General features: G+C 44.3%; 7 protein-coding genes, 2 long non-coding RNA genes and 1 pseudogene across 15 annotated transcripts in view; 8 read left to right on the top strand and 2 right to left on the bottom strand.

The window, feature by feature from the left end:
* Positions 1–2,054, top strand: part of PEX11B (peroxisomal biogenesis factor 11 beta) — a 5,882-nt gene extending 3,828 nt beyond the window's left edge. Inside the window, exon 4 of the mRNA XM_031436539.2 lies at positions 787–2,054. Coding sequence (XP_031292399.1) covers positions 787–1,192 — 406 coding nt within the window. The 3' untranslated portion in view covers positions 1,193–2,054. The remainder of the gene's footprint in view (positions 1–786) is intronic.
* Positions 2,055–2,140: 86 nt separating this feature from the next.
* Positions 2,141–18,554, top strand: ITGA10 (integrin subunit alpha 10). Of its 3 annotated transcripts, none has more exons than XM_031436538.2 (30): positions 2,141–2,951; positions 4,437–4,548; positions 4,748–4,857; positions 5,060–5,151; positions 5,376–5,490; positions 6,524–6,651; positions 6,834–6,982; positions 7,653–7,803; positions 8,008–8,173; positions 8,309–8,382; positions 8,621–8,765; positions 8,979–9,127; positions 9,341–9,484; positions 9,621–9,824; positions 10,155–10,258; positions 10,671–10,837; positions 10,933–11,075; positions 11,647–11,760; positions 11,958–12,043; positions 12,197–12,338; positions 12,503–12,595; positions 13,082–13,158; positions 13,316–13,405; positions 13,845–13,929; positions 14,095–14,208; positions 14,466–14,546; positions 14,661–14,774; positions 16,156–16,251; positions 16,528–16,641; positions 16,940–18,554. In XM_031436538.2, exons 1-30 carry the CDS (start codon positions 2,900–2,902, stop codon positions 17,003–17,005), a joined length of 3,477 nt encoding a protein of 1,158 aa, XP_031292398.1. In that variant the 5' UTR covers positions 2,141–2,899; the 3' UTR covers positions 17,006–18,554. The 3 variants fall into 3 exon arrangements, 2 of the variants coding, with proteins under 2 accessions (XP_031292398.1, XP_010998006.2); XM_010999704.3 differs by having other exon boundaries at positions 10,128–10,258; XR_004131692.2 differs by lacking the exons at positions 13,845–13,929; positions 16,156–16,251; positions 16,528–16,641; positions 16,940–18,554 and having other exon boundaries at positions 10,128–10,258.
* A 2,554-nt stretch (positions 18,555–21,108) lies between these two features.
* ANKRD35 (ankyrin repeat domain 35) lies at positions 21,109–36,146 on the top strand. Its single transcript, XM_031436541.2, has 14 exons — positions 21,109–21,230; positions 26,359–26,489; positions 27,261–27,349; positions 27,709–27,773; positions 28,584–28,641; positions 28,837–28,907; positions 29,166–29,272; positions 29,899–30,083; positions 30,704–30,741; positions 30,907–32,892; positions 34,422–34,511; positions 34,765–34,830; positions 35,330–35,419; positions 35,948–36,146. Exons 1-13 carry the CDS (start codon positions 21,192–21,194, stop codon positions 35,390–35,392), a joined length of 2,988 nt encoding a protein of 995 aa, XP_031292401.1. The 5' UTR covers positions 21,109–21,191; the 3' UTR covers positions 35,393–35,419; positions 35,948–36,146.
* A 3,721-nt stretch (positions 36,147–39,867) lies between these two features.
* On the top strand, positions 39,868–49,337 carry PIAS3 (protein inhibitor of activated STAT 3). 4 transcript variants are annotated; one of them, XM_031436544.2, is made up of 14 exons: positions 39,868–40,017; positions 42,662–43,079; positions 43,239–43,323; positions 43,555–43,605; positions 43,845–43,935; positions 44,441–44,575; positions 44,788–44,893; positions 45,482–45,555; positions 45,689–45,849; positions 46,711–46,844; positions 46,925–47,093; positions 47,245–47,378; positions 47,578–47,615; positions 48,167–49,337. In XM_031436544.2, the coding sequence occupies exons 2-14, from the start codon at positions 42,665–42,667 to the stop codon at positions 48,431–48,433; spliced, it is 1,860 nt and encodes a 619-aa protein (XP_031292404.1). In that variant the 5' UTR covers positions 39,868–40,017; positions 42,662–42,664; the 3' UTR covers positions 48,434–49,337. The 4 variants fall into 4 exon arrangements, with proteins under 4 accessions (XP_031292404.1, XP_010998004.1, XP_064333749.1 ...); XM_010999702.3 differs by lacking the exon at positions 39,868–40,017 and adding an exon at positions 40,583–40,718; XM_064477679.1 differs by lacking the exon at positions 39,868–40,017 and adding an exon at positions 40,603–40,718 and having other exon boundaries at positions 42,698–43,079.
* On the bottom strand, positions 46,533–51,927 carry NUDT17 (nudix hydrolase 17). Of its 2 annotated transcripts, none has more exons than XM_031436548.2 (8): positions 51,714–51,927; positions 51,330–51,513; positions 51,070–51,095; positions 50,828–50,920; positions 50,471–50,569; positions 50,108–50,244; positions 49,584–49,736; positions 46,533–47,080 (listed from the first exon to the last, which is right to left on the bottom strand). In XM_031436548.2, exons 1-8 carry the CDS (start codon positions 51,891–51,893, stop codon positions 47,077–47,079), a joined length of 876 nt encoding a protein of 291 aa, XP_031292408.1. In that variant the 5' UTR covers positions 51,894–51,927; the 3' UTR covers positions 46,533–47,076. The 2 variants fall into 2 exon arrangements, with proteins under 2 accessions (XP_031292408.1, XP_031292406.1); XM_031436546.2 differs by lacking the exon at positions 46,533–47,080 and adding an exon at positions 48,924–49,473 and having other exon boundaries at positions 51,714–51,924.
* A 1,883-nt stretch (positions 51,928–53,810) lies between these two features.
* On the bottom strand, positions 53,811–67,091 carry POLR3C (RNA polymerase III subunit C). The gene is made up of 15 exons (XM_010986308.3): positions 66,695–67,091; positions 65,453–65,619; positions 64,666–64,921; positions 64,371–64,556; positions 63,247–63,335; positions 60,090–60,194; positions 59,900–59,992; positions 58,642–58,722; positions 58,345–58,396; positions 57,934–57,994; positions 57,358–57,508; positions 56,497–56,598; positions 56,321–56,370; positions 55,567–55,716; positions 53,811–53,973 (listed from the first exon to the last, which is right to left on the bottom strand). Exons 2-15 carry the CDS (start codon positions 65,597–65,599, stop codon positions 53,892–53,894), a joined length of 1,605 nt encoding a protein of 534 aa, XP_010984610.1. The 5' UTR covers positions 65,600–65,619; positions 66,695–67,091; the 3' UTR covers positions 53,811–53,891.
* Positions 56,285–58,642, top strand: LOC116148161 (uncharacterized). The gene is made up of 4 exons (XR_004131694.2): positions 56,285–56,421; positions 57,032–57,142; positions 57,457–57,726; positions 58,301–58,642. It is a non-coding gene; the product is annotated as an uncharacterized LOC116148161 (long non-coding RNA).
* Positions 67,092–67,172: 81 nt separating the features above from the next.
* Positions 67,173–115,675, top strand: RNF115 (ring finger protein 115). Its single transcript, XM_010986309.3, has 9 exons — positions 67,173–67,304; positions 83,901–83,959; positions 87,218–87,275; positions 100,931–101,142; positions 109,096–109,167; positions 110,365–110,437; positions 111,408–111,501; positions 113,583–113,698; positions 114,393–115,675. Exons 1-9 carry the CDS (start codon positions 67,209–67,211, stop codon positions 114,522–114,524), a joined length of 912 nt encoding a protein of 303 aa, XP_010984611.2. The 5' UTR covers positions 67,173–67,208; the 3' UTR covers positions 114,525–115,675.
* Positions 75,552–80,501, top strand: LOC116148160 (probable ribosome biogenesis protein RLP24; annotated as a pseudogene).
* A 14,152-nt stretch (positions 115,676–129,827) lies between the features above and the next one.
* On the top strand, positions 129,828–131,194 carry LOC135318926 (uncharacterized). Its single transcript, XR_010377391.1, has 2 exons — positions 129,828–130,855; positions 131,016–131,194. It is a non-coding gene; the product is annotated as an uncharacterized LOC135318926 (long non-coding RNA).
* Positions 131,195–138,952: the final 7,758 nt, after the last annotated feature.

Here is a 138,952-nt window from a genome sequence, read left to right as displayed (position 1 = left end):
TTGAGTTCTATATGCCTGCCTAAAGTAGTTTATTCTAAATGTGGTAGGGAGGAAACCTTGGAGAGTTTTAAGAAAGGGAATAATGATGTGATTTATGTTTATGCCAGCTACTGTATGAGATTAGATTGTTGGGAGTGGGGAGCAAGTGTGGCTGTGGAGAAACCAGTTAAAAGACTAAAGTAGTAGTTCAAGGAAGAGATGATGGTGGCTCAGACTGTGGTGGTGGAGTATAAAAGATAGATGTGGTCAGAGTCAGGATATGTTTTAGAGTTAGGACAATTATATTGAATACAGACCACTGTTGTCAGAATGGATTAAAAATAAAAAAGACATAGACTGTTCTTAAGGAATTTATAATCCAACTCATTTGGCAAGGTGGGCTTAGCTTTTTTTTTTTCTTTTAATGGAAGGATTGGATTTAAATGGTCTATACATCTGAGTCTTTGAAACAACTGAAGCTGTTCTTTTAAAATAAATTTGCATTGTTATAGTTCAAGTTGAATGTGTGTGCACTAATGGGTTGCCAAGTGGAAAAGTGAAATTTGAGGTTGATCTTGGAATATTTCATGACTCATGAATTTTAAGCGAGGATCTTAAGGTGCACATAAATCCCATTAGTTACAGAAAGGTGGAAGGCCATTTGTGAGAGTGGGCAATAACATTCCCTTCTGGTATTCTAATGTGTAATCCTTTTGCACTATGGGGGGAAAAAAGAAGTGTAAGTGTTCTGTTGGATGTAAGTAGGTATACGTACCCTTACCGACTCTACTGCCCTGTGTATCCCAGGTATTATCTGTTTTCCCTCATCATGAATTTGAGCCGTGATGCTTATGAGATTCGCCTCCTGATGGAACAAGAGTCTTCAGCTTGTAGCCGGCGACTGAAGGGCTCTGGAGGAGGAGTCCCAGGAGGAATTGAAACTGGGGGAGCTGGGAGTCCAGGAACTCCAGGAGGAAGCCTGCCCCAAGTAGCTCTGAAGCTTCGACTCCGAGTCCTGCTCCTGGCTCGGGTCCTTCGAGGTCATCCCCCTCTTCTGCTCGATGTGGTCAGAAATGCCTGCGATCTCTTCATTCCACTGGACAAGCTAGGCCTCTGGCACTGTGGCCCTGGGATTGTGGGGTTTTGTGGCCTTGTGTCCTCCATCCTGTCTATTCTCACCCTAATCTGCCCTTGGCTACGACTCAAGCCTTGATGTTCTGGTGGTACAGGATAAGGAGGGGCCTGAATTGGTGGGATGGAATTTTAGGTTGTCCCCATGTAGCAGTCCCATTCTAACTCTACTCCTTGGTTAAAGTTGAAATCCAGAGATTCAAGGGTAGAGGGGGAAGCTTTGGGGAAGATGAGGGGAGGAAAGCTGTCTTGCAAAGTCGGTGGGATGATTCTGATGTTCATATCTGCTGATTTCTTGTTCTTTTCCTCTTTCATTGTATTGTCTTGACTCTTTTTCCTGTGTCTCTTTCAAGTCTGTTTAAGATTCTGTGTCTGCATCTCTTTTACCTTCTCAGTACCCTATCCTAGGAATTTAATCCACAGCAGAATTACTTTTTGATGTGGGAGGTAGAAGGTATGGTCTGTAAAGTTCTTTTTTAAATTATTATTGTTTTTATTGAAGTATAGTCAGAAAGAGAAGTCCCATGTGGTCTGTGGAGTTCTAACTGCCTTCTTTTTTCTCACAAGGGTGACCTGTGGCAGTTACTCCCCCCTTCATACTCCACATCATAAATTTAAGGGCTTTACGTTCCAGTGAGCCCTTCCCACGGGCCCCAGAGCTGGCTTCACGCTTCTTCTTCCTCTCCCGTGTCGGCCTCACCAACCTTCCTCATGACTTGCCCTTACCCTTCCCTCTGTGTACACCTGCAGATTTCTGCCTACACTTTGATTTCATGGCTTGATCTGGCCTTTTCTTACCCCTTCTTTGCCTATCCAATGATGCTGTGTCTGGCATCTTGCTGTAAATACTGTACAATGATTCTGTGTAAATAGCTGAGGCCCTTGCCCATGATGGAGAGCAAGCCTTCCAGGTTAGCAGATTAAAGATCAATTCACTCACTGAAGTTTGGTCTGGTCCCATGTGTTCTGGTCCTCTGAGGCGCCTATTTCTGTCACTGTGGTTTGGGTTTTCCATGGAATTAGCCACTGGCATCATTGTCCGCAGACTTTTATTGAGCACCTACAGTGTGCAGGGCATAATACTAAATGGTAGAGACACAAAAAGCTGAGAGGCTCCACGGCCCCCACTTCAGAAGTTTAGAGCCCAGCTGAGGAGCTGGGGGCCTTGTGGCAAAGTAGTCACACTGGTTCCACAAGGCGCATCTCCCACCAGGTTCCTAGTTTATAGCTCCTCCAAAAACTATGGTGTCATAGGCAGCATAGGTGAAGAGTCACAAACAAAACCAAGTGGAGCGGGGATGGTAAGTCGTGGTTTGTGGGCGGGCTGTGTCTTCACACGGTGGGACTCCCTTGGGTAGGTGGGAAATGTATCACTGTTGTCAGCTCTTTCGTCTTCCATATCCCAGGTTGAGATAAATAAGGTTAGGAAGCAAAAAGAATCTATCTCCCGCTCCTGCCTTCTATTCCAAACTCGAGGAAAGCATTGCCTGGAACCACAAAGATAGACTAAAAGAAAGGGAAAGAAAGGACAGAAAGTCAAGAACTGTGTTCTCCTTGGATGCTAAGACGACGCCTCCAGGGGGCAGCACCAAGGCAGAGAAATACACTAAAATCGGTCAGTCCTCCTTTCCTTGGTCTGGGGCTCCCCACCATTACTCCTCCCATTCCTCCCAACTTTATTTTTAGCTGCCAGTGGGAGGGGGCAGGATGGGAGAGAAAGTAAAGAAAACAGAGAAGGAGAGGGACAGAGGCACAGAGGACTTCTCACACGGACAGGGAACGACCAGGCATGGAGCTCCCCCTCATCCCTTACCTGTCCTTGCCCTTGGTGCTCCTGACAGGTGAGGGAGGTTAAGTTCTTGGTTTCTGGTGGGAATGGAAGAGATAGAGATTGTTTAGCATTGGGACCTTTATGGTTAAAATTCTTTGGGAGTTAGGTTGAGGGGTTAACTGATTTCTACATTCCTCGTGTGTGTGTGCGTGTGTGTGCGCGCGTGCACACACGTTTGCATTCTTATGCCCACACAGATGACTGCCTGGCAGGGGCTGAAGCTGTCCAGTGCCTTGTGTAATATTTGTGTGCAATCATCTAAAACTTTCTCCTAAGCCCTGGAGGAGTGAAGGGACCAAGAGGAAACATGATCTGACCTTCCTCGTGGCTAGTCTGATTACTATTACCGCCTCCCTATTTCTGCCTATTCTTGGTGGTCTCTGGGGCCTAGGCATAACTGATTGACTATGGTCAGAGCCCTGGGTTTACCTAACCAATGAGATACAGTTCCTGCTCATACAGTCCTGCCGGTTTCCTAGATGTGAAAAGGCTCACATACACCTTTCTGAAACTGAGCATGCTGTAAGACAGAACTGTGACCATTGGTGTAAGTGGTGGTAGGGTGACCTGAGAGGGGGTTGCTTGAAAGGAAGGAACAAGACACAGTTAGGGAAAGAACCATGGGAGGGACAAGAGGCCTGGAATTTTTCCTCATCAGTGCCCTGTAATCTTCGTTTCCTAAAATACCAGCTCTGATTTTAAAGGGGTAGGGGTTGGGAGGGAAGAATCAGCCAGTACAGACGGAGGGGTTGTCTTAGAGTTGGCTGAGAGTTAAGGAAGAAAGGCAGGTAGGTAGGGGCAGCTGGCTGGGGGATGAGTTAGAAAGGAAGCGGGTTGTGAGAAATTGGGGGTGATGGGACACTTGGAAAGGATGGATGGCAAACCATGTGTGTGGGCAGGCAAGTGGCTCCACCCAGTTAATTACCACTGAGGTTTTCAGGGCTGGAATCAACCAGAGACCTAGACATTGGAGAAAGAAGTGAGGATGTAACGATGCTGGGAGTCAAGAAGAGAGAGGAAGGAAAGGAGAGACCTGGATTGCAGTGTTCCTTAACCTCTTGTCTCCCTGTGGTCCTGGGTTTGGGGAGACTTTGGAAGGAACAGTTGTTCTGAGGCTGCAGAAAGGCCTCCCTCTTTTGACCTTCATAGCTTGGAGAGAAGGATGTGTAGGAGGAATGATGTAGAAAAGAGGAACTTGACCCTTTCAGACATGTCTGTAAATGAGATTTCGGGGGTGGGAATGGAAATACAGCTGTGCAACAGCATGGCAGAGGGCCACACGTTAGACATCTGACCCAAACACAGGAAAGAGCTCATCCTTGCTTGGAGCTCTGGGTGCATGACATTGACAGAGGCCAGGAGAGCTTATGAGTAAGAAGAAGGGAGAGAGATTGAGATCAAAACATGCCCTTTATGGCGTCTCTCTGGTTGTACCTCTGGGCATTCATTAGCCACACCAACTGAATCCTGCTAACTTTATGATCCTGGCCCCCAGGTCTCTGCTGCCCCTTTAACCTGGATGTGCATCGCCCACGCCTATTTCCAGGGCCACCTGAGGCTGAATTTGGATACAGTGTCTTGCAACATGTTGGGGGTGGACAGCGATGGTGAGGAGGAAACCAGAGAGCCATGGGACTGGGACTGTGCTAGAGCTGTTAAAGGGGAGGTGAAGTAGATGGATATGTAAACTTGTCTGGTTCTTTGGAAGTGGCTGGAGCTCTAGACTTGCTATCCCCGTGCCCTTTCCCTCTGGTCTATCTCAAGTGTCATATTCACACTATGCTTGTATTCATGTCCTCCTCCCAGGATGCTGGTGGGTGCCCCCTGGGATGGGCCTTCAGGCGACCGAAGAGGGGACGTTTATCGCTGCCCTGTAGGGGGCTCTCACAATGCCCCATGTGCCAAGGGCCACTTGGGTAAGAAGGTTCCCAATGCTTCCACTCCTAAACTCTAACCTCGATGAGTAGCTTTGACCCCTTACACCTCACCACTTCACCTCCATATCCCACATACTCCCCGCTCCTGACTCAAGCCTGATGTCACCCTCTTCCCAAATCACCCTGAACTCCAGCACCCCATCTGTGACCCCCATGATCTCTTCCACTCCCCTCCAACCAGGTGACTACCCACTAGGAAATTCATCTCGTCCTGCTGTGAATATGCACCTGGGGATGTCACTACTAGAGACAGATGGTGACGGGGGATTCATGGTAAGCTAAGGAAAGGGTGGTGGCGGGGTTTCTGAAAGTTCGTGGTAGAGAAAAGGGTGGCATGATAAGGGAAACTGGTCTATGTGTAGCCGTCAAGGAGTTAAACCTAGACAGCAAGGAGGGGACTCTCGGGGAGTGGACTCAATGGCTCCTTTGACCAGGAGCATGTTCTGAGGGTGCCCTCCCAAGCCTGGGAGTAACTGTTTCCCCCCACCCATCCCCAGGCTTGTGCCCCTCTCTGGTCGCGTGCTTGCGGCTCCTCTGTCTTCAGTTCTGGGATCTGCACCCACGTAGATGCTTCGTTTCAGCCCCAGGGAAGTCTGGCACCCACCGCGCAACGTGAGCCAGGAGCAGGGACTGAGGACTCGGTTCCCAGAACAGGGTGCAGGGTGGGGAAAAGATGGGGCTGCAGGGTGTGATGCTTGGCGGGGGGCCTGCATGGCTATCCTCATTGCTACCTAATGTGCCTGCAAAAGCTCCATGTTTCCTAACAGATTAGAATTCAGACTCTTTACGAGGGTATCAAGACTCCACGAACTGATTTAACCAACTCCACCTGTGTCCCTCCATACCCTGCACCTCGTCTGTAGCCTTCACCTCGCCATTCTCCTGTGTGTCATCTATCTTTATACCTCTACCTCCCTTTGTTTAAAGTGTTCTCCACCCAGATGCCTTTCCTCATATTCCCCGCTCCTCCAGCACCTCCAGTCTTCAGTATCTTCTCAGTTGCTGCCTCCTTTGCTTCCCCACCAGCAGAATTGACCCTCTTTTGTTCTCCAGCAGCAGAGTGGTGCTATGTTTCTACCTAGCACTTAATTCCTTCTTCTCTGTTTTTTAGTAAATTGTATGTATGCTCATCTTCTCTTTTACCTATTTCTTTTTTTTTTTAACATTTTTTATTGATTTATAATCATTTTACAATGTTGTGTCAAATTCCAGTGTTCAGCACTATTTTTCAGTCATTCATAGACATATACACACTCATTGTCACATTTTTTTCTCTGTGAGTTATCATAACATTTTGTATATATTTCCCTGTGCTATACAGTGTAATCTTGTTTATCTATTCTACAATTTTGAAATCCCAGTCTATCCCTTCCCACCCTCCACCCCCCCTGGCAACCACAAGTCTGTATTCTCTGTCTATGAGTCTATTTCTGTCCTGTATTTACGCTTTGTTTTTGTTTGTTTGTTTGTTTCTTTTACCTATTTCTGTATTTACCCAGGACCTGGCACACTACCTTCCTTGCATGTAAGAAGTGCCTAATAAATGTTTGAATTGAACGTGCCTTCCTGTGACCTCTTCCCCTGTCACCCCCATGCCCAGTATCCCCTACCCCTCTGTTCCTCATCACCACGCCCCTCCTCCTAGGCTGCCCCACCTACATGGATGTCGTCATTGTCTTGGATGGCTCCAACAGCATCTATCCCTGGTCTGAAGTTCAGACCTTCCTACGAAGACTGGTAGGGAGATTGTTTATTGACCCGGAGCAGATACAGGTAAGAGAAGGCAATACAGATGGACTTGGAGGGGGAGAGACAGGGAGAGAGGAGGAAGATGTGGACAGTAGCTTCAGTAGTATCCAGGTGCCCATCTCCCCTCCCTCACATACCTTCTTCTGCCACCCCCACCCCCTGCGCCCCCCGCACATCCCATTCCAACGTGCACACTGCATTCTCAGGTCGGGCTGGTACAGTATGGAGAGAGCTCTGTACACGAGTGGTCCCTGGGGGATTTCCGAACCAAAGAAGAAGTGGTGAGAGCAGCAAGGAACCTGAGCCGACGAGAGGGGCGAGAAACAAAGACTGCTGAAGCAATCACGGTGGCCTGGTGAGGCACTGGGAGGGGGAGCGTGGGAGGCGAGTGGGAGGCGAGTGGGAGGGTCTAGAAGGGTTAGAGGCGGGTTTGGAGTGCAGTGTGTATGTCCCAAGGTGTCCTGCAAGCTTATCTTTGTCTGCGCCGGGACGGTGGGTGGGAGAGGCGAGGCGGGCTGCCCCTGCGCTCCTTCTCCCTGCGTTTCCACAGTGTCTGTGTCTGTGTCTGTCCACATTTCCGCTTCTTGCTCTCTGCAGACGGAATTCTGTCTGTCTGTACACCCCCATCCCACTTTGACCTTGGCCCTCAGGTTCTCCGCCACTCATGTCCTAGCTCATTCTCCAAACGTGACAAAACTCGTCTCCCAGAAGACTTCCCTGGCCTGGCCATTCTTCTCTATTCTACATTCCCTTAATATTTGTCCTTTCAAATACAATATTTGCCGATTGAATCTATGAATGTGTGGATTTAAACTTCTTTGGATTGATGATACACTGCTCCACATGTTCTATGATGTTCAGACATTTGAGCTTGCACTCCGTGCCTTTCTCTGCGCTAGACAGTTGGAGAGATGGGCTACAGGCAAGAGGCCTGACCTCAGTGGATGGCTGGCAGTGTTAAGTACTGTGTGGGCGTGTATCTGTCTGCATACATCTCATTGTACTTCAGTCCTCTCTCTTCTTAGCACAGAAGGATTCAGTCAGTCCCGTGGGGGCCGACCAGAGGCTGCCAGGCTACTGGTGGTTGTCACTGATGGAGAATCACATGATGGAGAGGAGCTCCCCGCAGCACTGAAGGCCTGTGAGGCTGGAAGAGTGACACGCTACGGGATAGCTGTGAGAATCAGCTCTGGATCTGAAAGGACGGCAGCGGGTGGGGGTAGCGACACTGAGGACTGGGAACCTGAGGAACACAGGCATTAACCACTTCCCAGACATCAGCCGTGTTTCCCTTTCTTCTCTTCAGTTGGCTGGGATCTGTACCAGCTCTGACACTCACTCCGCACAGCCAACAGACCCCATGTTGATCTCTGACCCCAGGTCCTTGGTCACTACCTCCGGCGGCAGCGAGACCCCAGTGCTTTCCTGCGAGAAATCAGAGCTATTGCCAGTGATCCAGACGAGAGGTTCTTCTTCAATGTCACAGATGAAGCTGCGCTGACTGATATCGTGGATGCATTAGGGGACCGAATTTTTGGCCTTGAGGGTAATGGTTACCTTGGAGAGGTGGAGGACAGGGTAGGAGAAGCGCTGGGATAAAGGTGGGGTTCTAGAAGGAGTTTGGTAGGTCAGGGAGGGAATGGTCTTCTCTTGTATTGCCTCCGTATTTTCTCATGCTCAGGGTCCCACGGAGAAAATGAAAGCTCCTTTGGGCTGGAAATGTCTCAGATTGGTTTCTCTACTCATCAGCTAAAGGTTGGACAGACTCTGGCCTCTCCACAACTCCTCTCAACATGACTCCTTCCAACCTCTAATTCAGACAACAACCCCAGGGTTCTTCTAGCTTCCTCCCTTAACCAGTGTCCACGCTGACCTTCCCATGCTTTTCTAACTGACCAAAGCATGCCCTCAGTGACCCTCTCACTCCCGGAAAGTGTGTTTCTTCTCATTCCCTACTGTCTTTTCAGCAAATCCATCTGGTTCTGCCCTACAGGATGGGATTCTCTTTGGGATGGTAGGGGCTTATGACTGGGGGGGGTCAGTGTTATGGCTTGGAGAAGATCACCGCCTCTTCCCGCCACGGACAGCCCTAGAAGATGAGTTCCCCCCTGCATTACAGAACCATGCAGCCTACCTGGGTGAGTAGCAGAGAACTGCAAAGGACTAGAGAGGGTGGAGGGGAGGGAGAAAAATGCTGCCTCGGTGCGGGGTGTAAGGTTCTCACTCTTAACTTGTGCAGGTCCTCGCTGACCTGCTACTTTCCTTGGGACCCTTTGTGTACCTTTAGGGAGCCCTCCTACTCTGGCCCCGTCTTCTTTTCCTTTCACCCCTGATTCCTTGTCCGCTTCCAGGTTACTCTGTTTCCTCCATGCTTTTGCGGGGTGGACGCCGCCTCTTTCTCTCAGGGGCTCCTCGGTTTAGACATCGAGGAAAGGTCATCGCCTTCCAGTTTAAGAAAGATGGGGCTGTGAGGGTCGCCCAGAGCCTCCAGGGGGAGCAGGTAGGGCATCCAAGGGAGGGTGGGACCCTTGGGTCCTAAGGGATCTCCAGGCTAGGGGTGGGGGCTGGGAAGTGAAGGGGCCTGAAAAGTCTGCGTTGAATTCTAGTTGGCAGAGTCTGTCAAGGGGGTGAGGCCCAGATTGGAAGGTGCTTCCCATTGTTATAATCTTCCCTTCTCCTTCCTCTGGGGTCACCATTACCCACCACTCCCCAGATTGGCTCGTACTTCGGCAGTGAGCTCTGCCCATTGGATACGGATGGAGATGGAACAACTGACGTCTTACTCGTGGCCGCCCCCATGTTCCTGGGGCCCCAGAACAAGGAGACAGGACGTGTCTATGTGTATCTGGTGGGCCAGGTGAGACTTGCTGGACCTCCTAGAATTTGTTTGTCGGGGGGAAGGGGAGGGAAGAAGGGAAGGCGCGTGCATCTGAGGGCTGGCTGAGAGGCTGGGACTGTCAAATCAGCATTGTCCGTCTTCTCACCTCCATCAGCAGTCCTTGCTGACACTCCAGGGAACACTTCAGCCAGAACCCCCCCAGGATGCTCGGTTTGGCTTTGCCATGGGTGCCCTTCCTGATCTGAACCAGGATGGTTTTGCTGATGTGGCTGTGGGGGCGCCCCTGGAGGACGGGCACCGCGGAGCTCTGTACATATACCATGGGAGCCGGAGTGGAGTCAGGCCCCGTCCTGCCCAGGTCAGGAGTGCCCAGATAAAGCTGGGGTGTGGTGGGAGGAAGGGTGGGGGAGGGAGGTGCACTCTTTGCTGATCATTGCTCCCCTGGGCTTGAAACCCAAACTGAACCAGTGCTTTTTTTATCAGTAGTCGAAAAGGTAAGTGGTAGGGTAGGAAACGTGTTGCTGTACCAGGGACTGTTGAACGCAGGCAAGCTCCTCCTGTTCCGCCTCATGCCTGGGGGGAGAGTTAGAAAGAGCCAGGTGGGGGACCTAGGGAACCCGGTGTGTAAGCCCCTGCTCAGTCCCTCCTCTCTCCCTCTCAGCGGGTTGCTGCTGTCTCCATGCCACAGGCCCTCAGCTACTTCGGCCGGAGTGTGGATGGCCGGCTAGATCTGGATGGAGATGACCTGGTAGATGTGGCTGTGGGTGCCCAAGGGGCAGCCGTCCTGCTCAGGTGAGCGGTCCCAGCTCGGGTAGCAGTGGATGGCATAGCACAGCTGTTAAAAGCAAGGGCTTTGGGGTCACAAACTTGGATTTGGATTTCTTGATCAGCTTACTCTGTGCCTCCATTTCCTAGTGTATAAAATGAGAATAATAATAGTACCTGCCTTGTAGGCTTGTTGTGAGGATTAAATACAATAATCCATGTAAAGACCATAAGACTGGGCCTAGCACGTGCAAAGTCCTTGCTAAATGTTGGCTGTTATCTTACTTCTGTCAGAAGGTTGCAGGGTGGAGACACATGTGTCACCTGTCACCTAGCCCCTTATTCTTTCCTTTGACCTCAGGGAGGGAATCACTGGAGATTGCCTTTCTCAAAGGGCTTTCCTTCCACTGGTAGAATTTCTTTCCCTCCCTATTCCCAGCTCCCGGCCCATTGTCCACCTGGCCCCTTCACTGGAAGTGACCCCGCCAGCCATCAGTGTGGTTCAGAGGGACTGCAGGCGGCGAGGCCAGGAGGCAGCCTGCCTATCCGCAGCCCTTTGCTTCCAAGTGACCTCCCGCACTCCTGGCCGCTGGGATCGCCGATTCTGTGAGTGACTAGAGTGCATCCCAGGCAACTCTGAACCCCAGCCTGCCATGGTCTCTGGACCTTTCTCCACCTCCACTCTTGCCTGCCTCATTCAGATGTGCGGTTCACAGCATCACTGGATGAGTGGACAGCTGGGGCCCGTGCAGCGTTTGATGGCTCTGGCCAGAGACTGTCCCCTCGGCGGCTCTGGCTAAGTGTGGGGAATGTCACTTGTGAGCAGCTTCACTTCCACGTGCAGGTGAGGAGTGGGCAGGAACTGCTTTGCATCAGGGCCTGGGGGTGAGAGGAAGGCTGGATCAGAGGGGAGGTTTCTGCTGGACTGGCAAGAAAGCCAAAGCCAGGAAAGTGAGAAAGTCCAAACCTGGGAGCGAGGCTAGTCCGGGTTTGAAGCGCAGCTCTGCCATGTACTACCTGTGAATTCCGGCAAGCCACATAACCTGCAAGCCTTAGTTTCCCTGCCTGGAAAGGGGGGATAGTGAAGATGACTGTGTCATAGGAGGTGTCTTAGAATTAAATGTCATAGTCTTTTGAGGGGGAGGTAATTAGGGTTATTTATTTATTTGTTTATTTAGTTATTTAAGTGGAATTACTGAGGATTGAACCCAAGACCTCATGCATGCTAAGTGTGCACTCTACTACTGAGCTATACCCTCCCAGCAAATGTAATAGTCTTCATAAAACCTGAGGACAGTGCCAAGCACACGGAGAATGCTCAGTAAATGATCACCCTCATGATCGCATTCAGCCGGTGGCCTGGGTTGTATCCCTAACCGCGGCTTTGCGTGATCCTTGACCCTGGTTTCTCTCAGGACACATCAGATTACCTCCGGCCAGTCGTCTTGACTGTGACCTTTGCTTTGGACAACACCACAAAGCCAGGACCTGTGCTGGAAGAGGGCTCACCCACCTTCATACGAAAGCTGGTCAGCAGTGCCAAGCCCTGCCCTGCCCCTGGGTCCCAACGCTGCCCTTCTCAGTGCATTCAAGCTTAAAGAGGGAGGAGACATGGGACGACAGCAGAATCTGACCTGGGCACCCCCTCTTGTCTTTCCACTTCTCCTCCAGTCCCGTTCCTTCTCCTTGTCTTCCTCTCAGCCCTCAGCCCTTCTCTCCCCTCTAGGTCCCCTTCTCAAAGGACTGCGGCCCCGACAATGAATGTGTCACAGATCTGGCACTTCGAGCCAGTATGGACATCAGAGGCTCCAGGTGGGATGGACATGACCTGGCCAAACCAGGGTGACCTGAGACAGACCAGAGGGGGCCTGAAGGGAGACGGAGGGTTGATTCTCACCCAGGAAAAGAGAAGTGAGGCTTCTGGCACCCCTCAAGTCTGGGCCCTCCTTTACCCGCCCCTCCTAGGAAGGAGCCCTTTGTGGTTCGGGGTGGTCGGCGGAAGGTGCTCGTGTCAGCAGCTCTGGAGAACAGGGAGGAAAACGCCTACAACACGAGCCTGAGCCTCAGCTTTTCTAGAAACCTCCATCTGTCCAGCTTCACTCCTCAGGTGCCCTTGCGGGAGGGAGCTGGGGAGGAGTCGGGGAAGGAGGAGGAAGAAGACTGGGGTGTTGGCTGTGAGGGGCTCTGGGGAAAGGCTGCATTTAGAAGCTGCAGGCAGGAGAGCAGTGGCAGCCCCAGCTCCAGCCTCCACCCTCGGTGCTCTGCTCTCAGAGGGACAGCGCAGTAAAGGTGGAATGTGCAGCCCCTTCCCCTCACTCCCGACTCTGCAGCGTGGGGCATCCTGTCTTCCGGTCTGGAGGCAAGGTGAGCTGGGGCCCGGGATGAGAAAGGGGCTCTGACAGGGGAAGCAAATTTATGGTTACCAGAGGGAAAGGGAGGTGGAAGGGATAAATTAGGAGTTGGAGATGTGCAGATGCTAACTACGGTGTATAAAATAGTTAAGTGACAAGTTTCTACTGTATAGCCCAGGGGACTATTTCAAGAAGAAAGAAAGAAAAAGAGGGAGCGAGAGAGAAAGAGAGGAAGGAAGGAGGGAGGGCAGGAACGAAGGAAGGGAGGGAGGAAGGAATGAAGGAAGAAAGGAAGGGAGGGAGGAAGGAAGGAAGGAAGGAAGGGAGGGAGGGAGGAAGGAAGGGAGGGAGGGAGGAAGGAAGGAAGGGCTCTGAGAGAGCAGGGGCTGGAATCTGTGGGGCCTGGCAGTTTAGGGGAGGAGGCACACAATGACTCCTTTTCCTCTGTAGCGGCCCCATGAAAAGAAATCTCCTGTGACCCCATGTCCCTTGCCCTCAGGTGACCTTTCTTCTGGAGTTTGAGTTTAGCTGCTCCTTCCTCCTGAGCCAGGTCCTTGTGAGGCTAACTGCTGCCAGGTGAGGACAAGGAGAATTTCCTCCTGGCCCTCTCCTGCTGGGTCTTGGCAGTGGGGAGGTAGGGGGTGGAGGGGTGGAAACAGCACTGGCTCCTTTACTCCAGAGAGGGGTGCCTGAGACAGGGCTGGGACATGAGCCTCTCCCCCTGACCCTACAGCAACAGCCTGGAGAGAAACGGAACCCTTCAAGACAACACAGTCCAGACCTCAGCCTACATCCAATATGAGCCTCACCTCCTATTTGCTAGGTACGGCCTAGCTTCCCGCTGGGACTCCATCCTGACCTCAGATTCATACTCCATTTCCTCCCTCTCCCTCCATGTGCTTCAGCGTTCCTGAACACCAAACCCCTGGGGCTCCTCCATCTTTTTGCCCTCAGTCCCACTCATGCTGAAATTTCTCTTTTAAACATCTTACTTCCCTGGGCATGGGTATACCTATACCTCCTAGGCGTAGGGCTTTGCTGTGCCCTAGGGATTGGAGCTCGGGTGAGGGAAAATGGGATGTGGTCATGAAGTATATGCCAAGTCTATGTCATGTCCCGTTTCTGTCTTCTCTGTGTACCCCCATCTCTTTATCCATGTGCTGGCCTTGCCTCCCCTGAATCCATGTCTGTGTGCTGATCATGTGCCCCTGCGTCTGTGTCATGGCTGTGACCATGTACTTCCTGACTTGGTGTCCATGCAGTGAGTCCACTCTGCACCGCTATGAGGTTCACCCACATGGGACCCTCCCAGTGGGCCCTGGCCCCGAATTCAAAACCACTCTTAGGGTGAGAAGCTGGAGGGGCCTTGGCATGAGCAGGGGGAGGGGGGGAGTCCTGGGGAAGTGACGGAAGCATCTCTTGTAGATTTCAGTGGTATCCAGGGTAAAGGGAACAGATAAGAAGGCTCCTTCTCTATCTCCCACCTCTTCTCATTTCCAATCCTCCTTTTAGGTTCAGAACCTTGGCTGCTATGTGGTCAGTGGCCTCATCATCTCAGCCCTCCTTCCAGCTGTGGCCCATGGGGGCCATTATTTCCTGTCCCTGTCTCAAGTCATCACTAACAACGTGAGTCTGGGCCAGGGGCGCATGGAACCCCGCCACCTCGATCTGGTGGACTCACCCAGCTCCCTGTCTGCTGGGTCATTGCTCTCAGGGCTCCTCCTTCCCTGGGAGACCTTTCTTTCACGCACATAGCTGCCTTGAGAAGAAAGAACGGGATTACCCAGGGAAGAACTGCAGGAGTGTGGGCAGTATGCTCCTGCTCAGCCTGGAGTGGCTGGCCCTCACCATCGGAGGGTCCCTTAAGTTGGATCTTCCTCTAGGCAAGCTGCACAGTGCAGAACCTGACTGATCCCCCAGGCCGCCCCGTGCATCCAGAGGAGCTTCAGGACACAAGCAGGCTGGTACGAGTCACAGAGGGTGAAGAGGGCTTCCAGCATGGGAATGCAGGGGGGAGCTGTGGGGCGGAGGGGGGTCTCTCTACCCCAAGGTCCTGATCTGTCTCTCTCTTCTGGTAGAACGGGAGCAATGCTCGGTGTCAGGTCGTGAGGTGCCACCTTGGGCGACTGGCAAAGGGGACAGAGGTGTCTGTCGGGCTACTGAGGCTGGTTCACAATGAATTTTTCCGGAGGGTAAACTCTTCCTTTCTTACTGCTCTCCCCTTCTGCTCCTATCTGGGACTTTAGCACAGGCTTTTCGGGTAGACTGACTCTGTTCAAGTTCTAGCTTTGTCTCCTTCTACCACAGTTATTTAATTTTTTTAAGCTTCTTTCTCCTTATCTCTAAGATAATACCTACTTCATGGGGTTTTTGTAAAGAATAAATTAGTAGGGATATAGCTCAGTGGTAGAGGGCTTGCTTTGCATGTGCGAGGTCCTGTGTTCAACCCCAGCACCTCTATTAACCAGCCAACCAACCAACCAAACAAACCTAATGACTCCCCCCCAAAAGAAGAATTTAAAAGAAGAGTGAAAAAATGATGAACAATGAGATGGACTCACTAGAAGCTAGTTACTATCCTTGTGTTTCTATTTCCCTCCGTTTATCATTGCTTAGTGCTGTATCAATAATCAGTCAACATTTACAGGACACCTAAATTCAATCGACCCATCAAGTACCTACTGTATAAAAGGCCCTGACTTAGGTAGACACTGAGGAGAATATGGCCAACATTTAGCACCATGCCTAACTTACTGTGCTGATTTAATAGATTGTTGTTAAACGAATGAATAAATAGTTGACATCACATGCAGGGAGGTGCTGGGAAGTGACATTGCATAGCTGAAAGGGATCTAGAGTATGAAAGCTCTTTAAAGCTAGGGAGATGAAATTGAACTTAACAGGACAGGCAGGCAGGAGTCGGTGTGATTTCCTGAGCACGGAGATGAAATCTTGGTTGTAACAGCTCTTTAGTGCTAGGGGTTTATATTGTGCCTTCCCACGTGCCATCTACTTTGAATAACACAAGATCCCTGGGGTGTAGGTATGTCTCAGGGAAGTTAGGTCTGACAGACCATCCCTCTCTAAGTCTGGTTCTCTCTTTATCTCCCTTTGGTATCCTTTTAAAAATTCATTTATTTATTCTTTCAACAAAGATTTGTTGAGAAACTGTGCTAGGTACTTGGGACACATAAATTACTAAGGTACTACCCTTGACCTCAAAAATCTTATAGCTCACTGCTGAAAGAGAAGTAAAGAGAATATTCTAACCCAGCCCAGGGTGGTGGAGGTTTGGAAAAGACACTTTCCTGCTTCCCAGAGGGGAGGACATCTAAACTTCAGCCTGAAGGAAGGGTAGGAGTTGAATGAATTTCAAGCTGAGCAAACACAGTACAGGAAGGGTCAGAGGCTTTCCATCTATAACCCTTCCTCTCTTTCCCCATTGTTCTCCAATCTTTTCCTCTGGTCTGGAGGGTCCTGGGAGCTGCACCTCTCAGCCTCACCCTTGCTATAGGGGTTCTGGGAGCCATATCCCGTGATGATGGCTCACTTTAAATGTCTTCTCATCCACAGGCCAAATTCAAGTCTCTAACAGTGGTCAGCACCTTTGAGCTGGGAACTGAGGAGGGGAGTGTCCTGCGGCTGACTGAAGCCTCCCGTTGGAGTGAGGTAGGTTGGAGACTGAGTTTGAGAGCCGTGAAACTTGTGAGGGTGGGGATGAGATAAGGGCACCTGTGAGCTTTCTCAGAACAGAGGCATCTTCATTAGGCTGCAGTCAGGGGGTCAGAAGGGAAAAATCAGAATGGTGGGGGTCCCACCGCCTCCCTTCCTACCTCAGTTTCTTTCCTTTTATTCTCCTGTGTTAAGGTTGGCTTTGCTACAGTGTGGGGCGAGGCTAGCTGGCCCAAAGTGTGCAAGTAAAAAACAACTCTCCTCCCTGTACAGAGCCTCCTGGAGGTGATTCAGACCCGCCCCGTGCTCCTCTCCCTGTGGGTCCTTGTTGGCAGCATCCTGGGAGGGCTGCTCCTGCTCGCGCTCCTTGTCTTCTGCCTCTGGAAGGTAAGCCCTGCTCCGGTGAGGAGTACTGGGCACGGCGCCCACGCGTTAAGGGATCCCTGATTATAGCACCGGAGAACTGGATTTGTGCGGGACAGCTAAGCAGGCTGTGGGTGTCATGCCCAGATCGCCTTCACTCTCTTCCGCAAATGTTGGTTGAATTAAACTAAGCCAAATACAATAAATTTGAACCTCATTTTTGGAAGCAGAACAAAATGGAAGACTTCAGATACATCTCAGGGCTGTTGGCAAGGCCCCTAGGCAGGGCATTTGGCAATGACTCTTATCTCTTCCTCTATAGCTTGGCTTCTTTACCCGTAAGAAAATCCCCGAGGGAGAAAAAAGAGAAGAGAAACTGGAACAGTGAATGTGGAATAAACTCTAGAAAGTCCTCCTGGCAGCTTCTCCAAAAGACTTGCATAAGAGCGGAGTTTGGGGGCCTCAGATGGGACAAGAAGAAGCCTCTGATCTCCCCAGACCTGCAGCCTGACTTTTGAGTCACGAGGATGCTGCTGGCAAGAGATGAGGCCTTACCTCAGACAAGAAGGGCTGGAACCAAAACCAGGAACACCCCCACCCTGTGCTTCCCTCCTCATGATCCTGGTTCCAGAGCCAACACTGGGGCTTTGGTGTAGGGCCCTTTCTCCCCAACCCCCAGGAATCTAAAATTTTTTGCCTTGTTCTCTGACTTCCTTCAGTTTCCCTCTACGTCCTCGCTCACAATTTGGAAGGGATGGGGGTCATCTTCCTCCATTTCCCGCTTCTCACCTTCCTGCCTGCTCCCCACTCCACAGGAGAGAGCTGACGTTGGCTTGAAAAAGTAAAGTCAACATCTGCTGCTTTCCTGTGGAGTCTGGTGATTCAGAGAGCCGGATGGGGAGCGTCAACAGGAAAAAAGGAGGGAGGAGGAGAAGCCACAAGAGACATTCTGTACAATTCCAAGGAACAGAGAAGCCTTTAGACAGGCAACTGCCATCCCACTGAAACCTGAGACTTTCCTGGTGCACTCGCCCGCCCTCAGGTGCTGGCAAAAGGGAGCTGCCCCAGGCCTGCTGGGCAAGGGTTTCCCAACTCCGCAGCCTTCCCTGGGAGCAAAGCCAGGGCTGGGTGCCCAATTCTCTGGAGCCAGAGGCCCCCACGTGGCTAGAGCAGGAATAACAGAAGACTGAATGCCCCAGGCAGTTTCCTCCTCTCTCAGGCCTCACCAGCTCCTGAGCCCTCCTTGGAGCCTCGTCATAGAAAGAGAGAAGGGAGAGGATTGCCGCTTGATGGTGGGAAACCCTTTCAGCTTACCAGCTTTGGGAAGCTGCAGCCCTATGGGGTCTGAACACATGGGGTCCGTGTTAGGGAAGCAGCTGAAGTAGGTGCAGGAGATCTCTGAGGAGCAAGCCCTTACTTGCTTGGCACTGGTTGTGTAGCACAGATAGCTCCTAGGAAATGCTTCTGGAGGATCTCCAGTCATATCTTGTGGGGCTTCTCTGGTGGAATCAGTTTGCCAGCCCTTGCGTGATGTTTACTGGAAAGTCCCAAGTTAATTTCTGGACCATCCCACCCCCTGACTCCCATTTTTTTGGTCATGGCCAGTAAAGAGAGTTGGATTCTCATTGACACCTAGGTAACTTATATTTTTTTGTAATCAAGACTTTGGGTACCAAAGTCAGTTATTGGTCTCCAGAGGGCAGCTCTGACAGCCATTCAAAGAATTAGCACCCATTTAGAGCTGAAAAGAGAGGGGACCTGATTGGGCAGTTTGACTAGCAGCCACAGACCCTGTCCTGCAAGGCTGTTCTTGAGCTCTGGTTACAGTGTTTATTTTGATGTGTCTCTGGCCTTTTGCAGACGGCATTGTCTCTGTTTCCTAGCAGGGTGGACAGTGTATCAGATGGTCAGAACAAATAAAGTTCAGTGTCAAATGACTTCTGGCTCCATGTGCGTTCCCTGGGATGTATGCAGGCTGCTCGCAAATGTTAAGGGGTGGAGTCTTGGTTCACCTGCTACCTTATACAGTTGGTCCCTGGAAGGCAAAGTTATGAAGTATTTGAAATGTTTTCTGGGACTCTTCCACTGGAGGTGTTCTCTAGCCTCCTGAAACCCTCACCTGCTTAGGTGAGCACAGGGTGTAAACGTGTGGGTTTGGTTAGCACTTACACCTAGATTGAAACCCCAGGTCTGCCATTTATTAGCTGTGTGGCCTTGGGCAAGTCATAACTACCCGAGGCTCAAATAGCAATAAGAGGCTGTGTAGTACAGTGGTTAAGAATCAAGCCAGACTTGGGTTTAAACCTAAGCTATACCACTTAAACCCTATTTGACCCTGAACAGATTTAACATCTCTAAGTCTTGGCTTTCTTGACTGTAAAGTTATTAGGGTGTGAGGACTAAATGAGATGACTCAAGTAAAGTGAGCATATAGTAAGTACTCAATGAATGGTAACTATTGTTACAGAAATATTTTGTTATAAAATAATCTACCCCACCTACTGTGTGTTGCGCGGACTAAGAGAGAAGGTGCATTGAAGCAGCAGGTGGTGCACCTGATCTGGTGACTCACCTGCCCTCCACAGACCCTGAAGATTTGTTTCTTCGGTGTTATTGTCTCCTCCCACTAACTCTTAGCCTTTCTATGCCTCATTCCCTTTGAAATAAGCCCTCTAAACCCTCTGTGCCCACTAAGGTGATACTTAGATGATTAACTTAAGGTTCTAATGGCAGAAATCAAATCTATTCAATTTCTTCATACACCCAGAGTTCTTCCAGTACCCTCAAGGAACATGTGCACTTCAACAATGGCCTTCTAGAGACCATGTCTCTGCCTTTGCTGCCTAACCCTGAGAATAGGCCTGTTTTGCCTATTAGGCAGGGACAACCATTCTGTGGCAAGCTGGTGAGTTATTTTGTGGCAAGAGAAGTCCATGATGGCCTTCAATACACTTCATATAAGCTATGGCTTGATCAAACTTTATGGAGCATACTGCTTCTGGGGTGGGGACTGAAGCTATGGATATGTTGACAGATCGCCCCTCTTTATCCCAACCTCTTCTTCAATAAGCCTATTACCTCTTCGTTGAAGCCCAGCTGGTTTGCGAAGCAACTGTAGAAACAACAGGCTGTCCCCAGACACACAAGTGTTGCTTTCTTCTCATTGTTGCTCCTTTGTTCTTTCCTTCATTCTTTCATTCATTCATCAGAAATTAAGCACCAACTATGTCCTAGGCAATGGGAATATAAAATACAACTCCTACCATCAAAGAGCCCAGTCTAGTTGGGGAAGCAAACATATAAACAAATAATGGCAAATACAGAAAGCTGGTTGCTGGACAACATAGCAGGAGGTATTAAGAAGTGTGTCACACACAAGAGGCACACTTTTTTGGGTGGGGGTGGGAAGGTTATAAGGGAAAACTTTGAGGGACCACCAAGTGTGAGAGGAGGCATTCCAGGAGGATTAACCACTGGTCAGAAAGGGAGCTGTCGTAGATTGTAAGAGCCTGAGCATTCAGCTATTTGTGAAAGCAGTGAGAGATGAGACTTGAGAAGGCAGCGTGCAACTCCTGACGAGCCTAGCAAACCACGTTAAGAACATTGAACTTCATCCGGTAGGCTTTCATATGCATTGGAGTGGACTCTGGCTGCAGGGAAGAGAAAGGAGAGACTAGTAGACCAGTTGGCTGCGACAAACCAAGCACGAATTGCTGAGAATCTTAATTTAAAGGGCAGTGGAAATGGTGAAGACAGTTTTGTGAGTTTTTTTTTGCGGAAGGAGATGCTTAAAATGAAAAAAAATTCTCTCCGCTCCCTCTACCCTTTCCTATCTTAGAGGTTCCTTAGGGTATTAAGCCTGATCCGGTTTCCCCACGTTGTGGTGGGTCATGAATCACCTGCGCTCAGCCTTTGGCTCTGCACTACAATCTCCCGTTTCCAAAATGCACTGTTCAAATCCGATTTTGTGCCTATGTTTTTGGCCGCGGAATAGGGGCAGGAAGTAGAGGTTGGAAAAAGTCTCTGGATATAATCAAAACATCGTCACCAGTAGTTAAAAGCGACAGTTGGTAAGACTGGAGCACACCGGGAGAATCCAAGGCCTACTTGCCTCCCGCGGCGGCGCTCGGGGGCGGGGTTGAGGCGGGGTTTAGGGCGGAGCAGCAGCCTGGAACAGCAGCCTGGAACAGCGGGGAGAGGCGGGGCTGGGGGTGTGTTTTAGCCGGAGCCCGTAGGTTCCCTTTTGCTATAGGGCAGGTCGGAGCTGGGGGCGGGCTCGGTTTGGGAAAGCGAGGCTGAAGCCAAGACTACGTCGTAACCGAAGACTGCAGGCTTTTTGCCTCCGCAACAGCGGAGTGGGGCGGGATCAGGGGCGGAGTTTGAAGCCCAGCCCTCGGGTTCTTGTCTCTGATTGAACGAAGTGGTCTGGGGCGGGTCCTGGGGTGGGTCCTGGGGCGGGCCCCGCTCTGCTTTTGACAGCTCCTGTGCACAGCCGCAGCTGAGTCCGGTGGGTTCGGGAACCTGTGGCCCCTCTCTCCTCGCGTCCCCGTCCCCCCGTCGCCTTGGCCCCGGCCATGAAGCGCATCTTCTCCTGCTCCAGTTCACAGGTGGCGGTAGGTGCTAAAATGTCTGGCAGACTGAGCATGGGGTTGGGGTCCAAGCCCTACGGTGACAGAAGTCCTGAGTCCCATCTCCATGCCTTTTCTCTTCACCGGTTTTTCTAGCTCTTCCGCTCCCGCAGTGCAGCCCGCCAGCCCTGCCTTCCTTAAGACCCTGTCCCCCAGCCTCTGACTTGCCTTCCCAACCTCTGCCCTCTCCAAGGTCCTTTCCCTTAGTGCTTTCTGGTCTTCCTATCATCTACACCCCCAACTTCTGATATGTGTCCTACATCCCCTGCCCCCTCCTAAGGCTCTGTTTTCTACTTCTGCTCTGTTTCCCAGTACTGAACTAAAGTATCTGTCCTATTCCCCAGCCCCGGCTCATCCCCAAGCTCTTTTCTGTCTTCCAAGTGCCCCATGGCCCCATTTTCCAGCCCTGCCCTGTCCTCACAACTCAGCCCTCCCATATGGCCCTACCTTTGCTGTTTCCTCTCAGCCTAATAAGTACTCCCAGCCCTGTGCCCTCCTCTAGCCCTTCTTCATAGAGTCTTCTCTGTCCTTGCCCCCACCTCACCCATGGCACTTCCACTCCCATTCTCCCATCACCACCGCTGGCTCTCAGGCATCACTCCAAACCTCTTTCCAGTTGGTGTTCCCACTGCGGCAGCCTTCCTGTTCTCCCCTTCAAAATCTGCCCCTCTCTGTCCAGTAGTTGTTCAATTCCACTTTCCCCCCTTTTGTCCCGATCTCCTCCTGCCTGCTCTCTGTGAGTTAATCTTGCAGTCTGGCCTGGCCAGCCTGACAGGCAGTGTCAGAGGAGGCACATTTGCCTGGCTGCTCCCCAAGGAATGGGTAAATTGTCTGCAGAATCCACCCTGGCCAGTTCACTGCAGTTCTGGTCATCAGACTGGTTCTTGGGCCAGTCAAGGCCTTTTGCCTGCTTCTCTCCAGAATCTTCCTTCATTCTAAACCCTCACCCAGCTGTTTAGGGCTTGGACTCTCTGCTCCCATGGACTGAGCTGGGGAACGGTGACAGTGAGAGGAGGAGAGGATAAAGTGGATTCACTCTGAGAGTTCCCAGTAGCAGCCACTCTCCTTCCACTGTTCTCTCAGAACAAAACACAGGGAAGAAGCTACAGAAGGTAGTGGCTAAGGGAGGCTACCTCTTCTCCTTCTGTGAAGGTCTTTTACAGAGAGACCCCTTATCTGGGGATGAAATTTCCTGTGCAGACTGGGATTATGGCTCATTTAGAAGTGAAGTAGCTGACTACCTATAGTGATATTGCTTAACCCGACTTGACTCGTGGTTTCTCTCATCAAGCAAACATGAGAAATGCTCAGCTTACTCTGCATGGGTGGGCCGTGGAAGCCTGGAAGTGAGCTATGAGGCAAGAGTAGGAACTCTGTTGAGGCCTGTTCTCGGCCTACTTACATTTGCTTCCTCACTTAGTTTCCACACATTAATCAACCAATCAAAAGCCATTTACTGAATGACTGACTGCTCTAGGTACCAGAAACTGAGGCTGCCCATCTCTGCTTACCTCATAATGATTTTCTTACTCACATGGACTCTTCCTCGGTTACTAAAAGTCCTCCACAGTGCCCTCCCCTTCAGGTCTGTGGAGTCTACCTGCTCTTTAGGGACAGGGAAACTATTTTGTACTTCCTGTGGCTCCAGCTGTCGGTCAGTGGCTCCTTTCTGGGATGCTGGGCGAACTACGGGCTGAATGTTGGAGTTTGAAAATTGCTCGAGGGCACAATCACCAAATTGATTTGTCCTTCACTGCGGCTCTACAGAGGTTTGACCATGCAGAATTTCTACCCATTTTAAACTCTTCTTAGTATAACGAGATTATAGGTAGTAAATTGGGTGGAGTCAGGACTTCCTAGCTGGGAAAAAAAAACCTGTTTCCTCAGTCAGGGTAGGGATCCAACAAGCTTGACGATGGACCAGTTTCAGCTACGAATTGTTTCCTCATGAAACGTCCCCACAAGTCTCATGATAAATTCCTCCACTCCCTGGGTGGCAAACCACTCTGGACCAGTTTGTCAGAGAAATAGTGTGACAGCCTTCCTGACCACTCCCAAAGCCTAACTTCCCAGTCGTAGCAGAAGATCACCTCTTTCTATCCCCTCTCCCATCCCTGGGTCCAGATCACACCCTCAGATTTCGATAAGGACTGAAAGATCAGTGATCAGTTAAATATTAATCTAAATTTTCCAGAATATAGGAATTTCAACAAACAAACAAATAAAAGCCAACTCCTATAATCTCATTTCATTTTATTCAAGTAGAGGATGACCTTAAAGGTGTCTTGCATATTAGCTTACTGTGCCTATGTAGGAAGTAAACCAGAAAACAGCTTTAAACCACTGGCACTGGATCAGTTTAGAGGAATGGCTGTTGCATTTTAAAACTTGAGAGTCAGTTCCTGGTTCCTCCTGGGCAGCCTTTCTATTTCCATTCACCTGTCCTACAGCGGTAGCTGCTCTTTCTCTCTCTCCTGTTGGCATGTTCCATCTTGATGGGGTTCCCACAGGAACACAGCCAGAGATAAGGAGAGGCTGCAATTACTTCTACAAAGAGCCCCCAATCTTGGCTACAGAAATGCAAAGCTTATCCTTGCTTCTGAGTCTGCTGATTTATTTGGTGATTGTGCCCTTGAGGCTGTGATGGTAACCCACTGCCTCTTTTCTAAGGCGCTGGGGTGAGCAATAGACTGGATCTTGGAGTATGGGAGAATACTTCTGTTCTTCTTTACCTTAGCTCTGCAGAAGTTTGTCCATGAAGAATTTCCACCTATTCTAAATTCTTCTTGGTATAACAAGATTATAGGAAGTGAACTGGCTGGATTTCTAACTATTGAGCAGGAAAGAGAAGTACCCACATTGCTAGGAAACACCATTACCATCTATACAGCTTGGCTGGCTGATATGAGCAAGATCCCCTTCCTCCCACTCCTCTGGATGGAGAATTCTGAGCCCAAGAATATCCAAAATGTGCCCGGCAAGGCTAGGAAGCATGGGGATTGGGACTAACACTTACTGTGTACTTACTACATGACAGACAGTGCTAGGCGCTTCGTGTAGTGTTATATCGTTAGGAAACAGAGGTTCAGAGAAGTTGCTACTCGCCTAAAGTCACGAGGATAGAAGGTGTTAGAATCAGGATTTTAAACAGAGAACTTCAGACGGATGGCAGTGCCCTGTGGCGGAGTGGAGTTCCAGCTTTCTGCTTTTTCTGAGGGTGGCCTGGCCCCCAGGGGACCTTGGATACTGTAATATTACGTCTCAGTCTCTTGGTATGTGGAGGAGGCATTTTGCTTATTTTGTCCTTTGAGAATTAACCTGTTTGGAGACTCTTCTCCTTGCAGGGAGTAGTGTCTGAAGGTGGGTGGCTTCGCACTGGAGGTGGTCATGGACTGTTCCTTTGAAAACAAGTGAACCTTCTTCCACAACTCTTTGGCAGTGTGGTCCAGCGGCGAGAACTAGGACTGGCATCGGCTGGCCGGGGCTCTAATCTCAATTTCACCACTATTTTGTGGTGTGGCCCTGGACAGTTATCTAACCTCGGTGTGCTTCCGTTTCTTTTCTGTCAACTAGATAAGATCCTGTCAGCCCTCGCTACCTTGCAGGGATGCCGAGACGCTAACTGAAATAGCACTTGAAAGGGCTCTGAGGAGTTCCAAGCGCTGTGCAGGGCATCGCCTCAGAATCCATCTGCCCTAGCTAATTTTATGACTTGGGTATTTAACATCTTTCCTGTTCTTGATGACTGTGTAAACAGTGTTTGAAAATGAGTTATTTGGCCTCATCCGTAGACTCTGTTCTTCCCCACCTCCTCCCATAGCCTCTTTCTTGTCGGGATTACACCTCATAAAGTCCAGTGTGCCCCCAGCAATCCCCCACCGCTTCCTGTTTTTTTAATAAGAATGCTGTGCCCTTGTATCGCTCTTTACAGTTTACAGAAATATTTTATATGCATGAGCTCATTTACTACAACACGATGAGGTAGTTACTACTTTTCACACTTTACAGGTGGGGACACAGGTTGGAGGTGTTCCATGGCTTACCTAGGTCACGTAGCTGAGCAAGTAGCTGAACCCCAGACTCAGGCCTGCTGACAGACATTCATCTAGGGCCCTTTTCACCAGTCCTCAAATTTTTGCATCCCTTCTTCCTTTCCTTTCCCCTCCGTGGGTCAAACCAGACTTTTCTGTGCTTTCAGCCCTGGGTGTTTTTAAGCGGTTCTCTCATGTCCCGTAATACATGTCTCATGTCAGTTATAGTAATTACCCCGCCGCCTGCAAAAGTCAAGCTGGAAGGGCGGGACAATGCGTGCCCAGGTGCGGCTGTTGTCTGGGCAGCTGTTCCCCGCCAGGAAAATGACGAGGGAGGGGAGGGGTGGGAGGGGAGCTGCTGCTTGCTGCCCCCTCGGGCCTAGCTGGAGACTGGCCTTCTCCTTTGGTTGTTGTTGCCATGGAAGGGGAAGAATGACTGACTAGCCAAAGGGCATAGGTATGAGGATGGAAAACAGAAACTCTGCGTCTCCTCCCACTTTTGGGCCCCAAAGCCAATGGGTAGAGATGGTATGGCTGGTATTTGGACTCCTAGCTGTGACCTGAAGCCAGGCGCCTTGATTTCTCGAATGTATGAGAACAACAACAGCAACAAAAACCCAGAGCAGCCTGGGGAGTAGAGAGGCAATGTAAACCCAGCCCAGAATGGTCAGCTGGGTTCCATTTGCTCCAGTAAGACCTAAGAACAACAGGGAAAGGAGTCCTGGCTAGGGTTGCTCGGGGTTGTGCGCCTACCAACAATAATCTCAATGATAATTAAACAGACATTTGAAACACTATGGGCAGGCAGTACTCAAAAATGATTTTCAATTCAGTAGTCCAAGCACTTTTTGGTTCAGGGCTGGCAATCACCGGCCATAGTCCTCAGTGGCATATGAGTTGGTGACTATTTAACTGGCCCACCTAAGAAGGACTAACTGATCTAGAAAGAGTGACTCGTGGAACATTGAAAGGCTCTCAGGGATGTCCCTTTTCCCTTGCCTGGCATCCTAACCATCTCTTTCTTTGCTTTCTCCACTCCTTTCTCACCACCTATATTTACACAATTTGTGGTTCTGGATCAGGTGGAGAGATGGAACCGCCGTGATCAGAAGCTGCTGGAGGCAGTGCAGCGGGGGGACGTGGGACGCGTGGCTGCCCTGGCCTCCAGGAAATCTGCCCGACCCACCAAGCTGGACTCGAACGGTCAGTCCCCGTAAGTAAGTCCTCTTGACCCCATCCTTGGCATGTGGTTCCCTTTGAAAACCCCAAGCCCCAATAGGATGTAAGACCAGGGAATACCTTCAACTTCAGAGCCCTTTTTGTCTTAATTACAAGCATACCCGCATGTCTCTGCATACCACGTGTTGCACAGAGTGGGGTAGAAGGCACTGTCCCTGAGCTCATACACCTCACAGCCCACATCGACAAAACTGACCAAAAAGGCCAGAAAGACCATGAAACAAACAGAAAAGTGAAACAACACTAAATAGAGTATTTTTCCGTTGCACAAGGAGGAAGGGGTGTATGCGTGAGAAATTGGGAGTGCACAGCAGCCATGAGACATGTGGCTGGAAGGGGTGCTCAGACAAGAGGGGTGTCATCCCTTGTCTCTGCCCTCAAATGTCCAGCCCTCTGCTCTGCTCTGGCCGACTCTTCCTGAGACACTTCCAGTTTGCTAAGTTTCCTGTCCTCAGAGCAACGGTATTTATGTGTTCCCTGGGTACCCCTGCGATACTCTGAGATTGCTTGAGACCCATAGCTATAAGAATTTCTATCTTTGCTTCCAGCTTCCCCTGACGTTCTGACAGTAGGCCACGTATATAGGCATCTCTTTCTCAGAAAGTCAGGCTAGGGGAGTGTCCCTCTCTGCTTTTGGGGTTGGCTTTGGGGTGAGGGAGCATGGCAGGCAGTGCTTATTAAGATTCTCCCATTCCTCGACCCCCGGGCCCTTCATCCTTCTGCCTCTTGGCTTTGATTCTGGCAGGTTTCACCTGGCAGCCTCCAAAGGTCTGACAGAATGTCTGACTATACTGCTTGCAAACGGGGCTGACATCAACAGCAAGAATGAGGATGGTGAGTGAGGCTAAGACCTGGGTCAGCGGCTTGCTTTTCGCTTTATAGCAGCAGGGGGGCCAGTGCTGGGCCCTGCTGGAGGTTCCAACTGTAGCACCCCCGCCTTCTTTCCTCATAAGTTCCGGCCAGCATCCTTCCAGGGGTTTCCCTCCCTGCAAGCTGGGCATACCTCACCCCAACTCCCACCTCCACCGCAGGTACCAGGCACTCGGGGAACAGGAATTTCTGGCCCCAACTGGCTGAGAGCTTCTCTCTCTAATCTCCCGCCTATTATCTGTGTGTCTCTTGCCTTCCCTCCCTGTGAGTCATCCGCATGCATGGGGCCACCCACCCTCCCTCTCCACTTCTTTCTCTTTCAGGAAGCACCGCCCTGCACTTGGCCACCATTTCCTGCCAGCCACAGTGTGTCAAGGTCCTGCTGCAGGTAAGAGCAACCCTCGATACTACTCCTGGGAAAGGAAGGAGTGGATCAGAGACTCCTAACGTTGTCTGGTACTCACCAGCCATATTTGGCCAAATGTTGCCCTCTTGTCCTCATAAGAGAGCTGGTAACCACTTATACATTAATTCGCAAACATTTACTTAACACCTACCGTATGCAGGGACCCTGCTTAATGCTGCCCCTGGGGGCACATCATAAAGCGGAGTTGCCAGGGACGGACTGCCAGTCAGTCAACATGCGTGCACTGCGCCCGGCCTTTGGCAGAGACTAACTGCTGTGACGATGGGCAGGTGGAAGGGTGACAGAGGTGTTCACGCTAAACCCAAAGCCTACTGTCTGTTTATGAGGAGTTTGTCGTCTAGGAGTACAGAGAGAAACATACGTGTGAAATGACACGTGGACAGTTCATACATTAGTCCCCAAAAGTTCAAAAGGCACAGTGCGATAGGCCATTGTGCAAATGGCCGCTCTGCTTTTGTTCTTCCTGGCCCTGTCCAAGTTTCCCAGTTATGATCCTAAAGTACCAAACATAGACACAGGTGTCATTTTCCCTAACATGTTTATTCACCAGTAATCTGATTTTTCTTAGGCCCTAGGTTTACGAACCAGGGCTACAATTCAAGGCTGCCTATCCCCTGCCAGGACTGGACTGGGCTTGCCTAGTCGTCCGCCAAAGCCGTGGTCCTCCTGTCCCTCCCCATAGTACCGTGAAAGTCAGTGACCCCACAGCGGGTATGGGATGAGGGTGTTAACACCATGCTCCAGGCTGCTTCCCTTTGTGGCTGTTTGCAGCATGGTGCCAACGAAGACGCAGTCGATGCGGATAATCGTAGTCCATTGCACTGGGCAGGTAGGTGTGTGCTGAGGGACTGGTGGGAAACAGGGCTGCAGGGGGCAGACAGCGAGAAGGGAGGGGAGGATCACATCTGGTGGGAAGGGCAGGTCAGGGCTGACTGCTGAGATGCTCGGAGGGGATGCTGCATCGTGGTCTGACTGGGTGTCTTCCCGCTTCCCCTTAACCCGATCACCCCTCCGCCCTCCGCAGCCTCCTCTGGCTGTGCCTCAAGTGTGCTCCTCCTGTGTGACCACGAGGCCTTCCTGGATGTCCTGGATAATGTGAGTGTCAGCCGGGCAGCTGGGCAGGGCCCTACCCGGGGAGGCTGCAGCTCTCTCTGAACTTAATCAGCCAAGTTCCATGACCAGGGGTTGTGCAGTACCACCTCCTCTTCCTCAGAGCTCCTAACCCTCTGAGAAGGAGTACTGAGCCCCCTGGAGCTTTTTTCTGGAGCGGTGCGGGGAGGAGGGGGCTGGTAGGAGTGTGTCAAAGCCCTAACTCCCCTGGCTCCTCATGAACCCTTCCCACAATCTGTGCAGGATGGACGCACACCCCTGATGATTGCATCCCTGGGTGGTCACGCAGCTATCTGCTCACAGCTACTGCAGAGAGGCGCCCGGGTTAATGTCACTGACAAGAATGACAAGTGAGCCTTCTCCAACTTTCCACCCCAAATCTAGACCCTGACCAATCTAGAAAGGAGCCACTGGGCAAAGTGTGTATGCGTGTGTGTGTGTGTATGTGTGTTGGGGAAGAAAGCAGGTTAGTCCCTGTTTTCTTGGGAAGCTCCCTCCTTCCCAGCAGTGGTTCAGAAGAGCTCTGCCGCTGCCTCCCTATTTTCCTCCCGGGAAGTTGAGAACGTTATCCTCATACGTCCCTACTCTGCTGTTGCCACCACCATCTTCCCAGCACAGAAGACTCTGCCAGTAGAATCAGTTCCTCTGGATCCACTAGTTTAATTTACTGGTTTCCAAACTATCTTCTAAACAGTGGAATCCTTTTTTCCCAATAAAGAATTTATGCAGAACCTCAGTATATAAAGCAGATGAAAATGGAGCCCTTCCAATTGGGCCTCTGCTTTCTGATGCTGCAGCTGCAAGGAGTAACATTTGAAAAGTTCTGGTCTAGTCTAGTGCTTTGTCACTGGCCGGCATTGGTCTGCAGCTCCCCTGAGCACACTGTGTGAGAGATGACCTTGTGAGTGACTTTCTGAAACCAGGACTCCTGGATTCCATGGGAGAAGCCTATGCTCAGATTTGTCCCAACCCACAGATCGGCTCTGATTCTGGCCTGTGAAAAGGGCAGTGCCGAAGTGGCTGAGCTGCTTCTGAGCCATGGAGCAGATGTGGGGGCTGTGGACAGCATGGGCCACGATGCTTTGCAGTACGCTCTGCGCACGCAGGACGGGACGCTGTGGAGGCTGCTGCAGCAGGCCCTGAGCCGGCAGGGGCGTGGAGGTAAAGCGGATACCCTTTTGTAACTTCAAGATGCTCCACGATTGACTTAGAATCAAAGAAACTTCTTAAAACACCGTTTGTTCCCATGGAAATAATCCACGTGACAAATATTGGTCACTTTAGTTGAGTGTTTTCTTATTTATTGCTGCTGCTGGGAGATGACTCCAAATTCCCCAAATTCTTTACTGCAGCCTTGTCTCTCCCTGAAGGCATCTCTGACCAGTGCTGTCGCTGGCATCTGTGAGTTGTAGTTGTACATGTGTGGCTCGATGGTCAGTCTCTCTCTCCCCTACTAGACCGTAACCCCCTCAGATGACAGGCCATCTCTGTTTTGCTCACCACTGAGGTCCTGGTGCCTATAACGGTACCAGGCACAGTGTCCAATGAATAAGTGACTGAAAAAAATGAATGAGCTGGCATATCTGAGACAGGGAACCGAGGCTGCCAGATAGTTAGGGACCCATCGGATAGGGGTGGCTTCTGGCACCAGAAAGACATGTGTGGTAAGGTCATCAGCGCTGAGGGCCCACTCCTCTCAGAAAAGGGCTGAAGACAGAGTGTGGGCTAGAAGCACAGGGACCCCATCTCTTCTCTCATTTCCCCCATGTCTTTTCATATAGGTCACCAGCTAGTTCAACACCCAGATCCTGCATCCCAGGTAAGACCCTAAGTGCCTGCCCCTTTTGCTCCTGATCCACCCCAGGCTTTCCCACTGGGATTTCTCCCAGGCAGTGATCACTGGGGCATCGAGACAGTCTAAGGGAAGAAAGGCCCTCCTGGGTCAGCTGCCTGGATTTACTTCACTCTTCCTTTTTCTTCATAGGCCTCTCCAGCTGAGCCTCAGGTGGGTTCTCCACCTAAGAGCCCATGGAGAGCAGAGCCTGAGGAGGAGCCGGAGGAAGAGGAGGAGGAAGACCCATGCTCAGAAGAGTGGAAATGGAAGTATGAAGAGGAGCAGAGGAAAGTTTCTCAGTTGGAGCAGGAGCTGGTGCGGAAGACAGAAGAGTGTAAGGCTCAAGCCGCAGCTTACCTGGACCTGAAGAACCAGATTCACGAGCAGGTGCAGGAGCTGGGGCTCCTCCTCTCCCAAGAGCCCGCAGGTCCAGAAGGCCAGAGCTCTAGTCTCCGGCCTGGAGGAGACGGCATGGAGCAGGGCTGTCCTCTGGGCCTGCTGGCTAAGCGCGTACGAGAGCTGAAGCAGCTGCAGGCAGCAGGTGCAGCAAACCCAGTATTCGCTTCCAACAAGGCTGAGGATTCGGCCCCAGGGGAGATCCAGTATGAAGCTCATGGACGGTCCCAACCAGAAGAACAGGGGCCACCCCAGAGCCCAAAGTCTGAGACCATGGGGAAAGCCACTGGACAGCAACTGACCACTAGTAGTGGGCAGGCCCTCGGCCCCGATCATACACACCAGTTGTGTGCCGGCCAGAAAGAGAGGCGCCAGGCCCCAGGGGCAGAACCAACAGGCACAGTGGCCATGAACCAACTCCTGTTACAACTGAGGGAGGATCTGGCTGCGGTGTGGCGAGAAAAGGATGCTGCCTGGGGAGCTTTGTCAAGACCAGTCCTGGAGGGAGCTCTGGGGACGCCCCGGGCTGAGGCAGCAGCAGCTGCCTGGGAGAAGATGGAGGCCAGGTTGGAGCGGGTGCTGGTGAGGCTGGATCGAGCAAAGGCAGGACTGCAACTAAAACCTGAGGCCCCCGCCCAGGAGCCCAGAGAGGGAGCCCCAAAGGTAGGCCCAGAGGCCATCACCAAATGGGATGAAGGGAGAGAAAAAAGGGCTCCTGGGGTCCGGGGAGAGCCTCTAGGGGCCCCTGGAAGGGAACAGATGGCAGGAGGAGGCCTGGCAGAGGGGCAGCTGGAGAAGGAGGTGTCAGCACTGAGACTGAGCAACAGTAACTTGCTGGAGGAGTTGGGGGAACTGGGGCGGGAGCGGCAGCGGTTGCAGGGGGAGCTGCAGTCCCTGAGCCAGCGACTCCAGCGGGAGTTTGTGCCCAAGCCAGAGGCGCAGGTCCAGCTACAGCAGTTGCGGCGGAGCGTGGGGCTGCTGACAGATGAACTGGCCATGGAGAAGCAGGCCACCGAGAAGCTGCGGAAGCGCCTGGCCTCCCAGAGCAGTGGCCTCCAAGGGCTGTGGGACCGCCTGCCCCCAGACCTGGTGGGCAAGGCGAGTGCCCGGAGCACAGTGGCCGAGCCCCTGGAGGAGCTGCAGGCCTGCATCAGCGCCCTGGTGGACAGGCATCGCGAGGCCCAGCAGGCGCTGGCTCGGCTGGAAGAGGAAAACCAGCGGCTTCGAAGTTCCCCTGCCCCACGTGGGGAGCAGGGGGCCTCCTGCAAGGTCTCAGCACCCCCCCAAGTGGCCGCTCTGGAGCAAGACCTGGGGAAGCTGGAGGAAGAGCTGCGGGCGGTCCAGGCCACGATGAGCGGGAAAAGCCAGGAGATCGGGAAGCTGAAGCAGCTGCTCTACCAAGCCACGGAGGAGGTGGCCGCGCTGAGGGCCCGGGAGGCCGCCAGTCTGCGGCAGCACGAGAGGACTCGCGGATCGCTGGTGGCCCAGGCCCAGGCGTGGGGCCAGGAGCTGAAGGCTCTGCTGGAAAAGTATAACACCGCCTGCCGAGAGACGGGCCGGCTGCGGGAGGCCGTGGCCGAGGAGCGCCGCAGGAGCGGGGACCTAGCGGCGCGCGCCGCGGAGCAGGAGCGCCAGGCCAGCGAGATGCGCGGGCGCTCGGAGCAGTTCGAGAAAACGGCGGAGCTGCTGAAAGACAAGGTGGAGCATCTGATTGGCGCTTGTCGGGACAAGGAGGCCAAGGTGAGCAGGCGAGGGAGCGTCAGGGAAGGTTTCTGTGTGTTCAGGGGTCTGCTAACCTGAATTTACCTTCGGTTCATCAGAGTAATCCCCCAAATAGAACACCAGTCATCTGCAAGGACCATGCTCTGTTCTCCTGAGTTTGGGGGGCTTGGGGTTGAGACTGGAGGTGAGGTAAGTTATAAATAGAAGAGAGAAGGGGACACTTAGGTATTAAAATTTGGGACTCAGGGTTCAGCAGCAGTGTGCTCAGGGCTACCACCGTTGGTTTATTAGGATTTTGACTTAAATAGTGTATTTAAGACATCTGATAATACAGCGAGTAGCTATGGTTTTGCTAGGGTTCTGAGGAGGTGACTCCGGGGGCTGAGAGGTTAAGAAAAGTAAACTGAGCTATAGCCCCCTTTTCCCCTCCCACTTCAGAGTAGATTCTGCACAAGATTTCCATTGACAAAGAGGGTGCCAATGCGAAGAAAAAAGCTTGAGCACTGTTGTTAGATACCTGAGTTTCCTAAGGATTGCTCTAAAATTAAATGCAAGTCTACATGTTTCTAAGAGACATGTTTTATGAATTCTAAAAAATCAGTTTACCAATGAATTTAGTAATTCTAGAACTATCTGTGAAATGAATGAATTTAGACTCATTAAAATGTGTGCACGTGACCAAAGTTAGAATGCTTAAAAATATAGGGAGTATACATTTTACATAAGATAAAGTACAGAAAAATAGAAGGGATGTTATACAGAATAGGGATCAGTGTGGCGTGAGGCTAGTTAAAGCAAGGAATGTTGTGTTGGTGTTGAAGGAGAAGGTAAAAGTAGAAAAATGGTCAAAAATAAGTAGCGCCGTCAGCTCTGAACTGAGATTATCTGCATTTGAGTTTCAGTTGCAAAACTTACTGTTTGATCTTGGGTGAGTTATCGAAGCCTCTAAGCCTCAGTTTTCTCATCATAATTTTCTCATCACCATAAAATGGGGATAATAATAGAATCATTGTGAGGATTACATTAAATGAGGTATTCTATTAAAAAATACTCAGAAGAATTTTTGGCAAATGGCTAGTACTCAATAAAAGTTAGCTATTTTCATTATTCCCATTACCACCATTCCTAATCCTGCTGGTTATCATTCACCGAATTCGTGCCTCAGCCTCACAAGCCATAAAAACTCATCTCCATTTCCCTCAGTGGTCAGTAGCCAGAAGAAGACTGGGATCCAGTTCAGAGTTAAGAGCATGGACCATGAATTCAAAGAGATCTTGCTTCAAACCTTGATTTTGTCATTTATTAGCTGTATGATTTTGACAAATTACTTAACTCAGGCTCCTTACCTACAAAATGTGACCAATACGTCCCTCTGAGAAATACCATTCTTGTTGGAACAGAAGAAGAGCCGTTTTGAGTATGAAGTGAGACAATGAGTGTAAACGTATCTGGCAGATATTGAATACCCAGTAAAATGAAACTGACTTGACTCCAGGTGGGAAATGATGGGGGCCTCGTGGGTTCCCTTTCTCTTCTTGTGGCCTCAGATCAAGGAATTGCTGAAGAAGCTGGAGCAGCTCTCAGAGGAGGTGCTAGCAGCTCGGGGAGAAAGTGCTCGCCTCACCCTACAGCTGCAGGTGTGTTTTGGCCCTCAGGGAGATGTACGCTGCTAGAGAAGGGGGTGCACAGTGGAAGTGATATGTCCATGGGAGAGATTCTGGGGATTCCAGGGGCCCGGCCAGGCAGGCAGTGGTCTAGGCTGAGTCAGGGATGGCCAGGGGAGCCTACCTGGCACAGCTGACCACCTTACCCCATTGTTCTTCGTGTTGAGGGGATCCGGGTGAGTGTGGGAGGTGGGGCATATGACCTCCCACTGATGCTCACTCCCAGGATTCCCAGAAGAACCACGAAGAGATCATCTCCACCTATAGGAATCATCTGCTGAATGCCGCTCAGGTGAGCATCGGAGGAGGCAGAGGTAGAGAGATGGGCAGGCGGCACTGCATTTGGGGTCCCTTCTCTTACCTGCACATTCCTGTCATCTCTCAGAAGGCTGGACTTTAGATATTCCAGTGCCAGGTCTCTGGATCTCAGAGGCAGATCAAGAGAGTTTGTGCATGAATGTGGGGGGGAGAGGTGTTTGCCCCTCCTTTTCAATTCTCTGGTCCACTGTAAGGCTTTTTCCTGAAAAAGAGGTGGGTGGCTTGCTCCTTTATTAGGAAAAATAATAAACTACAAAGAATCAAACGCTTATTATGCACTAGGTGCTTTGTAACTCCCACAGCCATCTGGAAAAGTAGACATGGTTATCTTCCTTGTAAAGATTAGGAAACAGCCATTGAGAAGTTAAGTACCATAAGCGAGGGCACACAGTTGGTAAGTAGCATTCTACTGCACCACAGAAACTCTCCCACTTTCTGTTCTTCTCCTTTTGTTTCTTTCCTGCCACCTACAGGGCTACATGGAACAGGATGTGTACAATATCCTACTGCGAATCCTCAGCATGCAGGAGGAGTGAGGCAGCCTGTGCCCTGAAGAACATGCTGTGAGTCGTGGGTTGGGAGAAAGGGCTTGGGAGACGAAGCAGAAGGATGGATGGAAACTGGAGTCTTCTTTTGCCCCATGTGGTAGCTGACACTAGGGGGTCCTGTGGGGCATAGAGCATTCGAGGTGAGGTCAATTGAGAAACCCTGATATGGGGAATCACTGGGTGGAGTCAGGAGTCAGTGAGTAGATGGACTGAAGGGGTCTGACTTATGCGATGGAGACTGAAAAGAGGAGTTGAGTGACTCTCCTAAAGTCTGGGGTATAGACACCAGTGAAAGATGAGTGATGGTGGGACAGCGGTGCCCAGTTGATTCCCAGTGTGGTACTCTACAAATTCCAGAATCCCTCCTTCACTCCCTCACCACTCATTCAGTGTGGTCATCCTCCATTCTCCTCCCTGCTTCCATACAGTTGGCTGTCTTCTCCAGTCCAAAGAGATGAGGATCATCTTTAGCATCTTGGTGTGGGTGGAGGAGACTGAGGGTATGGAATTATGTGCATTTCACCCTTGAATTTCTTCTTTCAGGGAACAGAGCATCCTTGGTTGCCAGAGGCTCCATCAGGCTGTGGTGGGTGGTGGTTGGCCACTGAGGGTAGTGTGGGTGGGGCTTCACCTGATGATTTGAACTCCAGACCTGAGAACCTGAGCCATGGAATCAGCATGGATGAAACCTGAGGAGGTGTGGTTGGAAGGCAACGCTAAGGAAAATAAAGCAGCAGGCAGGATGGTGTTGGGTGTCTGTTTTTTTTTCTCTCTAAGAGGGAGTGGGGGAAGGAATCTTTCTCATTTCTTTTTGATCACAAGTGGCCTCATAAGTTAGCTGCTTTCAGACTTTGATTATGATCCATAGTAAGAAATACATTTTACATCCTGTGTTTACATACCTGAAATAATACTTACCCTTACTATTTCTATTCTTTTCTATATTCCATCAAAAAAATATTGGTTACAACATCTCCACTGATAGGTCAAGACTCAGTCTGAAAAACAGCAAAAATGAGGTTTGACACACTTCCTTTCTCCTTCTCAAGTGTGTCTTTACTGACTGACACAGCTCTGGTCTTTTTTCTTTACCTTTGGACTCCTGAGTCCACTATCATTTTTAATAAAGAGCAATTGAGAGACCTGGATTTTCTTCAAGATGTACAATCTAAAATATTCTCTCATATGTTAAACCATGTATCTAGATTTGAGGTACAAGGTCTCTTGTGGTCAGTGTTCTTTGTTCTAGGTGCAAAGAGGGATGAAAAGTCTTGATTCCTACCTAGAAAAGGGACAAAGGGATACTCGGAGCTGGCTTCTTCCCTCCAGTTCTGTTCTCAGGCTGAAAAAATGTATCTCTCTTGGCCACTTCCCCTGGGTCTCCTCCCCTTCCTGCCTCTCCGCCAGCGGTCCGGACTGCTAGGTGAGAGTGAGGCAGCGAGCTCCTCCAAAATCTGGAATTGCCGTTTGGTGGCCCCCACACTGATCCCTCCATCCCTTCTCTCAGCCCGCCCCCTTCTGGGTTCTGCTGGGCCAGCCCCGCGGATTTGGGGTTTGGCAGTACAGAAACTGACTGGGCCTAGAGAAGAGTGGGAGGAGCGCTCAAGGAAGACTGGGGCCCCGGCGGGGTGGGGGTCGGGGACGGGGGCGGGGGGGGGGGGCAGGGAGGGGAGCGGGGGCGGGACGGTGGCGCGGGGAGTGGGTGGAAGCTGCAGAGCCTGGCTCCAAGGTTTGGCCAGGAAGAGAGCAGCTATGTAGATGAGTTCCTACAGGAGAGTCAGCTCTGGTGTTTGTGTGAATGGGTCTGGGAGAATGCAGAGAGGACAGACTGATGGAGAAAAAGAAGGGTGCAGCTGCCAAAGGAGCATCAAAAGGTCCAAGCCATTTCTTTCTTTCTTTCTTTTTTTAATTGAAGTATAGTCAGTTTACAATGTTGTGTCAATTTCTGGTGTACAGCCTAGTGTTTCAGTCATACATATACATGCATACATACCCAAGCCATGTCTATTAAGGGGAACACAACCTCTCTTTTCCTTCCTGCTCTTAGAGTTACCAAATAATAGAAAAGGATTTACTTTCCATATAATATATGTGGTGTGGTGTGGTGTGGGAAGAATGAAGAAACTGCAGAGAACAGGGTCCAGAGAGGGGTGGATCATTTTGTGCAGTTCAAGCACGAAGCAGGAAACAACTTTGGTGATGGGAGGCAGGGCTTTGGCTTCCTCTGCGGCTCCTGGAATCCGATCCCAGGATGGCTGAGCTGTGGGAACGGTCAGTGATGTTAATGCTAACACAGAAATGGAACTTTCTCCAGCTCCTGGTCTTCCTAAGCAGCCTTTCTCTAGACACCCCCATAAATTGTTACCTCAATAACCCCAAGCCCTGACAGTTTCCTTGATTTCATAAATAAATCTTTCTTTCCCAAAGTAACTGTAGTCTTAATGTTCCCTTCTTTCCTCTTGGGCTGTCTGTTTACTGGGACTTCAGCAGGGACTAATTACTCCTGTTTCACTCCTCTTCGTTCTCCTGGCTTTAGATGTTGGAGTGTATGCAGGAGAGTAGGTGAAGCCTGGTGAGCCATGATGGGGTTCAGACTATGTTTTTGAATGCCCTCCATCTGAAACGTGGTCCTGATTTGCAGCTTCCATCCTTTGTCTGGTAACAGTAATTTATTAAACTGAGATTTAAAGGGTCTACTATGTGCCCGGCCCTGGGGATAGAGCGAGCTTGCACGCAGGATCAGATTCAGGTGCCCTGGTTCCTAGTTTTATGTTATACTGTGGGGATGCTAGAACTTATAATCTCAATTAACTATTTTTTTTCTTGTGAATTGTTTTTATTAGGATAGAGGGGATGGGTTGGGAAATATCTCTGTGGATTGTGCCACATCAGGGAAATGTCCTTTCCAATCTTCCTGGGATAGCTTTTGGAACTTTTTCTTTTTCTTGGAGCTGTTGCTCTTGCTGTCAGCAGCCTCTTCAGGTCCACTGCTGAGCAGCTCCTCCTTGGAAGAGAATTTCCTCTTTTTCTTGGGGACTCAAATTAATTATTAAAGGAGATTCCCGCCCCCTCCATGAAATCATTAGAAATCAAGGTGATGTTGACTTTCTTTTTTTCTTTTACATTTTACAGCTTTATTGAGGTATAATTGACATAGAATAAACCGCATGTAAAGTGTGCAGTTTGATAAATTTTGACATATGTATAGGCCCATAAAACCATCACACCATCAAGGTAATGAACATATCCATCACTCCCAAAGAGTTACCCCCATCTCTCTCTCTGAAACCACTGAAAATTCTAGAAGATACAAACTAGTCCATAGTAACTTTTGATCTAGTGGATTTAAGAGAACAGAAAAATGAGCTCCGGGCCTGTGCAGACTCAAGTGTTGGAGGGAGCAGTTGGGATTTAGAACCAAATACTTGAACTTGAGTTCCCACCATTGCTGGCAGCAGAGCAGCAAGGTGAGAACCTGAGTGTCAGGAGAGGGTGGATATCCTCCTTAGGGATAAAATCTGCAATGTAGTTGGGCACGATCTAGTTCAACAGGTACTTGGGGATATTGTCCTATGGCTGTGAGGTCTCATGGGAAAGGTAATACTGAAGGTTTAAGCTAAATGTGAGGATTATTCATATTGTTTATTAAAGCACTCTTTGTTTGCCAGTTATTGGTTTAACCATCTTGTCACTGATGCTAGACTGAGAACTCTTGCAAGGATTTTATGTCCTCAGCACCTAACATTCTCTGAACAGCATTCAAATATTTATTGAACAAGACAGTTATCACTTAGGTCCCAGCCAACTAATATGAAATTCTATGAGTTTTCAACTACCTAGTTTGGGTAAACTGCTCTAAAGTTGGTACTTTCAAGGGATCTGACTGTGAATGATGAGCTTAGTTGAGAATGGGGCCTCTGGAAAGTCTAAGGCTTTGGAGGAAGGACAGTAAGCAGTTCAGACTGTCAGAAAGATGCCTTTCTTGGGTGAGAAAACTTCCCTTCTGTTTGCCTTCAGCTACAGCAAAGGTGTGCGGTCTCTGGTAAGTCTTTGTATTTGAGGTAGAGGGTAGGGGACCACAGGTAGAGTTAGGGTTTAGGTACACTTTGGATTTTAGTAGCCCAGGTTTTCTTTCCCTTAGGGACAGCGCCTGATTCTAAGTAGGCACCTCTATATGCTATCAGATTCCCGATCCACAGTCTTCTTTGCACCCTGCCTCCACCCTAAGCGCATACAGCAGCACAAGGGTCAGAGCAGTAGTGACAATGATGAGATCCAAGAACGACTCTCTCGATCCACTCACTAGAGGAGTTAATCTTTCCAGCGCCTGCCTCTGAGTCCTTCCCTCTCCCGCCTCAGACTCCGCCCCTCCCCACTGCTCCGCGGTCCTGGCGGGCTTACACGGGAGAGGGCGGCCCCAGCCCCAGCCCCAGCCCCAGCGCTGGGCCGGGCGGAGCTCCCGCCCAGGAGGAGCTGCGGCTGCAGCGTCCAGCTGCCGGACTGACCTCCAGCCGTGCAGACCGCGGGAGCGGCGCCGGGCCCCCTCCCCCCCACCGCCCCAGACCACCCTCTGAGCCGTCCGAGCCCCCTCCCTGCTCCCTGCCACTGCACTGGTAAGTCCCGCGCTCCGTACCAAACTTTTTTGCTGCGGAGTTCTACTGCCAGACCACGAGCTACACTGTGAGGGGGAGGGGAAGGGGTGAAGAATTGAGACAAGCCGTCTTGAAATGACCTATTCACGACTCCATAGCTTCCCGAAAATGGATCAGATCTCCCCGTTTCCCGAGTTGGTAGAACTCTTGATTTTAGCTGGTTAAACTTGTAGTGAGGGAGATGAGGGTATCTGCTCCAACTTCGCTACACCCTCTCCCATTTCTCTGAGATTTAGCACTTCTCGATACTTTCCCTCCACATTTCAAGTACCTTTGGCTCCCTAAAAGCTCATCCCCTCCCCATTCTGCCGTGGCAAAGCCCACTCTCCCAGGTACTTCGGGTCCACCTTCTCTGCATTTTCCCGGAGACCCCGCGATCCTTCGGGCTGTTCATTCCCTCCGGGTCTACCGGTCTTGCACACCGGCCAAAGACGTGCAGGGGCTGGGTCCGGCTGTGGAGGGAGGGGCTGAAGCTCGGGCTCGTCCGAAACCAGGCGGGCGGGGCCGGGAAGGGGAGGTGTAGGGGGCCGGACGGGGCGGAGCAGGCGGCATTTGCGGCCGGCGCCGAGGTGGAGAGTTGTGCGCCGGTCCCTGGGCCTGAGCTCGGGCTCGGGCTCGGGCGCCTGCGATGTCTCAAGATGGCGGAGCTGGGCGAATTAAAGGTACCGGCCCCCTCCCCCATCCCCATCTGCACTGAGCCCGGCAGAGCGCCGAGTCAGGGAAGCGACCGAGACGGGGTGCCGAGGGCTTGGTGGGGGCTGGAGACGTGGCGGGGACTCGCTGCTGGGGATGGGAGAAGTGGCTGTGGGCGAGGTAGGGGCTGCGGCGGGACTCCGGGGGCGGGGTCGCGGGGCAGATGCAGGGGTGGGGCCGAGGGAATTGCAGCTGTTGGGGGCCGAGGCGCAGGGGGCGGGGACGCGGGGTAGAAGTTGGATTTGGTGGTAGGGGCAGATGCAGGGGTAGGGTCAGGAGGAAAAGCTGCTTCAGAGGCACTGGGCGCGAGTCGATCAAGGCCCAGAGATTCGACAGTAGGGGGCAGATGTTGGGATGGGACTGTGGGGCAGAGGTACGGAAGGCTCCAGGGGGAAATGTGCTGAGAGGATAGAGGCTTTGGGGCTGCTGTTGGGATCTGAGCCTTGGGAAGTACCAGTAGGCGGCTGAGATCTAGGGGGCGGGGCTGTGCGGGCGGATAGATCGAGGGGTGGGGCAGAAGCATCCTGGAGGCTGAGAGGGAGGTCCTGCCTTAGTGAGTCGGGATCTTTGGGCAGAGACAGAGGAGTGTGAAACTACGGGATAGAAAGGGAGAAGTTCTTGACAAAACTAATGGAGAAATAAAGACAGAACAGAGGAGATAACGATGGGGAGAGAGGCAGAGGAGCAAGTTTTTAATCACATTCCTCAGGAGGAGCCCAAAGCCATAACACCCCCGGAGGGGAAGAGCCGTGGAGGGCTAGCAAGGCCTGCCCGTGGCCGGGCCTCCTAGAGACTCGCAGAAGGGAATCCTTTAAAGAGAGAGCTTGCCACGACCACACAGAGTCTTGAGAATAACTATCCAAGGACAACATGACAGAACCTTTAAGAAGCACTGGGTTCATTTCCCTGCTTCTTGGCTTTATGCTGCCCTTTGAAATGGAGCCACAGCCTTGAGCAGGCTTGAGGTCTAGTCACTGGGCCCAGTGTGAGATTCTGCACCTTGGCTTAGGGGCCCCATGCCTGCTCCTCATTCTCCAGGGCCTCTTTTGAGAGCTTTGCCCTTTCTTCTCCCACCCCTCTGGCGGAGGGGGAGGATCACTTCTCTCTGTGCAGAAGAGAAGCAGGATATTGGTTCCTGGCAGGTGGAGTAAACAGGTAGACAGGAAGGGTAGATACCTAGATGCCCCATTTTGCTGTGAACACCCTCACTCCAAGTTTTGGTCCTGTCTCCCTCCCAGAAAAATAGGACTGAGGGAAGGGTAGTTATGTTAATGACAGTGAGAAAGGATTTGGGGGCGTTCTGAGCATTGAACCCTGACCTGAAAACCCTGGTTACAAAAGCTTCAGAGGCTTGGGGAAAAGAGCTGAGGTGGATTGAGGTGTTGGGAGGGGTGGGCTGTGTGGCACAATCCTCCAGCAACCTGGCCCCTTTCTCCCCTGTTGAGCTGTCTGGCCTGAATCCTCTTCTCCCCCTCCTTCTCCCTGTCTCCTGTCCTCTTCCCAAGAGGCTGGGATGGGTCTGAGATTCTGAGAAAGGGCAGGAGAGGAGATAAGCAGCTTAACGGAGAGTCCAGGCTCAAGGCAGGAATGGAGGTGGGCTGCGGAAGTGGACTCAGAGGTGTGCTTTAGGATGGCCTGCTGTCTGCACCCTGTCCTCACCTGGTCGACTTCCAGGCTGGGGGAGATGGCGTTGCTCAGGCTCTGGGGGTAATGGTGAGGCTGCCCTGAGGGTTGCTAAAATGGGACATAGAGGTCCTTTTGGTCATATTTGCAGTCATCCACTGGCTGCAAAGCACCTCTCTGATTAGTGCTGGATGGATGGAGGCACTGCCCACCTAGCAGCTCAGCCCAGTGTCCTTGGCAGGACGGGCCTGTGCAAGGTAGGGTTCTCAAGCTTCTCTGGTCTCCACAGCACATGGTGATGAGTTTCCGGGTGTCTGAGCTCCAGGTGCTCCTCGGCTTTGCTGGCCGGAACAAGAGTGGACGGAAGCACGAGCTCTTGGCCAAGGCCCTGCACCTCCTCAAGTCCAGCTGTGCCCCCAGCGTCCAGATGAAGATCAAAGAGCTTTACCGGCGACGCTTTCCCCGGAAGACCCTGGGGCCCTCTGATCTTTCCCTGCTCTCTCTGCCCCCTGGCACCCCTCCTGTAGGCTCCCCTGGCCCTTTAGCTCCCATCCCCCCGGCCCTCTTGGCCCCTGGCACCCTACTGGGCCCCAAGCGTGAAGTGGACATGCACCCCTCTCTGCCCCAGCCTGTGCACCCTGATGTAACCATGAAACCGTTGCCCTTCTATGAAATCTACGGGGAGCTGATCCGGCCCACCACCCTCGGTATGGCTGTTTGTGATCCCTCAGTCTTCCTGGATCCCATGCCTCTTCCACAGGCCTTTCTTAGGCTTTAGTCCTGTGGGCTCAGCAACCTAGGATAAGGGCAACTTCTGTGGCTGCCTGTGCATGGGCTTGGGAATAACTGCTCCTTTGTGTTCTCAGCATCCACTTCTAGCCAGCGGTTTGAGGAAGCTCACTTCACCTTTGCCCTCACCCCCCAGCAAGTGCAGCAGATTCTTACATCCAGGTACATCTCTTTCAGTCCTCCTGCTTCCTCCTTTGGTAGTTACCCTTAGACTCTTAGACTCCGCTCTCTGACAGTCTTCTCTTCTGCCCTGCTCCTTCCTCTCCATCTTCCTGCCCCTGCTTTGCCTCTGATTCTCTCGTATGCCTCTTCTCTGTCCCTGGTGTCTCTGTCTGTTCATCCCTCCCCTCCGGGGAACACATACTGACATCTCCTCTTCTCTCCCTGTTCCAGAGAGGTTCTGCCAGGAGCCAAATGCGATTATACCATACAGGTGCAGCTAAGGTGAGTTGATCCTTCCTCTCTGCTGGGCTCCCATGGAGGGTGGGAATGAAATAAGGGTATGATAGGTCCTACTAGGAGATATCCCTACTCTTCCACACCCACCCCAGCCCTGGGACTCTTATCTGGAAACTGAAGGCTACAGATATCCATCACTGATTTTCTGAGGTTCCCTGCCTCTCTCTGAGATTCAGTGCAAGAAACTGCCTCCCACCCTTTCATCTTCTCTCATCTCTTACCAGGTTCTGTCTCTGTGAGACCAGCTGTCCCCAGGAGGATTATTTCCCCCCCAACCTCTTTGTCAAGGTCAATGGGAAACTGTGCCCTTTGCCAGTAAGTGCTCTTCCCTTCTTCTGGCAGTAACCCCTTCCCTGTTTCAGTTCCTAGATGTTAATTACAAACCTATTATGAAAGAGACATGCCTGGCACAGTGCCTGGGACATAGTAGGTGCTCAGTTTACTGACTGAATCAGTATAATCTAGTGAGTCCTAAGACAGGGCTGGACGAGTGTTCTGTTTGAATCCAGAGGAGGGACATTAGTTTAACCCAGAGGTTGAGGGAAGATTCTCAGAAGTGATGCGCCCAGAGCTGAGAGTTGGAAGAAGTGGGGTCTCCTTACTCTTACCCATGCTCCTCAAGAACTCAGTGAGCAGCTTCCTATTTCTTTGGCCAGTGAATAAACTCTCTCCTTTTCCCCCAGGATCGAACCCTAGGTAGTGCCCCAGCTTTGTGAGTCACTGAATGGGCCCCCATCTCCTTGGTCAGTGGGTGAGCTGACTTCCCCAGGGAGCAAGGAGCCTAAGGCAGGATGTCTTGACCAGGCCCTCCCTTCTCCAGGGCTATCTTCCCCCTACCAAGAATGGGGCTGAGCCCAAGAGGCCCAGCCGCCCCATCAACATCACGCCCTTGGCTCGACTCTCGGCCACTGTTCCCAACACCATCGTGGTCAACTGGTCGTCTGAGTTCGGAAGGGTGAGCGTGGCGGAGGCAGGGAGCCTGGGAAAGCCTGCAGGGGGTGAGAGGGAGTCACCCAGTGTCTTGGGCTGCAGAAATACCTTTCTCTTTATGGGTCTCTCTGCCTTAGCTTGCTGTCTCTGGCCCTCTTGTGACAAAGGAGGGGGTGTTGGTGGGGTGGTGGTGGTGTGCAAAGTGGAGGCTAATTGTCTCTCCCCACCTCCAAGTAGAATTACTCCTTGTCTGTGTACCTGGTGAGGCAGTTGACTGCAGGGACCCTTCTACAAAAACTCAGAGCCAAGGGCATCCGGAACCCAGACCACTCCCGGGCACTGAGTGAGTAGCAGCCTGTCCCTCTTCTCCTCTCTGCCCTGGAGCCAATTCTTCCTAGCCCTCCAGCCTTCATAATTAAACTCACACCCGTCTTGTGACACCTGCCTCACCTCTCACATGAACCCCAACCCTCCCCCTGTGTCCCTTACTTATCTCTGTGGTTGAAGAGTCAGACCATTCCCAGGCACTGAGTGACACCCCTGCATTCCCAGTTACACATTGGCTTTGCACCTCACAGACCCTAACTCCAGCCCCGGCTGGAACATGGGTTCTTCAGACTAGAAAGAGTCTTAAGTATCATCTAATCTAACCCTCTTGGGATGTTTGAGTTCCCTCTAGGTCATCTCTACCAAAGCGTCACCTAGCTGTATTTAAGCATCTTCGGGGGCTTGGTTGGGGGGTTGAAGGGAATCCCTTCCTCCCACCTAGCCTTCATAATCCAGATCACAGACTACCCCCACGTGACATCCCATTGGCTCCCAAAGGGTTTCTTCCCACTTGTCTCTCAGCCAGAGTCATCTGTTTCTTCCCACCCTTGGGCTTCTCTCCAGCCTTGCTGACCCCATGGCTCTGGCCCTACTCTTGTTTCAGTCAAGGAGAAACTGACTGCTGATCCGGACAGTGAGGTGGCCACCACAAGTCTCCGGGTGTCACTCATGTGCCCGGTGGGTACAAGGGAGAAGAGAAGGGGTGGAGGGTTGGGTTAAGCCTCAGGACTCAGATGTGGGTTCCTCAGGCTGTTAGAGTGAGGCTCCCTGGGACGTGGGGACTCTGACCTCTGAACTCATCTCTCCTCAGCTAGGGAAGATGCGCTTGACTGTCCCTTGTCGTGCCCTCACCTGCGCCCACCTGCAGAGCTTCGATGCTGCTCTGTATCTACAGATGAATGAGAAGAAGCCAACGTGGACATGTCCTGTGTGTGACAAGAAGGCTCCCTATGAATCTCTTATCATTGATGGGTAGGGCCATTCTGCATTCAGCTTCCTTTTGCCTCGGACAGTCCACTAGGACTGTCTCTCTCTCTCTATGGCTATATACGTTTATATATAGCTTATTTCTTCTCCCATGAACCCCAGCTCTTAACCTATTTGTCTCCTTTATATAAATATAATGTATATATGTATATAAAATCTGTCCCCTTTATTATATGTATGTGTCTCCAACACTGAGGACTACTCATACCAGGAACCCTGCTGAGCACTTTGCATATCTTATCTCACTGAATCCTGTGAGATGCTGATAACCCTGTGAGACGGGTACTGGCATTATTGGTGAGAAAACTAAGGCCTGGAGAGACTTAAGTATCTTTTCTTTCTTTCTTTTTTTTTTGAGATTGAGTATCTTGCTCAAAGTTATATTGTTAGTAAGTGGCAGAGCCAATGTATCCAATGTATCTCCTGTAACAACCACCTGACCTCTCACTGAACGCAGCAATCTAGTTCTTTGAGGACCTGGATGTGCTGTCTTGCTGTTCCTAATCCGCCTCCAGAGCCTACATTATGATTCGTATTCCCAGTGCCTTTTTGAGGTGGTTTACAGAGTTCTGTATCCCCACTCCTTCTGTCTTGTCCTTAGTACTACACGGAACAGGTGCTTAGAATGTATTTATTTTAAAACTTAGCACTCAAAGTTTTCGAAGCTCTTTTACATACCTTACTTTATTTGATTCCAACAACAACTCAGAGAGGTCATTAGGGTGGATACTATCCCTGATTTACAGATGAGGAAGCTGAGGTTCAGGAAGGTGAGTCCCAGAGCTCCCTGGCTGCTGTTCTAGCCATCTCCCGGCCACATGAGTTCCCATCTCTCCTTTCCCCCAGTTTATTCATGGAGATTCTTAATTCCTGCTCGGATTGTGATGAGATCCAGTTCATGGAAGACGGATCCTGGTGCCCAATGAAACCCAAGAAGGAGGCATCTGAGGTTTGCCCCCCGCCAGGGTATGGGCTGGATGGTGAGTGACCCCCTGTCTCCCAGTTGAGCTGAGTCTGGGGTGGCCTCTTCTCTGAGACATAGTCTTCTTACTACCCACAGCTGTCCAGTATAGCCCAGTCCAAGAGGGCAATCCATCAGAGAATAAGAAGAGGGTTGAAGTGATTGACTTGACAATAGAAAGCTCATCAGATGAGGAGGACCTGCCCCCGACCAAAAAGCACTGTCCTGTCACCTCAGCTGCTATCCCAGCTCTACCTGGAAGCAAAGGGTACGAGGAAATAGGCTGAATCTACAGCAGAAGGGGCAGGGAAGATGTCGGGGGTGCTTTCTGATCACTGGGCAAACAAACCCTGGGGCACAGAGGGGACTTGGGAGGCGGAGCTGCGTGAGGGCATCTGTGTTTCCTTCTCTCCTCACAGAGTCCTGACGTCTGGTCACCAGCCATCCTCGGTGCTGCGGAGCCCTGCTGTGGGCACGATGGGCGGCGATTTCCTTTCTGGTCTCCCGCTACACGAGTACCCACCTGCCTTCCCACTGGGGGCTGATATCCAAGGTATGACGCTGATCACAGGGTGGGGCCCTGCACCGCCACAGCCTCCCCAGAACCGGCTCAGAGCCCTTGATCCTTTTCAGAGCTTTCTGGCCATCTTGCAAAGGGCCACAGTCCAAGGAACTTGAGTGTTTTGTTTGTTTGTTTTTGGTGGTGAAGGGGCCAGATAGGAAGTTAATTTTAATTTTTCTTTTCTTACCAGGTTTAGATTTATTTTCTTTCCTTCAGCCTGAGAGTCAGGTAAGTAGCCCCTTCTCCTCCCATGAACATCTCAGATCTCTGAAACTTCCTTTCTAGGCACTGAGGGCCCCCCCCCCATTTTCCCCAGGGGACCTAAATCTGCCTCTCTGTGGAGGAGAGGGGGCAGTACAGGCAGTTTATTTCCCTCCTAGGCCCCACTGGGACTTCCTCGGATTCTCACCCGTGTCTTCCTCTGTCCTCTATTACTTACTGTTCTGTCTCCAGAGTTCTTGGCGCAGTTCTGCTCCTGTCTGCTCACCCCCCAAACCCATATGCACTTGAGCACCACGACTGCCCCAGCCGGACATTCCACACATTTCACACGCCCACAGGGCCAAGAACCTAGCAGGCTGGTGGGGCTGGGAAGCCAGGGAATAGGGGTGGGGTGCGGGGAAGTGGGGAAAGAGTCAGGGAGAGGCGCTCCCGCTTCTCAGAGAATACCTTGGGATCCCAAGGGGTTGATTCATCCCATATGATATTTCTGAGACGAGGGACTGGGAGGCGGGGACAGCCCAGATAATCTCTTAAACCATGCTCTTGATTCCTCCCAGCACTACGGTCCCTCCGTCATCACCTCACTAGACGAACAGGATGCCCTTGGCCACTTCTTCCAGTACCGAGGGACCCCTTCCCACTTTCTGGGCCCGCTAGCCCCCACGTTGGGGAGCTCTCACCGTAGCACCACTCCAGCACCCCCTCCTGGCCGCGTCAGTAGCATTGTGGCCCCTGGGGGGACCTTAAGGGAGGGGCATGGAGGACCCCTGCCCTCAGGTCCTTCTTTGACCGGCTGTCGGTCAGACATCATTTCCCTGGACTGAGTTCCTGGCTTTGGGAACCTTCACTGCCTCCTGACAGCTGAGCAAGTATGCTGTGGAGTCTGAACCCCTGGCCACCCTGACCCCTTGGGGGCTTTGGTCAAAGGCCAGAGAGACCTTCATGGACACCTGTTTTTGGCCTTATCGCTGCCTGACAAGTCCAGCACCCAAAGGGTTAATATTTAACCTCTTTTGAAGGACATTCGGGGTGTCTGTTTTTGGACGTATTCTTTGAGGGCCGCACATTCCTTTGGGTATGTTAACCTAGGCAGTAGCAGGCAAATGGGGTGGGATGTGAGTTGGGGAAAGGGCTGAATCCTCAGCCTTAACTGTGTAGAGCCTCGTGGGGAAGGGGCCCTTCTCGGGTCCCCTAGGTGCCCTCTCTTCCCATTCCCCAGAGCCGGCTCTGTTCCTTCCCCATGTCCATTGTCTCTTCATGTCCATTCCGTTCTCTTTGGCCAAACAGACAGGTGGAGTAACTGAGACGGGCAGACACATGGACAGAGAACTCTATTTTGGGTTGCAGGTTTTTTGTGCATAAACAAGAAAAAACAAAATACTCCAAAGATGACTTTCCCTGCCTCCTACTTCCCAGTAATGACTGAGAAGGGGATAAGGCCTTAGCCCTGATCCCCAGGGGTTTGGGAGAAGGGCCTGGCCAATTGCCTGGGTCTCTATTTATATATTTAAGTTCACAATGTTTCTCACGCTGACCAGCCTGAGGCCTGAGCTTCTAAAGGCCCACGGGCCTGTGGTCAGGTCTGGATCATTCTGCACCTTTCCTGGGAGGTGGGAGCACCCACGCTCTCCCCCATCTCCTTTTTAAGGCTCCTCTAGGGCCTAGGACCTATGTTGTATTCCCACAGTTGTAACAAAGTTCTCACCCATAATAAAGGTTATGAATGTTCAGAGTGTCACGGAGGTGGGCTGGGGAGGGGGTTAATCAGATTCCTGGTCTGGCAGGGAGAGGGTCCACATTCTGTTCTTCCTTTGCTGGCCCTGGGTCCGAGTGAGCTCCACTTCCACGTGATAGGGGTGTCACACTGAGGATTTTCAAGAGCAGTTGTTCCTTCTTCCTTCCTCTCCCCCATGCCCATAAAAACACCAGACCATTCTGCCCAACACTGTGGAGTCCTTAGGGCCTCATCCTTACCTGCCCAGGTGTTGCAGCCAGAGCCTGAGGGCAAACTTGGTCCCTGTGCTGACCCTCTCTTGGCTGTCGGCCGCGGCTGGGGTGGTCCGCAGCAGTGTGGACGTGGGCAAGGCCAGAGGTCGAGCTCCTCCATCCTCTCCTAGTTCCACCGCACTGCGGAATGACAGCTCCTGTCTGTGCTGTGCCTTGTGGCTTCACCCACTTCATCTGATCCTCCCAACCACCAAAGGGAGGAGGAGTGGGTGGGTGTTAATGCCCTTTTACAGAGAGGAGGGTTAAATGACTTGCCCCTGTGAGAGAGTGGGACTGAAGCCCAGGTCTTCGGTGCTGGCTAGTTGGAGCAGGAACCCTTGGAGTATGATGGGAAGTATCTTTGATCTCATGTTCTCTCTTCACTGTCAGTTAACCAACTCCCTAAATCTCCCCCACAACACAAAATTCTCTCCTGAGGAGGAGACAGAAGCTGAACTTCTCAATGTGTATGTGTTGGTGTGTTGGAGGGTTAGGGAGAAGCTCCTACTTACGGGACAGAGGGTGGTAGGTCCTGGGGAAGATGTCTGGGTGTCTCTGCCCCATCCTCTGTGGTAGCCACTGCAGCTGCTACATCTGGTCCCAGCCACATAAAGGCGCTCACCTCTCCTGGGTTTGGTTGGATCCGGGCCTGGGGCCAGACATGTTGATCCCTTAGTCACGGGCTTTCTCAGGAGACCTGTTTCTGATCGCAGCCTACCCACGGGTGGAGTGGACAGACTTGGGGCAGGGGCAGGGGAGAGGCTATTGGATTTCTTGCTCATCTCTGGCCTTCCCCTCCCCCACCCTAGCCGTAGTGAGAACCAGTCTGCTTGGGTCTCCTAAGCCCCATTTCCTTCCTCTACTGCCCGCCCTACCTGCAGCTGCTGCTGTGACTCCTGGGAGATGACAAGTAGATAGAGAATGATGTGATGGTATCTGGGGAGACCCCAGCTCAGCCTAGGAGGGTAGGCAGACTAAGAGAGAAGAAAATGGCGAAAGTAAGAACTTTCTGTCCCTTGAGACTTTGTAAATGCAGCCAAGGAAGTGGGAGTAGAAACAATGCAAGAGGGACACGGGTAAGGGCTGTGGGATTGGGGACTTCAGACACCCACACACCATCATTTCCCCTGTGGTCAAAGCAACTAGGCCAGTTCTGTGGGCTTCGGTGGGTTAGAAGTTGTCGAGGGTTCTTGTTTAAGTAGGAAGGAACCTCTCCCAGGTCCTTGTCTCACCTCCCATAGCCCCAGAGGGACCCAAGAGAACTGGCCCCGGGGCAGCTGTAGTCCACTCTCCTCCCAAAGCTCTCGAAGCCCTCCGTCCAACAGCTGGGAGAGAGAGGGCAGGAGGTCAGAGAGGCCAGCACCTGACTCCTCCAAGTCCTGTGTTTGCCCTTCCCCTGGCCCCCACCCAAGGTGATCCCAGACACAGTCCCTCCTTCAGGGCAGGGTGCAGGCTGGGTAAGGTGATCGGTTACCTCTTCATCAAGTTCCACATGCCCACCTGCAACAACAGTGGGGCCAGTAGGTGAATGATGGTGTCCTTGGCCAGGGACTCCATGCACTATTTACACCGCCCCCTCCTCCAGGGGGCACAGACGCTGTTGCAGCCCCTTGTGATTTTGGGACCTAACACATTTCTGGGCCTACTTCTCTGTCATTCTCAGACTGGGGATAGCACTGTTGGGTGAAGGGGAAATTTCTTTCCTGGACAGGGCCTTGTCCTCAGGGCGCTCACCTGGGGGTACCCAGAGGTTGGGTGAAACGTTGAGGGTGCGTGTCCTTCGGGTCAACAAGACGGTCTGATCGCTGGACTGCAGAATGACTGCCACACCCAGATCCACACCTCGATTCGTGGGCAGCTCGTCCCCAGGAGCCCCGGGCTGCTGGTCCAGGGCCGCAAAAGGGCAGAAAGGGGGTCGCTGGTGGGAGGGAACCACTTGGGTTATCGCTTCAGAAGCCGGGCGGGGCTTTCAAAAACTGGGGAGCACCGCACGACGGGGGGATGGGGGAGGAGGCCGAGCCTGGGCGATAGGCTCGGCCCGCAGGCCCCCGCCTCCCTCCCGATCCCAGTCGCGCCCTTCGGCCCTTCACTGCCCGCTGCGAAGCCCCTTCTCCCGACCTGGAGCGGAAGCCTGGCCGACGCGCCTGGGAACGGCCTGTCCGAGAGGACGAGCTGTCCCCGCTTCAGGCCGCAGTGCGTGGCCCCCGGCCCAGCGCCCAGGAGGCCACACACGCTCTGCGAGAAGCTCACGGGCTCGGGGCGCCCGGAGCGGAGCAGCAGCACCCGCGCCGCGGCCATAGCGCGCCCCCGGGGGCAGGGGACGGGGCGCTGCGGCCCGCGCGGCGCCCTCTGCCGGCCCGGCCGCGCTTCCCCTCCCGGCGCTCCGCGGGGCCGGCGGGAAGCCCGGCTTCCGGGACGTCTCCGGAGAAATTTAGGTGTGACACTTGGGGGCTATCCATGCGGGTAATAAATAAATGACAAAGGGGAGCACCTCTAAAACCTCAGCCCCTGTTTTTCTCCCATCTCTGTGTAGGGAAATGATCCCCAGACAGGGATTTCTGGACTCGCAGGTCAACACCCCCTAGCCACGCGCGGGGGTATAAGCGCCCCTCCACAGCCCTCTGCGTACCTATCTTGCTATAGAAGGTGACACCTCCAATTCGTGAATTAACAGCTGTCTCCCAGCCAGACACCCAGGAAACATTTCTGACACCTCCCCTTTCTTCTCACTCAAATGGCAACCAAGTGCAGCAGACTCTGCCTCCTTAAATGTTCTCAAATCCATGTCTTTATCTTGTCTTTTACTTCCAGCCTCCATTACCCTAGTTCAAGCCTTCCTCATATTCTGCCTGAGATATTATTGAAAGTCCTGCCCCCACCTCATATTCTGCCTGAGATATTATTGAAAGTCCTGCCCCCACCAATTCATTCTCTCCAGTGCTGCCAGAGTGATCTTTCTAAAACGCAAATTTGCTCATTTTGCTTCCCATTGCTCTCAGGATAAGATAAGCTACTTAGCCCCGGGTAGTAAGAATCCACCAGTCCGTGCCCCTGCTTGTCAATTCTGGTGGGACTTATGCCCTATTTTCTAGTCATATCTTATTTGCAGTTCCCCCAAGAAACAGGCTCTGCTTCCTTCCGGGATCCTTGCCCCCTTCCACCTGGCAAATCCCCATCTTTCAAAAAGGTTAAGTGTCACTTTATGCTCCCGTTCCTGGCTGACCCTTTCCCCCATTGCCTCTGTATAAAATACTTCCCCACCATAGCCCCCTAACACTTGTCTCCTCCCACTAGGCTGTACGCTCAAGGCTATTCCTCTTTGCATGCTTAAGGCCTGGCCCAGTATGGGGCACATAACAGCTGCTCAGTAAAGCATGGGAAGTGTCTTGAAGGCAGAGATGGTATTGTACTTATCTCTGTACATTATTTCTAGTATAGTGGTTGGCGATTAACTGAGATTCAAATGTTTAATGAATTAGAACACTGGTAAGAGGAAACTGAGGAGATTATATATAAAATGAGACCTAACTGCTTTAAATGAAATGAAGCTGCTCATATAAATTATATCAACTAGATTAGTCACCTATCCATGGTACTGAGAGAGAGAGAAGTCAGAATTGCCACTTTCTAGGAACTACGGTGAAGAGGAAGGCAGTGATTTGGGTGCTTACCACATGCCAGGCATTGTGCTAAGTGTTTTACATACATAATTTCAGATATGCTAGAAGCCTGGAGCTGGCAAATGTGACTTTCACCCATAGGTTCTAGTGTGACTCCTTGGGCCAATCCACCTGTTGGCCCTGAAAATATTTTATTCCCCCTCTGTGGGAGCCTTCCACGTTCTCTACACTGTGTGTGTGTATGTGTTTAAGATTACAGTTTCACAAAGTAAAGAAAACAGGTGTTGCCTTTAGAAAATGGAATGAACATTCTGGAACAGAAAGAAGAAACTTCTTTCATTGTCAGGGATGTTCAAACACAGCCTTAGCTGATTTCTTGGTGGGAACTGATGCATCTGTTAGATGATTAATACAGTTGACTTAAGTTCTTTCCCCTGCTAACATCTGACGAGGGGGGAATATAGTGATAGGTCTAAAACAGGATCAGCAAACTTAAAACAATACGTTAAACTCTTTCTGGTGTATTCTGGGTGGAAGGGATAGAGAAGGGGTTTCAGAACAAGAATCTGCAACTTATCCCACTGCACAGCATGCATCCAGGCACCTCCTTTATTTTTCCTTCCAATCCCCTCAGATCTTTTAAGGGAGACTCTTCTTAAAAGAGTCATTGTCTGAGTCATTGTCTCTTCAGGGTGCTCTCGATGTATGACTCCAGCAGGAAGATGGTTTCATCCACCTGGATCTCACAGGCATCCAACCTGAGTGAAAAGGTAAAAGCATTTGCTTAGACTGAATATTCATTAGCATATCTAGGATTACAGGCTGGACTGGGTGTGGCCATGGGGAACTGCTTGGCTACCCTTGAGAGTACTGGGTGGAAAGCAGGAGAACCAATAGATCATTCTCCCATTTACTGAACATCTCTTATACGCAAGACACTGCGGAAATTGCCAAGGATTCAAAAGATAAAGCCTCTGTCCCAGGAGAGGTTACAGTCTAACTTGCAACGAGGAGAAAGATAGTACATGTTAAAGGCACAGGTGTAAAAGGCCCTGGTGTGTCTTACAATAGAAGCTGAGAGCGGCTGAGGCTTAAGGTGATTAGGAATAGAAGGGAACTTCATCAACCTGATAGAAGCCATCTATGAAAAACCCACAGCTAACACCATGCTTAATGGTGAAAGACGGAAATCTTTCCCTCTGTGATTAGGAACAAGACAAGGATGTGTGCTTTTTACTTCCATTCAACCTTTTACTGGAAGTTCTAGCCTGGAATTTAGGCAAGAAAAAGAAATAAAAGGCATCCAGATTGAAAGGGAAGAAGTAAAGCTATTTCTAATTCACAGATGACATGATCCTGTAATAAATGAATTTAACAAAATTGTAGGATATAACATCAAAACACAAAAATCAGTTCCATTTCTATACACTGGCAATGAAGAATTCAAAAATGAAATTAATTTTGGGGTGAGAAGGGTATAGCTGAAGTGGTAGAGGGCATGCTTAGCATGCAGGAGGTCCTGAGTTCAATCCCCAGCACCTCCTCTAAAAATAAATAAATAAACCTAATTACTTCCCCTGCACCCCCCCAAAATGAAATTGAGAGAACACTAAAAAAGCATCAGAAAGGAATAAAAGCTTAGGAATAAATTTAACAAAAGAAGTGCAAGACTTGAACACTGAAAATGACAAAACATTATTGAAAGAAATTATGGAAGACCTAAATAAATGGAAAGACCTTCCACATTCATGGGTTGGAAGATTCAATATTGTTAAGATGGCAATACTTCCCCAAGTGATCTACAGAGTCAAAGCAATCCCTCTGAAGGCCAGTGGTGAAGGCCAAGGAACTGAAGATGAAGAGACAGGCTGCTATGTATGAGACTGTGGAAGGCCTTAGGTGTTATGCCAAAGAGTCTGGTCTCTATATTAAAAACAAGGAGCCAATAAGCATTTAGACTAGAAGAGTGATATTATCAATCACTTTAAAGACACTAACTTTGAGAGCATTAGAAGAAATGGTTTGAAGAGGGAGGTGATCGTCAAGGTCGAAGAGGTGATGAAGGTCTGCGTGAGGAGCAGACGAAAGGCCACATCTGAGACACATTCCTGAAGTAATGCAGCCTTGGTGAACGAGAGAGCTGTGTGGTGAGGGAGGAGAAGCTGGGAATGTCCTCAGAGTTTTTAGCTTAGGAAAATGGGTCGACTGAATTCTGTTAACTGAGCTGGGGAAGAAGACAGTGAGTTTAGGTTTGCTCATGTTAAGCTGGAGGGGTAGCAGGAAATGGAGGTGGGTTTGTTCGGAATGTATTTTGAAACACAGGTTGGAGGGTGAAGGGTGATGCTGCTTACTTGTTGACGTTACGTTTCAGGGTCTCCAGCTGCTGGCGCTCAGGGGCTGTGATCATCTCCTCTATCTCCTGCAGCTGGGCCTCCTCTGCACCTGTGGCCTGCATGGACGCAATGATGGCTTCTACCCTCTGAGACTTTTCTAGTAGCCGCCTGTCAGACAAACACAACTCTGAGGCGTGTCCCTAGCCTTGGAGATTCTTTTATCCTGTAGCCCTGGGGCGTAACTCCCCCAGTGAGCATGTTCCTGGTCAAAATGGATAATGTCATTTTCTGAGGACGTTTTCTACAAGCTTAGTTAGAAATGAGACTTCAGCTTTTCAGTGACTGTGAAGCTAGGGAGATCCCAGCTGGGACGAGGACGTAGGATCTAACTGTCCCCCCAGCCCTTTGACCCTCCCCTGAAGCTCCCAAATAAAATGGTTAATGGTTTGATCCCCCGCCCCCTGCAAAAAAAAAAAAGGAAAGAAAGTAAAAAGGAAATGTAACTTCACTCCTGAAACTCTCACTGCTTCTCATTTGTACTTAAACTCTGGTGCCAGTTTGTACATTTCTCATAAATTTAATCTGCAAAATTATTTCACTGGGAATATAACAGAAAAACATATACTCCTGGGTGATTTGTGCCAACCTAACCCAATAATTCAGGACAACCAGATTGGTTACTGTCTCTTTTGGTTTCCATTTCTATAGGAAATTTCCCCTCAAGACTTCTGACGCTGAAAAACTTAATTACTCAACTGAAGATGCTACTCACTTGTTTTCTTTGGTTTCAAATTGCCTCCTTTCTATCAAGTTGGCTACGCTCTGAGGGGAGAGAAAACAAGAAATGCACAGAGTTCTATTGAAGTAGCTCAGGTAAAATGGCTAACGGGGGCACGAGGGTGAAACACCTCCACGGAGGGCAAGGGGGGAAAGGCCAGCGGGAGTCACCTTGTAGCACCTGTGCAGCAACATTCGGGCAGCCGACGGGATGTTCACAGTATATAAATAGAAGGTCCTGGATGGGGCATGGTCTGGCGTTTTGGGGATTTCCTATTTGTCCATAGAAAGAAAAATAAGAGAAATTAAGCTTTTCTTCAGAACTGGCAAAGCAAACACCTGTCCCATCTGGAGCTACTCAGCCTTCTCTTTCACTTATACTTTCCTCTTCCCCAGTCAGTACAGCATCTGTGTCCAGGGCATAATCAGCCCCACGGAGAGCTGGGCTGCCCTGTTTTTCCCATTTGACTGTCAATGTCCTGAGTGGGGAAGAAAGAAGAGGCACTTAACATGTACTGAGCAACTCTCATGTGCCCGGTAGATGGTATTTGATCTTTATAACAAACCGGATTTCTTCTGTTACCACCATCCATCACCACTCTGTAGATGGGGAAAAAAGATGGTAGGCAATTTGCTCAGTGTAACTGTACTAAGAGGCAGAGCTGTGACTCTGACTCCAAAATCCATTCTGTCTGTTCCCTCATAGGGTATACACATGGCTCTGCAGATAGTGAGGATCCAATAGATGCCACTGATGGATTTAATCTATAATAAAGTTAAAGCTCGAGGAAAGGGGCTTAGAACTAAAGAAGAAAGGGTAAGGTGATTCTGGGCTGATTTCCTGGCTGTGCCTCTTTTTCACTAGGCCAGTTGAAGTGCCACAATTATCTTTCAAGTGCTTGCTATGTCTTTGTTAATCTTTTTTTCCCTCTATCTCAGCGCTGGATACGGAGTTTCCTTGGGGTTCAGGATCTTTGCTTCAGGAATTTCTCTCACCCTAGGTCAGCTCTGCTGGCTGGTGGTTATTGTTACCTGGAGTGATATGAAATTTTCTGAGAGCATCTTATAAAGCATATCTTTTGCCTCTTTTGCTGGAATCATTGCAAAGTCTTCTACCTGCTTCTGTTCCAGGTGTTTCTTTTGCAAAACGAGACGGAATATTCTGGCACAGCGAGACCCAAATCTGGAAAGGAATGAAGAAAGCAAAAGGCATGCCAACACAGATTAGCTTTAGCTCTTAGTCACAGATGGTGGTTGTTCGGTTTCCAAGTGTGGAGCCAGGACCAGAAAGGAACGGTGCTGAGAGAATTCTCTCATAACTCCACAATTTGACGATGGTACAGCTGATCATAGGAGAGCCACAAACTGCTGACTCACTTAAATGCTTCAGCTCCTGCATCTGTAAGTAACGGCTTTAAGGGGCTGGCGTCACTGGGAACTGAGCAGTAGAGTATTTACGGTAAAGGGCAATAGTAGACCGGATCAGTTCAGTGGAAAAATGGGGCTAGATGTGCCAAGGCGTGTGACATAAAGATCAAACCACCTGTTCAAATGGGGCGTGAAGAGGAAGTGTCTGACCCCCAGCACCAATCGGGGTGACCCCCTTACCTCTCCTGCACCACGGACTCCAGGCTGGCGGTGGATAGGCAGCCTAGAGCCTTGTGTAGGTCTTCATGCCAAGGGTCAAGGTCGCTCAGTAATGTTTTGGCCTGGTCATTGCGATCTTAGTTTTATTCCTAAGTCTTTAAAATTTAAATACTATTTTGTTTTTCACATCGGTCTCATTTATGATATGTATTTCAAAACCTTAATTAACTAGGATATTTAAATCAGGGTTTTGCTTAACTAAAACTTGGTTAGTTAAAAGTCCCTTTTACTTCTCTATTATCAATGTTTTTGTTCAATATTCTACCTTACTTAGTGTACTAAATATCATCAAATCATTTCTTTTATAAATCACCGTCCTGTTTTATAGGTCAGGCTGCCTGACTGAAAGGAAATAACCACCAGTAAGGATACTGATGACATACATTCCTCCACCGCTGTCGCCAGACTTTCCAACAAACTCTAGCTATTAAAAAAAAAAAAAAAAAAGGGAGCACGTGTCATCCGAATGGCAAGTCCAGTGATTCTGTTTCCAACAGAGCAAATCTGTCCAAGAGTATGGAGCAGGTAGCCCTATCAGATGACGGTAGAGAAACTGTCTGAGCTGGCTAGATAGAGAATGAGGCTACAGAAGAATGATAATAGGTGTCAGTGGCAGAAATAAATCATAAATACAACAGAAAAAAAGAAAAAAGAAAAAAACAGACTTACTGGATCATCTGCCAGCAGAGTGAGATACTGATCAAGAACCTGCTTAGAGATGTTATAGCCAACAGGTAGGGACCTGAAGATCTATGGAACAAGAGAGACAGGGACAATGGGTTTGGGAACTTAGATTTGCTGACATTGCTGAAATAAAGATGTTTTATTATACACTTCGATTAAAAAAAAATATATATATATATATAAAGAAAACAACATTGTAAACTGACTATACTTCGATAAAAATTTATATGTGAAAAAGATGTTTTATTAAGAATGAGGCTGAATTTGAAATATAAAATTTGACATGAAAAATAAAGAATGAGGTAGATCTAAAAATATTGACATGAAAAGAAGGTGTACATATACTACCATATGAAAAAAGTGAGTTTAGAACACTGTGTAGCATACAATCCCATTTTTTTTTCAGTTAAAAATATACATATACCTACATTTTTGTGAGACTCTACATAAAAGTCTGAATAAAGAGATGCACCAAACTATTGACAAGGATCTCTGGGGCTGGGATTACACAAAATTATACATACATTTAAACTGGGGTATGTTACATACAATAAGAAGCACAGATCTTAAGGGTTCAGTTTGATGAGCTGACAATTGTATACACCCACGTAACTCTCACCTACAAGATAAAGAACGTGTCCTTCATTCCTGAAAGTCTGGGGACTGCAACTTTCAAAAAATTATACATTTCTATGCTGTTTGAATATAGATCACATAATTACTTTTGTCATCAGAAAAAAACCCTTGTATTTAAATTTTTGTTATATAAGTTAAAAAAATTTAAAATAAAGACTATAAAAATATAGTAACCATATTTAATATGAATAATTAGTATAATTACAAAAGTAACAGAATATAGATAAAACATTGCTATATTAAGTATTAATATTTTAAGAAACATATTTAAAACAAACTTAAAATATACAAAACATATTGAAAAAAACAAATATAAGGGCCCAAATAATGTCCTGAGCACTAAGGCTCAGATTCCAAATAGTGGATTCTTAGAACAGTTAAGAGTAATTTGTTCTTTGACTAAGATAATGGTTTAGGTTTCTAAAGGCTGGATTCCCAGGAGACCAAATATTTCAGTACCTACCACCTGAAGGTAACGCCTGTCCCACCTCAAACAGCAAAAACCCTTTCTTTCAAGGCTCAGACCTCAACCTGCTCCCGGGCTCCATGTAGAATGATGATAACATCCCAGAGGCCGTAGAGAACCAGGACAGAAGGTGAAGCTCACCTCATTGGAAGACAATGGCTGGGTGAAGGGGGCACTAGAGGAAGTGGTGATCTCACTCATCCGGAGCATGGTCCGCACGATCTCGCTGCTAGTCTGGGTTTGAAAAGTGAACTGGAGTTCAGAACTCACGCTGCTGTACTGGCAAAGCGGATGTTCTTCACAGCCACTGTCCCACCCACTTGGCTATCACCTGGTCCATCCTGTTGGCAACTGCACTGACAATGGCTTGGTCACGGAAATGCTGGTGGAATCTGTCAAGGTTGGCCTGCCAGTAAATCCCATCATCTGGAATGGGCTGAGGAGGAGAAAGGGATTAGAGAGAAACATTTAGATACAGTGAAGTTTTCTAACGAGGAGCTTGGATTTGACTGTTCACCATTTCTTTTCCCATACAGTAGAAACTAAATTGGTTGGAGGAAAATCAGTCATGTGGATTGGTACCTGGAAAATGACAAATTCACAGCCCCCAACTTCAGACTGATTCTTTTTTTCTTTTTTTTGAGTGAAAGATTTATTTAGAGAGATGTACATGGGGGTGGGGATGGGGAGGGTGGGGGGTGGGGGAAGTTAAAGTAAAGGTAGATAACACACTCCATAGACAGCATGGGGGTTGTCTCAGGCAAGAGAGAGAGCGACCCAAACAGATTCTTGAAGCTGCAATCTTTAAGACTGAACCTCCAGTCCTTCTCTACTTTATCTCATCTCCAGTATCTTCAAATCTCCCATTTGCCCTTCCCTTCTCACTCAGCAGATGACCTTGCTTTTTCTTTCAGAGAGCAAAGAGAAGCCATTAGGTCAGAATTCATCCAATGTGGTGAACACATCCCCACAACATTTGTTTCTTTTTTAAAAATCTGTGTTTTTACCTACTTTTATCACAGTGGAACAATGTCCCTCCTTTTACCTAAGATCAATGCCCATACGGGGGTGCTAGATCTCACCCTCTCCTGCATTCTCAGGGACTCAGGTCAGTCTCCCCTCTCTCCTCTAAATCTTTAGCCTCTCTTTACTGGCTTCTTCCTGTCAGCGCTGACCTTGTCCAAATCTCTTCTACCCTAAAAGAGTTCTCCTTTGAGAACTGCGCCTTCCTTCCTTTTCCTTTCTGTCACAGCTGAGCTTCTCAAAGAGTTGGTCATCCCAGCTATATCCCCAACCACAGATTTACTCAACCCATTTCCACCATTATGCTGAAATGACAAAGTTCCTGAGGAACTATTGCTAAGTTCAAAGAATAATGTCCAGTTCCAATCTTATCTGATCTTTCTGAAGCATATGACATGGTTGGACATTTTCTCCTTCTTAACTCTATATGGCCCCTTGGACTTTATGACACCATTCTTTCTTGGTGTGCCTCCTAACCATTCTGTTACCCTTCCTCAGTCCCCACAGACTCCTCTTCCAGATCTCACCTATAAATGCTGGTGTTCCCCGGGGATCGGGCCATAGCCCTCTTTTCTTTTCACTCTACATATTCCATTAAGGTGATTTTATCTGCTCTTAACACTTCAGCTATTGATGTACTTCCAAATCAGCTACTTAGTTCTAGAACTCTCTATTAAGCTCCAGATGCACAGACTCAACTGCCTACTTGACACTTTCCACTAGTTCCTCAAAAATGTTCTTTTTAAGTTTTTAGCTAACTACACTACAACCAACCCAATTTCTCAAGCTAGAAACTTGAATATCATCCCTAATCCCTGCTCTCCCTCATCTACTATCCAATTACCAAGTTCTATGTGTTCTTTATATTTATCAGACTGTCATTACCTTATTTCAGGCTCTAATCTTGGCTCACGCAGATTACAATAGCCTCCTAACTGGTTTTCATTTTTCTTTTTAATATAGTGGACACTATAAAAAGGGTAACTGGGTTTGTTGCTTTTAATTTTGTACCTTTTGCATCGTTCTCCCCATTTCTCACAGAGAATGCACATGTGCACAACTACAGGTGGACTCTCTGAACGGCATCCATGGAGGTGCACAAGCTCTGAACCATGGTACTATGGTAATATTGCTAAAATGTAAATCTAGCCACTTCGTCCCCCTGCCTAAAATTCATCAGTGCCAGCCCCTTGCCTTCAGGATGAAGTCCAAACCTCTTAGTCAATCAAGAAATATTTATTGATGTCTTGCTAGAATTCCAGGTGCCAGGGATAAGATACTATCCTCAAAGAGTTTCCAGTCTTTTGGGAGTAGTACTAAATAACTTCAGATCTTACAAGTGCTGTGCAGATGAAATGGGAAAGTGTGGTAGAGACTGGAGTGGAGGGTGGGCAATGATGCTTGAGCTCTAAGAAAACAGCATTTGAGCTGAGATTTGAACAATAAAAAAGAGGAAACTACATGAAGATCTGAGGGAAAAGCACGTGAAGCAGAAGGAATACTACAGGCAAAAGCCTGAAGACTGGAAGGGGTGTGACATGTTTGAGGGACAGAAAGAAAGGCAGAAGCTGGAACACAGTGAATGAGAGGAAGAGGAGAGAGAGCTGAGTCTGGAGAGCCTTGTCCCCATCAGACCACGTAAAGACCCAGCTCATATAAGGCTTAATAATCCACAGTAAAGACTTGGATTTCTTCTGAGAGTAATGGGAAGCTATTAAAGGAGTCTAAATCACTGAAGTACTGGGCTTTTTTAAAAAGAACAATTTAGAGAGTCATTTTGGTTCTCAAGTAGGTGAGAATGCCTGTAGGGAGGCCACTTAGGAGAGTACTGGCAAAGCACTGACTAGAGCGGTAGTGGTTTGGAGAGGATGACAGCAGTGGAAACGGTGAGAAATAGTTGGATTTGAATTAAATTTTAGAAACTGGGCTGACGGTTTTACTGTGAGATAAGATGGTTCCCAGGATTTTGTCCTAAGCAAATGGTGTCCCAGGTAGCTGGCCTTGGAGGAGTCCCGTACTAAGACGAGGAAAGCTTGTCAGGGGAGTAGATGTCTGGGAGGGGAAACCAGTTACTCCGTTTTGGCCATACTAATTTCCAGATGCTTATTAGCCATCTTTACACGGATGCTGGGAAGGCGTTTGAACATGACAGCTCAGGCCAAAGTACATCTTTCTAGACTCATTTGTCACCACTGGCCACCATGGGTCTCTATGTTCTAGCCAGACTGAACAATTTACACATTTTCTAGGCCCTTTTTTGGCATAAGCTACTCCCTCTGTCCAATGACTGAAGTAAGTTAAACCTCAGAAGAGAGACAGCAATGGAGTTTACTCCATATTTGATGAAGTTCATAATCCTACTACTTCCCGACCCAAGAGCCTTCAAGCTCTTCTGGGGCTTGTTATCTCAGCGCTCTCTCTGGTTCGCCTCACGGTGAGGACTCCTAATCAGGAAGCCCCATTACCTCCTTGTTATCTGAGGTGTGCTTTGGTCTCTTGGCCTTGGGCTCCCCAGTAGCATCCTCGTCAGACGACCTCCTCCTTTTCCCTTTCCCTGCCAAAGTAAACAGTTGAACGAGTTAGGCTACATCTCATAAGATGACAGGAAATGACCGAACATGACAGCAGCTGTCTCTGTCCCAAAGACACGTGCAGTCACCTCTAAGTTAGAGTCGTGAGGAGACCGAGGAGCTACAAGAAATGCAAGTTAACCGTGAAGGCATCTGAAACTCTACATGTTCAACAAGACATTCATAATCTTTCTCCCTCAAACTGCTCCTGCTCCAATGCTTCCTTTCACGGTGAATGGTACCATCACCCTCCCACATACGTGGCACATAGATGTCATCCTTGACTTCTCTGTCTTCCTCACCCCTTCCATGTCTACATTTACCTTTGCCCCATCCTTTCTGCAGACAGAAAAATCTTTTAAAAATGCAAATTAGATCATGTCATTTCCTTTAAAATCCTTTAGGAGTTTTCCTTTGCTCTCAGGATAAAGAACAGATGCTCTATAAGGTCCTGCATGACCTAGCCCCCACCTATCTTGCTAACTTTATCTGATGGCTCTCCTTCCTTTGCTCACTGTGCTTTAACTACCCTGATCTTCTTTTACTTCCTCAAACATCCTGTTTGTTTGTTTTCTACTATGCACTATTCCATTTGCCAAAAATGCTTACCCTCTGTCCTCCGTCATACCTTACCTCACTGGTTGGCTCCTACCTCTGCTTCAAATCTTAGTACAAATGCCACTATCTCAAAGAAGCATGTGCCCTAAACGCCCACATAAATCTGGCCTCCTGTTACATATTTTCATAACACCTCATCCTTTTCCTTCATAGTACTTACCACAGTTTGTTAGCTGTAATGTACATCTATGACGCTACCTAATTAATGGAAGTCTCCTATTCTAGACATAAGCCCCATATGGGCAGGGACCATAATGGTTTTTTCATCACTTTACATCACAATCTCTGGAAGAGAAAACTCCTTGGTAACTGCTCAATTGATCCATTCATCCATTCAACACTCTTTGAGGAAGAATCCACAATTAGGGTGAGTCATAGTTCTAGGGCTCAGAATTGCTTACCTATCAAGCTTAGTTTAGGAACCAGGTACATGTCCTTTTCACTGATGACAAGAGTAGGGGCAGGCGGTGGTGGCCCAGGGTCTGAATTCTCAGTGGCAGGCACCACGGGGCACCGCTGCACAAAGTGTGTGTCTGCTAGTCGCACAAATGTGTTGGATACCTCAGCATAGTCCATGTTCTTGCCATCTGTACAGCAGGGGGAAAGAGGCAGGTGAGATAACCTAAGAGAGCTGAGGGTCCACTCCGGCAGTCCACCAACCTACGCCTCTGCTAACAGCGTGGCTGCAGTACTGACCCTCCATAGTCTCTGTGAGCCGGTCTGCTACTTTCTTCACAACAGCTGACATTGTCATCTTGCCATTCAGCAGCAGCTCTTCGACAAGCAGCTCTCCGGTGTCACTATACAGTGTTTTGGCAGTATAGATGTACCTGGGATACCTAAGCATTCGCAACACCCGGCTGCACTGGGCTTCATACTCCACCACACCCCGTTTGTGCACTCGATGTATCACCAGGTTGTGCTGAATAAGGACACAAAGGGCCTTTTTTACCTGGAGAGGACACAAAAGAAAGAGAAGAAATATCTGAAGATGCACCTCGTTATTGCTGGCAATTTCTCTCCAACAGTTTATGAAACATCAGGAGGTGGCTGGAATTTCGGTGCCTCTTCCCTCTCTCCATTGCAACAGCTGATCAGAATCGCATGTCAATGGAAGGAATCAGGAAGATTCCTTCCTACGATGCTCATATTTCTTCTGATCTTTACCTTTCAAAGTACAATTTACTTCTCTATTATTCGCATTCCTTAAAGGTAGTACTGAAATGAACAGACGCAGTATGAATAAGTGAAGTGTGGCACAGGAAGAGCTCAGAGTTGCCTCAGAAGCCACAATGAGTCAGGAGCGCTTTCAGAAGCAGAACCTTGGGCCCCCTACTGCCTCGCCCTGTCCCCAGTAACCTTATTCTGATCCTAGGGCAGGCTTCTCTCTTCTTTTCATTTTGTGGGGTGAGGAGTAACAATATTCAAAGATAGGTAAAAGACATTGATGGGATGAAAGCAAATTAACGTGATCCAAACATACCTGATCCAGTGATGTCCCTGTGTCATGGGCAATAACTCTCAGTGGCTGGCTGCCAGTTCTGATTAGGTGGACTCCAATTTTTTCTACAATCTCTCCAAAATGCTCTTGCAGCAACAAAGAACACAGTTTAATTTCTGCTTGAGTCATTGTACTGAGGAATCTCAGAGCTAGGGGGAAAAGAAAAACTGTATGATGGGAAGTTTCTCTTTTATGGTGGAAGTGGAGATGTGGAGTGTAAATTCATGTACTTTCTGGAGGGCAATGTGACAGCAGATACATCAAAAGCCTTAAAACCTTGCGTATCTTTGACCCAATAATTTTGTTTTGGATACTCTGCTCCAAGGAAATAATGAAAATATGCCAGTGCGATTCTCTTCAGAATACTGACATATACTGGGAACAATCTAATGTCTAGCAATAAGGGATTATTTCAATAAAGTATGGTATATTCATACAATGGGGTACTACGCCAACATTGACAATGAAGTATAATACGTATTAGTGTAGAAAACTTCATTAAGTGAAAGAAGCAGGCTACAAAGCAAAATGGAAAGGAAAGTTCAAGTATTGTGCAAGAAAGAAAAATACATACGAATAGAAAAAAAGACTGGGAAACTATACATATCAGATTTACCTTTATGGGATTATGTGTGATTCTAATTTTCTTTAAAGATTGGGTGAGATGAATCTGTGATCTGTCACAGAACTTAGATTCTATGCTTCATTGTTTGGAGGAATTAAGGCCACTATTCACATCCCCCTGGGAGTGAACATTGGGAGACAGCGCCATTCCCAGCCCGTAATGGAAATAATAACTTAGCAAAAGAAATTAAGAGGTATAGGAGACCTTTCAACAGGGTGTTAAAAAAAGGAGATGAAGTATGTTGTTGGCAGGGAAGTGTTTAATTCTAACATTTTTATTCCTTGACAAAGCAGACACAAGCAGAAACAGGCACAGTTCACTATATAATCACTTCCTTATTACCACGAGTGCTGCCAAACACTGGTTTGTTCATTTATTTCTCTCAATTCCTCAGAAGCCAAGACTTTGCCTTTCAGCCTCAGTATCCCCCGTCCACAGGTCTCTGGGAAAGCATCCCCAGACCCTCTGCCATCCCTGAATAGGAATTCTAAGGAGCGTGGCTCCTGGTTCTTCACTCCCTTCCCGCAGGTTCTGGTTCCGGACTGGATCCCTCGGTCCAGAGACAGGGCCGCCTGGTTCACACCGCATTTTCCACTAACCTCTGGGTCAACGCGATCTGGCGCCGCCGAGCTCCCCACGGCGGCCTCGCACGGCTCCTGCCTGCCGCCGGGGCGGAGGGGGAGCCCAATGTCCTCCCACGCTGGAGCACGGCCCCCGAGAAGGGCCGGGTAGGAGGAAGAACGTGTGCCGCTCTACCCCAGCGTTTCGGTGGTTTCCGGGGACGCTCTCTCTCTCTTCTCGTTGGGAGGCTGGAAGACCGGCGAGGGGCTGTGTGAGGAGCCGGAGGGCGGGCGGGCGGACTCTCCTTCCTGCGCCTCTTTGGTGCCGGGAGGCGGGCCTCGGGGTCGCGGTCCGCGCCGCCGCCTCTCTGGGCCCGGCGGACTCACGTGACCCGCTCGGGCTCTGGAGCGGCCGGCCGGCCGCCCTGAGGAAGCGGCGGCGGCGGCGGCAGGGGCGGCTGAGGCGGCTGAGGCGGCGGCTGCAGCGGGGAGGGAGCGGCCTGGCGAGCGCCCGGCCGGCTGCCCCCTCGGACGGCGGCGGCGGAAGAGAAAAATGGCGGAGGCCTCGGCGGCCGGAGCCGGGGCGGCGGTCCCCGCGCACCGGTTTTTCTGCCACTTTTGCAAGGGCGAGGTCAGCCCCAAACTACCGGTAAGAGCCCCCGTGTCCTCTGCGCTCGGGCGCCGGCGTGGCTTCCTTGCCCCGCTGCCCCAGAACGGGTCTGCGGCTTCCCGCACAGCCCCGCTTCCCCTGACCTCGGTCGGCCAAGAACCTGCTGCCCGCGGTGTCCGGCCGCTGGCCCCGGAACTCCCGCCCTGCCTGTTTTCCCACTCGGTTGCTCCACCTGCCTCTCTCCCCTCTCTATCTGCCCCCTTCCTTTTTTTTTGGTCTTCCTTAGCAAGTTCTCCTGTGACACCTCCGCTCATTTTCTTGCACCCTTCTTCACCTTGTCTCCTTCCCACGATGACCTCTCTTTCCCCCACTCGATACTCTTTCTGCTGTTGCTTCTCACCTTTCTCTATTTCCTTTTACACTTTTCACCAGATCCTCCCCCACCCCCCATCCTCATTGAAGCAAAATAGCGGATTGCGGAGGATTGTCCTTATTCGGTTGTCTCTAGGGAAGGAGGAAGAAAGCGTGCAAAGAGAGGGTTTAAAGGTACCCGGGGTGGAGAGGGAGATTTTGCTATTCAGGAGTTTCCAGGGTTCTTGTGAAAGTGAAAACAGCAGTGTACTAATGACTTGCAGACTGCCTGCGCTCCCTGTCACTCCTGAAGGAAATGGCTTTAGGAAGAAGGCAGAACAGATTGTTTCAACTTGGTTATTTTGGTTGTCATGCTGCCAGTGTCTTTAGCACCACCTGCCTTACCCTCCCCCCACCCTCCTTCACTTAATAAAAAGATCTGGGACAGAATGCTAGGGACTGACGTAAAATTGATTTTCACTAGTTTCTGCCAGACTGCGTTAGCCCCTAGAGAGGCAGTGCTATCTATGGCTGTGAAAAAAGTGCTTCTGCAGCAGGCTAGCCAGCTACAGCACCCCGAACTCAGAGGCTGCTTGGGGTTGAGTTATAGCCACTGCAGGGAGGCCCACGCAGGTGAATGTTAATCCTGCCTTTGGCCAACCATCTTTAGAACTAGTTATGGTTGTTCCTTTCCTTAGAAGTATCTGTGTTCAGCCTTAAGACAGGGTTCCTGTGTCACAACTTACCTCTCTGTTTATAGTGGCAATCTGTGGGAGAGCCTACTAAAGTGTGATCTGTATATCTTATTCCCTAGAGACACAAATGGAGTCCAGTGACAAGTGCCTAAAGGTTATTTTAGGCTTTTCACCTAAAAGTTGTGCTTTTCCAGCATTTTCTTTCGTCTCTTTTTGCCCCCAACTTCATAGTTCTAGTTTCATCTACATACTCTTTTAAGTTTCGCTTGCTGGTTCGGCTCTGTGTGTGTGTGTGTCTGTGTGCTTTTTGCCATGCTTCAGGGCTGAGAAAAGCAGGTGCCTTGTTTTTTGCCAGCAGACATCAGAGCCTCCAGAACTCTCTCTTACCACAGAGTGGGAGTCTGGAATTCAGCCAGTATGTGTGTGACCAGTGACATGTTGAATGTGATGCCCTGTTGAACAGTGTGGCCTTAGATCTTCTGATCTTTAAGTTGCTGTTCAATATTTGGCTTTAGGAGTGAGAAAACAGTCTAACCTTCCAGAACTTATTATATCTTTACTTTTTACCACCTTGAGCCCTCACTTCAAAATGCTCTTGAAAAGGGGTAATTTGAAAGACTTTCTAGGTATTTTTTCTAAGCCTGTTTGATGTCTGGAGGAGAAGTTATTGATCTTTTTAGTCTGATTTATTATCTGTCATGCCTGATTTGTAAATTGAGGCCCAACACAAATAAATATAACTGAATATTTCCTCCAGACACCCAAGGTTCTCAGCTGAATGTCCTAGAGGCGATACTGAGGAATATGTGGTTCCCGTCCTTAAGCACCTTACAGTTTTGTTGGAAAAAGTCACAACTAAGGTGAATGAGGACGGATAGTATATGCTTTAGAATTCAGAGAGAGGGAGGTATCACAGCTTGGTGATGTGAAGTTGGGGAAGAAGTGACAGATGAGATGGGATTAACATGATTTTTTTTTCTGATATAAAATGAGTTTTGAAGGATAGGTGGAATTCAGATTGAGGAGAATAGCATAGACTGAGGTAGGAAAGGAAGCGTGAGCCGAGGAAATGGGAGAAACATTTAGTAAATCACTGTTGCTGTGCATACTTAGAAGGTACAGTGAGGTCAGTGTAGTTTCGATTTGTAGGTGAGACAGTGAGTTTCATCTTGTTTCAAGGCCATCTCTACTTCCTTAACCCTAGACTGTCATCTTGAGATGTTGGTTGTAGGAGTGGCCAGGTTGGTAACTGGCTGGTTCAGTACAAATCTCTCTCTGCTGCTGAAAAACCAACTCAACACTGGTTAGTCAGTAATATGATTTTCATGTATATTGGACAACATTGAAAAGCTTTTTTAAAAATAATATTTTATGTGAACTTGAGATTCCCTCACTATGAGTACTCAGCATACATTAGGCATGCATTGTTTCTTCAGCTGGATCCGTGTTGCAGGAAACCTGGATGTCTTTCTGAGGATAGCCACACCTAGGCGATCTGGAATAAAGTTTTTCTTTGTCTTGAGTCAAGTTGTACCTCAAGAGGCTGCTTACTCTCTTGCTGACTCCCTTACCCATAAGTGTTGTCCTCTCTGAACACCAGAGGCTGGTGCTAAGTTTTACAGCAGCTTCTAGTTAGCTATTGCTGGGCAGGTTTCTTCACCCGGTCAGTGGGAGGGACTGCTGCAGAGCTGGCTCATCTCTTGCCAGTTTATTTACCAAACTGAACCATAATTATGTTCCTTGGGACTAGGCTGCAAGGTTTTACAACTCTTATTTCTTCTCCTTTCCCCAGTCTCTAGGTTGTAGTATTTCATTTTACATATGTAAGTGTGTGCAGGCAATAGCCTACCTAGTGTTCATCCCGAAAGCTGCCCTTAGATGTTTGTCTATTGGTTTTCTTGTCAGCCTAACTAAGAAAGATTCACAGACCCAGCTAGCTTTAATGTCTGTATTAAAAAAATAATTTTGGTTATAACTTTTGAGAGAGATTGGAGTATGTCTAATGCTATGTAGGTTAAGACACATTCGGCTGAATTAATTTGATTTGATGAAATAACACTCCTTACGGCTAATCCTGATCTGTCCACCTTAGCTTTGTGTGTTTTTGATTTCAATCCTCCCAGATAGGAAGATAAAAGTTTTTTTTTTTTTTTAAAGAAGAAACTAAGAGATGAGGGGAAATAGTGGAGGGAATTTTAGAATAAAAATATATTCAGTGATACTGTTATCATTAGGCTTCAAAAAGAGTCTGCATTTTAGAAGTGAATATTGACTTAGGAATTTCTTCTTATTAAGAGTGTTTTCCTATTTATAGTGAAAATAATTTTCGTAAAATTTAGGAAGTGTTAAACTTGGATTTTAAAATAAGAGATTTTGATTATATGGTCTGAAACTGTAGGATTTCAAGTTTATATATAATTAGGTAAAATAGCATTGTATATTTTTTGGTCACCAGATGACAGAAGAAATATATAAGTAACTTAAAACTATTTTCAAAACACAGCAGAAGCTTCTGCCTCACCTGACTATCCTGTTGAGAGCCGCTGTGAAGCCGAGACTGGTGGAGTTACTGTGCTACACTGAGGGGTGACTGGGTTGTGCCCTGGAGGGCCATGTCGTGGAATGTAAAGGTGTCTTTCCATTGCCACACCACCCTCCCTGACTTTTAAATCAAGGTCAGGGAATATTACCTTAAGAGATTAAATTCAGTAGTCATTAAACACGTGAGATAAATCACATGCAGAATAAACTACTTTTGGTATTGATGAAATTAGGGTGGTTCTTAAGTGTTTTAGGGAGATCAGAGTATCCAAATCCAGACAGGAGAGTAGTCTAATTAAGGGCTGCCAGTGTATTGCTCACCTCTGAGGCTCTGCCTGAAGGAAGTAAGCAGGCTTCTCTCCCCCTTAGGTCTCCTTATTGTATCACCTTTGATCTAATAAGATGTCATCCTCATCAGTAAGAAATGTTACCCAGTTTGGGTCTTCATCAGATGCTGTATAAGTCATTGTCATTGTGCTGTACTTGTAATGACTCTGATACAGGAAGACTTTCTAACCATCCTCTGAGAGTAGCTAAAAAGTAGATTTCTTAAAGACTGTGACTCCTAAAACTCTTAAGCTCACTGACTTTGCTTTTTAAAGTTGCATAATTTTTTAGAAGATCCCAGAGCCATGTCTAAGTAATTTTAGTAGTTTGTTGAATTGGGGGAAGGAATTTAGTGATTTGAGCCGGGTTTTAAAGGTTTTACTTACTAGATTTCTTAAATTCTGTTGTTGGTGACTTAACTAAAAGGTCTGCTTGATTATATAGCATCTTTTTGATGTTATATAGCAGTAATTTATTGACTTTCTTGAATGATACCATGAATTCAATACCCTTTAGTTTTACTTAAAAAGTAGTGGCTTTAGTGGTATGAGATCTTTATCTAAAAGGCTTCAGTGGTACAAAATGCAGGTGCTACCATGTTTGAACATAGAGTGTCAGTAATGTATTTCCTGCAAGGATCCAGAAGTAAGAAATATGTATTCTTATATGTGTAGAAGCTAGTTCTGGTCTTGAAATTCTACTGATAAATAGACATGTATGTCTTGGGGAAATCTATGGGATTTTTTTTTTTTTTTTTCAGTATGAGGAAGAGTAAAAATCTTAAACTCACTGCAGATGAAATTCCTTGTATTTTGTGGGGGGAAGTACCAGCTGGTTGCTTACACTTTGTGTTTCTTTATGTTTACTTGGTTTTTTATGACCTTTACTTATGTTCAGGGAGAGGATGCTAAGGTCTCTCAGATAGCCATTTTATTAGAAGAGAAAAGAAGATGTGGATTGTTTCTTATTCTCTGTAGTCAAATTAGAAGGGGTCTGAGATTAAGAATCCTGTGGATGCGAACTTCTTTTCATCTCTCCACAGCTTAATATTGAGCAATAAAGGAGATAGTATAGAGCAGTGGTTCTCAACTGGGAGCAGTTTTGCTTCTTAGGAGGACATTTGGCAGTCTGTAGGCATTTCTGATGGTCACAACGAGGGGGAAGGGAAGAGCTGTTTCTGGCATCTGGTGGATAGAGGCCAGGGATGCTTTTTAGACCTGCTACTGTGGACAGAGCAGCCGCCCACAGCAAATAGTTATTGGGCCTAAAATGTCTAGAGTGCTGAGGTTCAGGAACCTGGTGTGGAAAGATAAAGGGATAGTCATTGTCTTCTTGTGTCAGTGGTGCTTCAGGTTTTGTTCTGGTGTAGCTTTGATTTCTAATTTTGGGATCCTTTTGAGAATTTTCAGTAAGATAATTGAGAGCATATAATTTTAGCCAAACTCCTAATGGGAGGACTGAAGGGATTCTTCCGAATAGTGGTTACGTGGCTGCTGTTCCATTACAGCAGTGTCTGCTGGGGTCACTTTCCCTCCCTGTGGTTGCTGAGACCAGAGGAATTGGATTACTCCTCTCACGTTTCACACTGTGGGGCAACTTCTAAAAGTGTCCAAATTTTTTTGTCAGTTGGGAATTGATTGAGGTAGTAACACCACATGTAACTTGGTAAGACATCTGGAAATTCTAGTTTGAAAACAAAGTAGAAAGCAGACAAGTCTAACTTTTAGTTTTTCTTTAGCTCATCTTAGCATTAATCAAGTTTTACTTTCTGTGTTTCTCTTATAGCTCTTGACAGTTTTCATGAGTTTAGGAGATTTTGTGCTTACACTTTTAGTTTCTTCAAGCTCTTGGTCAAGTGGGTGAATTGAAGTTGTCAATCCGTATTCTAATACTGATTCTCCATGTTGCTGGAGTTGACTCATCTGACCCTCTCAGTTTACCTTAGTGTATCCCACCATAAGATAATACTGAGGTGTGCCTATCGGAAGCTTGAGTGAGCATTCAGAGCAACGGAACTGTGTAATCTTTGATTGAAAGGTGTAGGAATGAGCAGTTCTTATTTGTAGAAAAATAAGGTCTTTATCATAGTAGAAACATTTTTGATAGTTCTTTTTTATTTTATATATATATTTTATTGAGGTCTAGTCAGTTTACAATGTTGTGTCAATTTCTGGTGTACAGCATAATGCTTCAATCATACATGAGCATACATATATTCATTTTCATATCCTTTTCCACCATGTTACTACAAGATATTGAATATAGTTCCCTGTGCTATATGGTATAACCTTGTTGTTTATCTATTTTATATATATTAGTTAGTATCTGCAAATCTCGAACCCCCAGTTTATCCCTCCCCACTCCCTAACCCCTCTGGTAACCATAAGTTTGTTTTCTATGTCGTGAGTCTGTTTCTGTTTTGTAAATAAGTTCATTTGTGTCTTTTCTTTAGATTCCACATGTAAGTGACATCATGTGGTATTTTTCTTTCTCTTTCTGGCTAGATAGTTCTTAAAGTTTCACATACAGAAGTTCGGGTTAGATTCTGAAAGATTTTTTAAAAATCTTTTTTCAAGTTCAGTTGTTAGTTCAAAATTCCTTAGAGGTCTCCAGATGTGCATGTAACAAATAGAAGTGGCTCTGATGATTTTAAATGCTTTTCTTCTATTGTCCAGACTTTTTTCCCAAAATAAGCCAGTTTTGTTTTCCTTGAAAATCTGTTAAGGTAGGTAATCTTTCTCCTTGACGATTTCAACAAGTGTCACTAAATTCTTAGTAGACAAGGTATCCTATGTTTATATCCTTGCCACTCCCTTTGATGCTATGCAGATTGGAATAGACTTTAAACCTAGAGGACCATCTTCCAATAAAGCTTTCACTATATTTACTTTTCAGCATGCTTAAAACTTACATTTTCAAAAGAAAGAAAAAAAAATCCTGTAGTTAATCCTGTTCTTTCCTGTCTTTTTTGGGTTGACTGAGACCTGCGGGTACCTGTGGGTATCCTACAATGATGCTGACATTCTAGTCCAGTGGGTCTCATACCTGTCAGACCCAGTGCCCTCTTTTTATAATAAACATTTTGAAATACCTAAGAATTTCATTTCATTAAAGATAGTAACATAAGTTTTGTACACATACGTTAAAAAAAAAAACCCTAAGTAATTCTCTAGCTTTAAGATAAAAGGATAAATAAAAAGAAAATAACTCATGACAAAATAATATACATTTCAATGTGTAAATGCTCAGTTGTTCATAACAGAAAGATATATATAATGTAGTAGAGATTGGCACAAAACATAGGCGTAACAGCTACCCAAGTAGACTGGTATAAGGGTATTTGTGATTTAAATACCATGAGAGGCAAGCCACCAGAATGGTGAACAAATAAAGTATATTTGGTAAAGGTACAAATATAACATAATTTTCTCTTGCTTTATTCAGTGGTTGTTTTTCTGGACAATAGTGCATATTAAAATTATGCAGAAAGATGTGACTTTTTATATAGAATGGAGTTAGGTCCTAAGCTCCGATAATTATGAAGATTTTTTTTTTTTTATCTACTTACCTATCCATACGAAGTTTAAGAATAGGAACATTTCTTTGTGCTAGAGTTTCCTATGCTTTTATGGACACTGCCCATTAAATGTTAGTAGCATTTCTTAATGGCTGTGACAACCAAAACACTTCAGTAGATGTCCAAAATGTCCTGTAGATGATTGTATTGTCCTCATTGAGAATGACTTCTACTCATACAGGAAAACATTTTCCTGTTTTATCATTCACTTTTCTTTACTCTTGCTTATTATTTACTACTTTAGCACAGAGCTTTTCACATATGGCAAGATTCAGTCTTTGTCCTTCAGATTTGATTTACTCTTCCTTTAGACAGTTCCTCCTATATGCTCTACATTTCTCATTTCCTCACCACCCTTACTTATCATTTGTAGCTGAATTTGTTGAGTGGAACTTAGCTGCTTCTAGTGAATCTCCTGTAATTTAAAAGGTACTTTGTTCTCAAATAAACTTACTAAGCTGTTGAGTCATTGATTTTATTTTATAGAGCCAGTTATTAGGTTCTGATCTTGTAATATGGTCATTGCTGAATGTTTAGAGGCATTAGTGTTCCTAGCTAAGACAAGTTAGGTTGAGGAATGGAAATTTTGTACCTTAAGCCTATTGATTTGAAAAAAATTACTGTTATTTTGATTACTGATATAGTGTGAAAACTGTTTGCAACGGTATGCTTACTTTTTGTTTAATAACATGTAAAAGGCAAATTAGCTTTCACTGCTATTCTTAATTTGCATGTTTTAGTTTAAAAAAGTGGTTGGAAGTAATATTAACAAGTAAGAATCCTGAAAGTGTTTAATTCCCTAAATTTTTCGGCATTATTTTACTAATCACAAAAATTGTTGGTTTATTATTCTGTACCAAGTGTAGGTGCTGATTCAATTAGGGAGACTTGTTTTACTATTATACTAGCATTTTTACTTATTTACTTATTTTTAGAAGTGGAAAATTTTATTCGAGCCAAGTTGAGGATTATGATCTGGAACAGCTTCTCTGAAAGCTCTGAGAACTGTTCCCCACTAGCAGCATTCTGTTTTAATGTACAGTAAGTATTAGCTGAGCAGATTCAAGAGTTCCCAAGGGTTTTAATAAGGTTAGCAGTGTAACATAGGTCTAGCTTATCCTGCAACTCTAGTGCTATAAAAGGGTTCCAGAAGTATGTCTGTTTTCTGTTCCTGAGTATAAATTAATTCTCTGAACTCAAGAAATATTAAGCAATTGTTCCCCTGGCTGTTAATCAGGAAGAAAATCAATTAAAACAAACAAACCAAAAAAACCCCCATTAAGCCATAGTTTTACTGTTATAACAAAGATACCTATACAATTTAAATACTGTTTGGAGAGCTGTGATTCAGTTCCAGGCCTATAAAACTGCCATTATGATGGTCTCACTCCCTAAGAATAGTAACATTCACAATCTTCATCATTCTGTTCCTTCATTCCAGGCCCTGACTAAACACTGACATTATCAGGGACTCCAAACAGGAATGTATACTCAACCAACCTTCTTTAGCTCATTGTGTGACAAGGCAGAAAATCAGGTCACAAGACAAAGTGTTACTTGATATAAGCTTGATCAGATGGACAATCAGCCACATTTTCTAAGGAAAAAAAAAAGACTACAAGAATTATCAGAGAAAAAGTCAATATATCCAGAAAAGATTTAGTTATAGTGTTCTTTGCTTGCTTACACTAAAGGCAGCAGGAAGGGGCACAACCCAGTGGCATAGATATAAAATGGTAAATGATCCTGAAAGTTCTCCTTTAGAGCGCTCTGTTGTGTACATCATAGTTTGGGGGAAGTTTTTATCTTTTTACATAAACTGACGACATTCATTCATTCAGCATATATATATATTCTAAACTCTACATTCTAAGCGTTGTGCAGAAATAAAAGCATGCTTGATGGGGAAAGAAAAATAACATGGGATTAAAAGTCACTGAAATCATGTACAAAGTGTATGTTCTAATAAAATCACACTTAGGGAAGTAAGGCACTTAAAACAAACTTCTCTAAGTATCCTAATCTTAAGTACTTAACCTCAAAATAAGAACTGAATGTGTGAGACTTCTTGTTTTCCCGAAGGAGAATTAGGGGAGACAAGTAAATGAGGACAGCATTTGTGCTCTAGTTTTACCGACGGAGAAACAGGTCTTCCCAAAGACCACGAAAGTAATGGTGGAATTGGGAACAGAACTCAGAAATTCTCTTTTCTCTTTCTTTTGGAGTTCATTTGATGTTTTTGAAAAGGGGGAAAGTGTAACCTGGCTTGAAAAGGGATAATAGGGGAATATGTGAAAAGTCCCAAGAAAAAAGTGGTATCTTTGATGTTAGAGATGTGAGTTGGTATGAAATTCAGGGTGTGGTGTGTTCTAGCCTAGGAGCTATGATGTGTTTCAAACAGTTTGTGTTCATAATCCTTCTAATTAGGAGTTTCTGAACCGTTTTGCCTCTGATACTCAAAAAGAATGTGAACAATAGGACGTGACTGACTTAATATTGTGATCTTAGATTTTTGACTCTGTCAAACGACATTGAAAGTAGGCTTCTATTTTAGATTAGATTTCGACGTTGATAGTGAAGAAGAGCAAAGCTGTGGAATTAGGAAATAAATAGTAGGTCTTTATATGATATTTCATATTCTGAATAAATATTGGATACAAATTCACTTAAAGTTCATGGGTATGTAGATTTCACAGTGTGGGACTTTATTATAAATAGTTCCTGGCTTGTAGGTCATTGTTCTACCAAGACTTCATATTTTGTGATAATTAACCCCTTGAAATATAAGAAGGAAAACAAAATGCATTAAAACTATCTTTTCCCTTTCTCTTTTGTATTCCAACTGCTTTATGTCCTCCTGTACCGTTCTTCTACCTGGGTAAGCGGCAGGACTAAGCTGTACTTAGGGAGTTGTCTCTGATTCAGACTGTTAATAGTGAAAAATGTTTCTCCTTGTGGGTATTTTTAGATGAAACAGGCAGTAGAACATCTGAAACAGTTTATTCAAGTATACCTGCTACTGAGTATCTTCACTAGAGTTGTATACAATAAACATTTCAGACCTTATGGGAAAGCAGCTTAGTTTCATGGAAACAACTGGGTCCCTGTTTCAGTGGTTCTGGGTAAGTAACTTAGGCTTGTTATGGTTCTCTTTTATAGATAGGGTGATAGAAATGACCTAATGAAAATTTTTTTTGTAAGACTTAGTGACTGTAGGGACTGTATACATTGACAATATTTGGGGGGAGGGATGGGTGTAAAGTTTGATGGATTAATATTTAAGCAGAGAGAGATATCCATAGTGCCAGACATGTAACAGACACCTAATTCATATTTCCTTGGTTTTGCACCACCTGCCCCCTGCCCCAAATCAGGTAGATTTACTTACTGAGAAAGACTGTGCTGAATAGTAAAAAGTATATGGGTCAGTTGATAACTCTTTCACTGCAATTAATTTGGCATTCTAAGTTTTATATATACGGCCTCTGAATTTGGTTTTATGTGAATCTTCCTCTAAGAGACAGTTCTTCTCTAGGTGCTAAGTTAGATTTCTGAGCTTGTAAGAGTGAAGGTCTCGGACTCTGGACTGTGTTCATCAGGGTCACGCTCCCCTGTAAGAGAGGGAGACGGCTGAATGGCTGCTGGATTTTCCGAGGCCTCATTTGGCCTTACCATAAACTTTTCCATTCAGTCCTCAGCAAATTACAGTTCTGTTCCTTTGTCTAAAAGGATAATTATTTTCAATCAACATAGTGTAACGAAAAGAATATACAGTTGTGAATTCAAGAAAGACCAAAATTCAAATCTCTTTTTCATCCCTTGGGCAATGTTCTGGTTTTCTGTTACTGCCTTAAAAAATCACCTCAAAATTTAGTGGCTTAAAACAATACTTTATTATTTTTCATGTTTCTGTGGGTTTGCAGAGTTCAGCCTGGCACTTCTCACTTGGGATCATGCGTTTACGTTCAGACACATGGAGATGGAGCCATCTGAAGGCTCTGTTGGGATGGACCTTCAAGATAGTTTTTCCCTCTTACAGTGCAGCCCTTGTCTGATGTCTCAGTGCTCCGCTGCGTGGTCTCTGCCCAGCAGAATAGCCTAGACTTTTGTGGTTGCTCAGGCTCTAAGAGTCATTAAGCAGAAGCCGTTATGAAGTTAAGGGCTTTGTCTGGAATTGACCCAGTATTTTACAGGTAAAGAAATTACAGCCCCCCCGCCCCCGATTCAAAGAGGGTGGAGTGGAGGGCAGAAGAGCACATGGGTTGGGAGATTTTGTTGTGGCCATCTTTGGAAAATCAAATCTGCCGCAGGCAACTTCTTACTTAAAACTTGCTTCACACTCTTATCTATGAAATAAAAGCAACAATTTTCACCTTACAGAGTGGTTAAGAGGAATAGCAACAGTGTCAGGCACGTCATAGGTGCTTCATAAATCTAAGTACCCCTTCCCCGTAATTTTCTAATGTAATAGATGATTTCTAATCTACTTTTAATTTGGATCACAGTTCAGTACATAGTTTGGTTAACATTCTCCTGACCTGTGTTTCTCAGACTGATGTAACTTAAAACAAAAAAACTTCTTCATGGAAAATTTCAAACATGTCGAAAGTAGAGAGAATAGGTTCGGCTAGCAGGGACCCACGCATGTTCAGCATGAGGATTGAGAAGCGTTATTTCTGTTCGGGGCCCATCTACCCAGGCCGTGACGTGATGTTCATCTGCAATGACTGCAAGGTGTTCAGATCCTGTAAATCCAAATGTCACAAAAACTTCAAAAAGAAGCGTAATCCTGTCAAGGTCAGATGGACTAAAGCGTTCTGGAAAGTAGCTGGTGAAGAATTCACAGTGGATAAGTCATTTGAATTAGAAAAACATAGAAATGAACCTGTCAAATACCAGCGAGACCTATGGAGTAAAACTACTGATGCAATGAAGAGAGTTGAAGAGATCAAACGAAACGCCAAGCTAAATTTATAATGAACAAGTTGAAGAAAAATAAAGAACTACAGAAAGTTTAGGACATCAAAGAAGTCAAGCAAAACATCCGTCTTATCTGTGCCCCTCTTGCAGGCAAAGGAAAGCAGCTGGAAGACAAAATGGTACAGAAATTACAAGAGGATGTGGACATGGAAGATGTTTCTTAAAACTCTTACTACCTGTAACCGTTAATTTCTGTAATCTTTTTTGGAGACTTAGAACTTCTAAATTATTGATTTGTTTTTTTTACATAAAGTCACTCAAATGAAAGGAAAAACAAAAAGTAGAATAGTATGAGAAACTCACATGTACCCAGCTTCAATAATTATCAACTCATAGCCAGTATTACTTCATCCATCTCCACTCTCACTCAACATCCTGTCTCCAGATTAGTTTGAAGCAATTGATTTAATTTTTGAGTCTTTAGAGTAAAGGGGTGGCACCCTTGGTGTAGCTGGAACTATAATACCTTCAGAATGTTATTTTGGGGTTTTCAGATTTATAAGGGAATGGTTTTCTCAGACCAGACCTTTGTTCTGAGATCAGACTACTGATGTATGTAAAAGACAATTATGCATTTTTTATTTTGATAATTAGAGAATGATGAGCTTGTGATTCTAAAAAATTCTGTTTCCTGTAATGTTGATTAGAGGGCTGAGAGGTTTGTTTGTTCTAAAATAAGCTACTGTTATCAAGAGTAGTTCACAGAGGGGGAGGTGGGTATAGCTCAGTGGTAGAGTGCGTGCTTAGCATGTGCAAGGTCCTGGGTTCAATTCCCAGTACCTCAGTTTAAAAAAAAAAAAAAAAAGGTAGTTCACAAAGCATGGAAGTTCATGGAAAAAGTTTTGGTTCTCTTCCCTTTAATCAAAATAGAAACATTCATTTGTGCTAGAATGGAAGGAGTACCTAGCAACAGGAAGAACTCCACAGTACTTCTATCATTTGGTTTATATCTCTAAAGTGTCCTGTTCCGTGAAGGAGCTGTGGTGACTGACAGCCTGGTTCCTGGAACCAAGCCTGGGACCGTGAAGAGGAGACTTGAACATTTCTCTATTCTAAATCAGTGTGCTTCTTACTTCAGGTCTTTTTTGTCTTCCCAGTTTGATATCTGCCTTTTAAAATTTATTTCTCTCCACCACAACTCTAAACATCATTTGAAGTTTAGTATCAATGTAGATGACCCTATCTTTAACCTTCACCCCTGCTCCACGTTAGCCAGCTACTCCCAAAGCTGTTATCTTGCTTGGACTTTGTGATCATTCAGAACAGTTCTGCCTCTGAAATCTCAGGCTTCACTATCCCAGGAGCAGCCACAACTTCTTTAGCTTCTAGCTCTTTTAGTTCTCTACTTTCACTTTACCCTTTCTCTGATTGTATTTGGTTCTGGGGCTTTGGCTCCTGGTTGTGAGGTGTGTGGCAAGTAATTTCATGTTTGTTTATTCAGTAAATATATAATTGAATACCTATCTGTCCTAGGGATATTGTGGTAAACAAAACAGACTTGGATCCTGCCATTATGAAACTTAGAGCTTACTGACTGGTGACAGACATTAAAAAGGCATTGAACAAACAGACAATTACAAATTGTGATAAGTGCTACAAAGGAACAAGAGGGAGCTGTAGAAGAAAATAATAAGAGGAAACCTGTTCAGACTGGGTGATAAAAGTGGGACTTTCTGACATGACATTAGAATGGAGACCTAAAGGATTAGAAGTCTCTTGTCATGCAGAAACTTAGGGGAATAGTGTTTTAGTTGTAGGAGCAATATGTATGGAAGCTTGGAGGCAGGGATGAGCTTGATGAGTTAGAAGACTTGAAAGAAGGCCCTTGTGGCTGGAATTCACTAAGGGAGCAAGAGGGTAGCCTCATAGGAGTTGAACAGAGACCAGCTGAATCGGGGCCTTGTAAGTCATGTTGAAGAATTTGATTTTATTCTAAATGTTTTTGGAAATAGTTGAAAGGTTTTAACATGGGAAATGATTTGGTCCATTTTATGTTATAAAAAAGATTGTTCTGACTTCAGTATGCAGAACAGATAGGAAAAGGCTAGCGGAGAAGCAGGACAACACCTAAGAGGGAAGTTATTCAGCGTCTAGAGCCAGTGCTGGCTTGGGTTAAGATAGTTTGGCAGTGGGGCAAGGAGTAGGTTTGAAAAATGTGTTCGAGGTAGGAGTGCCAGAATTTGATGGTTGAATGTGGAAGATAACAGAGAGGGAGGTGTCAGGAATGACTTCTGGGTTTCCAGTATGAGCAAATCTGGTATGCCATCTCTTGATGGGGGTGTGTGTGTGTGTGTGTGTGTGTGTGTTGTGTGTGTGTGTGTGTGTGTGTGTGTGTGTGTGTGTAAGAGAGAGAAAGTGCATCAGAGAGAATACATATGAGGTTAAATGAGACTGGAGTTCAGAAGAGTGGCCTGGGTTGGAGATACCCATTTGGGAGTTGTTCCATATAAGGAATATTTAAAGCAATGAGAATGAGCAAGAGAGGAAGAGAACAGAAAGAGGAGGGCCAGGCACTGTGATAGTGACAAATCATAACATTTTGTAATTCTTTTTCCTTTTTAATTTTAGACATTAGAATACATTTACGGTTAGCCTTCTAAAGACAATCTCATTTGGTTTCAGATAAACTTTCTTAGTGGGAGAGAAAGGGACAGAGTTACTGCTACCTGGAAGGATGGGGGATGAGGAGTAGGAGGAGGGGCTTAGGGATTTATATGGTCTTCAGATTGTTTCATTTCTGGAGTAGTTCACAGTATGCCCATTATGGGTGTTTCTCATCCTTCATGTGTGCGGTGGAGAAAAAAAGTTGAGAGCTTCTAATCCACAGGGTAAAGTTCATGATAGTCTGAAGTTTTCCACGCTCTCGTTTTAGCCTTCCTATCTCATCATTCTGTATCCCTCCAACCTCCATACATGCTGTATTCTATTATTATGATCTTTAACCCATAATTTCCTTTTTTATTGAGCAAACAGAATAATATTTTAAGTCTCTGTTTCAAAGCCTCCCCTGATTCCTTCAGACAAACTTTGGCATTTGTTTATATTCTCAGTATGTGTTGATTAAACGAATTATTTTATTAAATTTTACTGTTTCTTGCATTGATTGTCTCCTCATAAAACTAATCTCCTTGATAGAAGGGATTGGTCTTTTGTTCTTTATATCTCTTTTAAGAAAGCATTTGAATGTTAGAGCTACCATTCTGTCTTTGAGTAGGCAAATAGAGCCTAGGTTACCTTCTGTTTCTTTCTTTTTTTTTTTTTTTTTTGCAGGGGAGAGGTAACTAGGTCTACTTACTTTTTTTTTTTTTTTTTTTTAATGGAGGTGCTGGGGATTGAACCCAGGACCTCCTGCATGCTAAGCATGCGCTCTACCACTTGAGCTATATCCTCTCCCCATTACCTTCTGATAACACAAACTTTCAGGTTTAGAAAATACAGAGAGCAAGAAAATAGTTGAAAATGTCTTTCCAAATCTATTTCAATAGGTAAACTATACTTTTTAAAGCTATGATAAGGCAGTCTTTAAAGTATATTCTTTCTTATCAGCCCCAAAGCTTAATATTATTTATTTAAAAGAAAGATTCATAATGCTGAAGGAAATAGAAGCTGATCTAAAGGAATTGTTCTGGTTATTTGAATTAACATTTCTGTAGAACATCCAAGAATATTAAGTTTTATTTGGAACCATTGATAATCAAAATAGATTAGAAATATTGTAAAACTTTATTGTAAATTCCTCCTCTACAGATTGATTTATTCTATGATTTAGTTTCTCTTGTATGTACGTAATTTAAAAAAATTAGTTTCTGTGCCCATCAATATTAGAATTTTACTGCTCTGATATATTTAGTAGAGCTTTTTCATTAGATTTGAAGAGAAAATTAGATAATGAATTCATTCCAGTTTTTTAAAAAATCCAAATTAAAAAAAAGAAATCTTTGACATTCTTCCTTCAGCTCTAATGGAAACCACTTATGACGCCATTCTGCAGACATCTCATGGAATTCTTTATTTGCCAGAGCATAACAGAAAAAAACTATCCTGGGATTCAGCAAGTACATACAACATTTCACAGCATCAGCTTGTGTACTGCAAATTGTCCTGAAACTACACACTTAGCTTTGTACTGAAAGACTTTTATTTCTTTCTTCCTTTCTTTTATAGGAATATATTTGTCCCAGATGTGAATCAGGCTTTATTGAAGAAGTGACAGATGATTCCAGGTATTGTACAAGCTCATGAGTAAACCAGGCATTCTGTTTTCAAAATTGTTTTCTCTCAACAATGACTAAATGAATAGAAAGGAATTTGTTTTATAACTTACACTCTCTGCTAAGAGAGACAGAAGAAAAGTGGCAAGAGCGAAGGGGAAGAAAAATGGGGAAATTTGGAAAGTGATATGATAGTGGGTGTGATGAGACCCACTGTGGCATTCCTAGGAAACCTCTGTATCCATGTCAGAGTAAATCTGGTAAGTTTTCATTTATTTTCTGAGACTTTGGGGTTCTCTTGAATTATTGGTTGGTTTTTAGCGACTGCTCAGTTGCATGAAGGTAAATTGCTGGTATACCTCTTTGTTGAGCTGGGGAGCAACTTCTGACAAAGTATCTATGACAATAAACAGGTTATTCTAGCCATGGAAGCTGAGTTATTCTGCTTTGAGGAAGCCCTTTGTTCTTGTTAGGGTTATTGTGATCAAACTTACGCTGTCTTACCACTGTAATATTAATGTATTGGTAATGCTTGGAATTGGCTCTTACTGCTCTTACTAATGGTATAAAACCTATAAAAAGTGGAAATATTTCTGAAAGTGAGGATATAACATACTACTTCTTGGTTAACATGAATAAATTATAAAGGCTTAAAAAGTAGAAGAGCGTTGATAGGATAGCATTTTTGAGTAAACATAATAAAACATTTGTTCTTTCGTGGCTATCTGGTTAAATATTGGTTGGATAGTTGAAGTATTGACTGGATGAAAGAATGTTACCTGAAACTTCTTTTAATCTTGGAATGACTAGGGATTTTAAAAGCAGTAAATAATTCCTTTACTGTTGCTGTTGGCAGAATATAGAGTTGGAGTTCTCTTCCACAACCAGGAAAAACTACGCATTTTACAGTATGTACAATTAGTTTAACGTTATTAATGGAATCAGTGATTATATGCATAAATGAATGGGAGCTTCTGGAGCAGTAAATGGCATGGGATCTAGTTTGGTACAAACACTTAAATGTTCATCTAATAATCTTGGTTTTAAATAACACAATACAAACTCTAAACCTATAAGGTTAGCATGATAGCAAAATTAGCAATTTTGTGTGGATGGCATGCTAACTTGGGATAGTTTTTTATTTGTGCTATTATAATTGCATCACATACTTATTTTAAGAAGTTATGCTCTGCACGTGTTAAATAAAGAGCATATTGGTTAAAATAAAATAGTAATCCTCGTTTCTTTAGCCCTGTGTACAAAGTGTGGTTATAAAGGAGGTTAGTGATTTACTGCAGGATGAATCATTTCTAGCAGGGAACTGTGAATTCTCTGGATCCTGCTCTCATTTGACTTAATTCTTTATTTGTGCCTTTGTAAGTCAAAGGCAGATGCTCTCGTTAGATACGCTAATGCAAAGATTATGTCTTTTGAAAAGTCAGTATTTTAAATAGTTGAAGAAATCTTTTCCGTAGAATCAGTGTCTTAGAAGTAGCATGGTGTTCCCTTCTGTAACGTTCATGAACATTTGCTGATTTGAGTAGTTAGCAATTACACTGGTAAGTAGTAGACGGTAAAAATGAGAGCAAGTCCTTGTAAATACACAAATGTAAATAAATAAAAAATAAAATACACATTCATCTAGAGGGGTATCTTGGAAGTTGCCTCAAGCTTTGTAACATTCCTCAGAACATTGTGGTTGTTCTTATTATCCCTTCTCTATGATTAACTCTATCTCTTTTAAAATACAAAGAAATTTTAAGGAAAGGGAATGCTGAGGGAGTTTCAGGGAGAGCAGAACCCCAAAAGATAGAATTAATAGCATTAATTACCAAGGATATTTGAATCCCTGAAACTATGTAGTTAAGGCAGGAAGAACGTTGGAGGCCTGTCTAGGCTTGAGCAATGAAGTGGATATGTAATGGTAGTACAGTCATTTATTTAGCATAGATGTACTGGTACTCTGGGCTTGGTCTATGTTTGAAGTGCTTTTTGCAAAAGAGTTTTTAACTTCTGAAACCAATACAGTTGTTAAATGGTTTCTAAGTAGAGAATAAGGCCTGAGTATAATGACAAAGAGAATGGCATAGCTTTGCTTTTTCATTTTTGGTTCTAGACTAACCAGGGTGTGGTTGTTTCCTCAGTGAGCTGAGCGCAGTGCCTGGATTGGTATTGTAATTCTGAAAATGAAAACTGTTTCTAGTAGTTTGTGGACTTTATGTCATTGGGGTGTGTGCATGCTTGTGCTTTTGAGTGTGTCTCTTGAAGTAAAAGTGGTATCCAGCAGTTCTTGTGATTCTTTCCATCCCCTTTTCACCAAAGTGTTAGCCAGTTTCCTCTTTGCAGATTGTATGGGGACAGTGGGATCTAATATTTCCTCCCAGTCTTTGGGAATAGGTAGTTATTCTGTTGTTTACACATGTGATAAAAATTCAACGTTTATTTGCCAGTTATCACTATAGGATATGGCATTGCAGGGCTCTCAGAAGTGATGACTGCTCTGTATAATGGCTGATACATAATAAATACTCTTCATATATTTGTAGTGTTAATAAAATACGGTCTTTACCCTCTAAATTTACATTTATGAAAGGAGGGAAAGGAGTAGAAGTGGATAAGACAAATTCTAGGTATTTATAATACAAGGTTGAATTTAGAATCAAAGTTAGAGGGCGCAGTGGTGTGGAGTAGTCTCCCTTGCTTGATGAATTTCAAAAAGACTTAGTGGAGGATGGGCCCTGAAGGGTAGGTAGGATAATCAAAGAATGGGACTAACTACCAGAAGAAGAAAACATCCTTACTCAGCCCTTTACAATGTGCTAAATGTAGTGCCAGACCCCTTGCCTTACTACGTTTAATCATTCCCAGTACTCTCAACTGCTGTATTCATCTGGTGATTGAATGTTTGTTTGTTTGTTTGTTTGTTTGTTTTTTAGTGAAATGATTATTTTCAGAATCTTGTTTTATTTCTTAACCTCTGAGAATAAATGTTTTTCTTCTTTTGCTAGGTCAAATTTGAACTGCATTGCTGGCTGTGGGTGCTTCTTTCTCTGTGATGGTCTCTTTCCTCAACTTTTCACTTGATTTGTCCTTAGTTTTGTAGTTATAATGTTTTTCATAGATTAACCCACATGCCTTTGTGGGCGTCCTGTTGGTATGAGTTATTTTTCCTTATTGGGCTTTGTTCTCATTGTGCCATTCTATATTTAGCTTCTGGGAGGGAAGCTCATTCCTGGGGTAGGATCACTACTCACTGCTTTTTCTCTTCAGTTTTTTAGGTGGTGGTGGCACCCGGATAGACAATAGCACATCAACACATTTTGCAGAGGTAGGTTTTCCTTTGGCTATAGGGATTCTTTAGGTAGTGGATGGGTGTTAAAAAACCATGACAGGTTTTCACTTCCCAGTGCAGCAAAACATCAGAACGTATAAGAAAAATATGGGCAAGAGTAGCCCTAGAAAGATTTGTTTTCAGTTGTGGGGCTTTGGTGTGGTGCTTTCAGTAAACCCTTGATTAGGAAACAGCTGAGCTGTTTTAAACCTAGTGGTGGTTTCAATTCTGTTTTCTGCTTCTTTATTGTATGTATAGTGTGAGAATAAAAATCTCGTGTTTTTGAAATAACAGTATTACAGACTCTTAGTGGTGGGGCAGCCAAGTAAAGAGCAGGCCAGGATGAGTTGTAGTTGAAGTCACAGTGAGGCTCAGCCTTCAACTGTACGCAGAGGTACTGGTTTCTAGAGATTACCTCTAATGAATATGGTAATTTGGCATATGTAATTGGAATTAGGGGGCCAGATAGAGGTTAAGATATTTACTTGCCTTCCACATCTCAGGGTGGTACCTACAGTTAATTCCTAGCTCTTTATATAATGCAGTGTTCATATTTTTGGAGGAAAAAAGATCTTAACTAGGAATTGAGAATAAGGCATTAATCTGCATCCTTGAATACCATTTTACATTAAACTCAGAGTAATTTTCCTTTTTCATTTTATCCATTAACTTAAAATCTCCTTTTGGGGGGACCATTTTAACCATTTTTAAGTGTACACTTTAAGTCTACGCTTTTAAGTGGCATTAGCACTTTTTGTTTATAATCATTTAGAGACTATAGCCCACAAGGGACAGACCAGCTCAGCTGACCAAAAATGCTGGTTTGCTTTTGTTCCTATTGCCACACAACTTGGTTGGATCTGGAAAGCTAACAGATGCTAAAAGAAAAAAAAAAAAGTTTAATCCCCTAATCAGAATTTCTTTATGTTTCAGGATCATATTAGCCTTTTTCAGAGATAGTTCAAGTGCCTAGAGAGCTAGCAAAACTTTTTGGTATTTATTTATGTATAAATTAAAACTATGTGCAGTGTATTTGAAAACTGGTATTCAATAAGAAGCCCATAAAACCCTAAGCTTTTCTCCTTTATCCTCTGAAAATTATTTTAAGACCTGTAGCTCTCAAGATTTTTATGTTGTTAGAGTTATAGTCAAAAAACTTGAAGAAGTGTTTGGGTAACAGTTCTGTTTTATCAAAGGAAAATTTCTTTTACTTCTGGTCTGTGGTACTTATTAATATCCAGTATTAAGCTTTTTGCTTAACTCTGAATTGCCTTGTTACATGGGTTGATTAGTGTGTTTCAAGACAGATCATGTCTTTGAACTCCAATTTTTATTTTCTTATTTTGGTGGATGGAAAAACATTACTTAAGATTTATTCCCCTTGCCAGGCTGAAAGCCTTTCTGATGTTAGTGTGTTTTTTTCCCTGTGTGCGCTATTCCTGATAACACAGATTGTCCCTTGCTGGTTATGCATATGCAGAAGAAACTTCCTCTGATTTTCCTTAAGTGTTAGTTCTCTTTTAGGAAATGGAAACACATTGGTCTGTCAGTTTTATGATATGACTCACCAGAAGGAGATGCATTAAGAAGAAAAATAAATAAATGTAGTCAGTTTTCTAACTTTAGTGACGCTAAATCTGACACTGACTGCATGAGTTACCCTTCAGGTGTTAAAGTAGTTTTGCTGAGTCACAGCCTTTGTCTGTGTTCTTTAGGCTTTGTAGCAAGGGCACGATTATGCCCAGTTTTTCCTTGTCATCTTGCCTGAATATTTCAGTTTTCGCCTTTCTAAACAATATTTTTCACTTAAAAAATAGAAGAAAAAAAAAAACCCTGTCTTTATAGTGTTCTAGAAGTTGCCAGGGATTTAAAAAAAGCAGCTGAAAGTAGGTACTGAGTGCACTTCCAGGACTCTGCTAGAAGTAGGGGCAAGAAGCAAATCTCTGGTTGCCTTGTCTGCAAGGAACTTATAATTTAGTTGGAGAGCAGGTGCAAACATGAAACAAATAAAAAAACAAAGAGTGTACAGTGAGTATGATAAACTTATTGTGAGGGTATGTAACAAATACAGTAGAAGAGAGATGTTAAGTGGGTTGCAGTTTTGGGGAAGACTAAAGTCTTTAGGAAAAGAGGTCAAATGACATGGTGATAGGCCTGGTACCAGATTGCCTGAGTTTAAATCCTGGGTGTACTACTTACTGGCTATGTAACCTGGGCAAAATGACTTAGAATTTCTATGTGCCTCTGTTTCCTCCTTTGTAAATTGGGGAAAGTACAATACCTACCTCACAGGATTGTTGTGAAGATTAAGTGAGTTGATAAATACCAGGTGTGTAGGCTGGTGTGCCCGCATATAGTTAGTGCTTAATAAATTTTAGCAATTATTAATTGACCTAATGGAGAGGGTGAAACTCCTTCATTGGAGAGGTAAAACAAGGCTTCAAGTACCGGAGCCTTAAAGGGTAGGCAGAATTTAGATAAGCAAAGAGGTGAAAAAAAGTATCTCAAGATAGTATTCATAGACTCTAAGGTTTTATGCCTGTTTCCTGGAGGAAAAACTTAGGAAGAAAATTATATATGAAAACAAGTTATTTTTTCCTTTTTTATTTTTCAATTGATAATTTCATCAAAGGCTTATGCTCAGTTTTGCTCTATTTTTCTTCAGCCAGAGTTGCTTGTACAATGAAGAGGTTATTTTCTATAATTAGCTATAATTCTATGATTCTATAAATAGCTGAATTCCTTAAAAGCTAGATATATTAGAAGAGGCTTAGTCCAAGCCAAATTTCAACAAAATCAGTATTTTTTTTTTTCCCCAAGTAGGTCTAGGGTGGGGAGATAGGGAGAGTGGATGTGGATGGCGGAGGGTTGTCAGTTAAATGCGAACTATGAGTAATGAGTGAGGGTCAGTGGAGAGTGAATCTAAAATGTTGCTAGCAGTTTGCAGAGAGAGGACATTCCCCTCTTGGTAACCTGGGGAATGGAGCCCATGGCTACCTGAGGGTTTCACTGATTACTTGAAAGCTTCTGACCGTCACCTGGTGCCAGTGAGACATCTGATCTGAAAGTGTCAGCTTACCTGAATAGTTCACTTCAGTGCAAAAGTGACTGTGGCTGCTGCCTCACATTAGCAGAAAATAAAACAGATGGTTTCCTGGAAAAAGAACTCCCAAGTATGCAAGAGGGTGGTGTGCTCTGAGCAGTCTGAGTCATATTTATTTAAATAAAATCAGTTTTGGTACATATGCAGCATAATAATGGCAATAAAAAAGGTATTAAAAATTACCTGGAGTCCCACTATTCTAAGAGTTCCCTTTCTTCATACATTTCCTTTCAGATTTTGTCCTGAGGTATAGATACTGAAAGATATTATAACAGCATTAAGAAGATTTTTTAAAAGTGAAAAATCTTCTATATTCCCATTACCTTATTTTCACTTTTTATTTTTGCATAATACTTTCCATTTCTCACATGCATGCTTCATAACTGTTTTCAGATACAATCATAGAATATACTATATTGTACATACTACTGTATATAAAATAGATTAACAATAAGAACCTACTGTATAGCACAGGGAACTGTGTTCAGTATCTTGTAATAACCGATAATGGGAAAGAATCTGAAAAACAAATATGTACAACCAAATCACTTTTCTGTACACCTGAAACATTGTAAATCAGCTATACTTCAATTAAAAAAAAATTAAACCCAAGAAGACTGCTCAATGAAACCTGTGTTTAAAATGCCAAAAACTGTTGTCTTACTGGCAGTTAATCTGCTTATCCTTAATACATTAATTTAGTTTATATTCACCTTATTTGCTCAAAGATATTTTTTAGGCAAAAGCAAGGCTTATTTTCTCTAAAAATACCTGACAGCTTACTCTGAAGAAGGCGAAATAAATAAAAGTTACATACGACAAAAATTACATAAAAAACTAGTAATAGAGCTATTATTCCATACAAAGGAGTTTTATCATAAAAAGGGCACTCACTGAAAACATATGTCTGTAATTCACAGGAGGTCATTTTCACACACCAACTAGCTGTGTGACCTTGAGCAGATTACTTAATCCTTCCACGCCCAGTTTCCTTGTGTATAAAATGGGAGGGTTGGACTAGATGTTTTTAATAAAATGTTGCAACTCTTTAAAAAAAATACCATATTATATTTCTGATTTTTAAAATTTACTTAGGATTATAACACAAATCTTTTATGACTTCGTATTCTTTCGTACCTGTATAATATTTATTAAACTGTTCTCCTTTGTTGAACATGTCTGGTTATATGTGATGGTTGATCATTGATCAATACCTCTTCCTTCCATCTCAGAGTCTAGAACATATTGAGAAATAAAACATAGATACCAAACAGATGGAAATAAAAATTTAGTTTTTAATTAGCTGAATTAGGGAGCGCAATTGATCTGTGGCCACATGGACATCGTACGTCTACATGGGATGATCCGGCTGAGAGTTAGAGACTGCAGAGCAGGCACATGTACACAGAACCAGCTCTTTTGCATTTGTGCAGCCTTCTCATACATGAACTCCATCTATTGGAGAAGTGTGAATCAGCGTATGTTAGGCTCTTGCCATTCACCAATCAGATACATTAGTCCTCTGGTAGGGAAGAGTGGTGAGGAGTGAATGAAGAGGTCAGAGGTGGACATAAAAGCTCTGATTCTTCCCTCTTCACTTGTGGGTTTAGTAATTTAAGCCTGTAGTTAGCAGGAGTCTGGGGCTAGGTCCTGTGGATTTGCTTCTACCTTCATTAAGACTCTGCAGTATCAAAAAAAAAAAAAAAAAAAAAAAAGACTGCAGTACCAACTCATGCCCTTTTGTATGTGCTCCTGGGACCTGTGGAGGAGGCTCTGAAATAATCAAGAACAATATACATTTAAGTTGAATGAAATAAAATTGTTGATATTCTAGTGTTTTTGATCTACAAAAATGGTAATTTTAAATGATTCAACCTACTAAAAAGAAGTTAAAGATTTCAAACTGTCCTTCCCCAAGTAAACTATCCTTTACCTGTTTGCTGCTCTTCTCAGTCTCAGCCAGAGGGCATGTACTCAGATGCCAGGTAGAGTTTGGGTTCTTTGAGCAGTTGCAGCCAGGATTGGACCCTAAAGTTTGAATAGATTCAACCGAATCTTTCATCTGTCTCATTTTTAGTGTGAAGAGTTAAAAGAGCTCATTTCATGGCTAGCTGCTTCATATCCAGTCCATTTGGAAATGAGAAGTAAAACACCTGAACTCTTCAACAGTTGTTCAAAGAATAACTATGTTTCTGTGATTCTGTACATACAAAGTTCACGCCAGTAACACTGTTGCCAGCGAAGACTGTAACATCAACTCAATGGTAGCTAAGGGAAGAAGGGTAAAACAGAAAACATTCTTAGTATCATCCTTGCCAGTTTTTTGTTCAGTGAGTGTCTGCTGACCAGAGCGCATAGCCTATAAAAGTAAGCTCATTTGGGAAAAGGTGCCTTTTAAAAGACTGAAAATTATGAAAATCATGAACTTATGGCACAGTATTCACATTATTGGGAGGTGGAAAGGGCATTGTATATCATATTTTTTGTTTGTGAATGGCACTTGAATGCTCTGTATTTTGTAAAGTTTAGGAATTTGCCATGGTGGCAGCCATAATTTTGAGATTTGTTTTGAGGGCAATGTCTTGCCAGCCAGCATATTATAAACCTCTTAATTTCCATTTGTTTTTGAGCATTATATTCTAGACATCCCTGAGCTAATTTCAAGATGAGCATTGTTTTTATTTTTCTTTCAATATCTACTGCTCCTGATAGTCATTCTAATGCTTACTGTTCTTTTTAAAAAACTATTTCAGTTATCCTTTATTTATTGAACAAATAAATCTGTTTCATGGAGACAGATCTTTCAATATGTCGGTCTTTTAAATTGTCCTTGTAATTTTTAGATTTGCAATAATTTTATTGAACCATCCTTACCTCTCAGTGGAAGCTTTATTTTCATGGTAAATGAGAGCCCTATGCTTTTTTACCTGTTTGCTAATAAAAGCTAGGATGAAGATATAGTCTAGGTTTCTAATATCTAAAACCACAAATAAAGAGTTAGCTTCTCCTAAAACTTCTTTTGGGTCCATGTGCAGTTCAAAATAAGGTGAAGAGGTGTTTGGAACAGCTAATCTAATGTCATTTAACTCTGCTGCCAATGGCAGTTTAAAGGTATAATGCTTCTATGGCTATTATAATGATATAATAACCATATAATTTATCTTTCAAAATGGGATACTTTGTGGAAAAAGCACACTAAAGATAATAAAAATTATATGATTTTTTGAAATATGTTTATTGACCAAAAAATTGGTTTTATTATGTTGGTGGGCTGTTAAATAATTGTATTTAAATGCTTTTCAAAAATAAAATTCTAAAAAATAAAAGTAACTTAGGTCCTCAAAACCTCACGGAGACATTACTAGAAAAGAAAACTTTTGGGGTTGATGTGGACCAGTATTCCCTCATGAACATACATGTGAAAATTCTAAACAAAATTTTATCAAATAGATCCAAACAATATATAATCAAGTGGGATTTATCCCAGGAATGCAAGGTTAGCTCAACATTTGAATGTCAATTCAACATTTGAAAATCAACCAGTGTAATTCACCATAGTAACACTAAAGAATAAAAACCACACAATCATCTCAATAGGTGCAGATGAAGCATTTGATAAAATCCAACATCAATTTTTGATAAAAATTCCACAAACTCAAATAGATGAGAACTGCCTGAATCTGACAAAGAGCATCTACTAAAAACCTACAACTAACATCATAATTAATGGTGAAAAACTGAGTGTTTTCCAGCTAGATCAGGAACAAGACCAGGATGTCCACTCTCACTACTGTGTTCAACATTGTACTGGAGGTTCTGTCCAATGTAATAAGGTAAGATAGAAAGATAGATAGAGACAGACAGACATAAGTGGCGTCCAGAATGTAATGGAAGAAGTAAGACTGTCTGTTTACAATTGAAATCTTTTATGTAGGAATCTATTAAAAAAGCTATTAGGACTGGTGAATTTAGCAAGGTTACAGGATACAAGAAAAACATACAAAAATCAATTGTATTTTCTACCTATTAGCAATAAACAGTTGGAAATTGAAATTTTATAAGTATCATTTATAATAGTATAAAAATATGAAGTACTTTAAATTTCAGAGAAGATGTATAAGACCTAAACATGGGGAACTATAAAATATTACTTGGAGGAATTAAAGAACGCTTAAGTAGGTGGAGAAATATATCCTGGTCATGGGTCAGAAGAGTCAGTGTTTGTTAGGATGTCATTTGTAGATTTATTATAATTCCAGTCAAGATCCCAGTCAACTTTTTAATAGAAATTTATAAGCACATTCTAAAATTCATGTGGGAGTGCAAAGTACATAGACTAGCTAAAACAACTTTGAAAAAGAAGAAAAAAGTTGGTGTACTATATACTACCTTATTTCAAGACTTATTATAAAGCTACTGTAATCAAGGCTGTGGTATTACCATCAAGATAAATCAAAAGAACAGAATAGAGGGTCCAGAAACAGACCCACATGTTATGGATAACTGATTTTGACAAAGGTACAAAGGCAGTCCAGGAGAAAAAGGATTCCCTTTTCAGTAAATGGTGCTGAAACAATTGGATATCCACAGTACAAAATTATGAGCTTGTATACTTTAAACCACATACAGAAATTAACTCAAGACGGATAATAGACCTAAATGTAAAACTTTATAAAACTTGAAGAAGTAATCATAGGAGAAAACCTTTGTGATCTTGGGTTGGGCAGAGTTCTTAGAGCCATAAAAAGCATGATCCATAAAAGAAAAAATTGGTGAATTGGGCTTCATCAAAATTAAAAACTTCTGCTCTTCTTCATGAGAATGAAAAGACAAGCCACCCAACCAGGAGGAAATATTTTCAAATCATTTATTTGATAAAGAACTTATATCCAGTCTATATAAAGACCTCTTAAAATGGAATAATATGAAAACAACCCATTTTTAGAAAATGTTGAAGATTTGAGCAATCTACTTCACCAAAGAAGTTATATAGATGGCAAAAAAAAAAAAAAAAAAAAAGCTCAACATCATTAGTCATTAGGGAAATGCAAATTGAAACTATAATGAAGTAGCACTGAATGACTATTAGAATGGCTAAAGTTTAAAAGTCTGACCATACTAACTTTTGGTGAGGTTGTAGAGCAACTGAAATTGAATGTAAAAATGGTACAACCACTTTAGAAAACATGTTAGCTGATTTTTAAAAAGATAAAAGTACGTCAGCCATACGATGCAGCCATTCCACTCCTTGAAGATAATGTACACAATTGTTCATAGCAACTATTTGTAATAGTCAGAAATTAGAAACAACCCAAATGTCTGTCAACAGATGGGTGAATAAACAAACTGTGGTATGTCCATAGTGTGGAGTATTACTCAGCAATATAAAGTATATGGCATACAGCTCAATATAATATATTGATATATTGATACATGTAAAAATATGGATGAATCTCAAAATAATAGAGTGGAGTAAAAGAAGACAGACAAATAAAGAGCGCGTACAATATGATTCCCTTTACATGAAATTCTAGAAAATCAAAAATTCTAGAGAATGCAAACCATGGAAGAATCATCAGTTGCTTGGGGGAAAAGAGGGGCAGGAGGGAGGGATTATCAAAGGGCCCTAGAAAATATTTGGAGGCATGGTTATGCTCCTTATCTTGATTTAATGCTTTCATAAAATTGCCTGTGAACTTTTTTCAAAATTGCACTTCAAAGGTTAATAAATTTGAAATTGTTGACCCTCAATTGACTCATCTCTGTAGACCATAATATTTTTTTGAGACATAATTCACATTTGCCCTTTTAAAGTGTACATTTCAGCAGTTTTGGTATATTCACAAAGTTTTACCTCCATCACTACTATCTAATTCTAGAACTTTTTCATCACCCCTGAAAGAAATCCTGTACCCATTAGTGGTCACTCCTTTCTTCTCCCCAGTTTCCCCAGCCCTAGGAAACCACCTGTCCATTTTCTGTTTCTATGGATTTGCCTATTTAGGACATTTAATATAAATGGAATCATACAATACATGACCTTTATGACTGACTCATTTACCATAATGTTTTCAAGATTCATCCAGGTTGCAGCATGTTATCAGTACTTCATTCTCTTGTATGGCTGCCCTATTGTATGGATGTACTACATTTTGTTTATCCACTCATCAGTTGATAGACATTTGCATTGCTTACCCTTTTGAACTATTTTGGATAATGTTGCTATGAATATTTGTGTATAAATTTTTGTGAACATATGTTTTCAATTCTTTTGGATATATAACTAGGAGTGAAATTGCTGGGCCATATGGTAACATTAACTTTTGAAGGAACTGACCATAATATTTTAAGAGGTGCTGATGTGATTGTGGTTAGCTTACAGTAGATTTTGCTAAATGGAAGATATATTGTCCCATCTTTTTTTATATTGAAATATGTAGACATTTCAGCCCACATTTTTTGAAGCATCATCTTTTTACCTCAAATCCAGAGTAACATTTTCAGTTTTTCAAGACAAAATTTGTCAAGTAAACTGTTTCTGTGATTCTTTTGAATGTTTCACCAAAACTTTATAGTAGTGTTCTATGTTTGTTTTTAACTTATGTAAACCATGGCTTGAATACTCTGTTTTGTCGTATGAGCTATCTTTTCCTCTCCTGTTTGTTTAAGTCAGCTCAGAGGTAAATGACCTGAAGCTGTTCTTATCTTTAGTGTCGATTTGGTATAAATCTGTGTGGTGTACTTTTTTATCCTGTGCTCTATAGTTAGTGTGCAATATTATTGGGACAAATACATTGACTGTTACTATCCATTTGCATTAATTTGCAGTTTCCAAACAAGTAGCAAAACGCCTAAAACTGATGTTGAAGCTGCTTCTAAGCTTGGGTTCCTTCAAAATTTTTATGTAATAGTAGATGTGATAATTCATGTAATTATCAGTGCACATATTAGTATTATGAGCTTGGTGCTTGATTTTTCTTCTAATCAAAAATTTTAAATATTTAGTTTTTACATTAGTTATAATGAAGATAATGATTGCTTTGAGAGCTCCTTTCTGTGAGCAAACATTGTAGAACTTTATTCGTATAGTGAAGAAATCGTAGATTTCTTCCTGTATGTTACCTAAGTGAGACAGATGATGGAGAACATGGAGGGGGCTGCTCTTACTTACTCACTTACTGAAGGCAAGTATAGTTTTGGATTTCTAAATGTTGAGTTTGCTTTGGAATTTCGGGTCAAGAAAAACTGTTGTAGAGCTCTTTTCAGACTAGAAACCAGAGAGATCTCTTAACAGATGGAGGCTGTTACTAGAAAACAAAGGGAAATAAGTCTGATATGATAAGAAGTACAAATGGCAGTTGAAATGAAAAGACATTGTTTACTAGTATTTAAAGAAATCTTACTGATGTTTTTAGTGTGCACCTTTTTTTTTTTTCTCTCTTTAGATTGGGTATTAGAATTAAAATTTTTTTAAAACAAGGTTGGCAAGAGTGTGAGAGAATGTATGCTGTATACTAGTTGGAGTATAAAATGGTGTAGCCCGTTGAGGGTACTTTCTAGCAAGATTTAAAGTGCTTTTACCCAGTGGTTCTATTTCTGTGCTACAGGATGTTCATATGAAAGAGAAAGAATGCTTTGCAGTACATTTTATTGAACTGGTATAACCTTGTACACAAACCAGACCAAGGATATTACACATAAGGAAAGTTACAGGTCAGTTCATTTATGAGCATAGATGTAGGAATTCATCCAAACACCAGTGTTTGCCCTGAGATTTCAAAGTTGGGTTAATAGTGAAGGCTAGAAGGCAGTGAGATGACATATTTAAAGTGCTGAAAGGAAGAAAACTGCCAACCAGGAATTCTAAATCCAGCAAAACTATCCTTCAAGAATGAAGGGGTCAGGGCGAGGGTATAGCTCAGTGGTAGAGTGCATGCCTAGTACGCCTGAGGTCCTGGGTTCAATCCATTAAAAAAAAAAAATGAATAAACCTAATTACCCCCCCCAAAAAGATTTAAAAAATAGTTGGATAAAACAGTTTAAAAAATTAAATTAAAAAAAATGAAGGAGAAATTAAGACATTCCCAGATAAACAATAGCTGAGGGAATCCATTACTGTATGGTCTATACCATCTATGCAAGAAATGCTGAAGGGAGTCTTTCAGACTCACTGCAGACCTACTGAGTTTACTTTCTGGAGTAGGGCCAAAGAATACGCATTTTAAAGTAAGCCCTCCTGTTGATTCTTATACACAGAAAATAAACAAAAACAAAAACCTCACAATGAGACACCATTTTCTATCCGCAGACTGGTAAGAGCTGAAAAACAAAAGTCCTATGATACCAGGTGCTTGCCAGGATTCGGTACAGAGGAGCCTCTTAAACACTCTTGGTGGATGTGTGAATTGGTGCAACCACTTTGGAAGACAATTTGGAGTTACCTAGTAAAGCTGAAGATAGACAGACCATGTGAAGTTGTACAGACCATTAACAGAGAAACGTTTCTCTGTAGCAGAAGACATATAATAATGTACATACTTGCTGTTTGTAATGGCACAAAACTGGATGCAATCCATATGTTTACTGAGAGAAGAAAGGATTTTTGAGAGTGTGGCATGAAGTGTGTGTGAAAATAAATGCATCAACATGTGGCATCAAAAAAGCAATTCCTTTCATAAGGCACGTTTTATTTATAGGTATGTATGTTTGTAGTAAAGCTATAAAGAGAAGAAAGGAATGATAAAAAATTGAGGGTAGTGGTGACCTCTGGAAGTTGGGGGAAGGGAGAGACACAGGGTTTCAGTGGCTTTTGTCATGTGAACTAAGATGATTTACATGGGAGTGTGTTTTCTTTTCTTATACTTCATGTATTATGTTATTTTACATGCATCAAATACTATGTGTTATTATAAAAATGTTAAAGACTGTATAAAATATAAAACATGCATGCAGTGCTACTGTTGAAAAGATTGATATGACTTTGTGTGTTCTGAGTCATTCATTGCAAGCCTTTTTTTTTCTTTGTAGCATTTGTCCCTATCTAACATACACAGTTTTCCCTTTTTTTTTTGACTTCATAGTATAACAAGCAACGACAAAATCAAAAAATTTTAAAAAGGCAAAAAAAGAGAAACCAACAAAAAATAAAAATAAATTCCCTAACTCTCAAAAAAAAAAAATCTGGAATTCTGCATATCAAATCAGCATCTGGGTAGGGGGTTAAAATTAAGGGTAAGGACTGGTCACAGCTGAGTGAATGGAGGCTGTATTGCATTTTATAGTTTATATTCTGCACTTGCATTTTTATAATGTAATGATTGTGTATTCTCTAATTAAAAGGGGAGGAAGCATCTTTGAAAATTGAGAAACAAATTATAATCTGGAAAAATTAACAAAAAAATAACTACTGACAAACCTAAGCAAACTCCTTAATTTTAGGAATTGATGTGACAAGTTATTGGAAGGTAGATTGAGACGAGAGATGGTTCTGGTATTAGCTCAGCCTAATGTGCAGTTGGGCTGCTAACCCTTCCTCTGAGTGTTTCTAGAGGAGGCTGTTGTTAGTGTGGGTCTCTGGAAGAAAGGATCAGTCTGAAGTGGAGGTGCTATTGGGATTTTAAGACCTAAGGTCATGTGCTGAGCAGTTTTATGTCCCTGTTATTAAATATACATTAAATAATAATTTTTTGTTTGATTTAAAATGTTAAAACAAAAAGACCAGGATGTGACCAAGGTTATGCACTTGGTTGGATGGAGTGAATTAAGTAGTGTTCTATGGAACTCTTGAAGTATCTGATGTACAGATAAATAAAATTTAAATTATTTCAGAGGTGACTTGTTTTTCTCCATTTACTCTGATTAGTAATTCGTCGACCAAACCTAAGAAACATCACCCCACTTCCCATACACACTCCTCCCCTAGACTCCCCACCAATATACCCTTTTAGTGATAAAATAAAAGTGTACAACAGAATGGTCTTATCAGACATTCCTGCATTGCTTTGGCACAGCTTTGACACTCCCCCTTTCTGATAAACCTTCTATAAATCGTAAGAAGTGTTATATGAACATTTGTCTTCATTTGTGATGATGATGCTTTTTTACAAATGTATGAATATTTAAATCTTGTATTATTCTATAGGGGAAATGTGGATGCCATTGTGACAAAACACAACGTTGATCTAAATGATTGATTATACTTAGGACAGAAGCTCATGATCACCTGTGGCTCATGTTTTTCATTTTAGCAAGGGAAACTGGTCAGAATCATGTGGATATGAACTCAGTGTGAAGGGTCCAGCTACTGGCTTGTTGTTTCCGTATGAAGGAAATTAAGTTTCTTGGTATATAAATTTCTTCCCCTACGCATGCACTTGAAAGACTTCTCTCCTCCATGAAACTGGAGGAACATTCACATCTCTGATTTGGAACTGCTGAATTCTGAAATGTTAAACGTTGTGCCTCTCTTTTTTTCAGTACTTCTTCTTCCTGTTTCCTCTTTCCTGTTTCTGAAACCAGTAACATGTGTTTTATTTCTGGTTTTTACTAGTTCTGGGACCATTTGGACCCCACAATGTTTTTCCAAGATTTTAGACCCTTTCTAAGTAGCAGTCTACTGGACCAAGATAACAGAGCCAATGAGAGGGGCCACCAGACACACACCGACTTCTGGGGACCAAGTCGGCCGCCTCGGCTGCCAGTGACTCGGAGGTACAGGTCTCGAGGAAGTGCTCGTCCTGAGAGATCCCCAGCTTTTGAAGGGTGAGTGCGAGGGGTTGTTAGTTACATTCTTTTTAAGGGTCGTTTCTAGGAAGGACATATTTAATCTAATCTTTATAAGATTGTCATACTTACTACATTTGTGGACAAGATGGGGACATATAGACAGGATGAAAATGAAGCCAAATTGAATGTACTCAACCAGTACCAGCTAATGAGTGATGATAAACTGAAGGACAGCAAAACTAACGATACAGGTCTCTGGTTGACCTTTTCATTAATATCTTGGATTACTATATAGGTGATATGTTTATCAAAATTTCAGAAGGTACTGAGATGAGGTAGCCTTTCTTTTTTTCAAAGGAACTCCATTAGCTCATGTTCCTGACCCATTCCTTACCTATTTCTCCGGGGATTTTGTTTCATCCATTTTCTTCTGTCTGCTCCCTTTTCTCCATTTACTGCTTCCTGCGTTGTTCCCCCCACACCCCCATACCCAGTGTGTACTTTAAAATCTTTATTATATGGGTCCATCTGAATGAACTCTCCATCTGGGAGGCTGGCATCTTGCTTGTACGTTAGCACCAAGATTTGGCCCCACCCAACAGCCTTTAGGCTCCAGAGCTGGGACACCCCAGCCCAAACAGCTAATTAGGTAGGGACACATCCCCACCCATCAGCAGACACTGCCTAAGGCTGAGTCCACAGCTGCCTCTAGACATGCCCCTAGACACATTTCTGCCCACCGGAGGGCCAGGACCCAGCTCTACCCACCAGTGGGCAGGCCCCACCCCTCCCACCAGGAAGCCTGCGCCAACCTCTAGACCAGCCTCACACACCAGGGGGCAGACATCAGAAGCTAGAAAACTGATCTCACAACCTGTAAAACAAGTCCTCAAACACAGGCCAGAATCTGCCCTGGGACCAGCAAGGCCATAGGCCCTGGGTGACGAGAGGGGAGTACACTGCAGGGTCACATGGGACATCTCCTACAGAGGGCCACTTCTCCAAGGTTGAGAAACAACTAACCTACACAAAAATACAAATAGAAATTTAGACAGAATGAGGTGGCAGAGGAACATGTTCGTGGCAGAGGAACAAGATAAAATCCCAGAAGAAGAAATAAGTGATGAGGAGACAGGCAATCTACATGAGAAAAGAGTTCAGAGTGGTGACTGTGAGGATGATCAGAGAACTCGGGAGGAGAGTGCATGCACAGAGCAAAGAGTTAGAACATGTAAAGAACACCCAGACTGAGCTGAAGAATACAGTTGCTGAAGTGAATAATACGCAGGAAGGGACCAAGAATAGACCAAATGAGGCAGAACTGAGCTAGAAGACAGAATAGTGGAAATCACTACCACAGAACAGAAAAAGGAATGAAAAGAAATAAGAGGCAGTTTATCTGTCCCATAATTTGAAGGAAAGAAAATCTTTCTCAGTGCCCCACTCCCACCTCTACACCTCCTGCCTAGAAAATTCCGTTCACTGGGCACTGCGTCACATGCTCCCCACCCCTAGCTGTAAAGAAAGCTGGGAGAGTATGGATTTAGCTTTTCTGTCCTTTGTAGTAGGAGATGGCAAGGGAGGAGGGTGTTGAGAATGGATTTGGGGTCGGCCAGCCAGTGTCTGCTAATTAGCTATTTCATTAGCTACTTCAGCTGAAAGAATATTTGGCATGTTATTTCAGATTAATTGTAGCGTAGGGTTAATATTTATTTTATATTAAACAATGTTTCTACAATCTTTTGAAGATTTTGATCCTATCACTTGTAAAATATATTAGCCATGGGCACCCTACCTTCTTGTGTTGTGTGTGTGTGAGTGTCATAAACTCAGTGATTTTGGCTCTAAATCATGTTTTCTACATTTTAGTCATTTAAGTACTGTCTTGATGAATTTTTCCCTCTCTATCATCATTATTATTATTTAATGTTTTTTAGACCTGTTTTTTTTTTTACCTTATTTAAACATACTGTGAAAAGAAGCTTCATATTATTACCTGTGTAAACCTTGAGTATATAGTGATTAGTTGGGGTTTTTTTCCTCCACTCAAGTAGAGACCATCTCCTGCTATAGGATCAGAAAATGCCAGATCGTACTTTCCAAGGCTCTTTGACAGGTAGGGCAAAGGCATGTAACCCTTATTACCAGTGGAACCTAAAGGGTCTACTGGAAGGACTTCTGGAAAAAATTTCCCTTTCTTATTAAAAAAAAAAAAAATCTGAGGAGAATCCCACCTCTTTACTTACTGAGTCTTAGAGCTGCTATAGCCATCTTGTAACCATGTGTGGAAGACACAGCTGACACACTGAAAGGGGCAGAGCAGAAGGATGCAGAGTCGTGTTTCATTGAGTTGCTATACCAAACTTGGGACTGCTTGCCTCTAGACTATTTATTAATTAAGGCAAATAAATGTCCTTGCAGTTTAAGTCATTTTTAATCAAGTATCTGCTATTTGCAGCTGAATACATCTTTTAATTCTTATAGATTATGTAGATGGAAAGCAGTAGTAGAAAGTAACCATAAAAATAAATACATTAAAAATGAAGTACCATTATTAAATTTTAAAAACAAAATAAAACATTTTGATTTAAAATAAACACTGATAAAATCAAAGTGCCTTTTGGTCCCCAGAGTAGGCTCCTACTTCCCCAACTTCATTCCACGCCTCTTCGCCCTTTAGTCTCTTTACTGTCTTCAGTCTAGCTGTCCTGGCCTTGTAGTCGCCCGCAGTTGCCCTGTTCCCTTCAACCACAGGCCTTTGCACAGTTTGGTTTCCTGTCTAGATTGCTGGGATGTTCTGCCTCCAGCCTTACTTCCGCCCCTTCCTTAGGTTAACTGAGACCTAGCCCTTAGGTATCATCAGCTCAAGGGATATCACCTCCTCTGGGAAGCCTTTTCTGACACTGTTACTAGGTCCCTGTGCACATCCTCACCGAGCTCTTGTACTCTGTAACACTAGTCACAAAAGCAGTTTTATGTTTTGTATTGTTACTTAATGTCTTTCTTCTCCACTAGACTAAGTTCCAAGAAGGCAGGGACCATTATTCCTTCAGAGCTTAACATAATGCCTGGCACATAGTACATCCTGAAATTCTTAATGACTGAGACTGAATGAATGCAACATTGTCTATAATTTAAAACTGTATTAGCGAATTCATGCATTTCCTATTGAATGCAGCTTTTGCTGCTCTAAACTTTACAATTTTGTCATGAAGGCTGTATTAAATTGGATTCCAGTTATTGCTTGAACAACACTGGAGGAATAGAGATGAACTAAAGTTACTGACCATTTCCTCAGGCCATTGAATGTTATGGGGAGGTTTTGAGATTCTGGTTTCTCCAGCTCTCCAGATCCTCAATGATACCATTTTCTTGGTCTCTGACTTTGACATAAGAATTTTGGCAGGCTTTTGAATTAAAACAAATGTATAACCATTGAATTTGTTTTTAAAATGTTCTGTTACGTGAAATCACCTCATGGTCATACACCTATCTTGGAAAACACTGCTCTAACATTTTCATTCTAGGTACACGTTTAGGAAGAAAGTAGCCAACCATTAGAGATGTATAAAATGTATTCAAAAATTTCTTTCTTATGTTTATATGGAAAATAAAATGTCCAATGCATGTACCTGTGTTTATACCTGTTGAAGTTTTTCTCACAGTTCCATGAGGGCAGAGACAATATCTAGTTAGATATTTTTAATACCTAATTTTCTTCATATAACCATGTATTTTGTCCATCTTTCCATATCATTTTTTATAGATCTGCCAGATCTGTCACATGAATAGAATTCCATCTTATGAATGTACAATAATTAATTTAGACAGTTCTCTAATGAGGACCATTAGAGATCTTTTAGATTTCTTTTCATCATCATAAACCGTAATGCATCGAGCAGTCCTTGTTTATGATTTTTTGTATGTCTATAAAAGTATATCTTTCCATATTTTCCATTCTTTTTTCTTTGTACTTAAGTTTGGACATTTTCTATTGACCCACCTTTGGTGTTGTTAATCTTGTTTTCTGCTGTTAAACCTATCAAATGAATTCCTTATTTCCGATACAGGATTTTTCATTTATAAAATGTCAGTTTGATTGCCATATGGCTTCAAATCCTGGGGTGAAATTCTCCACCTTTATTTGTAGATATTAGTCATAGGTAATTTAAAGTTCTTTTTTGTAACTTCAGTATCTGGATCACCTCTGGATCTGTTCTCTTTGTCTGTCTTTTCCTCTTGGCTTTTGGTCATTGGTCTTGGGGTTTGGCATGTGCATTTTTGGTTGAATGTACGTAGTTCGTATAACAAATGCTAGAGGCTCCAGGCAGTGTGACTCTTCTCTAGAGTGGGTTCCCCTTTCCTTCCTGGGTGCGCAGAATGGTGGGTGGTCGCCATGCTTTTCAGCACCGGGTCAAGTCAGGGCTGGGTCACAGGCCTGGTGAGCATTGTCTCATTAGGGTTTACCCCTGGGCCTCCAGAGGTTTCAGTTCAGAGCTTGATGAATTGTTTGGAGCCTTTCTTACAGTGTAGGTCCTGTATTCTAACTTTGGTTTCATGACACCTCAATCTGTCATTGTCTCAGCAGCTCTCCTCTGCCCTCAAACCAATTACCTGGATTTTCTAAGTATCTGGATTTTCTAAGTTCTAGGTGTTAATACTGGTTTGCCACTAACTGCTATATCTCACTTGAGGGTGAATGTCTATGGAAATGTGTCTGTAGGATGAAATTCCAGGAGAGAAAGGTTATGACCATTTGAAAATTGATATTGTTAAATTGCCCTTCTGAAAGGCTGTAACTGTTACAGTCTCACCAAGAATATTTGAAAGTGTGTCAAACATCTTTATCAAACTAGATGTTCTCAGTCTGTATCTTTCTTAATCTGATAGATAAAGACATGCTAGTTATTTTTGTTTTAATTTGTGTATCTTTGATTTTTCACTTGATTAAACTTATTTTCATGTCATTATGTGATATTAATATTTCCTCTGTGATTTGTTTATTAATATCCTTTGACCAATTTTCCTATTATGAAGTTAAAAAATTATTTTATAGGAGTTCTGTATGTAGCAAGGATATTAATCTTCTATATATGTTGCAAATACAAATTTCTTTCTATTCTGTCCTTTGTCTTATCCTTGGTAATTTTGTTGTATAGATGTTTTTAATTTTTAGGATATCAAATCTTTCAATCTTTTAGATTTCTCACCATGCTTAAGGAGTCTCTCCTTATTCCAAGATTTAAAAAAATTATTCCTATATTTTCTTCTAGTCCTTACTTTATCTGATATTATTTGGTTATGTATTTTGTTACAGGCAATAGAAGTCCAATTTAATATAACTTGAAAAAATAGTGTGATGATTCATGTAAGTCATGTGGTTCTTGGCTATATCAGACACATCTCCCCTTTGTAACAACTTTATTATAATGTCATCTCTTACTGTCCTGATTCAGAGTTCATGATATAACCTATAAAACATAGTTAAAATATGCATGCATGTCTATTATTATTTTCCAACCAATATACAAGAGAAATAAAAGGATAGTAATAGATAAAAATATAATATGTTTTGATTTATAAATGCTTGGCTGTGACTATTTTGGGAGACAAAGTGAAATATCAGATGCTTGTCTCTGTGGAGAATCACTAAGAAAGTGATAGTGCCTTTCTGTCTGGCAGCAGCCATCAGGTAAGCCAAGGTGGGCACTTACAAGTACATCCAGGAGCTATGGAGGAAGAAGCGGTCGATGCAATGCACTTCCTTCTCAGGGTGCAGTACTGCCAGCTCTCTGCACTGCGCAGGGCTGCCTGCCTCACTTGGCTCAGCAAAGTACATAGACTGGGATACAAGGCCACGCGAGATTATGTCATATATTGGATTCATGTGCACCTCGGTGGCTGTAAACACCCGTTTCCTAGGGGTGCAGCCTGTGGCAAGCCTGTGCATCATGGTGTTAACCAGTGACGGTTTGCTTGAAGCCTTCAGTCTGTTGCAGAGGAGCATGCTGGATGCCACTGTGTGACTGAGAGTCTCCACGTGCGAAAGAATGAAACTGAACCAATATCTTACTCCATACACAAAAATTAACTCAAAATGGAGTAAATAAAGACTTGCGCATAAGACCCTGAAACCATAAAACCCCTAGAAGAAAAGAGGCAGTAAGCTCCTTGACATCAGTCTTGGTGATGCTTTTTGGACCTGACTCCAAAAAGCAAAGGCAGGAAAAACAAAAATAACAAGTGGGACTACGTCAAACTATAAAAAGCTTCTGCCTGGCAAAGGGAACCATCAACAAGATGAGAAGACAACCTACTGAATGGCAAAAACTTTTTGCAAATCATCTATTTTACAAGGTGTTAATATCCAAATACATAAATAACTTATACAATATAATGGCAAAAAAACAAGCAATCTGATTTTAAAATGGGCAAAATATCTCAAGTAGATGTTTTTTCCAAAGAAGACATACAAATGACCAAGAAGTACATGGAAAGATACTCAACATCACTAATCATCAAGGAAAAGCAAATCAAAACCACGAGATACCGTCTCACACCTGTTAGAATGGCTGCTGTCCAAAAGACAAGAAATAGCAAGTGGTGGTGAGGATGTGGAGAGAAGGGAGCAAACCCTTGTGCACTGTTGGTGGGAATGTAGCCACTATGGAAAATATTATGGAGGTTCCTCAAAACCATATGATCCAGAAATTCCATGTCTGTATGTTTATCTGAAGAGAACAAAACACTAATTTGAAAAGATTTGCACTGCCATGATCATTGCAGCTTTGTTTACCTAGCCAAGACATGGAAACAACCTAAGTGTCCATTGATGGATGAATGGATAAAGAAAATGTGTTGTGTGTACACACACACACACACACACACACACACACACACACACACACACACACACAGAGTGAGATATTATTCAGCCATAAAAAAGAGTGGAATCTTGCCATTTGTGGCAATGTGGACCTTGAGGGCATTATGTTAAGTGAAAAAAGTCAGACAGAAAAATAAATACTGTATGATCTCATTTATATGTGAATCTTAAATAACAAAAAAACAAACTCTAAATACAGAGAACAGATTTGTGGTTGCTGGAGGCAGTGGGTGAGGGATGGGTGAAATGGATAAAGGGGGTCAAAAGATACAAATTTCCAGTTATAAATAATCGGGATGTAATGTATAACACGGTGACTGTATCAACAGGGAAATGCAAATCAAAAGCACAATGAGATTATAGCTCTTTACAGTTAATTATAGTTCATTACAGTATTATAGTTTTAATGCTCTTGTGTTTTTGAAAGTTGCTAAGAGTAGATCTTAAAAGTTCACAAGAACATAAAATTTTGTAACTATGTATTGTGATGAATGTTAATTAGTCTTACTGTGGCGATCATTTGCAATGTATACAAACATCAAATCATGTCGTATGCCTGAAAAAATATAATGTATATGTCAATTATAATTTTTTAAAAAATGTCAGTCAGTAAATCCAAGCTACACCCAAGGGAGGAGTATAAAATTACTTGTGGGCATATTTTAAACAAACACAGAATGTAGTTAGCTATTGTTGAACCTTTTAAAAATGGCCCTTTAAATAACATCTTATACAATGTGTATAACATATAAAAATGGAAGTGCCCTTGTTACAGGGAGGTGGGCCCAGAGTCCCGCTGGCTTAGCATCCCTTTCAGCCTGTCATCTTGCTACCAGCTATCCAAGGATCATAGTTGGAAAACTAACCATACAATCAGATTCCTTTCCAGCCTAATTCATAAAAATCTCCTAATACATGTAATAGCAGAGCTCAGGAAGACAGCCGTCATTAGCAAAGGAGCACTCTCCCGTGTAGCAGACTGATTGTATAATAGTGAAAAACCATTGTGTTTTGGGGAAGGAACTGGTGATCATGCAGCCATGGATATCTATAGAGCACTTCCATTGGTCTGTTTTCTTATCTAACTTTTTTTCCTTCAACAGAATACTACAGCAGATCTTTGCAGGATTCTTCGCAAATCCTGCAATTCCTGGATCCCCGTACCCTTTTTCGTGGTAAGTAACTAATTGCCTCCTGTCTTAGTCTCCTGGAGTAGTGTGATTTTAGGTACTTTAGTATCTGTGCCATAGTGAGAAAGAGAAAGAGCTGCACAGGTGAGTATGTAAGTGTGACTGACAGACTCGTAAAGACTGCCATTATCAGCTGAGCCCACGCTTAGTCAGAACGGAGTTTTTATTATTAGACACACGAGGGCCGTCCTGGTCCCACAGGACGCCTGGGCACTGGATGTGTCTGATTCTGTTCGTATTCAGGTCTGAGGATGGTGTTGAGGTAGAGAATGAGACGGTCCCCGCCAGGCTTGGTATCAGATTTGTGTGTTTCTCCTCTAGATCATACGGGAAGGTTTTAATCCTTGAGAATTTCTGAAATGGAAAACCTGCTGCTTAACTTCCTTTTTTCAAAGTAAGAAGGTTTTTCAGAAAAAACAAAAGGCTTTAATTCAGTATCAAAATGGCACTTATGAATAGTAGAGGTTAAAGATGGAATTTCCTCTTGTCTAGACAATTGTTTGCTACTTCTGACTCTGCCCCACAAGGCTTCTTTGCTCAGAAGGACTTCAGTCCTCTCACACAGTTACCCTATTTTCTAGCCTCTAGTATCTTTAAACACATTCCAGCCAAAGAGTCTGGATAGCTGTCATCCAGGGTAGTGGAACCAGCAGCTCCAAGAAAAGGTGGTGCCAAGTCCCTTTTGTAATTGCTCTGAGTTGTGATTCAGAGAGACTGCTGTGGCTGCTTCTCTGCTTGAAAGCTCTTCATTGTCCAGGACCACAGGCGGCCTCTTAGAATGAGGGAAGTCTGCTGTCGATTTTAGCCAGTCACAAAGGGAAAACTCTCCTTAAAAAGCGGCTCCATCTATGTTTAATGTAAGTGGGCCCAGAGAAGACAAACTTTTCTTAACCAATAGGCAACGAGTCACTCTCTTTGCTCTGGTGTGTTTTGTGATATTTTAGGTTGCTTCACATTTTTATGTTTCATTCAGTTAAGTAAAAATTCCTAGAGAATGAGAGACTACCTCTGGATAATCTGTTTGACCTTGAAGTTACTGAGAAATCCTTTGCCACTTGATTCTAGAGAACTAGTGACTTTCCAGCTCTGAGAGAGCAGGATCCCTCTGCCAGTTTTTTCTGTGGTGTAAGGCAGGGAGCCTGATCACTCCATCTAATGCTGTCTGTCTCATCTCACGTATAGGAGCGGGATGCTGCACTCCAACCCTGGGGACTATGCCTGGGGTCAGACAGGGCTTGATGCCATTGTAACCCAGGTGAGGAGCTGCCTTTTGAGGGTGTCTGTTCAGTGTGTCTCATGGTTCCACAGGCTTCCTGCTTTCCTTCTGCTACTTTCTGAAATGGCAGTCACTCTGCTTTCGCTAATATTTAGAGCTTGTGGGTTTCCATTTTACTAAAGGGATAAGTGGTTATGGGTTTAGCTCAGCATCCATGTATTTTCTTGGTCCTAGGAGCTTTCTAGAAGATGGCTTCAACCCCAGAGGAAGAAAAGACTTCTATAACAAACAGTATCTTGTATTTTTGGCCTCTTGTTCAGTCCTGTGAGGATCCTATTAACAAGTACTTCACAAAAAAGAAGGGTCTCCTCACATGCTGAAGCAGGGATTTCTGCTGGATGGAGCAAAGTAGGGGAAGGAAGCAGAGAAAGAGGTGTTCCCATGCCGTGTCTGATTGCTTCCACTTGTTTATGTTCATCTTAATTGAGTTGGTTTTCCATTTCCCTTGTGGATTGCTGAGCATAGAGAGCATGTCTTTATATCCAAGACTCACAGGCAGTCGTTTAACTGTTTCTTGGCTTACCTTATGCTGCTTTCCATACTCCCACCCTTTTATTCCATTTGGCAGAGTGAAGTTTTTGAATTGGCTAAGTATAACTTTTCATTAAGCTGTAGTTTTATTCGTGACATCACAACCCTTTTGCTGCCTCTGAAGTTGCTTTATGCCCAAAGGTGGGCCTTTCAATGATGGATCTGTCTGTAGGCTTATGCTGATGTCACCTGGAAATTGTAAAGCAATTAGGGGTGTTCTGGCAGCAGGAAAGGGCAAGCCCAGGCCTTCCAGAGCCTTGCAGAAGTAAGAGCGACTAACATTTCTTCATGTCTGCACTGTTTGTCCTCAGCTGGAGCAGCTCCCTCCCTAGGGATAGTTAGACAGCTACTACTTTTTCTCTTTATTTATTTATTCTTTTTTTCTTTCTTTCTTTCTTTTTTTTTTTTTTTTTTGTAGCTTTTAGGACAACTGGAAAACACAGGCCCCCCTCCAGCTGACAAGGAAAAGATTACATCTCTTCCAACAGTGACAGTAACTCAGGAACAAGTTGGTAGGTTCATTTTCATACATATTGTCATCTTCTTATCTCTGTTCAGAATGTTTGCCCCTTCCTGATACCAGAGATCTTCAGGTGAAGCTGTAGCACTCCTCAAGTCCCCACCTGGGTGCCAGATCTGGAAGGTACCTATCCTTTCTTTAGGGTTAGTTAACAGGCAACTCCTGAGCAGTTGCCGTGTGCTTTTTCTAAGTCCCGTGCAGGAAATAAAGAGGTACAAAGATATGTAAGGCTTGATTTCTTGAAGAACTTACTAGGGGGAGCAAAACTCACCAAATGATTAGATAACAGTTTAAAAAGTGGTGTTGAGCAGATGATACTGACTTTGGGGAAAGAGGAAGAGAAAAAATGGGAGGCTGGGAATTTGTTTCACATCTGCTTTATACTCGAGTACATTAGACATAGATGTTATTTTATTTATAAGCACTGAAGGAACTTAGTGATACGAGACGTTATTTTGGACTGGGAGTTTTTCCCCCACAATTCCAATTTCGAGTCAGAAGACTTTAAAGACAGGGTGGGCCATCTTAGAAAGGGCATTTTATTTATGGAAAAGTATGAACCAGTATAAGAATGTCAGCATGAACATGGTGTCTGAATCAGGTAGAAGGAGAGTGACCTCACTAGACTTGAAATAGAATCTGATTCGGGGAGTAGTGGGAGATATGACTGGAGGGGAAGGGTGGGTCCTTGTTATAGAGGACCTTGAAACTGGCAGAGTGGTTGGGGCAGGATATTTTAGGTAGTAGGTAAGTTTGGTAGTTGTAGACACTTACATTCCCTCATTCTGAGGGAGGAATGAGGGAATGTAAGTGTCTACACAGAAGATTAGTTTGGGAAGATAGTGTCAAATAGATTGGAAGAGGGAGGAAGGAGAAATAGTATAAGGGGCTGTTGCAGCATTTGATGGTTCAGGTGATGGGGTCAGTGCTAACAGAAAGGAAAGGGTAGACTCAGATCATTTTGAAGTAAAGCTTTCATCACCGACTACATTATGAGATGAAGGAGAGGAAAGAGTCAAAGATCATTCTTAGATTTTGCAGCTCTGTAACTATGGAGGTGGTGCTGACACCATCGCCGATGGGGGAATTGTGAGTGGGCCTTGGTTCGAGTAAGGAGGTAATGTGACGTTTTTAATTTTGAATTTATTGATTTTGAGGGGAAATTGGCTGGTAGCAAAATGTAGGCTATATTGGGAAGGCCTTGAGTCAAGGATAGTACCTGAGAGGCTGTTACAGTAGACTAGGCAGGAGAGGTAAAAGCGAGAATTAGGGTGGAGGTGGGGGTGGGGTGGGGGGTGAATCTGTTAAGTGGTGTTCTTACTCCAGATGCCCTGAGTGCTGTGGAGCATGTAACATACGTAGCCCAGCTGCTGGAGAGAGAGACTGCTAGCTGGTATTATCAGCCAGATTTGGGAAAATTGGAATTTGCTGCCCGGTTTTCCCAGTTTACTTTGTAGCCCTTTCCTCTCAGAGAAGAGGGCTTCCTGTCTCTGGGCCTGGAGTCTTGGCTGCCCTTGGGCCTTGCAGTTCTGTGGCACCACCTCCTGGTAAAGCTTTCAATGAACAAATTGTACAAAAGGCTTCAGGGTAACCATGATGAATGGGGTGTGCAGTGTGGAAAACAGCAGGGCAGAAGTCACTTGAAACACTGAATGCGAGCTGTTAACACTGCTGAGGTGAGGCCCGCTGGTTGTGGTGGGCAAATTGTCAGTGTTTTCTAAGTAGAAACTGCCAGAAGGCTATCACACATTTGGGAAAATGTCTTTCCTGTTTTACTTAACAGATCATCTAAGCCCCAGTTCTTCTAACTCTTTACATTGAGAAGTGGGCCCTGTATAGTTCCCGTCCAGGCCCTGTTGGAATAGGCCCATTCATCAGCCCTCCTTCTGACATCCCTGTCTGCTACCACTTCTATCCCCATTTTGAAATGAAGTTCATGCTCCCTGTCTGCCTCCACGTTTGATGCACTTTGTCTTTTCTTCGTGCATTCCTCTGGTGGGTAAAGACATTGGGCTAGTTTTTTCTTCCTTGTTTTCACTTGTTTACCTTAAAAGGCATTTTCTCCTCCAACAGATATGGGTTTAGAGTGTCCAGTATGCAAAGAGGACTACGCAGTTGAGGAAGAAGTCCGGCAGCTACCCTGCAACCACTTCTTCCACAGCAGCTGTATTGTGCCATGGTTAGAACTGGTAAGTACAGACAGCTCCCATCTGTGATGGGGCGGCTGTGCCGGTCACATCTTCTTTGGGGGATGGCTCACAGTAAGGGTGTAGTTAACAGTGAAGGAAGAGTCAGGCAGATCAGATTTTAGCACCTGGCTAACTCCTGGTGGCACCGTTACTGTTTTTGAGATTATCTAAAATTTTGGAGCTTCTCTGACCAGGGGTGAGCAGACTACAGCCTACAGGTCTCTGTAGCCTGCCACCTGTTTTTGTAAATGAGGTTTTATTGGAACACAGCTACACTCATTTGTTTATAGGTTGTCTGTGGCTACTTTTGTGCTACGTCAGCAGAGTTGAATAAGTTGTGACATAGGCAGCATGGCTTGCAGAGTCTAAAATATTTACTACCTGTTCCTTTATAGAAAAAGTTTGTTGACCCCTTCTCTAGAGACCATCTCAGGTCACTGTTTCTGGTTAGTTCTGTTTAGTGGTATGTGTTAGCTGTTGTTAAGCTGCTGACCTAGAATTCTTTGTTGGTTCTGTTGAAAGTTCTCTTTGGAAGATATCTTGGTGTTACACCTTGGAGTCCAGCGTGCAGTCTGTGAGAGTGCCTGCCCTTTTTATTTTTCTGCCTGCCAACTCTTGGGATTTCTTAAGTGTTTAGTACTTCTAGCTTCTCAGGTCAGGCTGTTTACATGGACTGATACCTTTTCTGTTTCAGCATGACACATGTCCTGTATGTCGGAAGAGCTTAAATGGTGAGGACTCTACTCGGCAAACCCAGAGCTCTGAGGCCTCTGCGAGCAACAGATTTAGCAGTGACAGCCAGCTACATGACCGATGGACTTTCTGAAGCTGAAGACTGCATCTGAGCCAGGGCTGTGGTAGACTTCTTATCATGGCTGTTAATTGTATCAAAACAAACAAAAAAAATAGTAGGTGGATTTAGGAGTCACTTAAGAAACCCTAACCCATAATATTAATGCAATGAGTGTTTTTCTTCTCTAAATTTAAAGTTAGTATCTACAGATGGTATTGTATCTACAACCAAATGCCCCTTATTCCTGAATTCAGAGTGATAATTTTATAAGTGTGAAACCTAATTATGTGGATTTCCCCCACCAGAATAGAATCAGTTCCTTAAAGTCTAGCTAGGGTCCTGCTGTCATGTTACCTTGTGATGGATGTTTCCAGTCTCTACCCTACCATTATTGTATTTTACTGTAAGTATAGTGGAACCAGAGCCCTGAAGTCCTGCTGATACAAAGTCCTTCTGTTTTAACTGTACAAAAGCGTCTACTCTTGGCCACATTAGCCATGAATGAGGTCAGATTAATTCAGGAATTTGGGACTAATGCTTTTGTGTTTTCTTGAATCCTCAGAGAGCAAATCAAAGAAAAATCACAGTGGGAAAGAGAAAGTGGCTTATCATTGTACTCTTTGGTTTTCTCATTTTTATTTTTAAAGACTACTTCACAAGATGCAGCTTCTGCAGAAACCTACATGACATGTCTTAGAAGTCTTATGTTGGTAGGAATCTGAATCTGGTTCCTTTTTGGGAATGAGTTTAGCAGCATATAGGCACAGAAAGACAGATATTTGAAATATTTGGTTCTGAGGTTTTTTAATGATCCCCAGTTCATTGTTTACTGTCTTTTGTCCTGGGGACCTTAAAATAATTTCCCTCAGAAATAGAATTACTTCATTACTGCTTCTGTGGCCAATTCATTGTTTTCAGTAATTCATTGATCTTCAGGAATTGAGATTTTACATTGTCTCATTTTAATTTTTTAAGCCGTTTTATCATCTCTGAAACCTTTCTGTTCTGCTTGGTTTTGGCTGTACTTGGAGTCAGACTGTTTATTGTGATCATGCCCAACAACCTGGCCGAGGAAAGGTAGACCTTTTTTTTTTTTCATCTGAACAGTGTCCCACGCACATGCACATGCTCTTTGGCACATTTAAGTGTTTGAAGTTGAATAAATGAAGACGATTAAGAATGTTGTTGGAACTTCAAAGTCTCAAAAATAAATGACGGGGATATGTAACCACTGTTGGTGCACCAGAAAAGGGTGACAGAGGGACACCGTTTGTATGGTCATATCAGCCATTCATGGTTTGGAATAGTCAGAACAAGAAGGCTCCTCTTTGGTGAGTCTCGTTCTTGGCTAAGGAACGTTTCCTCAGTTTTGGTTGACTGTCATTCACTGGTTTTGGGGGGTAAGGGGCAGAGTTAGAGATATCTTTACACTTTGGTAGAAGATAGAGGACTAAGGGAGGGAAGAGAGAAAGTGAGAAAGTTTAATTTAATTGCTGAATTAATAGCCTGCCTCTCAAAGTTGTGACCATAGGGTATGATTCACACTGGCCCAGAGAGAATAAAAGATGTTCCCTCATGTGCCTCTTATGTTACACCTCTGTAGAGAGCGTTTGTTTGGAGAATGTGAACTATTGACTGTGGCTATTGAAATGTAGCCCGGAAATACACATTGATTTTGCATGGGGAGGGGTGAAGAGCCTGCGGGGAGGTGAGAGGTATGTTACGAATATTTGATGGCGACGACTTAGATGGAGAGGGCTATGCTGAAGTTGGAGCACATTGCGGTTTTCAAGTAGAACGGTATCAGCTGTCTCAGAAAAACTATTACAGCCTGGAAATTTGTGTCTTCCAGCTGGTGTCTGGAGATGCCAGGACAGGTGGTTGTATCTTTACTTACAGCTGGAGCACAGGAAGGATCTGAGTGGCTTCACAGAGGGATACAAACAGTGGATATCTGGATAGCGCTATAACTTTTCAAAGTACACAGTAGCAAGTGGCATCAGTCTGAGTTACCTGCAGTTTTCTTCACTTTTTTTGCTCTGTGAGATGGAAGACATGAGTCTCGGGGTGCTGTTTTTGAGACCTCCTACTTAATGAATCTGTAGTGTTTCTTGAAGCATTTCAGACTTCCAGGTTAATTGGGTAAGGAGTACATTTGTCAGGGTTCTTCAGAGAAACAGAACCAATAAGAAGTGTGTATGTATAAAGAGGTTTATTATAAGGAGCTGGCTCACATGATTATGGAGGCTAAGAAGTCCCAAGATCTGCAGTCAGCCAGCCAGCCAAATGACAATGAGGTTCTAGTCCAATTCCAGAGGTGTGAGCGCTAGGAAAGCCCATGGTGTAAGTTCTAATCCAAAGGTCAGAAAACCCAGTGCTTCAGTTTGAGTTCAAAGGCAGGAAAAGATGGATGTCCCAACTCAAGCAGTCAGGCAGGATGAGTTCTCTCTTGCTAGCAAGTATCAGCCCTCTTGTTCTATTCAGGTCTTCAACTGATTAGATGAAGCCCACCCACATTAGGGAGGGCAATCTGTTTTACTCAGCCTACTGATTCAGATGTTAATCTTATCCAAAAAATACCCTCACAGATACACCCAGAATAATGTTTGACCAAATATCCGGGTACCCCTTAGCCCAGTCAAGTTGACATATAAAATTAACCATCACAATGAGGAAAAGTAGAAATGATGCACACAGCAGAGTGATCGTCATCCCACTTAAGTTTTGCCAAGCAAACAGTGTGTCTTTATGAGAAATGTCGGCCTTGCTTAGCTAGGATTAAACAGTGGAAGAAATGTTTATGGGATAAAGACCAATTTGCTGTATGCGTCTTACCTGTTTTTCCTTCTTAACCTAAATTAACCCGGATGTCTGAGATGCCTCCTATTCTAGGAAGAAATATTGAAGATTCATTGGTTTAACACCAGAACACGACTGGAGCTGAAAGTTTATCTCTAGGAACGCCTTGCTCTTACGTGTTTCAAACGCAATTTAGATACAGCACCCAAGGCAGAGGGCTACATAACCCAGACTTTCAGGTGTTCTTTCCTTTATAACTGGAAGGCTTACAGACTCAGGAAACTGAAGACTTACTGGGAGTCAAGGGGGAGATGATTCCGCTCTCCCTCATTGTCGGCGAGAACAGAAGACAGTTGCAATTTCAGATCTTGGGCCTTTAGACTTGAGACCTTTATATTCATACTAAAAGACTACCTTTGAGTTCTGTGCAGAGATAAACAGATTGTTTTCTTATTCATGAATGTCTTTTCTTCTTAATGTTCCTTTTGTCCACTATGTTTGAAATAAGCGGGAATAACTTTGCTAGCACGTAATGAGGAGAGACTTCCTGGTAGACTTGAAAGTTGAGAGATTATATAGGCAACTCCTTGTTACCTCCAAGGAATTATTGCTTCTTGGGTAGTTTCCACAGGAGTTAGTCTAACCCATCGTCATATGGACTAGTTCTGGCTGGACAGAACTGGGCGGTGGGAAAGGCCATAGTGGTGAACGTTTGATTGATATCGCCAACATCTTTGAAGTTCCTAAGCTAATGAATTGGGTGGGAGCAGAGTGAAGGAATAATCCTGGCATTAAAAATTAATGTCCCCTGAGTTCCTGTTGCTAGTTCTCTGAAGAATTGAGAAACATGGAGAATCCAGAACGGCATTTTGGTCCTGTTGCTATAGCTCCTTGATTCTTTGCTCATAGCATTTCAATTTAGAAGAAAAAAGATTTATTCTAGGTGGAAGATATGGAAATGGCTATAATTTAAATAACTTTCTTAGCTTATTATAAATTTTAATTGTCAACATTTGCTTCATAACAACTGAACAAGTGTTTGTTAAATGTTTTCCTTGATCAGTACTCTCTCTGGTCGAATAATTAGTTCTCAAGTTAAAAGGAAGATTTGGGGGGAAGAATTAGTTTTTTTCCCCCAACAAGTCTCACTTGGATTAAATAGTTATTAGGAGAAAAATTCCTTGTTTATGTCTTTGTATTGCACACATGTGTGTGTGTATACATTCATAGACACACGCATACATGCACACTTCACACTAGAAGAAGAAAGGGTGTGGTGGGCACTGAGGTAGAGTGAGCGGAGATACAGCAGGGGCTGGGGCCTCAGTCTGACTCTCTCCCTGTACCTGCCTCAGGCCTGTCTGTTTCTGTGCGTCTCTATTTACGGGGCACTGTTGGCGTGGGCAGGCACCCTGTTGTGTGTGGCAGAGGGATTCAGTGGAGGAAGAAGTCTTGTCATTTCTGAAAGTTGAGAATAAATAGCTTTGAGGAAAGGGTGTTCATCAACTATTGGTTCTGTATTTTAACTAGTTAAACTCAAGCACAGTTATCTATTGTTTTACAATATTTTTCTTGATAAATTATTGATGCCAAATTGACTTCTCACATGACCTTCTGCATGCTTCAGTTTCTTTCTTCCTGGTGTCCAAGTGCTGTTTTCTCAAGCGATACAAATATACCCATCTTAACAAAAACTGATGGGGAGGGGATCATGTGTCTGTTTTAAATAGCAACAAAACAGTCTGGGGTTTGGGGGGGGGGGGTGAAGGGTACTTGAGAGTTAGCTGTTAGAGCCAATCTAGGTAGGCCATCTGTGAAGGCAGGGAGATAGATTTTAGGAGGAAAGGGTGCAAGGCTGGTGAATAGATCTTTGGATGTTAGGAAAAAACTTTCTTTGATCTCTGTGGTAGAGAGGTGGAAAGATAAGTGTGCTCCTTACAAGAATAAACCAATGGAGATTTGGGAGTTTGAGGGGACTAGCAAGAGAGAGTACACTTACTGAGAATTTCTAAAGTGAATCTAACATTAGTTCTGATGTAGGGAGTTGGGGGAAAGATTTGGTGGGGTAAACATCACAAATGGCTATCGTGTGGGAGGAAGTTGTAGCTTGCAGTAATGTCAGCATCTCAGCACGCAGGCTGGGAACCATAGGGCTGCTCCACCCATTTAAAATAGAATGAGTAGAAGACAATGTGTACAACTGGAGATCTTTTCCAGGATCAAGAAAGGATCAGACTGTCTTATCTAAAGGATATTATGAGGTTTTGATCTCTCATACCTGCCAGTGAGGTAGAATTACAGGCATCCAACTCGCAAACATTTTATATGTATGAACTTCATGTTTTGCCGAATTACATTTAGACAGTGTCCATGGAATTGAGTCTATCTGTTGCCATTTCTCTTTCACCCGAAAACGTGTATCTGTGAATTATGGGATGTAGGTTTGTGATTCTTTATCTTTTCTAGCAAGATGTACCATTTTTAAGGTCCAAAAATCATTAGACTCCCTCCCAACAAGATTATAGTTGTATAGTATCTTTTGATGGAAGAAGACATATAATGCATAACAAAAAGCTGCTATGATTTTAGTAATGCTTTTAAATCAATTTGTCTTTATTAGTCATACCAGAATCTACATCTAGTTGAAATTTGTTATATACATATTTGTAAGATAGAATATTTATTCAGATGGAATATAATGCTTACAAAGATTTATTGTAACAATTTCATGGCCTCACAGAGGTTCAAATTCCTCACAGAGGTTAAATTCACTCTTACAGATTGAGGTTAAATGTGTGTCCAGGAAAATTATTCATGCATGGAAATTTATCAGTGGTATTGATACACTTTGAAAGCCAAGATATAAGTATTTCAAATTTCTATTTAACAAAATCTTGAGATAAGCAGAATAAATAAAATAAATTCTTTAGAAGTGGAACCTTTGACTGTTGTTGCTTTGTTTATTCTGCTTAGTTCAAGTCAGAAGTAATAGTCTGGTGCTTAATAAACTTGGCCAGCGATCGTGTGTCCTTTCTGCAGATTTTTATGTAGACTGTAATTAGCATAGCACGATGGATAAAAACCTTTTCTGTAGTTGGACATGACTTCTTTGTGAGACTTCCATTGATTGTATAATGTTGAGCAGTTTCAGAATAGTCTTTGAATAGTAAAAAATGAAAGACAACTCCACTTATGTAAGCTTAAAATTTAGTTAGTTAGAAACATAAAACTAACACATAAAATAGGTAGAGAAAGATTCAAGTGAATGTAATATAGTGGAGAAAGCTTTGGAGACTTCAGAGTCAGAATTCATATGGTTCTGGGTTTAAAATCCAGAGTCTCATTTGATTCTCAGAGCAATCCTGTGGAAACAGAGCATAGAGTAGGTAATATCCCATTTTATAGATAAGCAGATAAAAATAGCTTCTCAAAACTTCATTTGCCCAAAGGCACATAGCTGGTATGTTGCAGAGCCAGAATTTGAATCCACGTCTTTTGACTCCATGTCTAGTCTTTTTACCTCCCTCAGACGCAAAATCCAAAATCCTTAGTTTGAGGTTCAAGACCATCACTAATAAGGGTCTTACGCATCTCTTTCAGCCTTTCTCTCTGCTCTCACAAACCTTAGCTCCCACGTTTGGCAGGGCCTGGCCAAGGATCACAGGTAAGGTGTCTGTCTCCTTTTGATGGCTTGCCATTTAGCTACAGTTAAATTCTCTCTGTTCCCACCTCTTTATTCATGTAGTTCCCCCTGTCAGGAATACCCTGCCCCCATCTCTCTGCTTGACTATGACAAGAAGGTCTCTGTCCAAAGAGAGAGACAGGAGGATTTGTGGACTTAGTGAGCAAAGGAAAGGCTGTGAATGTTGCTTTGACATTTATTTAAAAAGAGAGAGAAATGACCAAAGAGGCTGACAGGTACTTCGTTGAAACTAGACAGGATGTGTGGTGTGCCTGGTCCACACAAATCTTCCTCTCCCCCAGCAGTGCCACGTGGATGCTGTTGAGCACCAGGCTGTCTTCGAAGTTTCCTCATTTTCATGCCAAGCCAGTTGCTGGGTCTGGCTGTCTTCCTCTCCTGTCCTACCTGCCTTTGCTTGTTTCCTCTCTCTTCCCTTTACAGTATCCAATAAAAATTTATTCCAAAAAAGTTGGTGTTCTCATTTTGCTCGACTCGCTGGTTTATTTTGCTGTGTTGGAGGGGAGGGAGGAAAGTTCTTCTAGGGCACATGCTTATTCGATGTTTGAGTAAGAACTATTCAGCACCTGCCTTTGTGAAATCGGTTTTCTTATTTACTGGTGACTGAGGTAGGAATAAAGTCAGGTTTACTCTGGCAGTGAGGAGGGGAGGTCAGGGAATGCATTCATTTGCCCACCTTACATTCCCTAGATTTTTGACATATTTACATCTGTTTTTTTCTTCTTTGTGCATATTGTAATGTGCTAAAGAGAGTCAGATTTATCTTGCTGTAACTTTTTTTTTTAAGTTTCTTCTGGCACAAGACTTACAAAGCTGTAGAAAGAAAAAGGGAAGTTTGTATTACTGCCACAAACCTAGAATAGCAATAAAATACCTGATGTAATTCATCCTGGGATGTATGTCTGACAGGCCCTTAGGACTAGAGAGGGAACGGAAAAGGAGGAAGGGAAGGTGTTGTACGTGTTGTGTCTTACTGCTGAAACTGTGACTTTGTGAAGTCCGCCTGATCCTGGTAGAAGTGGGAAGAAGCCAACCTTTGATCTCTCCTTGCTGGAAGACAAGACAATCAAAGAAGAAATAGATGCCACTCAGAACGTTCAAGGTAGGTCTTCCGCGTATAGCACTGGACGGCTGGCCCAGAGGTAAGAGAAGGGTACTCGCTGAAGTTAGTCTGATGCGCTGAAGGAATCCTAGAGATCCAGGAACTTCCCTCATCCTTGTCATCACATGTGAGCATGAGAACTTGACCTGCGTGATTTCTCTGGGCCTGAGGAAATGTGTGTACTTCCGTTCTGCTGAACGCTACCACTTCTGTAATTCTGTTAAGCCTTGAGTTGGGGGAGAGAGAGAAAAGGAATGAACTATGAAAAGTTCATTGTCTTCACCTGACTAGGAGAAGGAAAGGAGCCTCGAGACTTTTTCCTCTAGCATAACTTGGGAGTCAAAGGTAGTAAATGGTAGTAGATTGTATGACTAGACCCAGTTTCCTCTTTAGACTTTATATTCTGCGTGAAGAAATAAAATTTATTTTGCTAAAGAAAGAGCCTAACCATCTGAGAGAATTTAGATTCAATAAAGAATTAATGTCTAAGGGGTCAGACTACTTGATACTTACCAGTTTCCTCCTGAAAACTGGGTGGCTTGCATTTGGTAGGTCCTCGCCAAGGATCACAGATAAGGTCTCTGTTTTCTTTTGATAGTTTGCAGTTAAGGGGCTAGAATAAGAGTGTGTCCGGTGGTCTGGTTTCTGGGAATGGGAGGAGGCAATCTCAGAATTGGTGAAGGATTGAGACAGAAGGTGCTTAGTGTATAGCAAGCAACTAATTAATTACTGAGAGCACAGATTTTAGAGTGAAAAGGTCCTATATTAATTCCTGTGTCCTGGAGCAACATTTAACCTCTTTAAACCTATTTGCCGGTGAGTAATGAGAGAACGTTTACTTGGAAGGGTTGTATGAGGTGAGAATCACCATATGTAGAGCCTACTCCCTCATACAAATTCTTTAAACAAATTTATTAAGAGCCTGCTATGTACCTGGTACTGTCTTGTTGGGGTAAACAAGACAAAGTCCTGCATTTATAGAGCTTATGTTCCGGTGGCACTCAAACAGTGGTAGTTACTGACTTGAGGAAAGCCTAAATAAAGCTTGGAATTAAGAATGCCAAGGGGAGGCCAAACCTGCATCAGGTACTGATCGTGCAAGCATGTAATGGCAAGTCATGGCAAGTTCTAATCTCTTCTTTTTATCTAGTGGGTAAAACTGACTCATACTGATGAGTGATGCTGAGAGGACTCAGCTACAAGTGTCTAATATATTCAGTCTGGCCATCAGTCTTTGCTGAAGCGTTGTATTGTTTAAAACCCACCTCCAGACCAAGTCTGTTTCTTGTCTTGGTCATCTGCACTTTGTAGCCAAACATCTGTTGCCTCAACTTGTAGCCCTCTGTTCATTCAGCAGGTAGAGGCATTTGTATTTGCTTGCCTCTACCACAGGCTTTCCTAACAGGTGTGACCTCCTACCCAGTGGAAAGTCTGATTCATTCATCTTCCCTTCGTTATGAAGTCTTCAGTCCCTTTGGACCAGTTTTCCCCTCTTATTGGTATAATATTTTCTGTCGACAGCCAGAACTTAAGGAGCATTTCCCTGTCCCACTCAGATTCCTTTCTACCCTTCACCTAGAGAATAACCAAGATGTCAAAGGTACAGCACACTCATTTGTTGGGGTGCTCAAGGCTCTTCTGAACATATCTTGAAGGGCCACCATGCCGGCGACCAGCGCCATCCAGACCTTTCCTTGCAGAAGGCCTGATCTGAGGGTACCTTCACTGTGGCTGAACTCGTGTCCTGTTTGCTTCAATCCCATCACTGTGTAGTTTCCTGTCTCTGGTTCAGAAGGGAATCAGTGGGTTAGGGGAGAGTTTGGGGAATTGTTAATACCTCCATTTGCATCATCTCAGGACATCGTTCTGATGATCTCCAAGGATACCTCACAGTATAATTTGTTGCCCACGTAAGTATTTTTTTAACATTTGTGGGTGATGATGACGACGGACTTAGGCAGCAGTGAATAAATATAGAATTTATGTGTGTCTTGGGTGGATGCAAATAGGCCTTCCTTGAAGGAACTCTAAAGCCTTGCCAAAGAGACAGCTAAAATAGCTTCGTTACCTTGGAATTGGGTGTCCCCAGATCTCATTTGAAAACCATCTTCTGGAGTGGGTCAAACAGTTTCCCTAAGTTAAAATCTTGGGTTTTGTAATAGATCTGGATTTTTATCCACCGTTACTAGCTGAATGAACAACACAGATTATCTTTGAGCCTGATTTATCCCATGACAAGAATAGTACCTACCTCAAAAGACCATGAAGATTAAATGAACTAAAACATCACTTAGCACAATGCCTGGCACACAGCAAGCACTCAGCAAATGGTAGACATTGTTTATTGATATTATCTGTTACTTGTCTGGCTTTATTGTTCTCACCTTCCCAAAGGAACCCCATTTCTGCATTTAGTGAGCATCCACACGTACTGACTCTAATCCTTAAACGTGCTGAGAGGATGAGAAATGCTCCCGGGAGAACCATCACAAGGAGAAATGCTTAGGGTGTGTTAGGAAAACATGAATACTAGATTATAAGGAGTAAAGGCTTTGTTGTACTCCCGTTCTGTTCTCCACGGCTTAGCACTGTTCCTGGGGTGCACAGTCAGTATGTGTTAGATGAATGAAAGGAGTTTCCATTAGTGAGAGAAACTGGAACAGAATATTCACATAAGGAGTAGAATGAAATTTGATGGAGAGCTTCCAGTGCCAGGCTAAGGTAATTTAGACTTTTGTTACATAGACAATGAAAAGTCATTAAAACTCCTTGAATGGTATGTGGCATTACAAATTAGTATTTTAAAAGAAGCCTACTGGCAGTCTGGATTACAGGCAGAGACAGTGTTTAGAGTTGATGGACCATTTATTAGGCCAGTAGCTCAGTCCCAGGCCCTGAGGTAGGTGTGGGAGACATAAAGATGAATAAGACATGGGCGGATCTCATGGGGCTTCTCACTGAGGAGACTATCGGAGTATTTTAAGTGAGATGATGGAGACCTGGAAAACACCTTTGGGAAGAAGGGAATGAGTGTGGGAAAGAACTAATAGTACTTGATAACTGACTAGGGGAAGAGAAAAGGGGAGGAGTCGAGGTTTTGACCATGAATCGTGGGCAGAAGTAGGGTCTTGGGAGGTTGGGTCCGATTCTGAGTGAGGAGTTGGTAGGGCAATCGGGAGCAAGGAGTCCCATCGTCGGGGGACATGTTTAGTTGAAACTTGGGAAAGGTTAAAGCTGGAGAAGTTGATTTGTGGGTCACTTGCAAGGAGGCACAGGTTTAAAGTGTGAGAGTGGATGAGAACTTGGGGGATAGATTAGAGAGAAAAGATTGAAGGAGTGGGGAGTGAGTCTTGGGGAATGAATTTTCATATTTGAGAGGTGGGAGGAGGAAACAGAGGCAGAGAAGAAAAGAACGGCCAGAAAGGTAGAAAAACCAGAGTCACAGGAGCCAGTAAAGATGAGAGTTTGATCATTTGGATTAACTACTAACTAACCATAGTTGATGATGAAAATATTTGTTAAAAAAGGCCAGGTTTTTATTGTGGGAAGTAGGTGTAATTTATATCTATTTTTCATAAATTCAAAAAGTAAGATAGTATTTGAAAATTCATAAAGAATAAAAGCAGTGTCCTTTTATCCCCAGACACAGCCGCTGTTAGCTCTACCCTTCTCTGTGTCTTTCAAAAATCATTATATCACAAATTTCAGTTAAACTAATTTTTACATAATTTGGATTTTGTAAATGTTACTTATTACAGAACCAAGTTGTGTGCTACGATTATGTTTCCTTTTGTAAAAGGTAGTGTTTTCCCTGGAGATAATGGTCACCTTAGTTTTTTTTTAAAGGCAGTTTTCCGTATCCGTATCTTTAATCCTTCATCAGGTCTGTTGCAGGCCTTCAGAAGGATGATCTACCAACTGCATTTTCACCCCCTAGAGATCTTTCTCTTGCTCTCTTCAGGGCTAATTGCCATTTCTGGCCCTCTCCCATTCCAGAATTTCCTTATCCCCTTTCCTCTGTTATCCTGCATCCCATTGTGTCCACTCTGCTGGTTCACTTTATTTTGTTGAAGTACATCCTCTGGTAGCTTCTTAAGAAAGATCACATAGAAGGCAAATTTTTTTTTTTTTGAATCATTGCATGTCTGATAGTGTCTTTATTCCTTCCTCATGTTTGATTGGTAGTTTGGGTGTAGAATTTTGGGTAGAATATAATTTTCAGTTTTGAAGACTTGCTCCATTGTCTGGTAATATGGAAACACAGAGTCACTCTCTGCTGGGCATATGAAGAAGTCATATATATAAAGCTGAGGCTGGAGTGACCATATTTAGACGGTGCCAAAGTAGTGATGTGAAGGAAAAGCCGGGGTGGTCTAACAAGATAACTCACAAGTCTAGGAATGTGAAGGAGAGGCTGGGCTGGTCTAACAAGATAACTCACAAATCTAAGTATTGGAACACTGATCTGAGTTCTGCTAGACTAACTTGTAAATCTAAGTTAATTAGTGTTGGTTTGCTGTTCATGTTTTTTGCTAGCCAGCTGGGTTTTCAAAGATACATATCTGGCTTTGGAATGTTGGTTTGCTGCCTCCCTGCCTCCACTTTTGTGATGATAATGCTGCTAAAGCTGTTCCATGCCTATTGGCCGAATACCCCAAGCTTGTACTTTACCCTATAAAACCTTATGTGCACATCTTGAAGGTGCTCAGAGCTTCGGAGCAGAAGCCCCTCTGAGCCCGCTGGCGTAATACATCTGAGTACTCCAACCCTCCGAGTGGTGCTTGTTTCTTGACGGGCCTGTCTTTTCTGTAACAGTGACAGAACAGGGGAGCGTACACAGAATGCAGTATACAGATGAGAGGCCTTCCTCCCCAGAGAGACTGCGACAGTGATTGTTTGGGGTTCTCTTGGCTTTCTCGTTTCTGATTCCAAAAACTGGAACTCAAAGGGCTAGCTATACTTCTTGCTTTATTGGTTTTCGCCCTTTTAATCTATGGCAGTTTGAGTGGGTTTCTGTTTCTTACGACTAAGTGCTCTTTAAGACAACCATCCATTTTATCTCAAGTCCGTCTCCCTGTCCCAGCCTGAAGTCTCAGTGCCTGTGTTTAGAAATACAGCCACGTCTCAGAGAGCTCTGAGCTGGGAATCAGGAGGCCTGAGTTCCAGACCTCTATCTGCTCTTCCTGGCACTGGTCAGTGAGTAGCTTTGGATAAGTTGCTTTACCTGCTTGCGACTCAGTCTCTTTGCCAATAAAAATGGGGTAGCTACCTCAGACTTTTCAAAGACAAAATGAGATTACCTTTGTATCCATGCTTTGAGGGAAGGCAGCACTTGCCAGGCGGAGTAACGGAAAAAGACTGTAATGGGAGGGACTCTTTTCCAAGGAGACTGCCTATCCAGGACCTGAAATAACTACTTCTGTTATTTCAGGTCGTTAGTATTTCCTCTTCTATAAATTGCCTATTCATATTCTTCGCATGTTTTTAAAAAAAGTCAACTTCTAGGAATTTTATATTAGAGCTATTACCTGCTGCCATTTTTTCTTTTTTTTTTTTTTACCCTCTTTTTTTAACAAATATTTTCTCCCAATTTATTGTTTGTCTCTTGACTTTTGTTTTTTCCATAAGGAAGATTTATACCTGTGTGTAGTTAAATATGTTTATCTTTTCTATGTCATCTGTGTTTCCTTATTTTTTTTTAATTTATTTTTATTTTTTGGTGGGGAGGGAGGTAATTAGTTTTATGTCTTTATTTTTAGTGGAGGTACTGGGGATTGAACCCAGGACCTTGTGCATGCTAAGCATGCTCTCCACCACTTGAGCTATACCCTGCCCTCTGTATTTCCTTATTGTTTAAGTAAGTTTTCCTCACACCGAGGTTATAATTTTCTTCCAACATTTTAATTGTTTTGCCTTTTATATTTGTATCTTCTAATTTTAGCTAAAAGGGTTATTCTCATATCAGAAAACCCAAACTGAACAAAAACCAAAACCAAGGAAACACCTCAATTTTCATCAAAAGGGAAATGGTTGAGTAAATTTTGATTCATTTATACAATAGAATATTATGTACTTAAAAAAATTGAGTTCTATAAATATGGGCCTGAAGGCAGATGTCTGTAATATACCATTATGTCAAAAACAGGCAAATTGCACAGCTATGTATATAAATATTTTTGTTTAAAAAAATCCTATGTAGATGCTTAAATATTTAAACACTTTTGTACTTTATATCAAAACTACAATAGAATAGAATTTTTAGATAGATACTTACATTCACAGAGTTTAAAATTCAAAGAGTAGAGAGAGGTGTACAGTTAAGTTTTTTTCCTGCTCCCACCACCCCCGCCCAGTGACTTATTTATTATTGACCACTATTGCCTTGTTGCTGTGAGTCCTTATAGAGATACTCTGTGCATATATAAGTTGTTCCATATTTTTCATTTTTTAAAAAGCAATAGCAACAACAAATGAAGTTCTAAATTTTGCTTTTTTCACTTGCCAGTAGGTTCTGGAGGCCATTCCATGTCAGTACATGAAAAGCTTTCCCTTAAAAATTGTTGCACAGTATTTATAATTATGTGAATTTATTGACATAGATTCCCATTAACATTATGATTATTTCTAATCTTTTCCAAATCATATCTGCATTGAATACCCTTGCACATACATCATTTTGCAAGTGATGAATCTCTAGAAATGACGTTGCTGGTCAAAGGGTATATGTGTTTGGTATCTTGAGAGGTGTTGCCATGTTGTCCTCCCCAGGGGTTGTATTGGCATACTTTTCCACTGGCACGTGTGACATGCGTCCTCATATCCATGCCAACACCATGATGCTAATTTACATTCCCACCAACAGTGTAGGTGGGTTCCCTTTTCTCCACACCTGCCCCAGCTTAATTACCTTTCAAATACCAATGAAAATGATCACATGGTTTTTCCTTTCTCATACATTAGTATGATGGTCTATGTTAAAAGATTTCCTAAAACTGGTGCATCCTTGCAGTCCTAAAAAACAAAGGTAACATTTGGTCTTGGCATATTAGTCTTTTAACATGCTGCTACATTCTGTTTCATAATATTTTATTTAAGACTTCTGCTTTAATATTCTTCAATTAGATTTATTTAAGAAATGTTTTATGTTACTTTCATTGGTTTTTGGAATAAATATGCTCTCTTCACAAAAAGAATTTGGAAATTTTTCTCTTTTAGTGTCAGAGAAAATTTCAGTAGCATTGGAAAAACCTGCTTTTTAAAGGTTTAGTAAAATTCTCCACTGATGCGATCTGGGCAAATGTTTAGGGGGAAAGTTAGGCAGTGATAAATTTTCCATATTTCCTATTTGGCAATTATTCTATTTAGTATTTTCTTTTTACTGGAACTAGTTTTGGTACATTGTATTTTTTTTTAGAAAATTATCAGCTTTACACATAATTTATATTCATAAAATTGAGAAAGGGTTTTTACGGTTCTTTAAATTTCCTCTGCATTCGTAGTTCTTTCTTTTTATTTTTTATTTTGTGTATTTATGCTTTCTCTCTTTTTTCTTGATTATATTAATTATCTGTTTTGTTGCTTGTTTTTTTTCCTGAATAAATAGCTGTGGGTTTATTTATCAGTTTTATCATTTTCTATTTTCTTATTGATTTCCACATTTCACCTTATTAATTCTTTCCTTCTGCTTTCCTTAGATTTATTTCTCATTTTCTAACTTCCCAAGTTAGAGACTTAATTTCTTTTCACTCCTTTTTGTTAATATAAAAAGTACTACATGTTCCTCTTACTAATTCCCATAGGTTTTTACATGTGGTGCTTTTCATTTTCCATTTCTTAGATAATCCATACTTTCCTTTTTTATTTCCTCTTTGCACCAGAAGAGTGTTTTATGGTTTTGAGATGATAGTCTTTTTTAAAAAATTTCCTGATTTTGTTGTTAGTTGCTAGTTTTACTGCACTGTTGTTAGAGTTTTCTTGTGTGTATGTATAGAACACAGAGAACAGAGTACAAGGACACATGGCAAATTGTTTATATTGTTTACCTCAGAGAAGTGTATTGTGAGGGAAATGGGAGAGCTTATCCACTTTTCTCTATACTATTTTAAGCTGTTTGAATTGGTAAGGTGAGCCTTGAATACTTCTCTCACTAAAGCATACTGCATTCAGAATTGATGCATGGGTCTGCATACTTGTGTATCTGTCTTTCTGTCTACACACACACACACACACACACACACACCTAGAACGAAATATGTCAAAATTTTAGGTGTTTACTTTGAGAATGGGATGAAGAATTTAGGGACCAATGAAAGGGACTTCCGTTATGTCTTTTATATACTGTATTTCTATTTTTACATTGACAACTTAAAAAAAATCCTAGTCAAACTGTAATGTGAGGTCAAAATTTTGAAATGTGTCTATTTGTGGGATCAATAAAAAGGACAGAACTAAAATGCTGGATGATACATAAGAAGAAACAAGAAGGCCAATCAGAATTAAAGTGTTCCAAGGCAACTGGTTTAGCGAACGGGACATTAACAAATGTGGTGTAAGCAGAAACTTGCAAAGTGCTTATGCGTTGGGGTTTGCCCTCTCTTGCTGCTTTTGGCACCCAGCCACTGTGACAAAGCTTACATTTGCCTGCTAGATGCTAGAAGCATGTGACACAAGTTCCTCTCGTCACCCCAGCCAGGCATCAGACCTGTGAGTGAGGCCACCTACCACGAATCAGCACCCAGCCGACCTCCAGCTGACTGCAGACAGGTGAGTGAGCCCAGGTGAGCCCAGCCCGAACTGCCAAACCACAGAACTGTGAGCTAGCAAATGATTATTATCTTAAGCCACCTAAGTCTGGGTGGTTTGTCGTGCAGCAAAGTGACTGACTCCTTTTTCTTGTTTTCATTTCCTTCTGTCTGGAATGTAGGTAGTTGGTGAATTGGCTTCAGCCATTCAGCCACGAGCCATATTGTAAGAAATGGGAAAGCAACAACACGAAAGGAACCTTGTTCCTGGAAAACGTCATGGAGCAAACGAAGTATCCTTCCTACCCTTGACCACTCAGGACCACTATGTGAGAGTAAAATAAAACTCCACCTTGTTTAAGCCAGTGCATTTTTTTCTGCATTTCTTTGCAAGAGGGGCTTAGACTGTACCTAAGTAGTACATGAGCTAAGAAATCATTAAGTTGATCAATAAATGTATTTTTATGATAGATTACCATGTGATTTTTGCTGTTTATCATAGAACTTCAAAGAGTAGCGTTATATTGCTATTAAAGTTATTTCCTTTCATTCTTATCTACTTATTTATGTGAACGTTATCTCTCAACACAAACATCTGTTAAAAAAGAAAAATAGAATTGATGCTGAATCCTTTTTCATTTCAATAAAAAATAATATTCATCCACAGATAGAACTAAATTTTTTAAAAAGCCAGTGCATCACCTTAAGAGAGTATAAAATGATTGAAGTATTACATTTAATAATTGTTTACCAAAATTTGTTGTTTGATCAATCACACATTAGTAAGAGGAAATTTTTTTTAAAATACTTACAACTTCATGGTCATAGGAAGTTTAAAAACATCTAATTTCAGTTTACTTACATATATTTTTATTGCAGAGATGTATAAGGGGATATTCAAAGAATACTTTCAATTATAATATATATCACATTAAGATAAAAGTTTGTATGAGAGGTGGAATGGAAGAATACATTCAAAAAGAAAATGAAAAAAATACTTCCAATTCAAATATATTAATGACCATATAAATATACACAGGGCAAATAAACCAGTTAAAAGACAGATTGTCAGATAAGATTTAATGAAATGTAGCAATATACTGTATGCAAAAGACATATTTAAAGAATAAGGACATGTAACTGAGCAGGACCCTGTGGGGCCTTTCTAAGACAGCCCCTCTCCCATGTCCTCTGCCTAACTCTTGTTTGTGGGAAAGCTATAGTCTCCCAGACCACAACAGCCTGGCTCAAGAATTAATGATTGAAAGGATGTGAACATTTAGCGACAAAAATAGCAGTTGGACCAGGAGAACTGGTAAAAATTTAAACAGTAAATCAGCCATGTAGCAGTCACAGAATCTTTAGTTCCTCCCTGAAGTACCTAGATAACAGTATCTGATGCACATTTCCTGAGTTGTTTTACAGATGCTAAAACCCCCAACAAATGGAAGAAGTTGACTGCTTGATGACCATGAGCACATGGCCCCCAAGACCTACAGGAGTATGAGGATTAATAATACTATCTCCTGTGACACCGCCCTGTTACCTCACCATCAATGAATCAGAGAATTGTGCATGAGCTGATTACATACTCTGCAACTCCCCTCCCTCACCTTGCCTTTAAATATGCTTCCCTGAGGCCCATCAGAGAGATTTTGAGTATGAGCATAAACACTGCACTTTCCTTCACCACAACCCAGTGTCAGTAGATTGGCTTTGCTGCACATGGGCAAGCAGACCCAAGTTTGGTTTGATAACAGACATAGAAAAAGTGAAAATAAAAGGATGGGAAAAGATATGAATTAGACATAAATCAAACAGCAAAAAAAAAGGACAAACTATTTAGATATAAAAAAGTTACTGATAAAAGATTGAGTTCACCAGAAAGATACAGTACTAATCTTGCATGTACTTAATAGAATCATCTCAAATTATATGAAGCAAAGTTTGAAAGAACTGTAAGAAGAAATGGAAACTACAGGAAGGTCCACAATAAAAGCTACATTTCAAAACTCCTTTCTCAATTTTTGATAAACAAAAAAATGATATAGAGGATTTAAATAATAATAAACAAGTTAACTTAATGGACATACAGAGAGCTCCAACTAACCACTAAAGAATACATATTCTTTTCAAACACATTTGAGAGAAATTACAAAATTGATCATGTACTAGCCAATAAAGCAAGTCTAAAAGAGTCTTTCATAAAGATCATATTCTCTGCCATAATGCAATTGGCATAGATGTCAAAAATACATTAAAAATCCTACTTTTCGTAATTGCATTTTCTTTGCCTGTCAGTCTTTGTCAGCAGGATGGTATAGGGGAGGAAAGCATAGGCAAAGGGTGCTTTTGGTTATGTTCTAATTCTGTGGTTGTGCAGTGGGCTTGATTATATTGTTATGATTTATATTTTTAGATATATGTTATATATCTTGTACATATTAAATGATGTATTTAACATAATATATAACAAATACAAAAATCATATATATATATACATATGTATATACACACTACGATACCATGTATAGAAAATTGAGAACACAGATTTGAGAAAGTTTACCACCTACTCACCATTTATGAAGAAAAATACTCAAAGAGGAACTACATAGCCAAAAAGGAAGGCAAACCATAGTATGACCTAAGATATAAGAAACACCAGCCATTGAATATGGCCTGAAGAATGGAGGACATCTGGAAAGAAATCCATTTGACCTTGACATTTGTTACATTCTCTTTGAGGCAAAGATTGAATTAATGTTACAGGATTATATTTCTTTTTCTTTGGATCCAATCATACTGCTTGATTTAATTGATTTCTTATTTACCTAATTGTAATATTGTTAGTGTTCCTTATTGGTTTTCAACTTACAGAATAAACTTAGAGGGATAACAGTGTTATAAACACTGACAATGTAGAAATTTTACAAAAAATTAGGTGCATTGGAGTCAAAAGAGAGTAGGAAAGAAGTCTACGGTTTCCTCAATATTCAGAGGAGAGTAAAAAAAAATGTAAAATTTATAAAACAATAAAGATTTAAGTATTTAAATTTATGAAGATGAGTACTAGAAGGACTAAAACATTAAATATCCCTAACAAATATTAGAAAACAGGAGGTGATGTAAGGGTGTTAAATTCCTCATGAAAGAGGGCCAACAGATATTCTTTGAAGTATCAGAACATAAAGGTGTATAATTAAAATTATAACCTTAACCCTCAGATTAAATGAAAAATATTAAAAGCAGTGAACTTTTGGGGGGATTCTGTGGGTAGGGAGGGAGGTAAGTGTAAAGAAAGTTTTTTCTCATTGTGTGTTCTTTTGCTTGATTTATTTTATCTTATGGATATATTACTTTTAATTTTAAACGTTTTATTCAATAAACGTCTCCCTGTGAGAGTGCTGGTGGAAGAATGAGCCCTCATTCTCTCTCCAGGGGCCCCAAAGGCCAGATACGCCTTCTTCCCACCTCCTGAAAGCTGGAATTGGGCTAATGAGATGTTCCCATCAGGCCTTTGGCTCTTGAGGGCATGCCACAAAGATGGGGTGACAGAGGAATAACACTCCGTTGGTGAACTTCCTTGTTGTGTGACAAGCAAGTTTCTTAGGCTCCTGGAACAGGCATTACACTCACCCTTAATAAATGAAAATCTTTGACAAACACTGAGCAACTATGGTGTGTCAGACAACACAGGGCACAGAGAGAACTAAAACAGCAGAGAGAGACTTTCTCAGTGGTTAGATGGAGCCTTCAGAGTCAGAAGGACAGGCTTGTAATCTGGCTTTGACAATTATTAGCCGTATAGTGTTGGGCAAGTTTCTTAACCGCTCTGAAAATCAACTTATTATAGATCTATAAAATGGTGGTACTAACATTTTCTTCCCAGGGTTGTTGTGCGGGTTAAATGAAGAAACCTGTGTGAACTACTCAGTATAGCGCCTGGCATAGAGTAAGAGTTAAATGTTAGCCATGATTATTTTTATGATTTCTCATATTTGAGGCAATTTACACTGTCCCAAGCACACACACACACACACGATTGTATTTAGTTCTTATAAAACACTGAGCTATTATGGTTATTTAAATATTTGTCATTTGAACTAAGCATATGGAGGCTTAGAGAGGCATTATGACTAGCTTAAAATCACAGCTTCTAAGTTGGGGAGGAAGGATTCAAACCCCCAAGTTGTGGGGTCTTTTCCTTGGATTTTCCTTTCACACCCATCCAGCCATTCAGGAACAGCCGCAACGCAAGGAGGAGAGTGATAACAGTAATGTCACAAAGTACATCAAGGAATTAGGAAGGAGAAATTTTAAATGAGGGGTCTGGGAAGGCTGCAATAGAGTTAGGCCTTGATAGATGTTTGCGGACTTTGGAGAGCCGGTGCCTTGCGCACACAGCGGTGAGCGGTCTGGGGAGATTTGGCTTCCAGTCCTGGCTCAGCACTAGCTAGCTGTGAGACATTGAGAAGGTCGTATCTCTTCTCTAGGCGTGTTTCTTGAGGGACTGGTGCAGCAGGATGGGAGGGGGCAGGGGAGGGACCGCTTCCAAGAAGAGAGTGGCAGACAGGGCTGGTTCCCCAATTGGCTGCTGCCTCGCAGGCGCCGATGCAAGAGTGGCCGGGCTTCGCGGTGCCTAGGGCCGAGCTGGAGCCGAGCGTGTAAGTCTGTCGTGGGCCATTCTGGAGGGCTGTGGGCAGGCGGGGGCCGTGGGCCAAGGATGCTCTTGAAAGAGGTGACCTTGGTGCTCAGGCTTGGGGAGCACCCTGGTGTGATGCGGTAGGGCCCTGCTGGTTCTGCACTCTGACCGCTAGAGAGCGCTGTCTTCCAGCTGAAGCCGGAGATGACTCTCCACCTCTCCCAGCAGTTCCTGACCCCAGCCTTTGGCCCCTTGAGCCGCCAGGACGCGAGGTGGAGCATGCGGGCTGGCCAGGGAAAACGTAAACTAGTGGTAGAGGTGTGGGGGAGGGGGTGCAAGACCAGGGCTGGTGGGTCCTGGGGACACAGGCTGTCCTGGTCTGCAGCCTCCACAGCAGAGAGGTGGTGGGAAGTCTGGGGCTTTTCTGGGTCCACCACGAGGGGCACGTCTCTCCCTCATGAAACGTGGCGAGCTCCGGAGCGGGCAAGGATGAGAGCACAGACCAGGTTGGTACCAGGTGGGCACTCTCACCCTTCAGCCTTCCCCGGGGGTTCTGAGCTAGTTGGCTGCCCAGGGCCCGTGAACTCGCAGCCGGCGGGAAACACCGTCCTTTCCCCGACCTCTTAGAGTGTGAGGCGCCTGGAGCCCTGCATTCAGATCCAAGCTTCGCGTGATTTCCGGCACGTTACTAACCGTGCTCAGCCTCACATTCCTCTTGTGTTTAACGCTCCCTCTTGAGAATGTTGTGATGGTTAAATGACACATGAAGCTGTGCCCAAGGTTTTCTGGGCGTGTGGGCTGTGACTGGTGGGGACAAGATTTAAAGGAAGAGGCTCTATTCTATCTGCTACCAAAGCCCAGATCTAGCCCCTCAGAGGAGCTGGAAGGTTAGCGATCGGCTCCGCAAATACCTCTGTTTGCAGACCTCCCACCAAAATTGGAAAAGATGCCCCAGGCCCAGAGAGGGCACTCATCAGTCACCACAACCCCAGCTTACGTAAAGTAGAGCCAGATTTGTAGCTTACTTTTGTAGAACCGTGAGGTCTTAGAAATGGAAGGGACTAAAGCGGTCATCTAGCCCAGACCCCGGCAGGGCGCCGAAACTTCCACGCAGGCAGTTCTCAGACTTGAGCGTGTAGGGCGGCTTGTTCAAATCCGGGTGACTGGGCCCAGCCACAGAGTTTCTGCTTCGGTCCCTATGACGGGGCACGTGGTGTGTACGGGGTGTGTGCGTGCGTGCGTGTGTGTACGCACTCCATGTAAGTCCCCAGGCGCTGCCGCCGCTGTAATCGTCCCTGCAAACTGTTTCGTGCAACACCTCGTGCATCCTGCATTCCTCTCTCCAGTGGCGTGTGGTTCATCACCACCCACACCACCCGCCTGACATTCTTTGTTGAACCCTCCAGTTCTTTAACATTTTTTCTTCTGTTGCCTTCAGCCCTGTCTCCCTTCAGCTTCCAACCATTGCTCCTAATTCTGTCCAGGGCCCCACACAGAACCTGCCTTTGGATGGTGGTTACATCAAAGGTCCCGGCTCCTCTCCTAACTCCACCACTAATGATGTGACCTGGGGCAAGTCACTCAATTTTTCTCATCTATAGAATGGGAATAATAATAGCACGGATGCTTGATTAAATGAGAAAACGTATGTAGAACAATTAGCATGGCGCTTGGCACGTGGTAAGTAGTCAGTAAATGTTGGCTGTTTTCCTTTTCTCCATGGGAGTCCATTAGATCTCTGAAAAAAGCTAATCATTCTAACTGACATTTCTCCTTTCTGGGCTAAATATCCTCAGATTCTTCAACTATTCCTTCTGGCACAGGGTCAATATTTCCTTCATGCTTGTCACTCTCCTCCAGCAAGAGTCTGGTTTGTACAGTCCCCATGTCACGTGTGTATGGAGCTCAGACCCGCCACCTGCCTCAGCAGAGTCAGAACCTTGTCTCTAGCTTTTGTGACTAGTTCCCACGTTTCACTCCACCAGCTCAGGTTTTTAAGCAATGAAGATGCCAGAGGGCACTTCTGCATGTAGAGAAAATTCTGTTATTGTGTCACACTTCCCCCCTGAAGCTTGCCTGGCTGTATCCATGCATGGCTCCTCCTGTGTGTGAGTCTGCGGGGCACTGGTTGGGGAGAGCACCTGTGATCCTTGGCCTGATCTGAGGCTTACATTTGCTTTGCAGCTGATGTGACAGTCAGCAGTCCAGGTGACAGCCCATGTGAGGAAGCACACTAGAGGCCGACAGAGGAAAGGCATCTAAACCCCTTCTCTGCCTTGGCCTCAGCCCCTCCTGGCTCCTTGGGCCTGGTAGGAGACTCAGTGTACTCCCTGGGGAAGGGTGAACTGACCCCTCTGGAACGGCCAACAGTTTCTGGAAGGAAGCCAAACCTCAGGGCCAGAGGGCACTTGGAGCAAAGCTGTGTAGGCATTTCAGCCACTGTCCCCGCTGGCTTCTTGCCCAGAGTTCTTGGTAATATCATATGAGGGGGGAGTCATATGAGGACTGTTTTATTGTGGGGCCAGGGTGTGGGTATCAGGGTGACTGGGCAGAGGCCCCGGGAAACAGGCCCCTCTCAGTGTCAATTCTAATTTCCAGTTTGGAATAGGTGGCTTACAGGGAAAATTGGCCTCAAGTTCTGTCTTTTTGAAAAGAAGGCAGAGAAAAATCTGCCCAAGTCACCGTGGTGTCCTGGAGAGTCTGTCTTATCTCTCCCTGGTCACTGAGGACACCAGGTTGCCCCGCAGCCGGGCCTCCCTCCTGCAGAAGTCCTGGCTCAGCGGCCCGAGCTCTGCCCTCTGCTCCACACCGATTCGCACGGGGATAACCTGAGTTTCTCTGGGACACAACAGCCTGGTGGCAGGAATGGCTACAGTCACAGCTCTGTCTGCCCTCTGGGCTGGGGTGTCCCCTCACCACCACCTCAGAGGCACACTGTGATGTGTGAACAAACAGGAAGGCGACTCCACTCTGCAGCTCACTGCCTCTCGGAGGCCAAAGTCACCCAGCACGTGGCTCTGTGGCTGCAGGTCCGTGTCCTCCCGGGCTGATCTCCTCGAGAGCCGCCCCACAAGCTGCAGGCCTGGGGCTCCAGCCCTGAGCACCCCTCTGAGGCTCCTGCCAAGCTCTGTCTTCGGCTGAAGCAGTTGAGCAAACCAGCCTCCCACATTTTGTGACACCCGAACTTCTTCCCACAGCCACGAGGAACCCCAGGCCTTCCTACTACCTAAGTCTTTGAATCCGGGACTTAACATTTTGTTCCCCGGAATATTTCCTGTCTGATCCAGGGGAAAGGAAAAGACAGAGTTGAACAAAGACTCCGCCGCTGGGGCGGCTGCAGGCGCTCGCGGAGCTGGCTGGGCACAGACGCCGTCCTCGCCGTAAGGCAGACCCGATGGGGTTATCCTTCAGCTGACGTGGCCTTCTGAGAAGAAGACGTACTTTCTTTAGTGGAGAATGAAGGCAAACATTGTGGGG

Source organism: Camelus dromedarius, chromosome 23 (genome assembly GCF_036321535.1).
Source record: "Camelus dromedarius isolate mCamDro1 chromosome 23, mCamDro1.pat, whole genome shotgun sequence".
Classification (NCBI taxonomy): Eukaryota; Metazoa; Chordata; class Mammalia; order Artiodactyla; family Camelidae; genus Camelus; species Camelus dromedarius.
Note: the sequence above shows the minus strand (reverse complement) of the source record. Positions and strands in the feature narration are given on the sequence as shown.

Coding starts and splice junctions, on each gene's coding strand:
- ITGA10 (XM_010999704.3), top strand. CDS start 2,900: ATGGAGCTCCCCCTCATCCCTTACCTGTCCTTGCCCTTGGTGCTCCTG. Junction 4,858..5,059: donor ATGTGCCAAGGGCCACTTGG/GTAAGAAGGTTC, acceptor CCCTCCAACCAG/GTGACTACCCACTAGGAAAT. Junction 12,596..13,081: donor TCTTCCGGTCTGGAGGCAAG/GTGAGCTGGGGC, acceptor CCTTGCCCTCAG/GTGACCTTTCTTCTGGAGTT.
- ANKRD35 (XM_031436541.2), top strand. CDS start 21,192: ATGAAGCGCATCTTCTCCTGCTCCAGTTCACAGGTGGCG. Junction 27,350..27,708: donor CAACAGCAAGAATGAGGATG/GTGAGTGAGGCT, acceptor TTTCTCTTTCAG/GAAGCACCGCCCTGCACTTG. Junction 30,742..30,906: donor ACCCAGATCCTGCATCCCAG/GTAAGACCCTAA, acceptor TTTTCTTCATAG/GCCTCTCCAGCTGAGCCTCA.
- PIAS3 (XM_010999702.3), top strand. CDS start 40,695: ATGGCGGAGCTGGGCGAATTAAAG. Junction 40,719..42,661: donor CGGAGCTGGGCGAATTAAAG/GTACCGGCCCCC, acceptor TGGTCTCCACAG/CACATGGTGATGAGTTTCCG. Junction 44,894..45,481: donor AGACCACTCCCGGGCACTGA/GTGAGTAGCAGC, acceptor CTCTTGTTTCAG/TCAAGGAGAAACTGACTGCT.
- NUDT17 (XM_031436546.2), bottom strand. CDS start 51,893: ATGGCCGCGGCGCGGGTGCTGCTGCTCCGCTCCGGGCGCCCCGAGCCC. Junction 50,245..50,470: donor AGTCACAGCAGCAGCTGCAG/GTAGGGCGGGCA, acceptor GTCTGGCCCCAG/GCCCGGATCCAACCAAACCC. Junction 49,737..50,107: donor GACCTACCACCCTCTGTCCC/GTAAGTAGGAGC, acceptor GTCATTCCGCAG/TGCGGTGGAACTAGGAGAGG.
- POLR3C (XM_010986308.3), bottom strand. CDS start 65,599: ATGACTCAAGCAGAAATTAAACTGTGTTCTTTGTTGCTGCAAGAGCAT. Junction 63,336..64,370: donor TCCTAAACTAAGCTTGATAG/GTAAGCAATTCT, acceptor TTACTTTGGCAG/GGAAAGGGAAAAGGAGGAGG. Junction 58,723..59,899: donor AGCCATTGTCTTCCAATGAG/GTGAGCTTCACC, acceptor CTTGTTCCATAG/ATCTTCAGGTCCCTACCTGT.
- RNF115 (XM_010986309.3), top strand. CDS start 67,209: ATGGCGGAGGCCTCGGCGGCCGGAGCCGGGGCGGCGGTCCCCGCGCAC. Junction 101,143..109,095: donor AGATCCCCAGCTTTTGAAGG/GTGAGTGCGAGG, acceptor TTCCTTCAACAG/AATACTACAGCAGATCTTTG. Junction 113,699..114,392: donor TTGTGCCATGGTTAGAACTG/GTAAGTACAGAC, acceptor TTTCTGTTTCAG/CATGACACATGTCCTGTATG.